A 144,179-nucleotide genomic window follows, 5' to 3' on the forward strand; every position below is an offset into this window, starting at 1 on the left:
AAAAACATAATTTCCTTACCACCACAGCCCTTGTAGGTAAGGGCCACTCCTCCTCTAGCTCCACCTTGGGAAAAAACCAAAAACGAATAAAGTAGCTGAATGAGTTGTATGTTTTTCCAGACTTTATTTCTCTACAAAATAAAAGATGCTTGTCAGACCTGCTGCCTCTCCCGGGTCTTCTTGGGAGCAAGAGCCCTACGGCGACGATCCACCTTCTTATGTAGGAAAAGTGAAACGTTATAAGGTATAGCTTTTGCTGTCGTGACAGTTACCCTTTAAAAGGAAATCATCAGTCAATAGACACAACTGGCATCAAATTACCATTCGTTGCTTTTGGACAGCTGGATGATCCACAGGGTCACCAAGGTCAGCCGGACGGACCTGGTTCATGGACTCCAGAATGGCTGGGCTGAACCACACAGGTGTAAGCGGGATGCAACACTCCTTGTGAGACAAAGGCAAAACGTAAACAGTGATATACTCAATAAATAATCCTATTGATTCATAATTACAAATATTACTTGATAGCTGAATATAGGCAAGCAAAATAAAACAAGCAAACCTTAAGCTGAACCATCCCCCTCTTGGGAGCATCAGGAGACAGTGGCACTGGGGAGCTCCTCTGTAATGACAAACAGTTTAGATTGTATTAGATAAATATGTACATTTTGAACATTACTGCAATAAAATGAAATGAGAAATGTTTCTCAAAACAAAACCAAAAAGTATCCAACTCATATACCTTCTTGCGTGGTCCAACCAGCGTCCAATCCAATGGGTTGCGTGCTGGACGAGGGGAGCGGATCTTTCCCCTCACAACAACTCTGGGACCTGGGCGTGGAGGAGGAGATGGAGTGGGTGGCGGAGTGCTGGGACGAACCTCCACCTCAGCAGTTGTCTTCAGCAGCCGATCGGAGATTTCCCACAGCACGTCCGCCAGGAGCTCCATTCCTGGTCTGTCGCTCAGGTGCACCTGCAAAAATATAGAGCATAAACACAAATTTACAGATGAGACTTTATTGTCAAATATGATTTGCCTGGAAAATAAGCTTTGTGACATTAACTTACGCCATCCCAACTCCACAGATCAAGGCGATGAAGAGGAAAATACTCCGCAAGGGAGTAGTACCTCACACCTGCTCGCAGTCAGGTTGTTGCTGGGGGCGAGAAGACAAACAAGGTCAGGTGTCCTAGGGAGGACCGCACTCACCAACTCGGTCCTCAGGTCCCTGGCACAGGCCCCAGGCGTCGACATGGCACCAAACGAAATGCCCCTCTCCGGCATCTTCACAAAGCCATCGACGATGGGCCTCAGGTGGGAGTCCCCGACAAGAAAAACAAACTGAAAACACAGAAAATATTTTATAAAAGAATGAAATTGAAATAATAATTTCTCAGATCAAGTATCATGTTTGTAAATGTTACCGCAACAATACCTTCTTGTCGGGTGATTCGGCCGGGATGACCAGCTTGTGGCTCCTGCCGGTGAGGGACGAAACTGGCCATCTCCTTGCGACATGGCGACGACCTGTACCACGGCCTTGTTAAACAGACATAGAAACACACATGTTACGACTTAAAAATATTAAAACAAGAGCCCATTAATGTATAGATGCAAATAAATAAATAAATTTTCCTCACACATTATAAAATTAAATGAATTAATGAATAAATAAATAAATAAATAAATAAATAAATGAATAATAGAGAAAAATTAGATGGCTACATACGTGGACAGGTGTCAACCACTGGTCGAGAAAGGCGGACCTCCATCCTCGCCCTGGCCGCCTTGGAGCGGTTGTGGCCCTTCAGACGAGGCATCTCCACCTAATCTACGAGACAGAAGCTCAAACAAAAAGGTGTAACAAGAATCTAATAGCAAACAGTTGTATTAAATGTACTTGTACCTGTTTCTCTGAGCTCCGAAGTATCAGTCTGTGCTGTGATGATCGCCACCCTGACAAGAACAAGCACATAAGAATTTAATTAATATAACTTCAATTAAAAAAAAATAAATCACTGGCCTTTGACTCCTGGCACTACAAAAACATTAGTTTTCGTTTTTTTTGGAAAACTATAAAGACTCCTCTGGTCATTGTACACTGTCTGCAGTTTTAAGGATCTGTTTCGTTTTAAAACTATAAAATAAAAGTACTTAAATGCACCACAGTTCAAATACACTATCATGTAAAAGTACTTAAACGCACCACAGTTTAAATACACTGCAATGTAAAAGTACTTAAATGCACCCCAGTTGCAAAAAAACCTTAAACACATCATAATTAAAATACACTACAATGTAAAAGTACTCAACTCGTACTAAAACATACGATTCAGCTCTAAATGCGGTGTCTACTATATACAGACATAGGAGTTTACATGCATAAAGTGCGCCTTGGCCACAAAACCACACACACCAAAGTCTGACTCTATCACGAATTTAAGATAAAGTCGGATTACAATTTCATAACACACACATTAAACTGAAAAGCAGCTACTTCCCACACAATATTAAAACAATTTCAAATGAAACGGCCACATTAAAAGTGCATTTCACACAAGCACGCATACAAAAATGAAGCCCGCAAAGCGGAAAAAAAAACACACACACACCAAAGTCTGACTCTATCACGAATTTAAGATAAAGTCGGATTACAATTCCATAACACACACATTAAACTGAAAAGCAGCTACTTCACACACAATATTACACTATTTTCAAATGAAACAGCCACATTGAAAGTGCATTTCACACACGCACGCACACACACGCATACAAAAACGAAGCCCGCAAAGCGAAAAAAAAAAACACACACACACACCAAAGTCTGACTCTATCATGAATTTAAGATAAAGTCGGATTACAATTCCATAACACACACATTAAACTGAAAAGCAGCTACTTCACACACAATATTACACTATTTTCAAATGAAACAGCCACATTAAAAGTGCATTTCACACACGCACACACACGCATACAAAAACGAAGCCCGTGAAGCGAAAAAAAAAACACACACTCACCAAAGTCTGACTCTATCACGAATTTAAGATAAAGTCGGATTACAATTCCATAACACACACATTAAACTGAAAAGCAGCTACTTCACACACAATATTACACTATTTTCAAATGAAACAGCCACATTGAAAGTGCATTTCACACACGCACGCACACACACGCATACAAAAACGAAGCCCGCAAAGCGAAAAAAAAAAACACACACACACACACCAAAGTCTGACTCTATCATGAATTTAAGATAAAGTCGGATTACAATTCCATAACGCACACATTAAACTGAAAAGCAGCTACTTCACACACAATATTAAAACAATTTCAAATGAAACAGCCACATTAAAAGTGCATTTCACACAAGCACTCACACACACGCATACAAAAACGAAGCCCGCAAAGCGAGAAAAAAAACACAAACACACCAAAGTCTGACTCTATCACGAATTTAAGATAAAGTCGGATTACAATTCCATAACACACACATTAAACTGAAAAGCAGCTACTTCACACACAATATTACACTATTTTCAAATGAAACAGCCACATTGAAAGTGCATTTCACACACGCACGCACACACACGCATACAAAAACGAAGCCCGCAAAGCGAAAAAAAAAAACCACACACACACACACCAAAGTCTGACTCTATCACGAATTTAAGATAAAGTCGGATTACAATTCCATAACACACACATTAAACTGAAAAGCAGCTACTTCCCACACAATATTAAAACAATTTCAAATGAAACGGCCACATTAAAAGTGCATTTCACACAAGCACGCACACACACGCATACAAAAACGAAGCCCGCAAAGCGAAAAAAAACAACACACACACACACACCAAAGTCTGACTCTATCACGAATTTAAGATAAAGTCGGATTACAATTCCATAACACACACATTAAACTGAAAAGCAGCTACTTCACACACAATATTACACTATTTTCAAATGAAACAGCCACATTAAAAGTGCATTTCACACACGCACGCACACACACGCATACAAAAACGAAGCCCGCAAAGCGAAAAAAAAAAACACACACACACACCAAAGTCTGACTCTATCACGAATTTAAGATAAAGTCGGATTACAATTCCATAACGCACACATTAAACTGAAAAGCAGCTACTTCACACACAATATTACACTATTTTCAAATGAAACAGCCACATTAAAAGTGCATTTCACACACGCACGCACACACACGCATACAAAAACGAAGCCCGCAAAGCGAAAAAAAAACACACACACACCAAAGTCTGACTCTATCACGAATTTAAGATAAAGTCGGATTACAATTCCATAACACACACATTAAACTGAAAAGCAGCTACTTCCCACACAATATTAAAACAATTTCAAATGAAACGGCCACATTAAAAGTGCATTTCACACAAGCACGCACACACACGCATACAAAAACGAAGCCCGCAGAGCGAAAAAAAAACCACACACACCAAAGTCTGACTCTATCACGAATTTAAGATAAAGTCGGATTACAATTCCATAACACACACATTAAACTGAAAAGCAGCTACTTCACACACAATATTACACTATTTTCAAATGAAACAGCCACATTAAAAGTGCATTTCACACACGCACGCACACACACGCATACACAAACGAAGCCAGCGAAGCGAAAAAAAAAACACACACACACCAAAGTCTGACTCTATCACGAATTTAAGATAATGTCGGATTACAATTCCATAACACACACATTAAACTGAAAAGCAGCTACTTCCCACACAATATTAAAACAATTTCAAATGAAACGGCCACATTAAAAGTGCATTTCACACACGCACGCACACACACGCATACACAAACGAAGCCAGCGAAGCGAAAAAAAAAACACACACACACACCAAAGTCTGACTCTATCACGAATTTAAGATAAAGTCGGATTACAATTCCATAACACACACATTAAACTGAAAAGCAGCTACTTCACACACAATATTACACTATTTTCAAATGAAACAGCCACATTAAAAGTGCATTTCACACACGCACGCACACAAAAACGAAGCCCGCAAAGTGAAAAAAAAACACACACACACCAAAGTCTGACTCTATCACGAATTTAAGATAAAGTCGGATTACAGTTCCATAACACACACATTAAACTGAAAAGCAGCTACTTCACACAATATTAAAACAATTTCAAATGAAACGGCCACATTAAAAGTGCATTTCACACACGCACGCACACACACGCATACAAAAACGAAGCCCGCAAAGCGAAAAAAAAACCACACACACCAAAGTCTGACTCTATCACGAATTTAAGATAAAGTCGGATTACAATTCCATAACACACACATTAAACTGAAAAGCAGCTGCTTCACACACAATATTACACTATTTTCAAATGAAACAGCCACATTAAAGCACATTACTCTCACACGCACACACGCGCACACACACAAAACCAAATTACTTATTAAATAAGATAACTCACCAGTTGTTGAGCTGAAGAAAGTCGTCAATAGATCCTGTAATGTCCTCAAACGAAGTAGATATGATGAAATGGTCCAAAAGGTATTCCAAAGTCTCGAACAAAGTAATCCAACAAATTCAATGCCTTTCACAGAATCTGCTAGAGCAAGGGTCTGCAGTCGAGGGGGGTCCAGGTTATTTATAGTAGGGAGGCGGGAGCTTCAAGCATTGACCAATCACAGTGTGACACTGTGGTGGTGTGATGATTGAGCACCACACCCTCTGCCACACACATACAGAGAGAGTGAAGATTGAACGTCACACCCTCTGCAGCACACACACACACACACAGAGCCAATTACACACACACACATACACACACACACACATACCTCTGCCTAACTTTCACAGAAACTTCTAGAAGCTTCAAGCCTTGACCAATCACAGTGGGACACTGTGGTGTTGTGATGATTTGAACACCACACCCTCTGCCACACACACACACACAGAGTGAAGATTGAACGCCACACCCTCTGCCACTCACACACACACACACAGAGCCAATTACACACACACACATACCTCTGCCTAACTTTCACAGAAACTTCTAGAAGCTTCAAGCCTTGACCAATCACAGTGTGACACTGTGGTGTTGTGATGATTTGAACACCACACCCTCTGCCACACACATACAGAGAGACAATTACACACACACACCTGCAGTTCTCCCAAACCTCTGAGAAGCAGAGAAAACAGCATGTTTTAAAGTTGTCATATTTCAAGAACGGTTGATAATAGTGATAAAAATTTTGGTTTGTGAGCGTCAGGAGGCTTTTAGCAACTCCCACATTTAAATGTGTGACAAATTGGCGTGAATTGACAGAGAAATCACAGTTTTAAAATCACCCTCGGGTTGATTTTTTGCCAAACTCTCAAGCAGACTTTTAACATGGGAGTCTATGGGAGCTGTGACCAGAACTCTCTGCGCTTTGAGGTGATTTTAAGAAAAACTACAAGTCATATGAACATGAAAACACACACAGCGTTATTTAATATATAATTGCGCGTTTCGCCGCTAAACAGGAAGTGCCCTGTAACTTCACCAAACATTGACCGATTGGCCCGAAACTTAATATGTTAGACCAAGGGCCTGCCCTGAACACGTCTGCAAGACATCAGCTGCACACAGGAAGTAGGTCACCCGAAACAGGAAGTGCCCTGTCATTTGCCCGTACATTGACCAATCGGCTCCAAAATTGATATGTGGTACCAAGGGAACCCTGAACACATCTGCAAGACATCACCTGCACACAGGAAGTAGATCGTCTGAAACAGGAAGTGCCCTTTAACTTCACCAAACATTGACCAATCGGCCCGAAACTTGATACGTGGTACCAAGGGCTCACCCTGAACACATCTGCAAGACATCACCTGCACACAGGAAGTAGATCCTCTGAAACAGGAAGTGCCCTTTAACTTCACCAAACATTGACCAATCGGCCCGAAACTTATTATGTGAGACCAAGGGCCCGCCCTGAACACGTCTGCAAGCCATGACCTGCACACAGGAAGTAGGTTGCCCGAAACAGGAAGTGCCCTGTCTTTTGCCAAACATTAACCAATCGGCTCCAAAATTGATATGTGGTACCAAGGGCCTGCCCTGAACACATCTGCAAGACATCACCTGCACACAGGAAGTAGGTCGCCCGAAACAGGAAGTGCCCTTTAACTCTGCCAAACATTGACCAATCGGCCCAAAACTTGATATGTGAGACCAAGGGCCCGCCCTGAACATGTTTGCAAACCATGACCTGCACACAGGAAGTAGGTCTTCCCAGACAGGAAGTGACCCGTAACATTGCCATACGTCGACCAATCTGCACTAAACTTCACATGCGAGATAAGTAACCCCGGCCAGAGCCCACGTTATACATGAAATGCCGGTAGAGGGTGGCGGCCGCGAGGTCCCGTACAACGCTGCTTGCAGCTTTAATTATTATTATTATTTTCTTTCTCTCCACGGGATCTTGAATTTGACCCCCTGAACCTGCGTGAAAACGGACGAAAATTGGCACGCACACCAGAACTGCCGAAAAATTCGATAAAATAGTGTAATTGCGAAAAAACAATGCAAAGTGGCTCAGTAGCGCCCCCACAGGTCACTGCCTATGGAGCAGGCAAAATTTAGTTTCACCGAATTTCCCGAAACTCGGTGGGGCGATTGTTCGGCGCAAGCCGAACAAAAAATCCTTTTGACACCATGACCTCGACTCAACAGGAAGTCGGCCATCTTGGATTTGGCGTCCATCTTGGCGTTTTACAAGTTTCCTAACTGAACGAACTTGTCTGAGGGCGTTCATCGTAGCAACGCGGAAAACGCGTCATATTGTTCCAGACCCATCCAAGATCAAAAGTTATAGAAAACTTTCGCAGATTCAAAGGGGCGTGGCCACGGCAGCCATCGGAATTTTGGCGAATTTCGACGGCTCGCCACGAAACAACACGTGTGCTATAACTTTGCCATACTTTGGCCTATCCACACGAAACTTCATACGTGACACCAGACCCCGCCCCTGAACACGTCTACGAATGCGAACTTGACCCCAACGCCATGTCGGCCATTTTGATTTACGCGTTTCGCCGCTAAACAGGAAGTGCCCTGTAACTCGCCCAAAAATTGACCGATTGGCTCCAAACTTGATATGTGAGACCATGGGCCCGCCCTGAACATATCTGCAAGACATCACCTGCACACAGGAAGTAGATCGTCTGAAACAGGAAGTGCCCTTTAACTTCACCAAACATTGACCAATCGGCCCGAAACTTGATACGTGGTATCAAGGGCCCGCACTGAACACGTCTGCAAGACATCACCTGCACACAGGAAGTAGGGTGCCTGAAACAGGAAGTGCCCTGTCATTTGCCCATACATTGACCAATCGGCTCCAAAATTGATAGGTGGTACCAAGGACCTGCCCTGAACACATCTGCAAGACACCACCTGCACACAGGAAGTAGGTCGCCCGAAACAGGAAGTGCCCTTTAACGTCGCCAAACATTGACCAATCAGCCCAAAACTTGATATGTGAGACCAAGGGCACGCCCTGAACACGTCTGCAAGACATCACCTGCACACAGGAAGTAGATCCTCTGAAACAGGAAGTGCCCTTTAACGTCGCCAAACATTGACCAATCCGCTCGAAACTTGATATGTGAGACGAAGGGCCTGCCCTGAACACGTCTGCAAGACATCAGCTGCACACAGGAAGTAGGTCACCCGAAACAGGAAGTGCCCTTTAATTCCGCCAAACATTGACCAATCGGCCCAAAACTTGATATGTGAGACCAAGGGCCCGCCCTGAACATGTTTTCAAACCATGACCTGCACACAGGAAGTAGGTCTTCCCAGACAGGAAGTGACCCGTAACATTGCCATACGTCGACCAATCTGCACTAAACTTCACATGTGAGATAAGTAACCCGGCCAGAGCCCACGTTATACATGACATGCCGGTAGAGGGTGGCGGCCGCGAGGTCCCGTACAACGCTGCTTGCAGCTTTAATTATTATTATTATTATTAGGGTTCGAGCAACAAGGTTGCAAGAACCCTATTGAAATGCAAAAGATTATTATTATTATTATTATTATTATTATTATTCCTAAAAGTAAATCGCATTTTTGAGGCCTTTCCCATACCCCAAAACTCACAGATTTTTGTGACCGCATCAATCCTGGTGTAAATTTACGTCTGAAAGTCGTTCGGGGAAAATGCGTGGAAAATTGGAAGTGGGAGGGGCTAAAAAGTCACGCAAAAAACTTCTATTAGGTCAACTCATGTCGGGTTTAACGTATGTGAACGAAACTTGGTACACACGTTCATTAGGTGGGGACGGTCAAAAAAGTCGATGACGACTTTCCCGTGAAACCTACAGGAAATCCGCCATCTTGGGTTGATTGGCGATTTTTGGGCGATTTTGGCGAATTCGCAGCAATGGTATTTGAACTAACTCCTCCTAGAGTTTTCGTGCGATCACCTTCAAACTTGGTGAGGTCCCTGTGGACCAGTTGAGGAGCTCACGGTATCAAAAGTTTTTTCAAATGTCGCACGGCGCACGAGATAGGGGGCGGCAAAGTTCGTGATGATTCTGATGTTTCGCATCAGAAAAACAAAACTCTTATAACTTTGCGATGGAAGGTCCGATCCAAACCAAACTTGCTACCATTGATGATGGGCCATGGCTGAAGACGTTTTTGGAAAAAACGGTGAAGTTTGAAAACAGCGCCTCCCTGTGGTGAAAGAAAATACACCAAAAAAAAGTTTTTTTACGATTTCGGGAATAACTTTTACACAGATAATCGTACCGCACTCAAAATTGGTGACAACAGTCAAAACACATGGTAGATGATGCGTGAGCAATATGACGACAAATCGTTTAACGGTGTTGCCATGGCAACGACGCAAAGTCGGATTTTTGGGACAAAAAATCAAACTGCTACAACTTCGTGAATCCTGGTCCGATCTGAACCAAACTTGCTAGGATTGATGATAGTCCGGCCCTAAAGACGTTCATATGAAAATATTCAATTTCGAAAACAGCGCCCCCTGGTGACAGCAGACAATATGACAGCTTGTATTTCAATTATCTCCTCCTAGAGCTTTTGTGCGATCACCTTCAAACTTGGTGAGATCAATGTGGACGAGTTGAGCATCAAAAGTTATCAAAAGCTTTTTAAAATATTGTATGGCGTACGAGATAGGGGGCGCCAAAATTGGAGATAATAATAATTTTTCATAACAGACAATGAAACTCTTATAACTTCGCGATGGAAGGTCTGATCCCAACCAAACTTGCTATAGTTGATGATGGTTAGTTGCTGAAGACGACTATGTTGCTGAAACGGTACATTTTGAAAACAGCGCCTCCTGGTGGTGGTAGAAAATTCTAAAAAAACAAACTGTTACAACTTTGCTAATCCTGGTCCGATCTGAACCAAACTTGCAAGGATTGATGACAGTCCGGCCCTGAACACGTCTATATGAAAATATTCATTTTCAAATACAGCGCCCCCTGGTGACAGCAGACAGAATTACATTTATAGTTTTTGATGCTGCTCCAACAGGGATTGTTGTATCCGCTTGAAACTTAGTATGTGGGACCCCAGACCCTTCCTCAACATGTCCGTAAAAGGTCACCTCCCTACAGGAAGTGGAACGCCCGAAACAGGAAGTAAAGTCTTACATTGTCCGATTGACACGAAACTAGATATGTGAGTTACGGGACCTTCCCTGAACATGTTTACGGAGACGCCGTTGACCGAACAGGAAGTCGGCCATTTTAAACAGGAAGTGCCCTCTAACTTTGCCGTACGTTGTCCGATCTGCACAAAACCTTATATGTGACACCAGGGACCTGTCCTGAGCATGTCCGTAAAAGGTCACCTCCCTACAGGAAGTGGAACGCCCGAAACAGGAAGTAAAGTCTTACATTGTCCGATCTGAACAAAACTTGATATGTAAGACAAGGGAACTTCCCTGAACACGTTTACAGAGACGAACAGGAAGTTGGCGATTTTAAACAGGAAGTGCCCTCTAACTTTGCCGTACGTTGTCCGATTTGCACGAAACCTTTTATGTGACACCAGGGACCTGTCCTGAGCATGTCTGCAAGAGATGACCTCCCAACAGGAAGTGGAATGCCCGAAACAGGAAGTAAACTCTAAGATTATCCGATCTGCACAAAACTTGATATGTAAGACAAGGGAAGTTCCCTGAACACGTTTACGTACACGCACTTGACCGAACAGGAAGTCTGCCATTTTAAACAGGAAGTGCCCTATAACTTTGTCAAACGTTGCCCGATCCCCCTCGAAATTTGGAACGAAATGCGCAGGGACGCCGCTGAAAATAACTAGTACTGAAAATAACTAGTACTGAAAATAACTAGTACTGAAAATAACTAGTACTGAAAATAACTAGTACCGCGCGCGGTGAATGAACGGGTGAGAGCACGAGGCACGCGGGGAGCCGTGGCACACGGCGACCCGCGTGGGTCGGCTCGAACCCGTTCAGAACCGCGCGCGGTACTAGTTATTTTCAGTACTAGTTATTATTATTATTCTTATTATTCCCCCAAATGAATTGCCTTTTTGAGGACTTTCCCATACCCCAAAACTCACAGATTTTTGTGACCGCATCAATCCTGGTGTAAATTTACGTCTGAAAAAGGTTCGGGGAATGTGCGTCAAAAATTGAATGTGGGAGGGGCCAATAAGTGCGGCGCCACCTGTCCAAATTCACCATGACCAACACAATTATCGCACATTCACGAAATTCGGTACACATGTGTAGAAGGTCGGGATGAAGAAAAAATTACATTATGACCATGATCCAAACCCAACAGGAAATCCGCCATCTTGGGTTGATTGGCGATTTTTTGGCGATTTTGGCGAATTCGCAGCAATGGTATTTGAACTAACTCCTCCTAGAGTTTTCGTGCGATCACCTTCAAACTTGGTGAGGTCCCTGTGGACCAGTTGAGGAGCTCACGGTATCAAAAGTTTTTTCAAATGTCGCACGGCGCACGAGATAGGGGGCGGCAAAGTTCGTGATGATTCTGATGTTTCGCATCAGAAAAAAAAAACTCTTATAACTTTGCGATGGAAGGTCCGATCCGAACCAAACTTGCTATGATTGATGATGGGCCATGGCTGAAGACGTCTATGAAAAAACCGTGAAGTTTGAAAACAGCGCCTCCTTGTGGTGAAAGAAAATACACAAAAAAAAAGTTTTTTTACGATTTCGGGAATAACTTTTACACAGATAATCGTACCGCACTCAAAATTGGTGACAACAGTCAAAACACATGGTAGATGATGCGTGATCAATATGACGACAAATCGTTTAACGGTGTTGCCATGGCAACGACGCAAAGTCGGATTTTTGGGACAAAAAATCAAACTGCTACAACTTCGTGAATCCTGGTCCGATCTGAACCAAACTTGCTAGGATTGATGATAGTCCGGCCCTAAAGACGTCTATATGAAAATATTAAATTTCGAAAAGAGCGCCCCCTGGTGACAGCAGACAATATGACAGCTTGTATTTCAATTATCTCCTCCTAGAGCTGTTGTGCGATCACCTTCAAACTTGGTGAGATCAATGTGGACGAGTTGAGCATCAAAAGTTATCAAAAGCTTTTTAAAATATTGTATGGCGTACGAGATAGGGGGCGCCAAAATTGGAGATAATAATAATTTTTCATAACAGACAATGAAACTCTTATAACTTCGCGATGGAAGGTCTGATCCCAACCAAACTTGCTATAGTTGATGATGGTTAGTTGCTGAAGACGACTATGTTGCTGAAACGGTACATTTTGAAAACAGCGCCTCCTGGTGGTGGTAGAAAATTCTAAAAAAACAAACTGTTACAACTTTGCCAATCCTGGTCCGATCTGAACCAAACTTGCAAGGATTGATGACAGTCCGGCCCTGAACACGTCTATATGAAAATATTCATTTTCAAATACAGCGCCCCCTGGTGACAGCAGACAGAATTACATTTATAGTTTTTGATGCTGCTCCAACAGGGATTGTTGTATCCACTTGAAACTTAGTATGTGGGACCCCAGACCCTTCCTCAACATGTCCGTAAAAGGTCACCTCCCTACAGGAAGTGGAACGCCCGAAACAGGAAGTAAAGTCTTACATTGTCCGATTGACACGAAACTAGATATGTGAGTTACCGGACCTTCCCTGAACATGTTTACGGAGACGCCGTTGACCGAACAGGAAGTCGGCCATTTTAAACAGGAAGTGCCCTCTAACTTTGCCGTACGTTGTCCGATCTGCACAAAACCTTATATGTGACACCAGGGACCTGTCCTGAGCATGTCCGTAAAAGGTCACCTCCCTACAGGAAGTGGAATGCCCGAAACAGGAAGTAAAGTCTTACATTGTCCGATCTGCACAAAACTTGATATGTAAGACAAGGGAAGTTCCCTGAACACGTTTACGTACACGCACTTGACCGAACAGGAAGTCTGCCATTTTAAACAGGAAGTGCCCTATAACTTTGCCATACGTTGCCCGATCCCCCCCGAAATGTGGATCGACATGCGCGGGGACGCCGCTGAAAATAACTAGTACTGAAAATAACTAGTACTGAAAATAACTAGTACCGCGCGCGGTGAATGAACGGGTGAGAGCGCGAGGCACGCGGGGAGCCGTGGCACACGGCGACCCGCGTGGGTCGGCTCGAACCCGTTCAGAACCGCGCGCGGTACTAGTTATTTTTATTATTATTAGGGTTCGAGCAACAAGGTTGCAAGAAACCTATTGAAACTGGAAGGATTATTATTATTATTATTCTTATTATTCCCCCAAATGAATTGCCTTTTTGAGGCCTTTCCCATACCCCAAAACTCACCAATTTTTGTGACCGCATCAATCCTGATGTAAATTTACGTCTGAAAAAGGTTCGGGGAATGTGCGTCGAAAATTGAATGTGGGAGGGGTCAATAAGTGCGGCGCCACCTGTCCAAATTCACCATGACCAACACAAATATCGCACATGCACGAAATTCGGTACACATGTGTAGTGGGTCAGGATGAAGAAAAAATTACATTATGACCATGATCCAAACCCAACAGGAAATCCGCCATCTTGGGTTGATTGGCGATTTTTTGGCGATTTTGGCGAATTCGCAGCAATGGTATTTGAACTAACTCCTCCTAGAGTTTTCGTGCGATCACCTTCAAACTTGGTGAGGTCCCTGTGGACCAGTTGAGGAGCTCACGGTATCAAATGTTTTTTCAAATGTCGCACGGCGCACGAGATAGGGGGCGGCAAAGTTCTTGATGATTCTGATGTTTCGCATCAGAAAAACAAAACTCTTATAACTTTGCGATGGAAGGTCCGATCCGAACCAAACTTGCTATGATTGATGATGGGCCATGGCTGAAGACGTCTATGAAAAAACGGTGAAGTTTGAAAACAGCGCCTCCTTGTGGTGGAAGAAAATACACCAAAAAAAAGTTTTTTTACGATTTCGGGAATAACTTTTACACAGATAATCGTACCGCACTCAAAATTGGTGACAACAGTCAAAACACATGGTAGATGATGCGTGATCAATATGACGACAAATCGTTTAACGGTATTGCCATGGCAACGACGCAAAGTCGGATTTTTGGGACAAAAAATCAAACTGCTACAACTTCGCGAATCCTGGTCCGATCCGAACCAAACTTGCTAGGATTGATGACAGTCCGGCCCTAAAGACGTCTATATGAAAATATTCAATTTTGAAAACAGCGCCCCCTGGTGACAGCAGACAATATGACAGCTTGTATTTCAATTATCTCCTCCTAGAGCTTTTGTGCGATCACCTTCAAACTTTGTGAGATCAATGTGGACGAGTTGAGCATCAAAAGTTATCAAAAGCTTTTTAAAATATTGTATGGCGTACGAGATAGGGGGCGCCAAAATTGGAGATAATAATAATTTTTCATAACAGACAATGAAACTCTTATAACTTCGCGATGGAAGGTCTGATCCCAACCAAACTTGCTATAGTTGATGATGGTTAGTTGCTGAAGACGACTATGTTGCTGAAACGGTACATTTTGAAAACAGCGCCTCCTGGTGGTGGTAGGAAATTCTAAAAAAACAAACTGTTACAACTTTGCCAATCCTGGTCCGATCTGAACCAAACTTGCAAGGATTGATGACAGTCCGGCCCTGAACACGTCTATATGAAAATATTCATTTTCAAATACAGCGCCCCCTGGTGACAGCAGACAGAATTACATTTATAGTTTTTGATGCTGCTCCAACAGGGATTGTTGTATCCACTTGAAACTTAGTATGTAGGACCCCAGACCCTTCCTCAACATGTCCGTAAAAGGTCACCTCCCTACAGGAAGTGGAACGCCCGAAACAGGAAGTAAATTCTTACATTGTCCGATTGACACGAAACTAGATATGTGAGTTACTGGACCTTCCCTGAACATGTTTACGGAGACGCCGTTGACCGAACAGGAAGTCGGCCATTTTAAACAGGAAGTGCCCTCTAACTTTGCCGTACGTGGTCCGATCTGCACAAAACCTTATATGTGACACCAGGGACCTGTCCTGAGCATGTCCGTAAAAGGTCACCTCCCTACAGGAAGTGGAACGCCCGAAACAGGAAGTAAAGTCTTACATTGTCCGATCTGAACAAAACTTGATATGTAAGACAAGGGAACTTCCCTGAACACGTTTACGGAGACGAACAGGAAGTTGGCCATTTTAAACAGGAAGTGCCCTCTAACTTTGCCGTACGTTGTCCGATTTGCACGAAACATTTTATGTGACACCAGGGACCTGTCCTGAGCATGTCTGCAAGAGATGACCTCCCAACAGGAAGTGGAATGCCCGAAACAGGAAGTAAACTCTAAGATTATCCGATCTGCACAAAACTTGATATGTAAGACAAGGGAAGTTCCCTGAACACATTTACGTACACGCACTTGACCGAACAGGAAGTCTGCCATTTTAAACAGGAAGTGCCCTATAACTTTGTCATACGTTGCCCGATCCCCCTCGAAATTTGGAACAACATGCGTGGGGACGCCGCTGAAAATAACTAGTACTGAAAATAACTAGTACTGAAAATAACTAGTACTGAAAATAACTAGTACCGCGCGCGGTGAATGAACGGGTGAGAGCGCGAGGCACGCGGGGAGCCGTGGCACACGGCGACCCGCGTGGGTCGGCTCGAACCCGTTCAGAACCGCGCGCGGTACTAGTTATTTTTATTATTATTATTCTTATTATTCCTTAAAGTAAATCGCGTTTTTGAGGCCTTTCCCATACCCCAAAACTCACAGATTTTTGTGACCGCATCAATCGTGGTGTAAATTTACGTCTGAAAAAGGTTCGGGGAATGTGCGTCGAAAATTGAATGTGGGAGGGGCCAATAAGTGCGGCGCCACCTGTCCAAATTCACCATGACCAACACAATTATCACACATGCACGAAATTTGGTACACATGTGTAGTGGGTCAGGATGAAGAAAAAATTACATTATGACCATGATCCAAACCCAACAGGAAATCCGCCATCTTGGGTTGATTGGCGATTTTTGGGCGATTTTGGCGAATTCGCAGCAATGGTATTTGAACTAACTCCTCCTAGAGTTTTCGTGCGATCACCTTCAAACTTGGTGAGGTCCCTGTGGACCAGTTGAGGAGCTCACGGTATCAAAAGTTTTTTCAAATGTCGCACGGCGCACGAGATAGGGGGCGGCAAAGTTCGTGATGATTCTGATGTTTCGCATCAGAAAAACAAAACTCCTATAACTTTGCGATGGAAGGTCCGATCCGAACCAAACTTGCTACCATTGATGATGGGCCATGGCTGAAGACGTCTATGAAAAAACGGTGAAGTTTGAAAACAGCGCCTCCTTGTGGTGAAAGAAAATACACAAAAAAAAAGTTTTTTTACGATTTCGGGAATAACTTTTACACAGATAATCGTACCGCACTCAAAATTGGTGACAACAGTCAAAACACATGGTAGATGATGCGTGATCAATATGACGACAAAACGTTTAACGGTGTTGCCATGGCAACGACGCAAAGTCGGATTTTTGGGACAAAAAATCAAACTGCTACAACTTCGCGAATCCTGGTCCGATCTGAATCAAACTTGCTAGGATTGATGATAGTCTAGCCCTAAAGACGTCTATATGAAAATATTACATTTCGAAAACAGCGCCCCCTGGTGACAGCAGACAATATGACAGCTTGTATTTCAATTATCTCCTCCTAGAGCTTTTGTGCGATCACCTTCAAACTTTGTGAGATCAATGTGGACGAGTTGAGCATCAAAAGTTATCAAAGCTTTTTAAAATATTGTATGGCGTACGAGATAGGGGGCGCCAAAATTGGAGATAATAATAATTTTTCATAACAGACAATGAAACTCTTATAACTTCGCGATGGAAGGTCTGATCCCAACCAAACTTGCTATAGTTGATGATGGTTAGTTGCTGAAGACGACTGTGTTGCTGAAACAGTACATTTTGAAAACAGCGCCTCCTGGTGGTGGTAGAAAATTCTAAAAAAACAAACTGTTACAACTTTGCCAATCCTGCTCCGATCTGAACCAAACTTGCAAGGATTGATGACAGTCCGACCCTGAACACGTCTATATGAAAATATTCAATTTCAAATACAGCGCCACCTAGTGACAGCAGACAGAATTACATTTATAGTTTTTGATGCTGCTCCAACAGGGATTGTTGTATCCACTTGAAACTTAGTATGTGGGACCCCAGACCCTTCCTCAACATGTCCGTAAAAGGTCACCTCCCTACAGGAAGTGGAAGGCCCGAAACAGGAAGTAAAGTCTTACATTGTCCGATTGACACAAAACTAGATATGTGAGTTACTGGACCTTCCCTGAACATGTTTACGGAGACGCCGTTGACCGAACAGGAAGTCGGCCATTTTAAACAGGAAGTGCCCTCTAACTTTGCCGTACGTTGTCCGATCTGCACAAAACCTTATATGTGACACCAGGGACCTGTCCTGAGCATGTCCGTAAAAGGTCACCTCCCTACAGGAAGTGGAACGGCCGAAACAGGAAGTAAAGTCTTACATTGTCCGATTGACACGAAACTAGATATGTGAGTTACGGGACCGTCCCTGAACATGTTTCCAGAAACAAACAGGAAGTTGGCCATTTGAAACAGGAAGTGCCCTCTAACTTTGCCGTACGTTGTCCGATTTGCACGAAAGCTTATATGTGACACCAGGGACCTGTCCTGAGCATGTCTGCAAAAGATGACCTACCAACAGGAAGTGGAATGCCCGAAACAGGAAGTAAACTCTAAGATTGTCCGATCTGAACAAAACTTGATATGTAAGACAAGGGAACTTCCCTGAACTCGTTAACGGACGCGCATTTGACCGAACAGGAAGTCAGCCATTTTAAACAGGAAGTGCCCTATAACTTTGCCATACGTTGCCCGATCCCCACGAAATTTGGATCGACATGCGCGGGGACGCCGCTGAAAATAACTAGTACTGAAAATAACTAGTACCGCGCGCGGTGAATGAACGGGTGAGAGCGCGAGGCACGCGGGGAGCCGTGGCACACGGCGACCCGCGTGGGTCGGCTCGAACCCGTTCAGAACCGCGCGCGGTACTAGTTATTTTCATTATTATTATTAGGGTTCGAGCAACAAGGTTGCAAGAACCCTATTGAAATGCAAAAGATTATTAGGGTTCGAGCAACTTGGTTGCAAGAACCCTATTGAAACTGTGAAGTTTATTCTTATTATTATTATTATTTTTCCTCTAAATGAATCGCCTTTTTGAGGCCTTTCCCATACACGAAAACTCACCAACTTTTGCAAGTGCATCAAACCTGGTGTAAATTTACGTCTGAAAGTACTTCCGGGACACTGCGTACAAAATTGGAAGTGGGCGGGGCTTACGAAAATGAAAAACAGCTTTCATCAGGCCGATTTTTCTCGTGTTTCACGTACATGCACGAAAGTTGGTACACATGTTAAGCATGTCAGGACGGTCCAAAAAGTCCGTGCTGGCGCCTCTGTAAGTCCTACAGGAAGGCCGCCATTTTGGGTTGAACGGCCATTTTTGGCCTATTTTGGCCATTTCGCAGCAATGGTATGTGAACGAACTTGTCCTCGAGCTTTCATGGAATCACCTCTAAACTTGGTGAGGTCACTGTGGACAAGTTGAGGATCTTAAGTTATTAAAATGCTTCTTATAAGTATCATGGTTTTCAAGATAGGGGGCGCCAAATTTGGGGAAAATTACGAATTTCTCGCAACGCACAACAAAACTCTTATAACTTTGCGATGGAAGGTCCGATCTTAACCAAACTTGTGTCGATTGATGATGGGCCCTTGCTGAAGATGCCTATGCAAAAACTGTCAAGTTTGTAAACATCGCCTCCTGGTGGTGGCAGAAAATCTAAAAAAAAAAGTTACTTTTACAATTTCGGGAATAACTTTTACAGAAATTATTGTATCAAACTCAAAATTGGTTAAAAGACTCTAAACACAAGGTAGACTATGCATGCTCAATATGATGGCGTATCGTTACATGATGTTGCCATGGTAATGATGCAAAGTCGGATTTTTGCGTCAAAAAAACACACTGCTACAACTTTGCGAATCCTAGTCCCATCTGAACCAAACTTGCTAGGATTGATGATAGTCCGGCCCAGAACACGTCTATATGAAAATATTCAATTTCGGGAACACCGCCCCCTGGTGACAAAGACAATATGACCCTTGGTATTTGAATGAACTAGTCCTAGAGTTCTAGTGCGATCACCTTTAAACTTGGTCAGGTCACTGTGAACCAGTTGAGGAGCTTAAGTTATGAAAAGTTTTTTAAAATGTCTCATGGTGTACGAGATAGGGGGCGCCAAAGTGGGTGTAAATTCCTATTTTTCACAACAAAAAGCAAAACTCTTATAACTTTGCGAAGGAAGATCCAATCCCAACCAAACTTCCTATGATTGATAATGGGTAGTTGCTGAAGGCGACTATATTGCAGAAAACAATAAATTTTGAAAACAGCGCCTCCTGGTGGTGGTAGAAAATACAAAAAAAAAAAAACTGTTACAACTTTGCCAATCCTGGTCCAATCTGAACCAAACTTGCTAGGATTGTTGATAGTCTGGCCCTGAACAAACCTATGTGAAAATATTTCAAGTCAAAATCAGCGCCCCCTGGTGAAAGTGGACGGGCCAAAAACCTGCTCCACCCCCTAAAACTTGTGGTCCTGAGGAGCACGTTTAATGTACATGCACGAAACTTGGTACACGTGTTCCTTAGGTCGGGCCGGTCAAAAAAGTCAGCGTAGCCTATGCTCTAAAACTAACAGGAAAGCCGCCATCTTGGATTGAAAGTAAATGCTTTGCTGATTTTGGCCATTTCACACCAATGATATTTGAACAGATTTGTCCTAGATCTTTCATGGGATCACCTTCAAACTTGGTGAGGTCACTTTGGACAAGTTGAGGATCCAAAGGTATCAAAATCTTTTCAATAGGTATTATGGCGTAAGAGTAAGGGGCCGGCAAAGTTGGTGAAAATTTTAATGTTTCGCCACAGGCAACAAAACTCTTATAACTTTGCGATAGAAGGTCACATCCCAACCAAATTACCTAGGGTTGATGATGGACCATTGCTGAAGAAGTCTGTGAAAAAAACGTAAATTTTGAGCACAGTGCCTCCTTGTGGTAACAAAATATACAAAAAAAAACAATTTCGGTTATAACTTTTACAGAGTTAATCGTATCAAACTCAAAATTTGGGAAAACATTTAAAACACATGTTCGATGATGCGTGCTTAATATGATAACAAATCGTTCAACGGTGTTGCCACAGCAACACTGCAAAGTCAGATATTTGTGACAAAAAACAAACTGCTACAACTTTACGAATCCGAGTCCGATCTGAACCAAACTTGCTTGGATTGATGATAGTCCAGCCCTGAAGACGCCTATATGAAAATATTCACTTTCAAAAACAGCGCCCCCTGGTGACAGCAGACACTATGACGCCTGGTATTTGAATGAACTAGTCCTAGAGCTTTTGTGCGATCACCTTTAAACTTTGTGAGGTCACTGTGGACAAGTTGAGGATCTAAAGTTATTAAAAGTTTTTCAAAATGTCGCATGGTTTTCGAGATAGGGGGCGCCAAAGTTGGCGTTCATTCATATTTCTCACAACAAAAGGCAAAACTCTTACAACCCGTAAAACTTGTCCTCCTGAGGAGCACGTTGAATGTAAATGCATGAAACTTGGTACTCACGCGTTCCTTAGGTCCAGACGGTCAAAAAAGTCAGCGTAGCCGAAGCTCTAAAACGAACAGGAAAGCCGCCATCTTGGATTGAAAGTAAATTTTTTGGAGATTTTGGCCATTTCGCACCAATGGTATGTGAACGCACTTGTCATAGAGCTTTAATGGGATCACCTTCAAACTTTGGGAGGTCACTGTGGACAAGTTGAGGATCTAAAGATATTAAAAGTTTTTCAAAATGTCACATGGTTTTTGAGATAGGGGGCGCCAAAGTTGGCGTTCATTCATATTCTTCACAACAAAAGGCAAAACTCTTATAAACCCTAACACTTGTCCTCCTGAGGAGCACGTTTAATGTACATGCACTAAACTTGGTACTCACGCGTTCCTTAGGTCGGGACGGTCAAAAAATTCAAAGCAGCCTAAGCTCTAAAACAAACAGGAAAGCCGCCATCTTGGATTGAAAGTAAATTTTTAGCAGATTTTGGCCATTTCGCACCAATGGTATGTGAACGCACTTGTCATAGAGCTTTAATGGGATCACCTTCAAACTTTGTGAGGTCACTGTGGACAAGTTGAGGATCCAAAGGTATCAAAATCTTTTCATTAAGTATCACGGCGAACAAGAAGAAGGGCGGCAAAGTTGGCGAAAATCACGATTCCTCGCAACACACATCAATTTCTTATAACTTTGCCATGGAAGGTCAGATATTGACCAAACTAGTGACAATCGATGATGGGCCCTTGCTAAAGATGTCTATGCAAAAATTGTAAATTTTGAAAACATCGCCTCCTGGTGGTAACAGAAAATACAACACATGTCACAATTTCAATCACAATTTCGCATATAACTTTTACAGAATTTATTGTAGCAAACTCAAGATAGGTGAAAAAATTTAAAACACATGGTAGATGATGTGTGCATAATATGATAACAAATCCTTCAACGGAGTGGCCATGTCAACACTGCAAAGGTTTTACTCAAAACTCTTATAACTTTGCGATAGAAGGTCCTTTTCCAACCAAATGTGCTAGGGGTTCAAGATGGACCATGGCTGACGAAGTCTATGCAAAAACTGTACATTTTAAAAACAGCGCCTCCTGGTAGTAACAGAAAATACAACAAATTCACAATTCCCTTATAACTTTTACAGACTTCTTTGTATCATACTCAAAATTTATGAAAAAAAACAAAACACATTGTAGATGATGCGTGCCTAATATGAGAAGAAATCGTTTAACGTGTTGCCTGGCAAAAATGCAAAGGATTACCTAAACTGAGCGATTCAATTATGCAATACCAATTTTCGCCACATGATGGAGGCATTTGCCTACAAATCTATCAAATCTAACATTTACAGTTTCTCATGCTGTTCTAACAGGGATTGGTGTATCCACTTGAAACTTGATATGTGAGACCTCAGACCCGTCAGGAACATGTCTATAAAGCAGTAATGCCAAAGTCAAATACACGGGGGGCAAAAATAAAAAAAGTGGAGGGCTGGGCTGGTTCATTGTTTATTAAAACTTGCAATTATTGCACATATTGAACCAATACCAATACCAATACCACAGCCTATATTGCACTTAATCATTAAATTAAATTAAATTAAATTAAATTAAATTAAATTAAATTAAATTAAATTAAATTAAATTAAGCAAAACATAAATAAAATCAGTTGCAATATTTTCTCAAGGCTCTTTCAGTAACAAATTGAAAACATTTTTTCTTCTTTTTAACAGGTAAACAGCAAAATGTTATTTTCCTTCAAAGCTCAATGGCAAGATAAATGCAAAAATGAAACAGCATGTGTTACAAAACAAATCAGTGTGCTGCTCTGATCCTCACCAATGTCTGTCTAATAAAATTAGAAGTTAGTGCAAACTTGAAAAAGTGCAAAACAGTTACATGTTTCATAGTGCCTTCTTAAGTTATATTCTTTCATAACGACACACTGTCTCCACACACAAGACACACAGGCTTTCCATTTACTTCGGTGAACATTATTCTGCCTCCCACCTGTCTTGAAACCCCATGTTTTCAGCGTCTACCTTTCTATTTGCCTATTTGGGGGAGAGGGAGATGAAAATTGACGGCGATGTTTAGTCCTCCACTGTGACTGTGATGCTGTTCATGAAGGATGACACGGGATCGCGCTCGCTTGGGGGCACTCGGTACGCGCCAATGCACTCGCAGTGCATCTTGGGATTTGTAGTATGATGGTGCTGAGGGCACATAATACTGAAAGCCGGTTTTAATAGTAATTAAATATCATCCCGCGAGCCAGAGATAACTCATTCACGGGCCTTGATTCTGACATATGTGCTGTAAGGGATAACCTCCATACAGGAAGTAGAACTCCCGAAACAGGAAGTCAAGTCTAACATTGTCCAATCTTCACAAAACTTGATATGTGAGTCAAAGGAACGTCCCTGAACACGTTTACGGACACACCTTTCACAAAACAGGAAGTCAGCCATTTTAAACAGGAAGTGCCCTCTAACTTAGCACATGGACGCTGAAAATAGTCCAAGCTGAAAATAACTACTACCACAAGCAATTAATGAACGGGAGGTGAGCTAGAGGACTCGCACGGCGACGTGGGCGCAGGGAAACCCGCGAGCCGTCAAGCTCGAACCCGTTGATTACCGCTTGCGGTACTAGTTATTATTAGGGTTCGAGCAACAAGGTTGCAAGAAACCTATTGAAACTGAAAGGATTATTATTATTCTTATTATTCCCCCAAATGAATTGCCTTTTTGAGGCCTTTCCCATACCCCAAAACTCACAGATTTTTGTGACCGCATCAATCCTGGTGTAAATTTACGTCTGAAAAAGGTTCGGGGAATGTACGTCAAAAATTGAATGTGGGAGGGGCCAAAACGTGGGAAGCGACCTGTCAAAATTCACCATGAACAACACAATTATCGCACATGCACGAAAATCGGTACACATGTGTAGTGGGTCAGGATGAAGAAAAAATTACATTATGACCATGATCCAAACCCAACAGGAAATCCGCCATCTTGGGTTGATTGGCCATTTTTTGGCGATTTTGGCGAATTCGCAGCAATGGTATTTGAACTAACTCCTCCTAGAGTTTTCGTGCGATCACCTTCAAACTTGGTGAGGTCCCTGTGGACCAGTTGAGGAGCTCACGGTATCAAAAGTTTTTTCAAATGTCGCATGGCGCACGAGATAGGGGGCGGCAAAGTTTGTGATGATTCTGATGTTTCGCATCAGAAAAACAAAACTCTTATAACTTTGCGATGGAAGGTCTGATCCGAACCAAACTTGCTGTGATTGATGATGGGCCATGGCTGAAGACGTCTATGAAAAAACGGTGAAGTTTGAAAACAGCGCCTCCTTGTGGTGAAAGAAAATACACAAAAAAAAAGTTTTTTTACGATTTCGGGAATAACTTTTACACAGATAATCGTACCGCACTCAAAATTAGTGACAACAGTCAAAACACATGGTAGATGATGCGTGATCAATATGACGACAAATCGTTTAACGGTGTTGCCATGGCAACGACGCAAAGTCGGATTTTTGGGACAAAAAATCAAACTGCTACAACTTCGCGAATCCTGGTCCGATCTGAACCAAACTGGCTAGGATTGATGATAGTCCGGCCCTAAAGACGTCTATATGAAAATATTCAATTTCGAAAACAGCGCCCCCTGGGGACAGCAGACAATATGACAGCTTGTATTTCAATTATCTCCTCCTAGAGCTTTTGTGCGATCACCTTCAAACTTGGTGAGATCAATGTGGACGAGTTGAGCATCAAAAGTTATCAGAAGCTTTTTAAAATATTGTATGGCGTACGAGATAGGGGGCGCCAAAATTGGAGATAATAATAATTTTTCATAACAGACAATGAAACTCTTATAACTTCGCGATGGAAGGTCTGATCCCAACCAAACTTGCTATAGTTGATGATGGTTAGTTGCTGAAGACGACTATGTTGCTGAAACGGTACATTTTGAAAACAGCGCCTCCTGGTGGTGGTAGAAAATTCTAAAAAAACAAACTGTTACAACTTTGCCAATCCTGGTCCGATCTGAACCAAACTTGCAAGGATTGATGACAGTCCGGCCCTGAACACGTCTATATGAAAATATTCATTTTCAAATACAGCGCCCCCTGGTGACAGCAGACAGAATTACGTTTATAGTTTTTGATGCTGCTCCAACAGGGATTGTTGTATCCACTTGAAACTTAGTATGTGGGACCCCAGACCCTTCCTCAACATGTCCGTAAAAGGTCACCTCCCTACAGGAAGTGGAACGCCCGAAACAGGAAGTAAAGTCTTACATTGTCCGATTGACACGAAACTAGATATGTGAGTTACTGGACCTTCCCTGAACATGTTTACGGAGACGCCGTTGACCGAACAGGAAGTCGGCCATTTTAAACAGGAAGTGCCCTCTAACTTTGCCGTACGTTGTCCGATCTGCACAAAACCTTATATGTGACACCAGGGACCTGTCCTGAGCATGTCCGTAAAAGGTCACCTCCCTACAGGAAGTGGAACGCCCGAAACAGGAAGTAAAGTCTTACATTGTCCGATCTGAACAAAACTTGATATGTAAGACAAGGGAACTTCCCTGAACACGTTTACGGAGACGAACAGGAAGTTGGCCATTTTAAACAGGAAGTGCCCTCTAACTTTGCCGTACGTTGTCCGATTTTCACGAAACCTTTTATGTGACACCAGGGACCTGTCCTGAGCATGTCTGCAAGAGATGACCTCCCAACAGGAAGTGGAATGCCCGAAACAGGAAGTCAACTCTAAGATTGTCCGATCTGCACAAAACTTGATATGTAAGACAAGGGAAGTTCCCTGAACACGTTTACGGACACGCACTTGACCGAACAGGAAGTCTGCCATTTTAAACAGGAAGTGCCCTATAACTTTGCCATACGTTGCCTGATCCCCCTCGAAATTTGGAACGACATGCGCGGGGACGCCGCTGAAAATAACTAGTACTGAAAATAACTAGTACTGAAAATAACTAGTACCGCGCGCGGTGAATGAACGGGTGAGAGCGCGAGGCACGCGGGGAGCCGTGGCACACGGCGACCCGCGTGGGTCGGCTCGAACCCGTTCAGAACCGCGCGCGGTACTAGTTATTTTCATTATTATTATTAGGGTTCGAGCAACAAGGTTGCAAGAACCCTATTGAAATGCAAAAGATTATTATTATTAGGGTTCGAGCAACAAGGTTGCAAGAAACCTATTGAAACTGAAAGGATTATTATTAGGGTTCGAGCAACAAGGTTGCAAGAACCCTATTGAAACTGGAAGGATTATTATTATTATTATTATTATTATTCTTATTATTCCTTAAAGTAAATCGCCTTTTTGAGGCCTTTCCCATACCCCAAAACTCACCAATTTTTGTGACCGCATCAATCGTGGTGTAAATTTACGTCTGAAAAAGGTTCGGGGAATGTGCGTTGAAAATTGAATGTGGGAGGGGCTAATAAGTGCGGCGCCACCTGTCCAAATTCACCATGACCAACACAAATATCGCACATGCACGAAATTCGGTACACATGTGTAGTGGGTCAGGATGAAGAAAAAATTACATTATGACCATGATCCAAACCCAACAGGAAATCCGCCATCTTGGGTTGATTGGCCATTTTTGGGCGATTTTGGCGAATTCGCAGCAATGGTATTTGAACTAACTCCTCCTAGAGTTTTCGTGCGATCACCTTCAAACTTGGTGAGGTCCCTGTGGACCAGTTGAGGAGCTCACGGTATCAAAAGTTTTTTCAAATGTCACATGGCGCACGAGATAGGGGGCGGCAAAGTTCGTGATGATTCTGATGTTTCGCATCAGAAAAACAAAACTCTTATAACTTTGCGATGGAAGGTCCGATCCGAACCAAACTTGCTATGATTGATGATGGGCCATGGCTGAAGACGTCTATGAAAAAACGGTGAAGTTTGAAAACAGCGCCTTCTTGTGGTGAAAGAAAATACACAAAAAAAAAGTTTTTTTACGATTTCGGGAATAACTTTTACACAGATAATCGTACCGCACTGAAAATTGGTGACAACAGTCAAAACACATGGTAGATGATGCGTGATCAATATGACGACAAATCGTTTAACGGTGTTGCCATGGCAACGACGCAAAGTCGGATTTTTGGGACAAAAAATCAAACTGCTACAACTTCGTGAATCCTGGTCCGATCTGAACCAAACTTGCTAGGATTGATGATAGTCCGGCCCTAAAGACGTCTATATGAAAATATTCAATTTCGAAAACAGCGCCCCCTGGTGACAGCAGACAATATGACAGCTTGTATTTCAATTATCTCCTCCTAGAGCTTTTGTGCGATCACCTTCAAACTTGGTGAGATCAATGTGGACGAGTTGAGCATCAAAAGTTATCAAAAGCTTTTTAAAATATTGTATGGCGTACGAGATAGGGGGCGCCAAAATTGGAGATAATAATAATTTTTCATAACAGACAATGAAACTCTTATAACTTCGCGATGGAAGGTCTGATCCCAACCAAACTTGCTATAGTTGATGATGGTTAGTTGCTGAAGACGACTATGTTGCTGAAACGGTACATTTTGAAAACAGCGCCTCCTGGTGGTGGTAGAAAATTCTAAAAAAACAAACTGTTACAACTTTGCCAATCCTGGTCCGATCTGAACCAAACTTGCAAGGATTGATGACAGTCCGGCCCTGAACACGTCTATATGAAAATATTCATTTTCAAATACAGCGCCCCCTGGTGACAGCAGACAGAATTACGTTTATAGTTTTTGATGCTGCTCCAACAGGGATTGTTGTATCCAATTGAAACTTAGTATGTGGGACCCCAGACCCTTCCTCAACATGTCCGTAAAAGGTCACCTCCCTACAGGAAGTGGAAGGCCCGAAACAGGAAGTAAAGTCTTACATTGTCCGATTGACACGAAACTAGATATGTGAGTTACCGGACCTTCCCTGAACATGTTTACGGAGACGCCGTTGACCGAACAGGAAGTCGGCCATTTTAAACAGGAAGTGCCCTCTAACTTTGCCGTACGTTGTCCGATCTGCACAAAACCTTATATGTGACACCAGGGACCTGTCCTGAGCATGTCCATAAAAGGTCACCTCCCTACAGGAAGTGGAATGCCCGAAACAGGAAGTAAAGTCTTACATTGTCCGATCTGAACAAAACTTGATATGTAAGACAAGGGAACTTCCCTGAACACGTTTACGGAGACAAACAGGAAGTTGGCGATTTTAAACAGGAAGTGCCCTCTAACTTTGCCGTACGTTGTCCGATTTGCACGAAACCTTTTATGTGACACCAGGGACCTGTCCTGAGCATGTCTGCAAGAGATGACCTCCCAACAGGAAGTGGAATGCCCGAAACAGGAAGTAAAGTCTTACGTTGTCCGATTGACACAAAACTAGATATGTGAGTAACTAGACCTTCCCTGAACATGTTTCCAGAGACGAACAGGAAGTTGGCCATTTTAAACAGGAAGTGCCCTCTAACTTTGCCGTACGTTGTCCGATTTGCACGAAACCTTATATGTGACACAAGGGACCTGTCCTGAGCATGTCTGCAAAAGATGACCTCCCAACAGGAAGTGGAATGCCAGAAACAGGAAGTAAACTCTAAGATTGTCCGATCTGCACAAAACTTGATATGTAAGACAAGGGAACTTCCCTGAACAAGTTTACGGACACGCATTTGACCGAACAGGAAGTCGGCCATTTTAAACAGGAAGTGCCCTATAACTTTGCCATACGTTGCCCGATCCCCCCCGAAATTTGGATTGACATGCGCGGGGACGCCGCTGAAAATAACTATTACTGAAAATAACTAGTACTGAAAATAACTAGTACCGCGCGCGGTGAATGAACGGGTGAGAGCGCGAGGCACGCGGGGAGCCGTGGCACACGGCGACCCGCGTGGGTCGGCTCGAACCCGTTCAGAACCGCGCGCGGTACTAGTTATTTTTATTCTTATTATTCCCCCAAATGAATTGCCTTTTTGAGGCCTTTCCCATACCCCAAAACTCACAGATTTTTGTGACCGCATCAATCCTGGTGTAAATTTACATCTGAAAAAGGTTCGGGGAATGTGCGTCAAAAATTGAATGTGGGAGGGGCCAATAAGTGCGGCGCCACCTGTCCAAATTCACCATGACCAACACAATTATCGCACATGCCCGAAATTCGGTACACATGTGTAGTGGGTCGGGATGAAGAAAAAATTACATTATGACCATGATCCAAACCCAACAGGAAATCCGCCATCTTGGGTTGATTGGCCATTTTTTGGCGATTTTGGCGAATTCGCAGCAATGGTATTTGAACTAACTCCTCCTAGAGTTTTCGTGCGATCACCTTCAAACTTGGTGAGGTCCCTGTGGACCAGTTGAGGAGCTCACGGTATCAAAAGTTTTTTCAAATGTCGCACAGCGCATGAGATAGGGGGCGGCAAAGTTCGTGATGATTCTGATGTTTCGCATCAGAAAAACAAAACTCTTATAACTTTGCGATGGAAGGTCCGATCCGAACCAAACTTGCTATGATTGATGATGGGCCATGGCTGAAGACGTCTATGAAAAAACGGTGAAGTTTGAAAACAGCGCCTCCTTGTGGTGAAAGAAAATACACAAAAAAAAAGTTTTTTTACGATTTCGGGAATAACTTTTACACAGATAATCGTACGGCACTCAAAATTGGTGACAACAGTCAAAACACATGGTAGATGATGCGTGATCAATATGACGACAAATCGTTTAACGGTGTTGCCATGGCAACGACGCAAAGTCGGATTTTTGGGACAAAAAATCAAACTGCTACAACTTCGTGAATCCTGGTCCGAGCTGAACCAAACTTGCTAGGATTGATGATAGTCCGGCCCTTAAGACGTCTATATGAAAATATTAAATTTCGAAAACAGCGCCCCCTGGTGACAGTAGACAATATGACAGCTTGTATTTCAGTTATCTCCTCCTAGAGCTTTTGTGCGATCACCTTCAAACTTGGTGAGATCAATGTGGACGGGTTGAGCATCAAAAGTTATCAAAAGCTTTTTATAATATTGTATGGCGTACGAGATAGGGGGCGCCAAAGTTGGAGATAATAATAATTTTTCACAACAGACAATGAAACTCTTATAACTTTGCGATGGAAGGTCTGATCCCAACCAAACTTGCTATAGTTGATGATGGTTAGTTCCTGAAGACGACTATGTTGCTCAAACGGTACATTTTGAAAACAGCGCCTCCTGGTGGTGGTAGAAAATTCTAAAAAAACAAACTGTTACAACTTTGCTAATCCTGCTCCGATCTGAACCAAACTTGCTGGGATTGATGATAGTCCAGCCCTGAACACGTCTATATGAAAATATTTACTTTCAAATACAGCGCCACCTAGTGACAGCAGACAGAATTACATTTATAGTTTTTGATGCTGCTCCAACAGGGATTGTTGTATCCACTTGAAACTTAGTATGTGGGACCCCAGACCCTTCCTCAACATGTCCGTAAAAGGTCACCTCCCTACAGGAAGTGGAATGCCCGAAACAGGAAGTAAAGTCTTACATTGTCCGATTGACACAAAACCAGATATGTGAGTTACGGGACCTTCCCTGAACATGTTTCCGGAGACGAACAGGAAGTCGGCCATTTTAAACAGGAAGTGCCCTCTAACTTTGCCGTACGTTGTCCGATTTGCACAAAACCTTATATGTGACACCAGGGACCTGTCCTGAGCATGTCCGTAAAAGGTCACCTCCCTACAGGAAGTGGAACGCCCGAAACAGGAAGTAAAGTCTTACACTGTCCGATCTGAACAAAACTTGATATGTAAGACAAGGGAACTTCCCTGAACATGTTTCCGGAGACAAACAGGAAGTTGGCCATTTTAAACAGGAAGTGCCCTCTAACTTTGCCGTACGTTGTCCGATTTGCACGAAACCTTTTATGTGACACCAGGGACCTGTCCTGAGCATGTCTGCAAGAGATGACCTCCCAACAGGAAGTGGAATGTCCGAAACAGGAAGTAAACTCTAAGATTATCCGATCTGCACAAAACTTGATATGTAAGACAAGGGAAGTTCCCTGAACACGTTTACGGACACGCACTTGACCGAACAGGAAGTCTGCCATTTTAAACAGGAAGTGCCCTATAACTTTGCCATACGTTGCCCGATCCCCCCCGAAATTTGGATCGACATGCGTGGGGACGCCGCTGAAAATAACTAGTACTGAAAATAACTAGTACCGCGCGCGGTGAATGAACGGGTGAGAGCGCGAGGCACGCGGGGAGCCGTGGCACACGGCGACCCGCGTGGGTCGGCTCGAACCCGTTCAGAACCGCGCGCGGTACTAGTTAGGGACCGAGCACTCACACAGTGTGCGAGGACCTATTGTAATTCGAGCAACATAAACCGCGCACTCACACAGCAGTGTGCAAGGACCTAGGACTGTGCACAAACACAGTAGTGTGCAAGGACCGAGGACCGAGCACTCACACAGTGCGCGGAGGGTCCGAGCCCACGCAGTGGGCGAGGACATATTGTTATTCTAGGAATTATTATTATTAGGGACCGAGCACTCACACAGTGTGCGAGGACCTATTGTAATTCGAGCAACATAAACCGCGCACTCACACAGCAGTGTGCAAGGACCTAGGACCGTGCACAAACACAGTAGTGTGCAAGGACCAAGGACCAAGCACTCACACAGTGCGCGTAGGGTCCGAGCCCACGCAGTGGGCGAGGACATATTGTTATTCTAGGAATTATTATTATTATTATTATTATTTTCTTTCTCTCCACGGGATCTTGAATTTGACCCCCTGAACCTGCGTGAAAACGGACGAAAATTGGCACGCACATCAGAACTGCCGAAAAATTCGATAAAATTGTGGAATTGCGGAAAACCAATGCAAAATGGCTCAGTAGCGCCCCCACAGGTCATGTCTATGGAGCAGGCAAAATTTAGTTTCACCGAATTTCCCGAAACTCGGTAGGGCGATTGTTCGGCGCAAGCCGAACAAAAAATCCTTTTGACACCATGACCTCGACTCAACAGGAAGTCGGCCATCTTGGATTTGGCGTCCATCTTGGCGTTTTACAAGTTTCGTAACTGAACGAACTTGTCTGAGGGCGTTCATCGTAGCAACGCGGAAAACACGTCATATTGTTCCAGACCCATCCAAGATCAAAAGTTATAGAAAACTTTCGCAGATTCAAAGGGGCGTGGCCACGGCAGCCATCGGAATTTTGGCGAATTTCGGCGGCTCGCCACGAAACAACACGTGTGCTATAACTTCGCCATACTTTGGCCTATCCACACGAAACTTCATACGTCACACCAGACCCCGCCCCTGAACACGTCTACGAATGCGAACTTGACCCCAACGCCATGTCGGCCATTTTGATTATCGCGTTTCGCCGCTAAACAGGAAGTGCCCTGTAAATCGCCCAAAAATTTCCCGAGTGACCCAAAACTTGATATGTGAGACCATGTGCCCGCCCTGAACACATATGCAAGACATCACCTGCACACAGGAAGTAGATCCTCTGAAACAGGAAGTGCCCTTTAACTTCACCAAACATTGACCAATCGGCCCGAAACTTAATATGTGGTACCAAGGGCCCGCCCTGAACACGTCTGCAAGACATCACCTGCACACAGGAAGTAGATTGTCTGAAACAGGAAGTGCTCTTTAACGTCGCCAAACATTGACCAATCGGCTCGAAACTTTATATGTGAGACGAAGGGCCTGCCCTGAACACGTCTGTAAGACATCACCTGCACACAGGAAGTAGGTCGCCCGAAACAGGAAGTGCACTGTCATTTGGCCATACATTGACCAATCGGCTCCAAAATTGATATGTGGTACCAAGGGCCCACCCTGAACATGTTTGCAAACCATGACCTGCACACAGGAAGTAGGTCTTCCCAGACAGGAAGTGACCCGTAACATTGCCATACGTCGACCAATCTGCAATAAACTTCACATGCGAGATAAGTAACCCGGCCAGAGCCCACGTTATACATGACATGCCGGTAGAGGGTGGCGGCCGCGAGGTCCCGTACAACGCTGCTTGCAGCTTTAATTATTATTATTATTTTTCTCTCCACGGGATCTTGAATTTGACCCCCTGAACCAGCGTGAAAACGGACGAAAATTGGCACGCACACCAGAACTGCCGAAAAATTCGATAAAATTGTGGAATTGCGAAAAACCAATGCAAAATGGCTCAGTAGCGCCCCCACAGGTCCAGGCCTATGGAGCAGGCAAAATTTAGTTTCACCGAATTTCCCGAAACTCGGAGGGGTGATTGTTCGGCGCAAGCCGAACAAAAAATCCTTTTGACACCATGACCTCGACTCAACAGGAAGTCGGCCATCTTGGATTTGGCGTCCATCTTGGCGTTTTACAAGTTTCGTAACTGAACGAACTTGTCTGAGGGCGTTCATCGTAGCAACGCGCAAAACGCGTCAAATTGTTCCAAACCCATCCAAGATCAAAAGTTATAGAAAACTTTCGCAGATTCAAAGGGGCGTGGCCACGGCAGCCATCGGAATTTTGGCGAATTTCGGCGGCTCGCCACGAAACAACACGTGTGCTATAACTTCGCCATACTTTGGCCTATCCACACGAAACTTCATACGTGACTCGAGACCCCGCCCCTGAACACGTCTACGAATGCGAACTTGACCCCAACACGATGTCGGCCATTTTGATTATCGCGTTTCGCCGCTAAACAGGAAGTGCCCTGTAACTCGCCCAAAAATTTACCGATTGGCCCAAAACTTGATATATGAGACCATGTGCCCGCCCTGAACACGTATGCAAGACATCACCTGCACACAGGAAGTAGATCCTCTGAAACAGGAAGTGCCCTATAACTTCACCAAACATTGACCAATCGGCCCCAAACTTGATACGTGCGACCAAGGGCCCGCCCTGAACACGTCTGCAAGACATCACCTGCACACAGGAAGTAGGGCGCCTGAAACAGGAAGTGCCCTTTAACTCCGCCAAACATTGACCAATCGGCCCAAAACTTGATATGTGAGACCATGGGCCCGCCCTGAACACATCTGCAAGACATGACCTGCACACAGGAAGTAGGTCGCCCAAAACAGGAAGTGCCCTTTAACTCTGCCAAACATTGACCAATCGGCCCAAAACTTGATATGTGAGACCAAGGGCCCGCCCTGAACATGTCTGCAAAGTATGACCTGCACACAGGAAGTAGGTCGCCCGAAACAGGAAGTGCCCTGTCATTTGCCAAACATTGACCAATTGGCCCGAAACTTGATATGTGAGACCAAGGGCCCACCCTGAACAAATCTGCAAGACATCACCTGCACACAGGAAGTAGTTGCTCTGAAACAGGAAGTGCCCTTTAACTTCACCAAACATTGACCAATCGGCCTGAAACTTGATACGTGGTACCAAGGGCCCGCCCTGAACACGTCTGCAAGACATCACCTGCACACAGGAAGTAGGGTGCCTGAAACAGGAAGTGCCCTGTCATTTGCCCGTACATTGACCAATCAGCTCCAAAATTGATACGTGGTACCAAGGGCCTGCCCTGAACACATCTGCAAGACATCACCTGCACACAGGAAGTAGGGCGCCTGAAACAGGAAGTGCCCTTTAACTCCGCCAAACATTGACCAATCGGCCCAAAACTTGATATGTGAGACCATGGGCCCGCCCTGAACACATCTGCAAGACATCACCTGCACACAGGAAGTAGGTCGCCCGAAACAGGAAGTGCCCTTTAACTCCGCCAAACATTGACCAATCGGCCCAAAACTTGATATGTGAGACCAAGGGCCCGCCCTGAACATGTTTGCAAACCATGACCTGCACACAGGAAGTAGATCTTCCCAGACAGGAAGTGACCCGTAACATTGCCATACGTCGACCAATCTGCAGTAAACTTCACATGCGAGATAAGTAACCCGGCCAGAGCCCACGTAATACATGACATGCCGGTAGAGGGTGGCGGCCGCGAGGTCCCGTACAACGCTGCTTGCAGCTTTAATTATTATTATTATTATTATAATTATTATTATTATTATTATTATTATTATCATCATTATTAGGGTTCGAGCAACAAGGTTGCAAGAACCCTATTGAAACTGGAAGGATTATTATTATTATTATTATTATTATTATTATTAGGGTTCGAGCAACAAGGTTGCAAGAACCCTATTGAAACTGGAAGGATTATTATTAGGGTTCGAGCAACAAGGTTGCAAGAACCCTATTGAAACTGGAAGGATTATTAGGGACCGAGCACTCACACAGTGTGCGAGGACCTATTGTAATTCTAGCAACATGGACCGAGCACTAACAAAGCAGTGTGCAAGGACCTAGGACCGAGCACTAACACAGTAGTGTGCAAGGACCGAGGACCGGGCCCGCACACAGTGCGCGTAGGGTCCGAGCCCACGCAGTGGGCGAGGACATATTGTTATTCTAGGAATTATTAGGGACCGAGCACTCACACAGTGTGCGAGGACCTATTGTAATTCTAGCAACATGGACCAAGCACTAACAAAGCAGTGTGCAAGGACCTAGGACCGAGCACTAACACAGTAGTGTGCAAGGACCGAGGACCGGGCATGCACACAGTGCGCGTAGGGTCCGAGCCCACGCAGTGGGCGAGGACATATTGTTATTCTAGGAATTATTATTATTTTCTTTCTCTCCACGGGATCTTGAATTTGACCCCCTAAACCAGCGTGAAAACGGACGAAAATTGGCACGCACATCAGAACTGCCGAAAAATTCGATAAAATAGTGGAATTGCGAAAAAACTATGCAAAATGGCTCAGTAGCGCCCCCACAGGTCACGTGCCTATGGAGCAGGCAAAATTTAGTTTCACCGAATTTCCCCAAATTTGGAGGGGCGATTGTTCGGCGCAAGCCGAACAAAAAATCCTTTTGACACCATGACCTCGACTCAACAGGAAGTCGGCCATCTTGGATTTGGCGTCCATCTTGGCGTTTTACAAGTTTCGTAACTGAACGAACTTGTCTGAGGGCGTTCATCGTAGCGGCGCGGAAAACGCGTCAAATTGTTCCAGACCCATCCAAGATCTAAAGTTATAGAAAACTTTCGCAGATTCAAAGGGGCGTGGCCACGGCAGCCATCGGAATTTTGGCGAATTTTGGCGGCTCGCCACGAAACAACACGTGTGCTATAACTTCGCCATACTTTGGCCTATCCACATGAAACTTCATACGTGACTCGAGACCCCGCCCCTGAACACGTCTACGAATGCGAACTTGACCCCAACGCCATGTCGGCCATTTTGATTATCGCGTTTCGCCGCTAAACAGGAAGTGCCCTGTAACTCGCCCAAAAATTTCCCGATTGACCCAAAACTTGATATGTGAGACCATGTGCCCGCCCTGAACACATATGCAAGACATCACCTGCACACAGGAAGTAGATCCTCTGAAACAGGAAGTGCCCTTTAACTTCACCAAACATTGACCAATCAGCCCGAAACTTGATACGTGGTACCAAGGGCCCGCCCTGAACACGTCTGTAAGACATCACCTGCACACAGGAAGTAGGGTGCCTGAAACAGGAAGTGCCCTGTCATTTGCCCATACATTGACCAATCGGCTCCAAAATTGATACGTGGTACCAAGGACCTGCCCTGAACACATCTGCAAGACACCACCTGCACACAGGAAGTAGGTCGCCCGAAACAGGAAGTGCCCTTTAACTCCGCCAAACATTGACCAATCAGCCCGAAACTTGATACGTGGTACCAAGGGCCCGCCCTGAACACGTCTGTAAGACATCACCTGCACACAGGAAGTAGGGTGCCTGAAACAGGAAGTGCCCTGTCATTTGCCCATACATTGACCAATCGGCTCCAAAATTGATACGTGGTACCAAGGACCTGCCCTGAACACATCTGCAAGACACCACCTGCACACAGGAAGTAGGTCGCCCGAAACAGGAAGTGCCCTTTAACTCCGCCAAACATTGACCAATCAGCCCGAAACTTGATACGTGGTACCAAGGGCCCGCCCTGAACACGTCTGTAAGACATCACCTGCACACAGGAAGTAGGGTGCCTGAAACAGGAAGTGCCCTGTCATTTGCCCATACATTGACCAATCGGCTCCAAAATTGATACGTGGTACCAAGGACCTGCCCTGAACACATCTGGAAGACACCACCTGCACACAGGAAGTAGGTCGCCCGAAACAGGAAGTGCCCTTTAACTCCGCCAAACATTGACCAATCGGCCCAAAACTTGATATGTGAGACCAAGGGCCCGCCCTTAACATGTTTGCAAACCATGACCTGCATACAGGAAGTAGGTCTTCCCAGACAGGAAGTGACCCGTAACATTGCCATACGTCGACCAATCTGCACTAAACTTCACATGCGAGATAAGTAACCCGGCCAGAGCCCACGTTATACATGACATGCCGGTAGAGGGTGGCGGCCGCGAGGTCCCGTACAACGCTGCTTGCAGCTTTAATTATTATTATTATTTTCTTTCTCTCCACGGGATCTTGAATTTGACCCCCTGAACCTGCGTGAAAACGGACGAAAATTGGCACGCACACCAGAACTGCCGAAAAATTCGATAAAATAGTGTAATTGCGAAAAAACAATGCAAAGTGGCTCAGTAGCGCCCCCACAGGTCACTGCCTATGGAGCAGGCAAAATTTAGTTTCACCGAATTTCCCGAAACTCGGTGGGGCGATTGTTCGGCGCAAGCCGAACAAAAAATCCTTTTGACACCATGACCTCGACTCAACAGGAAGTCGGCCATCTTGGATTTGGCGTCCATCTTGGCGTTTTACAAGTTTCCTAACTGAACGAACTTGTCTGAGGGCGTTCATCGTAGCAACGCGGAAAACGCGTCATATTGTTCCAGACCCATCCAAGATCAAAAGTTATAGAAAACTTTCGCAGATTCAAAGGGGCGTGGCCACGGCAGCCATCGGAATTTTGGCGAATTTCGACGGCTCGCCACGAAACAACACGTGTGCTATAACTTTGCCATACTTTGGCCTATCCACACGAAACTTCATACGTGACACCAGACCCCGCCCCTGAACACGTCTACGAATGCGAACTTGACCCCAACGCCATGTCGGCCATTTTGATTTACGCGTTTCGCCGCTAAACAGGAAGTGCCCTGTAACTCGCCCAAAAATTGACCGATTGGCTCCAAACTTGATATGTGAGACCATGGGCCCGCCCTGAACATATCTGCAAGACATCACCTGCACACAGGAAGTAGATCGTCTGAAACAGGAAGTGCCCTTTAACTTCACCAAACATTGACCAATCGGCCCGAAACTTGATACGTGGTATCAAGGGCCCGCACTGAACACGTCTGCAAGACATCACCTGCACACAGGAAGTAGGGTGCCTGAAACAGGAAGTGCCCTGTCATTTGCCCATACATTGACCAATCGGCTCCAAAATTGATAGGTGGTACCAAGGACCTGCCCTGAACACATCTGCAAGACACCACCTGCACACAGGAAGTAGGTCGCCCGAAACAGGAAGTGCCCTTTAACGTCGCCAAACATTGACCAATCAGCCCAAAACTTGATATGTGAGACCAAGGGCACGCCCTGAACACGTCTGCAAGACATCACCTGCACACAGGAAGTAGATCCTCTGAAACAGGAAGTGCCCTTTAACGTCGCCAAACATTGACCAATCCGCTCGAAACTTGATATGTGAGACGAAGGGCCTGCCCTGAACACGTCTGCAAGACATCAGCTGCACACAGGAAGTAGGTCACCCGAAACAGGAAGTGCCCTTTAATTCCGCCAAACATTGACCAATCGGCCCAAAACTTGATATGTGAGACCAAGGGCCCGCCCTGAACATGTTTTCAAACCATGACCTGCACACAGGAAGTAGGTCTTCCCAGACAGGAAGTGACCCGTAACATTGCCATACGTCGACCAATCTGCACTAAACTTCACATGTGAGATAAGTAACCCGGCCAGAGCCCACGTTATACATGACATGCCGGTAGAGGGTGGCGGCCGCGAGGTCCCGTACAACGCTGCTTGCAGCTTTAATTATTATTATTATTATTATTCCTAAAAGTAAATCGCATTTTTGAGGCCTTTCCCATACCCCAAAACTCACAGATTTTTGTGACCGCATCAATCCTGGTGTAAATTTACGTCTGAAAGTCGTTCGGGGAAAATGCGTGGAAAATTGGAAGTGGGAGGGGCTAAAAAGTCACGCAAAAAACTTCTATTAGGTCAACTCATGTCGGGTTTAACGTACGTGAACGAAACTTGGTACACACGTTCATTAGGTGGGGACGGTCAAAAAAGTCGATGACGACTTTCCCGTGAAACCTACAGGAAGTCCGCCATCTTGGGTTGATTGGCCATTTTTTGGCGATTTTGGCGAATTCGCAGCAATGGTATTTGAACTAACTCCTCCTAGAGTTTTCGTGCGATCACCTTCAAACTTGGTGAGGTCCCTGTGGACCAGTTGAGGAGCTCACGGTATCAAAAGTTTTTTCAAATGTCGCACGGCGCACGAGATAGGGGGCGGCAAAGTTTGTGATGATTCTGATGTTTCGCATCAGGAAAACAAAACTCTTATAACTTTGCGATGGAAGGTCCGATCCGAACCAAACTTGCTATGATTGATGATGGGCCATGGCTGAAGACGTCTATGAAAAAACGGTGAAGTTTGAAAACAGCGCCTCCTTGTGGTGAAAGAAAATACACAAAAAAAAAGTTTTTTTACGATTTCGGGAATAACTTTTACACAGATAATCGTACCGCACTCAAAATTGATGACAACAGTCAAAACACATGGTAGACGATGCGTGATCAATATGACGACAAATCGTTTAACGGTGTTGCCATGGCAACGACGCAAAGTCGGATTTTTGGGACAAAAAATCAAACTGCTACAACTTCGTGAATCCTGGTCCGATCTGAACCAAACTTGCTAGGATTGATGATAGTCCGGCCCTAAAGACGTCTATATGAAAATATTAAATTTCGAAAACAGCGCCCCCTGGTGACAGCAGACAATATGACAGCTTGTATTTCAATTATCTCCTCCTAGAGCTTTTGTGCGATCACCTTCAAACTTGGTGAGATCATTGTGGACGAGTTGAGCATCAAAAGTTATCAAAAGCTTTTTAAAATATTGTATGGCGTACGAGATAGGGGGCGCCAAAATTGGAGATAATAATAATTTTTCATAACAGACAATGAAACTCTTATAACTTCGCGATGGAAGGTCTGATCCCAACCAAACTTGCTATAGTTGAGGATGGTTAGTTGCTGAAGACGACTATGTTGCTGAAACGGTACATTTTGAAAACAGCGCCTCCTGGTGGTGGTAGAAAATTCTAAAAAAAGAAACTGTTACAACTTTGCCAATCCTGGTCCGATCTGAACCAAACTTGCAAGGATTGAAGACAGTCCTGCCCTGAACACGTCTATATGAAAATATTCATTTTCAAATACAGCGCCCCCTGGTGACAGCAGACAGAATTACATTTATAGTTTTTGATGCTGCTCCAACAGGGATTGTTGTATCCACTTGAAACTTAGTATGTGGGACCCCAGACCCTTCCTCAACATGTCCGTAAAAGGTCACCTCCCTACAGGAAGTGGAACGCCCGAAACAGGAAGTAAAGTCTTACATTGTCCGATTGACACGAAACTAGATATGTGAGTTACCGGACCTTCCCTGAACATGTTTACGGAGACGCCGTTGACCGAACAGGAAGTCGGCCATTTTAAACAGGAAGTGCCCTCTAACTTTGCCGTACGTTGTCCGATCTGCACAAAACCTTATATGTGAGTTAAGGGACCTGTCCTGAGCATGTCCGTAAAAGGTCACCTCCCTACAGGAAGTGGAACGCCCGAAACAGGAAGTAAAGTCTTACATTGTCCGATTGACACAAAACTAGATATGTGAGTTACGGGACCTTCCCTGAACATGTTTCCAGAGACGAACAGGAAGTTGGCCATTTTAAACAGGAAGTGCCCTTTAACTTTGCCGTACGTGGTCCGATTTGCACAAAACCTTTTATGTGACACCAGGGACCTGTCCTGAGCATGTCTGCAAGAGATGACCTCCCAACAGGAAGTGGAATGCCCGAAACAGGAAGTAAAGTCTTACATTGTCCGATCTGAACAAAACTTGATATGTAAGACAAGGGAACTTCCCTGAACACGTTTACGGAGACGAACAGGAAGTTGGCGATTTTAAACAGGAAGTGCCCTCTAACTTTGCCGTACGTTGTCCGATTTGCACGAAACCTTTTATGTGACACCAGGGACCTGTCCTGAGCATGTCTGCAAGAGATGACCTCCCAACAGGAAGTGGAATGCCCGAAACAGGAAGTAAACTCTAAGATTATCCGATCTGCACAAAACTTGATATGTAAGACAAGGGAAGTTCCCTGAACACGTTTACGTACACGCACTTGACCGAACAGGAAGTCTGCCATTTTAAACAGGAAGTGCCCTATAACTTTGCCATACGTTGCCCGATCCCCCCCGAAATGTGGATCGACATGCGCGGGGACGCCGCTGAAAATAACTAGTACTGAAAATAACTAGTACCGCGCGCGGTGAATGAACGGGTGAGAGTGCGAGGCACGCGGGGAGCCGTGGCACACGGCGACCCGCGTGGGTCGGCTCGTTATTCTTATTATTCCTTAAAGTAAATTGCCTTTTTGAGGCCTTTCCCATACCCCAAAACTCACAGATTTTTGTGACCGCATCAATCGTGGTGTAAATTTACGTCTGAAAAAGGTTCGGGGAATGTGCGTCGAAAATTGAATGTGGGAGGGGCCAATAAGTGCGGCGCCACCTGTCCAAATTCACCATGACCAACACAATTATCGCACATGCCCGAAATTCGGTACACATGTGTAGTGGGTCGGGATGAAGAAAAAATTACATTATGACCATGATCCAAACCCAACAGGAAATCCGCCATCTTGGGTTGATTGGCCATTTTTTGGCGATTTTGGCGAATTCGCAGCAATGGTATTTGAACTAACTCCTCCTAGAGTTTTCGTGCGATCACCTTCAAACTTGGTGAGGTCCCTGTGGACCAGTTGAGGAGCTCACGGTATCAAAAGTTTTTTCAAATGTCGCATGGCGCACGAGATAGGGGGCGGCAAAGTTCGTGATGATTCTGATGTTTCGCATCAGAAAAACAAAACTCTTATAACTTCGCGATGGAAGGTCCGATCCGAACCAAACTTGCTATGATTGATGATGGGCCATGGCTGAAGACGTCTATGAAAAAACGGTGAAGTTTGAAAACAGCGCCTCCTTGTGGTGAAAGAAAATACACAAAAAAAAAGTTTTTTTACGATTTCGGGAATAACTTTTACACAGATAATCGTACCGCACTCAAAATTGGTGACAACAGTCAAAACACATGGTAGATGATGCGTGATCAATATGACGACAAATCGTTTAACGGTGTTGCCATGGCAACGACGCAAAGTCGGATTTTTGGGACAAAAAATCAAACTGCTACAACTTCGCGAATCCTGGTCCGATCTGAACCAAACTTGCTAGGATTGATGATAGTCCGGCCCTAAAGACGTCTATATGAAAATATTCAATTTCGAAAACAGCGCCCCCTGGTGACAGCAGACAATATGACAGCTGGTATTTCAATTATCTCCTCCTAGAGCTTTTGTGCGATCACCTTCAAACTTGGTGAGATCAATGTGGACGAGTTGAGCATCAAAAGTTATCAAAAGCTTTTTAAAATATTGTATGGCGTACGAGATAGGGGGCGCCAAAATTGGAGATAATAATAATTTTTCATAACAGACAATGAAACTCTTATAACTTCGCGATGGAAGGTCTGATCCCAACCAAACTTGCTATAGTTGATGATGGTTAGTTGCTGAAGACGACTATGTTGCTGAAACGGTACATTTTGAAAACAGCGCCTCCTGGTGGTGGTAGAAAATTCTAAAAAAACAAACTGTTACAACTTTGCCAATCCTGGACCGATCTGAACCAAACTTGCAAGGATTGATGACAGTCCGGCCCTGAACACGTCTATATGAAAATATTCATTTTCAAATACAGCGCCCCCTGGTGACAGCAGACAGAATTACATTTATAGTTTTTGATGCTGCTCCAACAGGGATTGTTGTATCCACTTGAAACTTAGTATGTGGGACCCCAGACCCTTCCTCAACATGTCCGTAAAAGGTCACCTCCCTACAGGAAGTGGAACGCCCGAAACAGGAAGTAAAGTCTTACATTGTCCTATTGACACGAAACTAGATATGTGAGTTACGGGACCTTCCCTGAATATGTTTACGGAGACGCCGTTGACCGAACAGGAAGTCGGCCATTTTAAACAGGAAGTGCCTTCTAACTTTGCCGTACATTGTCCGATCTGCACAAAACCTTATATGTGACATCAGGGACCTGTCCTGAGCATGTCCGTAAAAAGTCACCTCCCTACAGGAAGTGGAACGCCCCAAACAGGAAGTAAAGTCTTACATTGTCCGATCTGAACAAAACTTGATATGTAAGACAAGGGAACTTCCCTGAACATGTTTACGGAGACGAACAGGAAGTTGGCGATTTTAAACAGGAAGTGCCCTCTAACTTTGCCGTACGTTGTCCGATCTGCACAAAACCTTATATGTGACACCAGGGACCTGTCCTGAGCATGTCCGTAAAAGGTCACCTCCCTACAGGAAGTGGAACACCCGAAACAGGAAGTAAAGTCTTACATTGTCCGATTGACACGAAACTAGATATGTGAGTTACGGGACCGTCCCTGAACATGTTTCCAGAGACAAACAGGAAGTTGGCCATTTTAAACAGGAAGTGCCCTCTAACTTTGCCGTACGTTGTCCGATTTGCACGAAAGCTTATATTTGACACCAGGGACCTGTCCTGAGCATGTCTGCAAAAGATGACCTCCCAACAGGAAGTGGAATGCCTGAAACAGGAAGTAAACTCTAAGATTGTCCGATCTGAACAAAACTTGATATGTAAGACAAGGGAACTTCCCTGAACTCGTTAACGGACGCGCATTTGACCGAACAGGAAGTCAGCCATTTTAAACAGGAAGTGCCCTATAACTTTGCCATACGTTGCCCGATCCCCCCGAAATTTGGATCGACATGCGCGGGGACGCCGCTGAAAATAACTAGTACTGAAAATAACTAGTACCGCGCGCGGTGAATGAACGGGTGAGAGCGCGAGGCACGCGGGGAGCCGTGGCACACGGCGACCCGCGTGGGTCGGCTCGAACCCGTTCAGAACCGCGCGCGGTACTAGTTATTAGGGTTCGAGCAACAAGGTTGCAAGAACCCTATTGAAACTGGAAGGATTATTATTATTATTATTATTATTATTATTCTTATTATTCCCCCAAATGAATTGCCTTTTTGAGGCCTTTCCCATACCCCAAAACTCACCAATTTTTGTGACCGCATCAATCCTGGTGTAAATTTACGTCTGAAAAAGGTTCGGGGAATGTGCGTCGAAAATTGAATGTGGGAGGGGCCAATAAGTGCGGCGCCACCTGTCCAAATTCACCATGACCAACACAAATATCGCACATGCACGAAATTCGGTACACATGTGTAGTGGGTCAGGATGAAGAAAAAATTACATTATGACCATGATCCAAACCCAACAGGAAATCCGCCATCTTGGGTTGATTGGCGATTTTTTGGCGATTTTGGCGAATTCGCAGCAATGGTATTTGAACTAACTACTCCTAGAGTTTTCGTGCGATCACCTTCAAACTTGGTGAGGTCCCTGTGGACCAGTTGAGGAGCTCACGGTATCAAAAGTTTTTTCAAATGTCGCATGGCGCACGAGATAGGGGGCGGCAAAGTTCGTGATGATTCTGATGTTTCGCATCAGGAAAACAAAACGCTTATAACTTTGCGATGGAAGGTCCGATCCGAACCAAACTTGCTATGATTGATGATGGGCCATGGCTGAAGACGTCTATGAAAAAACGGTGAAGTTTGAAAACAGCGCCTCCTTGTGGTGAAAGAAAATACACAAAAAAAAAGTTTTTTTACGATTTCGGGAATAACTTTTACACAGATAATCGTACCGCACTCAAAATTGGTGACAACAGTCAAAACACATGGTAGATGATGCGTGATCAATATGACGACAAATCGTTTAACGGTGTTGCCATGGCAACGACGCAAAGTCGGATTTTTGGGACAAAAAATCAAACTGCTACAACTTCGTGAATCCTGGTCCGATCTGAACCAAACTTGCTAGGATTGATGATAGTCCGGCCCTAAAGACGTCTATATGAAAATATTAAATTTCGAAAACAGCGCCCCCTGGTGACAGCAGACAATATGACAGCTTGTATTTCAATTATCTCCTCCTAGAGCTTTTGTGCGATCACCTTCAAACTTGCTGAGATCAATGTGGACGAGTTGAGCATCAAAAGTTATCAAAAGCTTTTTAAAATATTGTATGGCGTACGAGATAGGGGGCGCCAAAATTGGAGATAATAATAATTTTTCACAACAGACAATGAAACTCTTATAACTTTGCGACGGAAGATCTGATCCCAACCAAACTTGCTATAGTTGATGATGGTTAGTTGCTGAAGACGACTATGTTGCTGAAACGGTACATTTTGAAAACAGCGCCTCCTGGTGGTGGTAGAAAATTCTAAAAAAAGAAACTGTTACAACTTTGCCAATCCTGGTCCGATCGGAACCAAACTTGCAAGGATTGATGACAGTCCTGTCCTGAACAAGTCTATATGAAAATATTCATTTTCAAATACAGGGCCCCCTGGTGACAGCAGACAGAATTACATTTATAGTTTTTGATGCTGCTCCAACAGGGATTGTTGTATCCACTTGAAACTTAGTATGTGGGACCCCAGACCCTTCCTCAACATGTCCGTAAAAGGTCACCTCCCTACAGGAAGTGGAACGCCCGAAACAGGAAGTAAAGTCTTACATTGTCCGATTGACACGAAACTAGATATGTGAGTTACCGGACCTTCCCTGAACATGTTTCCGGAGACGAACAGGAAGTCGGCCATTTTAAACAGGAAGTGCCCTCTAACTTTGCCGTACGTTGTCCGATTTGCACAAAATCTTATATGTGACACCAGGGACCTGTCCTGAGCATGTCCGTAAAAGGTCACCTCCCTACAGGAAGTGGAACGCCCGAAACAGGAAGTAAAGTCTTACATTGTCCGATCTGAACAAAACTTGATATGTAAGACAAGGGAACTTCCCTGAACACGTTTACGGAGAAGAACAGGAAGTTGGCCATTTTAAACAGGAAGTGCCCTCTAACTTTGCCGTACGTTGTCCGATTTGCACGAAACGTTTTATGTGACACCAGGGACCTGTCCTGAGCTTGTCTGCAAGAGATGACCTCCCAACAGGAAGTGGAATGCCCGAAACAGGAAGTAAACTCTAAGATTATCCGATCTGCACAAAACTTGATATGTAAGACAAGGGAAGTTCCCTGAACACGTTTACGGACACGCACTTGACCGAACAGGAAGTCTGCCATTTTAAACAGGAAGTGCCCTATAACTTTGTCATACGTTGCCCGATCCCCCTCGAAATTTGGAACGACATGCGCAGGGACGCCGCTGAAAATAACTAGTACCGCGCGCGGTGAATGAACGGGTGAGAGCGCGAGGCACGCGGGGAGCCGTGGCACACGGCGACCCGCGTGGGTCGGCTCGAACCCGTTCAGAACCGCGCGCGGTACTAGTTATTTTTATTATTAGGGTTCGAGCAACAAGGTTGCAAGAAACCTATTGAAACTGAAAGGATTATTATTATTCTTATTATTCCCCCAAATGAATTGCCTTTTTGAGGCCTTTCCCATACCCCAAAACTCACAGATTTTTGTGACCGCATCAATCCTGGTGTAAATTTACATCTGAAAAAGGTTCGGGGAATGTGCGTCAAAAATTGAATGTGGGAGGGGCCAATAAGTGCGGCGCCACCTGTCCAAATTCACCATGACCAACACAATTATCGCACATGCCCGAAATTCGGTACACATGTGTAGTGGGTCGGGATGAAGAAAAAATTACATTATGACCATGATCCAAACCCAACAGGAAATCCGCCATCTTGGGTTGATTGGCCATTTTTTGGCGATTTTGGCGAATTCGCAGCAATGGTATTTGAACTAACTCCTCCTAGAGTTTTCGTGCGATCACCTTCAAACTTGGTGAGGTCCCTGTGGACCAGTTGAGGAGCTCACGGTATCAAAAGTTTTTTCAAATGTCGCACGGCGCATGAGATAGGGGGCGGCAAAGTTCGTGATGATTCTGATGTTTCGCATCAGAAAAACAAAACTCTTATAACTTTGCGATGGAAGGTCCGATCCGAACCAAACTTGCTATGATTGATGATGGGCCATGGCTGAAGACGTCTATGAAAAAACGGTGAAGTTTGAAAACAGCGCCTCCTTGTGGTGAAAGAAAATACACAAAAAAAAAGTTTTTTTACGATTTCGGGAATAACTTTTACACAGATAATCGTACGGCACTCAAAATTGGTGACAACAGTCAAAACACATGGTAGATGATGCGTGATCAATATGACGACAAATCGTTTAACGGTGTTGCCATGGCAACGACGCAAAGTCGGATTTTTGGGACAAAAAATCAAACTGCTACAACTTCGTGAATCCTGGTCCGAGCTGAACCAAACTTGCTAGGATTGATGATAGTCCGGCCCTTAAGACGTCTATATGAAAATATTAAATTTCGAAAACAGCGCCCCCTGGTGACAGTAGACAATATGACAGCTTGTATTTCAGTTATCTCCTCCTAGAGCTTTTGTGCGATCACCTTCAAACTTGGTGAGATCAATATGGACGAGTTGAGCATCAAAAGTTATCAAAAGCTTTTTAAAATATTGTATGGCGTACGAGATAGGGGGCGCCAAAGTTGGAGATAATAATAATTTTTCACAACAGACAATGAAACTCTTATAACTTTGCGATGGAAGGTCTGATCCCAACCAAACTTGCTATAGTTGATGATGGTTAGTTCCTGAAGACGACTATGTTGCTCAAACGGTACATTTTGAAAACAGCGCCTCCTGGTGGTGGTAGAAAATTCTAAAAAAACAAACTGTTACAACTTTGCTAATCCTGCTCCGATCTGAACCAAACTTGCTGGGATTGATGATAGTCCAGCCCTGAACACGTCTATATGAAAATATTTACTTTCAAATACAGCGCCACCTAGTGACAGCAGACAGAATTACATTTATAGTTTTTGATGCTGCTCCAACAGGGATTGTTGTATCCACTTGAAACTTAGTATGTGGGACCCCAGACCCTTCCTCAACATGTCCGTAAAAGGTCACCTCCCTACAGGAAGTGGAATGCCCGAAACAGGAAGTAAAGTCTTACATTGTCCGATTGACACAAAACCAGATATGTGAGTTACGGGACCTTCCCTGAACATGTTTCCGGAGACGAACAGGAAGTCGGCCATTTTAAACAGGAAGTGCCCTCTAACTTTGCCGTACGTTGTCCGATTTGCACAAAACCTTATATGTGACACCAAGGACCTGTCCTGAGCATGTCCGTAAAAGGTCACCTCCCTACAGGAAGTGGAACGCCCGAAACAGGAAGTAAAGTCTTACACTGTCCGATCTGAACAAAACTTGATATGTAAGACAAGGGAACTTCCCTGAACATGTTTCCGGAGACAAACAGGAAGTTGGCCATTTTAAACAGGAAGTGCCCTCTAACTTTGCCGTACGTTGTCCGATTTGCACGAAACCTTTTATGTGACACCAGGGACCTGTCCTGAGCATGTCTGCAAGAGATGACCTCCCAACAGGAAGTGGAATGTCCGAAACAGGAAGTAAACTCTAAGATTATCCGATCTGCACAAAACTTGATATGTAAGACAAGGGAAGTTCCCTGAACACGTTTACGGACACGCACTTGACCGAACAGGAAGTCTGCCATTTTAAACAGGAAGTGCCCTATAACTTTGCCATACGTTGCCCGATCCCCCCCGAAATTTGGATCGACATGCGTGGGGACGCCGCTGAAAATAACTAGTACTGAAAATAACTAGTACTGAAAATAACTAGTACCGCGCGCGGTGAATGAACGGGTGAGAGCGCGAGGCACGCGGGGAGCCGTGGCACACGGCGACCCGCGTGGGTCGGCTCGAACCCGTTCAGAACCGCGCGCGGTACTAGTTATTTTCAGTACTAGTTATTTTTATTATTATTATTCTTATTATTCCTTAAAGTAAATCGCATTTTTGAGGCCTTTCCCATACCCCAAAACTCACAGATTTTTGTGACCGCATCAATCGTGGTGTAAATTTACGTCTGAAAAAGGTTCGGGGAATGTGCGTCGAAAATTGAATGTGGGAGGGGCCAATAAGTGCGGCGCCACCTGTCCAAATTCACCATGACCAACACAAATATCGCACATGCCCGAAATTCGGTACACATGTGTAGTGGGTCGGGATGAAGAAAAAATTACATTATGACCATGATCCAAACCCAACAGGAAATCCGCCATCTTGGGTTGATTGGCCATTTTTTGGCGATTTTGGCGGATTCGCAGCAATGGTATTTGAACTAACTCCTCCTAGAGTTTTCGTGCGATCACCTTCAAACTTGGTGAGGTCCCTGTGGACCAGTTGAGGAGCTCACGGTATCAAAATTTTTTTCAAATGTCGCATGGCGCACGAGATAGGGGGCGGCAAAGTTTGTGATGATTCTGATGTTTCGCATCAGAAAAACAAAACTCTTATAACTTTGCGATGGAAGGTCCGATCCGAACCAAACTTGCTATGATTGATGATGGGCCATGGCTGAAGACGTCTATGAAAAAACGGTGAAGTTTGAAAACAGCGCCTCCTTGTGGTGAAAGAAAATACACAAAAAAAAAGTTTTTTTACGATTTCGGGAATAACTTTTACACAGATAATCGTACCGCACTCAAAATTGGTGACAACAGTCAAAACACATGGTAGACGATGCGTGATCAATATGATGACAAATCGTTTAACGGTGTTGCCATGGCAACGACGCAAAGTTGGATTTTTGGGACAAAAAATCAAACTGCTACAACTTCGTGAATCCTGGTCCGATCTGAACCAAACTTGCTAGGATTGATGATAGTCCGGCCCTAAAGACGTCTATATGAAAATATTCAATTTCGAAAACAGCGCCCCCTGGTGACAGCAGACAATATGACAGCTGGTATTTCAATTATCTCCTCCTAGAGCTTTTGTGCGATCACCTTCAAACTTGGTGAGATCAATGTGGACGAGTTGAGCATCAAAAGTTATCAAAAGCTTTTTAAAATATTGTATGGCGTACGAGATAGGGGGCGCCAAAATTGGAGATAATAATAATTTTTCATAACAGACAATGAAACTCTTATAACTTCGCGATGGAAGGTCTGATCCCAACCAAACTTGCTATAGTTGATGATGGTTAGTTGCTGAAGACGACTATGTTGCTGAAACGGTACATTTTGAAAACAGCGCCTCCTGGTGGTGGTAGAAAATTCTAAAAAAACAAACTGTTACAACTTTGCCAATCCTGGACCGATCTGAACCAAACTTGCAAGGATTGATGACAGTCCGGCCCTGAACACGTCTATATGAAAATATTCATTTTCAAATACAGCGCCCCCTGGTGACAGCAGACAGAATTACATTTATAGTTTTTGATGCTGCTCCAACAGGGATTGTTGTATCCACTTGAAACTTAGTATGTGGGACCCCAGACCCTTCCTCAACATGTCCGTAAAAGGTCACCTCCCTACAGGAAGTGGAACGCCCGAAACAGGAAGTAAAGTCTTACATTGTCCGATTGACACGAAACTAGATATGTGAGTTACGGGACCTTCCCTGAACATGTTTACGGAGACGCCATTGACCCAACAGGAAGTCGGCCATTTTAAACAGGAAGTGCCCTCTAACTTTGCCGTACGTTGTCCGATCTGCACAAAACCTTATATGTGACACCAGGGACCTGTCCTGAGCATGTCCGTAAAAGGTCACCTCCCTACAGGAAGTGGAACGCCCGAAACAGGAAGTAAAGTCTTACATTGTCCGATTGACACGGAACTAGATATGTGAGTTACGGGACCTTCCCTGAACATGTTTCTGGAGACAAACAGGAAGTCGGCCATTTTAAACAGGAAGTGCCCTCTAACTTTGCCTTACGTTGTCCGATTTGCACGAAACCTTTTATGTGACACCAGGGACCTGTCCTGAGCATGTCTGCAAGAGATGACCTCCTAACAGGAAGTGGAATGTCCGAAACAGGAAGTAAACTCTAAGATTATCCGATCTGCACAAAACTTGATATGTAAAACAAGGGAAGTTCCCTGAACACGTTTACGGACACGCACTTGACCGAACAGGAAGTCTGCCATTTTAAACAGGAAGTGCCCTATAACTTTGCCATACGTTGCCCGATCCCCCCCGAAATTTGGATCGACATGCGTGGGGACACCGCTGAAAATAACTAGTACTGAAAATAACTAGTACCGCGCGCGGTGAATGAACGGGTGAGAGCGCGAGGCACGCGGGGAGCCGTGGCACACGGCGACCCGCGTGGGTCGGCTCGAACCCGTTCAGAACCGCGCGCGGTACTAGTTATTTTTTTTAAATTGTATTTATTATATTTGCCATACATTGTAAGTATAACGATAAGTTAGCTTTATTTGTAAACCACCTATACAAAAACAGTGACGAATTTGAACTGATATTTAAACCAAAATACAAAGCATAGCAATAAGACCAAAAACAATATTCATGGTTAATATTCAATGGTATTGGGTTTTTTTTAATCATCATAAAAGTACTAAATGTTGTCATTATTTTCTTGGACAATAATATATAAAATCCCTGAGTTTTGTGACAGCAACATTTTGTATTTTACAACATATTTGATGAATAGCATACAGTATATCAGTGAATGGAAAATTAAGCAAATAGCGTCCAAGAAAACAACATCACTCCTGTAACAACACACATAAACTAATATTCACGGTCAATTAAATGAACCATTAAATAGATCATTTTTAAATATTAAAAAATATATATAAAAAAGGAAGTGACGGAGATTGATAAATTTGAATAAAATAATGATTATTTTATAAAGAATGAACAAACTTAGGTTAACCCAGTGGTTTTCTATTATTTTCTGTCATGCCTCCCCCCAGTGGACAGAAATGTTACCCTCCCCCCGACACCTCACCTAAATGTACAATATTTTCTTGTGTTCTTTTATTTCATTCATTCGCTGTTAAACAATGAGATATTATTTGAAGGTGGAACTCCTACATTGTGTTGCTTAAAAATATCATGGACATTAGCTGATGAAGATGTTATTAGGTGAGTATACTGTTAAGTGGCTATAATCTGTTTTTCTGTGTGATCCCACTGGCAGTCTTGTTTTCAGTAAGAGCGAGCCAGCCCTCACTGGCTCAGCAGCACAGTCAAACATTTAATTTCTCTGACATGTAATATTTTTTGTGTTTATTAATGAATGAATTAATGTCTTTTGCTCACCCCTCAATAAAATTTCCTGGAAATAGGCTCAGATGTTTTTAAGTAATACTGCCATCTTTTAAATTAATTTTACATATGTAATATGTACATATGTATACATATAAGATGTAAACATATAATATTTACATGAATATTTAGGAAAAAAAAAAAAGTTATTTCACCTCTCCCTCTCAGGGGTCCCCGCAGCAAATCAGTGATCCACATATTTGATTTGATAGAGATGTCTTATGCCAGATGCTCTTCCTGACACAGCCCTCCCATTTATCCGGGCTTGGGACTGGCATAGAAAACAAAACAGAATTTTGAGATTTAAGTCAAAATTCTATTCTAATTCAAAATTGTATTTCAAATGTGGCCCTAATCTTCTTTTGTAGCTTTGAAACAGCAATACAACTTTATTTTTCGCTGTTTTTATCTCCCATAATAGGGTGGTTTCCAATAAAATGTATCAAAAATTGTAACCACATTATTTTGAAAAGACAATGTACTTTATGTGTGTTTCCATTCAATGTCTCTCAAAGCTAATATTGGGAGTTAGTTCAGGGAGATACACAGTAGGTGGCACAAAACAGTCGCTATCAGTCCACATTCCTCCTCTCATCCATGTTTTACTTCTTTTTTCCAGTGCACTCACTCTAACCTCTGCATGTGTTTGGACTGTGGAAGGAAACTGGTGAACCTGGAGAAAACTCAGCGCACATGGGGATACTGCACTATTTGAAAAAGGGCACAAAACAGGGATATGGAAATGCACTTTTTAAGTGTCATGGTTTTGGTGAGGTAAGTAAGTGAATTGCAATTGGTGGAACTGGGCTCCATGAAAACACAACCTCTATTTTTTTAAATGGCAGCAAATGGGATCCAACAGCAGTGGCACAGCTGTATCTTAGCAGTCACGGCAGTACAGCCTTAAATGGGTTGATTAGAGATTAGTTCCTGCTCTCCAGCCCATTCTCAGCACCTCTGATCTACTGTTGGACACATGTGACCTGACAAGTCATAGTCAACATTCTTATGAAACACAGTGAGAGGGAGTGATGTCATGAGTATAGGGCTGAAGTGACCAAATTAATTGAAATATTTCTTATTTTTGGGGGAAAAATCAGGAATATAATACATTAAAATACATTCACATTGCAAAAACAGTAAAGTAATATCAAATCTGTATGGGAAGAGACCAGTCCCTGCAGAAAATCCAAACAGACACAAAGACAACATGAATCATTGATCCAGCAACTAATGGCACAACCGTCCAACAACGGCATTCACCCTCTTACTGAATTGATTTGTCAATTATGGAGATCTTGAGTAAAAAATGATGATCCTTACCTTTTTTTTTTAAACTTTGTTTTAACTTTTAACTTTAACTTGTTCTGAACTTATTACCAGTACTTTTTTCTGCCAAAGTCGCTGGATCTACACTCCAGTCCAGTAGGTGGCAATAAAGCGCATTTAGGCTGCTTGCCACCCGTCAATAAACCCGCTGGGATGTTCTCATGGATGTCCATTAATGTTCTACAGTCGATGTCTGCAGAAGAGAGAAATAATTAACAACTGACTATATAGATACTGGACGTTTTAATCGCTAACGTTACCTTACCACGTCCAACTTTGCGTCTAGCGACAACCGACCGGAAGTTAAGGAGCTGGCTTTTATGTTAGCGGAAGTTGTCAGTTGACGCACTGTGAATCGCTAAAGCTATACAGCTACTTTTAATCCCGTCTGAGCAGCGCGACATATAGCTTTTATTCAAACATCAGTGAAAGACTTATTTAGTTTTCAAAGTTTCCATACAGACCAGTGTAATAACATGTCAACTTAACGTCGACTGACAAGAATTATAAACCAGCTGGAGATATAGGTCGGTCTCTGTCCGCTTTATTGTATCAGTAACGAGAGACGAGATGAAGCCTCCTCCTCGCATTCGAAATAAACCAAACCGCAGCCTGAATCAGGGACAGGAGACGCGGGATAAAGCTTTCACTAAGTGGCAGCGAGCAGAGCACAGAAAGTTAGTCACTGCTTTAAAAACTCTGAGCGGAAAGACCGGAGGACACGGAGACATCGACTACAATTTCCTCAAGAAAGAGGTGTCTACTCGGTCGATTTCAGAGGTGCGTATGGTTATGTGTTCTTTCTCTTCTTTCGTTTTTTAAACATGTCGTTGACAAAGATTAGTTCCACCTCTCTGGTTATTATTTGACTCAAAACCGACCGGACGCGACTGTGACCATTCTGCGCAGATAATCTGCAGAATTCCAGCTCCAGAATGAATATTGACGTTCTCACTCACTGGGGACACTTACCGAACACGTTTAAAATCGCGTGTCATTCCTAATGAGTGTAATTAATTTATGTATTATATTAACTGGATAGAGCACCGCTAAAAACAATGTACAAGAGGTACAACGCATGATACAAGCAACATACAAAACAACAAACAAACAAATAAACAAAATAACATAATAAACAAATATCAACATGGTAGAGTTTTCACAACTCAATCTCTATCACAATCTCTGGGCTTTAGTTCCTTTTATACATTTTAAAGACTTAAAGTAACACAGGGCAGCATTTTTACCTTGTAAAAAAAAACCCAAAAAATCCATAATAATTTTTTTACTGTTATGTGGACTGGATATGTGATAAATGATCACTCTATAGTTTTCACAATGTCAGCACTTTGGCTGTTTCTTCAGCCTCTGATCCGTCCACGAATCACAGGTCCAAGTGCACATGCATACGCTTTATGGTACACAGCATGGAAACAAGGAGAATGCCATGGCAGAGCCAGCGAAACTAAAGTGGATATTTTCAGAAGGGAATACAACTGCTCAAATGGATCAAATACCTGAAACTGTGAGAATTCAAAGCATCAATAAACCGTTGGATTCCGATGCTGGCTAAATGACAGGTCAGGTCTGACACACAGTATCGGACTGTGGTGTCCTCCATATCAAGAAGCTCTTGGTCCACCAGGTGAACCAAGGTGGCCTTCTGTGGATAGGTGACTGTGGTTCACCTCCTGTGGTTCTGTAAAAATGCAGAGCAGAAGGGAATTTAAGCCAAGAAACGAAAAATAATCTGTTCAAGAAGAGACAAAACTAGAGTTAACATTGTGAAGGTTCTCAGTTGATGACGACGTGTGCTTCAAGACAGTCGCTGAGTTTGGATTCTTCCTTCTGGATTATTTAGTACATGCTTACTTAACTAGACGGTGTTGCATCAGAGTTGACCATCAGAATTCTGCCTGGTTGATACAGTGCTTTGTTTGGTTTAGGGAAGAACATTTTACTTGGTAAACACTGGCAGAGAAGAGTGGCCTAGTCTGGTGATAGTCATATTCAAGTGAAAGCACAGTATTGTTTTCTAGTATTGTAAGTACTTTAAAATAAAATCTTGCCATCGACTTGACTCGATTTGACTGTTATTCAGGTTGTTTGTATTATTAATTTTAAACATTTAGTAGACTATAATATTATTGACTGCACAGAACAAGCACTGCTAATGTAACATTGATATTACATTCATTTTGCATACTTTTATTTTTCTTTGCCACTTACAGTGCCATGTTAGACTTAAGTCATAGTAATAAAGGTACACAGTACAGTGGGCAGCAGCGTTGAGAACACATGGAGACACCAGCCCCCACATCTCAAGAAAAGCCTGGTAAACCTGCAAGGCACATTCAACAAACCCTCACTGTATCATTCGGAAGAAAACGATACAATACAATATAATACAATATGCAATGTTATGTAGAACATGCATTTTTTGTCTTTGAATATTCACATGAATCTTTAAGTTTAAAGACGATAAATAAGTTGTTTCTTTTAAGCAGCAATTAATGAGATATAACCCAGACATTGAAATTTTAGATATTTTTAATGAAATATCGATATCTTCAAAATAGAAAAATAAATTATCAAGATATGTTTTGCAAATATTGTACAGTAATGCACAGTATAAAAAGATTGACTTTTTTCTTTCCTTTAGATCCACTCTGTCGTAGAATATCTGAAGAAAAAGGTTATCGGTAGTGTAAACTGTAAACTGACAAGGAAGATGTTGCAAGGCAAGAAGATCAGAAAGCCCATTGAGGTGTGGACACACATGGCCTCTACTGTGGCTGGAACACTAGAGGAGCCCATCTCTGCTGCTTTCTCTCAGGTACAGTATATTTCCTTTTTCACTGCTGAAAAATGTTTAACACCCTCAAACAACTGGCTTACAGTCTGCAATGAGTGTAGATTCACTTTCTGTTCATCTACTATATATTTTATCCAGTCATGGATTTTGCACCTTTATAGCGTGATTGTTTATAATCACGTTCTTATATAATATGAAAGAGCAGTGATAAAACTGGAAAATGGAAACTGGAGCCAAGTGACAGTATCATCACATTTACATAGTCCAACCCCCTCCTGGTCTGGCTGTCAGTGACATCTGATATCTGTTAGCCCACAGGACACAAACTATTGTAGTAGATTGAACAATCAATAGCAGGTCTAGGGACCCCAAGGGTTCTATGAAGAGGCCCCAGGGGGTTCCTAGAGAAAAATAAAATTAAATATGAATATAAATTTCATAAAATTGAAAAAAAAAGAAAGGTACTATACATAAGAGAAGGATTAAATATAGATACATATGTCTAATATCAAGTGGCTCTGTGTTGTAGTGTGGATGGATCAGTCTGTTGCTGAATGAGCTGAATGATGATGATGTGCTAACTCTCAGCTAGTCCCTAAATCCTTAGCATCACGGTCAATTCTACAGTTGGTTTGTTCTTGATATGAATAGCAGATGCTCACATGCTCCCGTTACAGTTTATAATACGATCATGTGATTGAACAGAAGTTTTTCTGTATAAGAGTGTTTTTATGGACTACTGCCACAACTGTCCTCCTCTTCTTGTGTTTTATAGATGCTGTTAATATCTTCTACAGAGCCTCGCTCTCTGAGAAACTGTGACCCTCCTCAGGTCCACAGGCTGTCCACTGATGCAGACAGGCCTGTTGGTCGCACCATTCCTTGTTCCTCTGTCCGAGGTATGGATTTCTCTGTTGAGAGTTGGTGGTGGGATGCAGAAATATTCTAATGTGACTTGTTTGTCTTGCAAATTGAGCAAAGAAAAATCTAAATCAAATCAATAATTGGTGCGACCACCCTTTGTCATCGGACCAGCATCAGTTCTTATAAGTACACTTACACAAAGTCAGGGATTTTGCAAGATTAAAGTCAGGTGTATGATTAACCAATTATACCAAACATGTGCTAATGATCATCATTGTTATATTTAGTTTGAAACTATGTCTAGTTTGAAACTTACTTTCCCCTTGCCAGGCTACTCGCCGCTTGTTTATTTATTTAAAATAGATTTTTTTATACACCAGAAACAGTGTTACCAAAGACGGTATATAGAGCTTTCAACCGTATCACCAAGCGCAATAGTGACATCTTATGGTCAATACATGAACACATTGGGGGTGTGAGGTCAGGTGTATTTTTCGACTCCCAAAACCTCTACCTCTCTACCCGTCTACACGCTAAAAACTTCATCGAATAACACGACATGCCACGGAGAAAGAGTCAAAAAAAGTTTGGCACTTTCTTTTTCCGAAGTCAGAGGAGCACTGGAGGAGACGATGAGCCTGCTCATTCACCCGTTAACCACGGGGAGTGCACAGCCATCAAGCCGTGGCTCGGCTAATGTTGGCTCGATATGATGCAGAGTTAGTGCGAGCTAGCACGGATGTTAGCAAGTCGTCAGAGTAGCCTTCTGTGAGCCGCAACGGTAAACATCGAACTAGCGGAGGTATGTTTTGCCGGCTGTGTCGCAACCACCGCCAGCGGGCAACACAAGGATCCTCATCCAGAGTTCTCATTGAAGCTCCTTGTAGAACCAGAGCTAAACGCACATATTGGCTCTCTACACCATCGCACTAGCATTGAGATGGCAGCAAGCAAAAGCAAAAGTAAACGATAAATAATGTAAATATATTACACTGACTAAAATGAAATATCCAGTAGCTTTCACACGATTCATGTTCTAGGCTTGTCAATCACTGAAGCCTTTGAGCCAGTGATTAACATTGGGCACACAACAATAATTGGTGGGTTTAAATGCCTTTACTGGCTGCTAAAACATGAAATTGCCAACCATATAAATTATGGAGCCTTGCTTGGTCTTGCCAAATTACTTGGCTGTGACTACTTCTCCAAACTTCAGTTAAATTATTGACTTAGATTAAGTTTTCAAACACTATACTTGGTATGTGTTATGTTACCCTCTTTCTTTTTTTTTAGATTGACAAGAGCACCTAATTAGGATTTAAAGGGGACATATTATGCAAAATCAACTTTTTAACCATTTCAATACTTATATTTGGGACTCTGGAGGCCCTACCAGTCGCCAAAGTGTGGAAAAAGAATACTCAGTCCTTTTTTCGTGGTCCCCCTTAGTGTAAGTACAGGCGATAAAACACGCCATGTTGAATTACCTCCACTTATGACGGCAGCATGCGCATTTCACCGCGAATGTTACTGCCCCACCAGTAAGTTTACTACGAGAGCTCCACCTTAGCTCCACCTTGTCCCTGCGAGAGTGCAGGCGAGGGAGGAAGATCGGTATTATGTCAACACAGAGGGACAAGTGTGCTGTTGGTGGCTGCACAGTGGAGCACAGTGTTTTACACAAACTTCCAGCCTCAGAGGATTTTATATATGAAGCTAATGTGCCGGATAAAGTCAGCAAACGTGTGTTTGCACCACTTCGCATCAGACTGCGGCCAGCGGTCGCCGTATTTAGTCAGCGACCGTATTTCAACGACGTACAAACACACACATTGTTAAGAAAAGGTCACATAGAGCTCATAACTGACCATTCTGACACGTCCTAATTAAAAATGTTTGTTCAGTACGTCCTCCATGCACAGACTCAGTCTGATACAGCAGCAGTTGATGCAGCTCGCCGCTGGCGATCAGCGGTGCTGCACTGTCTGTGCAGTGGTGCTACACATTCTGTGAAAATCAGTTAAAAAGACATCGGGACAACACCGCTGATCGCCAGCGGCGAGCGGTGAGCTGCCTAAACTGGCGTTGTGTGTGTGACTGATCCGGAGCTGGTCAGCGGTGGCGATCAGCGGTGGCAAGGTCTCCGGAGCATACAGTCACCGGTCTGATACATTCACATAAAGCGGCAGTTTATTCAGCTCGCCGCGCGCCGCTGGCGATCAGCGGTGGCGATCAGTGGTGGTGTCCCTAAGTGTTTTTAAGTGTTTTTAACTGTTTTACAGTTCGGCACTGTTCGGCTCGATCCTTATGTAGGACGTCTCGTCCTGTGACGGCACTCTCGCTGTTTTCTGCGCATGCTGCCATGTTGATATTGTCAGAGAACTAGTGGAGGGAGGGTTAGACGAATAGAGCTGTAAAGCGCTGTAAAAAGGACAAATCAGAAACACCCTGGAAGAAGTGGGTGTGTGTTTGCCTGTGACTCATTTGCATATAAAGGGACCATGCACGAAAACCGAGCGTTCTGAAAGGGGCGGGTTTAGCAGGGTTATTGAACTGCTATTGTGCTTCATCCTTATGGTATTTTGACCAAGGCATGTCACTGACATGTTCATTAGGACACCAGGGAACTATTTTAATGGGGGAAATAGGGTATAATATGTCCACTTTAAAAACTGTGTGCAAGTGGAGTGTGGTTACATCAGAAATTAATTTGATTTATAATAAGTTTTCTCCTGTTAGCTCTGCATTTTGCAAATTGATAAAAATAAACAATTAGGATATCTATTTGAGAGAGCATCCTTACTGAACAGCATTTTTCTCCCACACCTGCCTAAAACCTTTTAAGAGTACTGCACATACAGTACATTCATACATGTTTGACTGTGTAACATTATTCCTGTGTAGGTGACTCACCTGGCACCAGCACAGCACAACATATCGTGCTCTTCAAGACTCCAGCACCAACCATAGGCCCAGCCAAAAGACTCTCTACATCATTCAAAGTGGTCAAAGTGTCAAACAGCGGAATCCAGAATTCACCCAGGCAACAGCCTTCAACCACAGCTGGAACCTCACCTGCTGCCCCCTGCTCCTCTCTAAACACAATCACACAACTCCCCACTGTTACTACTCTATCTTCGGATAGTCCTTCAGTTTCAACCACCTCCTCCTCTAGCTCAGTGCCAACACTTTCCCCTTCTACTACAGCAACTCATGCCAAGTCCAGTAGCACCAGCAAACATACAGAAAAAGACAAGAGCCTGGTTGACTTTGAGAAGATCTATCATTACCTGAGTGTCATCAACAAGCCAGACAAGGAGTGTCATATAACGCCCATGGGTGAGTTGGAGATTCATTGCTTTGTTTATTCCCATGTAATCAATCTAAGGCTGAAACAATTACTTGGTTAATCAATTACTTAAAGGGGACATATTACGCAAAATCAACTTTTTAACCATTTTAATACTTATATTTGGGACTCTGGAGGCCCTACCAGTTGCCAAAGTGTGGAAAAAGAATACTCCGTCATGTTTTCGTGGTCCCCCTTAGTGTAAGTATAGGCGATAAAACACTCGATGTTGAATTCCCTGCGCTTATGACGGCAGCATGCGCATTTCACCGCGAATGTTACAGCCCACCAGCAAGTTTACTTCGAGAGCTCCACCTTAGCTCCACCTTGTCCCTGCGAGAGTGCAGGCGAGGGAGGAAGAGCGGTATTATGTCAACGCGGAGGGACAAGTGTGCTGTTCGTGGCTGCACAGTGGAGCATAGTGTTTTACACAAACTTCCACAGAGGATTTGATATATGAAGCTAATGTGCCGGATAAAGTCAGCAAACGTGTGTTTGTGTGTTCGCACTAGACTGCGGCCAGCGGTCGCCGTATTTAGTCAGGGGACATATTTCACCGACGTACAAACACACACACGTTGTTAAGAAAAGGTCACATAGAGCTCATAACTGACCATTCTGACACGTCCTAATTAAAAATATTTGTTCAGTACGTCCTCCATGACCGGAGCACAGACTCAGTCTGATACAATCACATATACAGCGGCGAGCGGCAGTTTATGCAGCTCGCCACTGGCGATCAGCGGTGCTGCACTCTCTGTGCAGTGGTGCTGCACTCTCTGTGAAAATCAGCTGATCGCCACCGCTGATCGCCAGCGGCGAGCTGCCTAAACGGCCGCTGTATGCGACTGATCGCCAGCACCGGAGCAGACCGGTGACGGTATGCACCGGAGCTGGCGATCAGTCGCATACAGCGGCCGTTTAGGCAGCTCGCCGCTCGCTGCTGGCGATCAGCGGTGGCGATCAGTGGTGGCGAGGTCTCCGGAGCATAGTCACCGGTCTGATACAGTAACATACAGCGCCAGCTTATGCAGCTCGCCGCGCGCCGCTGGCGATCAGTGGTGCTGTTCCTAAGTGTTTTTAACTGATTAACAGTTCGGCACTGTTCGGCTCGATCCTTATGTAGGACGTCTCTTCCTGTGACGGCACTCTCGCTGTTTTCTGCGCACGCTGCCATGTTGATATTGTCAGAGAACTAGTGGAGGGAGGGGGAGACGAATAGAGCTGTAAAGCGCTGTAAAGAGGACAAATCAGAAACCCCCTGGAAGAAGTGGGCGTGTGTTTGCCTGTGTCTCATTTGCATATAAAGGGTCCTTGCACGAAAACCGAGCGTTCTGAAAGGGGCGGGCTTAGCAGGGTTATTGAACTGCTATGATGCTTCATCCTTATGGTATTTTGACCAAGGCATGTCACTGACATGTTCATTAGGACACCAGGGAACTATTTTAATGGGGGAAATAGGGTATAATATGTCCCCTTTAATTAATTATCAACTGTTTTGATAATCGATTAATTGGTTTGGGTGTTTTAGAGAATTAAAACAATTTTTCAGATTTTTCATGAAAATAATTCTTAGTTGAAGCCGAAATCAATGTGACACATTTAATAACCACACTAAATAAGCAATATTAGCTATTGTTTCATTTTGGCAGTTTTGGTCTGTATTCGACAAGTGCTAGCACTAGATATTACGATATGAAAGATATTTCATGATTTCTTTTTTTATGATTTGTTTGTTTTCTCTCCATAACCATAATAGTTCTACTTGATGAATTTGAAGGCTCACATTTGTGTCCTGTTTTTTAGGAGCTTTCTTACAACACTAACTCAGTGAACACCGAGTAGGCAAATCTAAATACTTTATTCTACTTTATTTATATCTACTTGGCCTGATTGTATTTATTTTATTCCTAGTACAGTACCCATACTCATATTTTTTAACCAAGCAATGACTCAGTCTGACTCCGTCACCAACTCCCACATAGGATTCCAAGCTGCACCCATACAAACACTACTACTTAGTGCAGTTAATGGCTTTTAAGTCGTATAGGTTTCACAATAAATCAGTCGTATACATAGTACTGTTTTATTTTTAACCATAGACATGTTGCTACACTGTTTGCCTTTTATTGCTAGCAATGGCTAGCCTAAGATACGTTTCCGTTTCTGACATGTCGGCTTGAATGCAGTGAACTGGGGTGTGATGTCACTCCCAGTTCTGACTTACGAGTTCCTATTTAAATGGAACACACTTATTTAGTTTGACATTTTTCTCTTTACCACTGACTTGAAATTAATCTATGTATTTTATATTGGCTTTTCTCCTCAGAGAGTGCCATCATCTTGAACCTGATGATGTCTCTGCCAGAGGAGCTCCCTCTGCTGGACTGCACCAAACTCCACCAACATCTCATCCAGGTGTGGTTTACAAATTCTATGCATTTTCCTAAACCAATGGATTGTTGAAAGTGTTAATAAAGCAATAGCGTGTTAATCATTAACAGAAAATGATAGAAACACAGGCACATCTGTTCGTCGGGTTAAATTTTAACTGTTGTATATTAGTGGCATATTAGTGATATTAACAGCAGCTGTTCTTGCGATCAATGAGGGAACTTTTAGAAAATAGCTTGAAAGCTGCAGTTTCACAGGTTTGCTCCATAAATATTGATTGTAAAGGTTTGTAAAAGGTTTTGGTAAAATTATCACATTTGGATATTGCAGTCCTGAGTAACAAAATGGTACGTCCATTACGGTCTGGAATAGTAAAGCCCTGGGTCAGGCTTGCGTTTTGACTGAGAACAGTACCTGTCACACAGGTGTGGGCTGTGCCTGATGGCCGCACAGTGTGACATTTAGGGCTGTAAAGTCCCGGTCGACTGGTCGATACGTTCTGGTTCGACTAAAATTCTGGTTTAAAGTCGACTTTTTGTCGTGTTAATTTCATACAGTCTATGGTTAATTTGATTTCATCTGGAGGAATGTACCAAGTGCTAATGGGGGTGTTTTCAGAGCACCTCTGTTCCACAGGTAACAGCGTTGTTACAACCCTTGTTTTCAGTATTTTGGATTAGCCCAACCCACAGGAGACAGAAAGTTTAAAGAACGTCCGGTGGTTTTATTTAATTTTTAGGCAACAGTCAGTCCTCCTCTAACATCCATGTCAAAGTCATCAGCAGTGTGGCAGCATTTTACTGCCACACTGGCAGTAAACAAATGCAAAGTTTGCCAGCAACAGTTTCCATATCACAGCGTGACTACAAACATGGCATATCACAGTGGTTCTCAAACTTTTTCTGTTGGGCCCCCCTTTGGAGGAAGAAATTTTCCGGGGGCCCTGCAACTCTCACGAAATTGTAACAATGTGTCAAGTACAACATTTATTGAATCAATATTAGAAGAAACGTTTCACTTTTATTTCAATAATCTGTTGTGCAAATAACATTTTTGCTTTAGCTATAGATGTTGTTGTTAGTTTCCGAAACATTGCACAGAAACTTCTCTATTATCCAAACCTTTTAGGTTTTGTTGTGGTACGCACTTAATTGAGTCTGGGTCACAGCGAGACCAAAAGTTCCGCCTGCTAAACTTTAGTTAGGACTTAAAAAAACAGAACTTGCGCCCCCCTGGAAAGTCTCCAAGCTCCACAGTTTGAAAAAGGCTGGCATATCATATCATATAAAAACGGTAAGCTAACTTGTCTTTGTTATGTTGCTCCGTCCGTTTTGAGTACATGAACATATCAGAATTGACATATTTCAATGTTTTAGTCTAATAATCATTGATTCGTTTTATAACTGCAGGCGCACTCGCCCGCAACAACGGCAGCGATCTATTTGTGTCTCAGCCGCGAAGCTGAGCTCCTAAATTAGATTAACGCGATTAAAATAACATGTCAATAGAATTACCATTAGTAGTTTAAACTTTCTAACTATGCTCTCACAATCTCCTCAAACAAACATTAAATCTTCCAAAGTTGTCTTTTCCAAAGTTTGGCTCTCACAAGGCCCCCCTGTGACGGCCACAGCACTAAACTGCCCGGCCTGAGTTTATAGGAATATGTGTGTGATGAGTGGGTGGAGTCAGTATCCATGGGTTTTTAATAGGTGACTGCTCGAAAAGAAGCACAGAGAGGCGTGTAAGCCTGCAATTCTGTCTCCTGGTCTCAGCTCTGGATTGTCCTGGTGTTGGGTTTCTAATAAACTTCACCAAATTTCTAGATAAGAGAGCTGCTCTTTCCAACGTGAGACCTTTCTTTGCTCACTTGTGACTGGTGTTCAGTCTATTCTCATACAAAGCTTGATGTCTTGTGGAGACAAACACAGACCGAGCAGAAAAAACGTGTTGCTGGATGTCTTCAGTTGTTCTCACGTTGTTGTGTCGTGTTCAATGTCATGACACAATGCCACCTGGTGGCGCCATTGTGCTGAAAAATACCCCAATATCAATTTTTGGTCATACCGTCCAGCACTATCTCAAACAGAAAAGTTGAAAACTTGTTTTATGCCTTGTCCTAAGTGCCTCTCATTTGAAATGCACATACAGATAAACTTACTTCATACGAATGATGACCCAAAGATCTTTGTATCTCTGAATTGTTGATGAAATTCAGTGTGTTAATGTTTTAATTGTCAGACTGTCTTTAATGCTCCTTCATTTTTCCCAGTGATTGTCAAAACTTGTTCATTTAAATATAGAAACAGAAATAGTAATTGTCTAACATTCTCACTCTGTCACCAACCTCAAATGAAAGCTCATGAACTGCTGTTGCCTTGATAAGAGGATGACCACCTAAGACATGAGCACTCCAGCAGAGGGCACTGTCAGTTTTACAGATGAAGAGTTTTACTTTCAAATATATACTGTATTTTTGTGTATATCTTGATTGTTGGTCGGTTTATGTATCATTCATCTGAAAGCTCTGCTCTCCATGTTGCAGATGCACCAGTGCCTCACATCACCTGCTAAGTCCAAGATGACGAGAGAGGACCGAAAGGGTGGACCCTGTGCTCAGACGAGTAAACCAAGTGGTCGAGGCAGCAACGCAACAGACGGTCAGCAGCAGACTGCCAGGATTATGGACAGCAGTGCAGACCAGGAAGATGCTGAGAGCCAGTCATCAGGGAGCAACAACGGAGAAAACCAATCCGGGAATGTAGACAGGATGGGATTCTGCCCCCCTCTCAATCCTTTTGTTGTGCCACTGAAACTGTTAATGCGCAGATAAGTTAAGTTCAAAATGTCTGATGAAAATTTGCAATTGTGCTGTAAGCTTAAATTATGACTTTTTCTATAAATATTTGGAGGTTACTTACTGTGCTGGGTTTCAGTACCACTTGAATGATGCTTGTAAATATGTTGGCTTTGAATATCTGTCTTGTTTACTTATTCTCTACTTTATGGAGCCCGGGAAATGACATGAAGGAAAAAATTATGTGGCCATGCTTTAATAACACAGGTTATTGTTGTTGTTTATTACATTATTGTTGACATCAGCTACAACTTCAATTTTCATCTAAACGAGCTGTTCTCTATCTAGAGCTGGTAGTGATACAACACAGGGATCGTCTAGAAAGGGCAATGCAGACAATGTGTTGGGGTAAACAGGAGTTCGCCATCTCTAAGATCAACGACTTTCTTTCCTATAATGTGCCTTAAAACAAGGAAAAACAGGCCAAAATTCGTTAGTACTAGTAAGGTAGTACTTATAACAAGCAAAGAAATTCTGTCATGTAAGAAATGTCTTCTTTTACTTGACTAAGGTGACTTAAAGAAATTATACCTTAGAATTTCTCATTCCCACACACACACACACACACATCAATCCATGATAGTTAATAACACATTATGTGCATCACTAGTGAACACACAAACCAGGAGCATTTGGGATTTTATGCAAAATATTTCTTTAGCTTGTTAGTGGTCATTAAATAAGATTATATTTCTAGTGTAGAACTTGCTTGTTTTTGGGTTTTTTTCTTTCCAGGCAAAAACTAACAATCATTTCCCAGAAATAAGACTTGTTTTACTTCCTTAAAAATCAGCATTTGCAGTGTAGTGCCTAGAAACTCACTTTTTTCATAGTTTCATCATCATTTTTATTCAGAATATTAGCTAAAATCATCACCGTAATACAGTTCAGTGCCTATCAAATCACATCAAAGCCAGCTGTTCAAAGAAGGTGTCTCGTTTTGATGAAAACGAGGTTGGAGCTGATAAGTATGCCTTACTTTTGTGACCCCCACAGATGTCACTTCCAGGCTCTGTACCGTCCTGACAGTCCACAGGACAGTATTTACATTCTAGGTCAGTCACTTCTGTTGAAATAATTATGAAAAAACACACCTTAATGGAATTGTATTTGTACCAATACCAAACATCGCAGCTAGAATTTTTTACTGCAAGAGAAATAAAGAGAAGTCATGTGAATAGTAAATATTAAATTGGGATTATTTTTTCACATCTGTTTTTGAGCCTCCGTTTTTGAGCACGCATTTGTTGTCCCAAAAAAGCAATACAGAATGAAATCACGAGGAAAAGTTCCTAAATAGTGCATCAAAACTAATAATGTGAGATCATATTAAGACTGATTACTGATATCAGACATCAGGTCAATGTTCTGTATTTACTTACACACATTATAAAGCACTTTTCTAGTCTTGATGACCACTCAAACTGCTTTACACTAGTTTTGCCATTCACACATTCACTCAGCACATTTTCTATCACACATATTTCATACTCATTTACACAATGCAGCACAGCCGTCAGGAGCAACATGGAGTGAAGCGTCTTGCCCAATGTGCCAAAGGACACTTTAAGTTGAAAGATGACTACCACTGAGCTACAGTTGCCCCTATTTGCAGGTCGGTGTACATTAATGGGGGCAACAGATCTGTTGAGCCTCCACAATGAAGAACATGAAGTTCATGTTTTTTTTTCATGACCTCATAGAAGTTACTATCATTATGGGCTGTAATGACATTGACAATGTCATTAGAAGTGCAGTAAAATGTGCTAGCCTGATTACCACCATACCAAGTGCTGAGTGTGTTGCCAATAAGCAGCTTCTACAACAAGCATTCCTATTACTGTATTTGTCTATAAGACGCTTTATAGGCGGATAACAGACAGTAATTGGACCATCCAAATCATGGTTTTGCAAATCAAAAGTCTACTAGTCCCCTTCAAACTGTCTCTCTAGCCAAAAGTGAAACAGTGAGCGTTCTGCATTTCAGCCAAGTACCCAGGCTAAAAATGTGCTACTGGCCCCAGGTCAAGTATTACATTTTAATGTTATAAATGTTGATCTGAGTTGTTGTTTTTTCTGATACAGCTGGTCCCAGTCAGAAGACTGATCCTCCATCCATGGCTCCTGACACTAACTGTGAGGTGGCCTTTGCTCCAGAGACTGTTGGTATGTAGTTCATTGTAGAGCTGATTGATTTATTGATTAGTTCTCAACTATAAAATCAAATACCAAACGCTTTTTATAATAAAGCTGAGATTGGCACAGCACCCCCCGCGACCCTCTGTCAGAGGATAAAGCGGTAGATGATGATGATGATGATAAATAAATACATTTTTGTGATTTTTCTAGAAAAGAATCCTCTGATTTCAGCTTCTTAAATGTGAATATGTTCAGGTTATTTTCCCCCTCTATGACAGTAAACTTAATATATTCTATATATTTGATACTTGATTTGAGAATTAAAGATGAGCTCGGCATGTGAACACTGCAGCCGCACAAGAAAATTTGGGAAAGCACATCTGCCAACAGTGTGGGAGCAATCCAGCGGCTGTCCGTTGTCGTGACTGTCGACCACGGCCCTTCTTCTGTGCTGACTGTGATGTCAGCATGCACGTCAGACATGTCCTCCACAACAGGGATGCAATGACTGCTGGATTCATCCAGCCATTACCTCCAACATCTCTTGTTGTGGATAAGGCCCTTTCCCATTGTGGTAAGTGCTGTTGTGTTACTGTAAAACACATTCAATTCAACATCTTTGGAGTACCTTTTCAGCAACATACTTCATGGCCATTAAGTCTTTTTTTAATTTTCTCATGTAAAGTTTGTGCTCCAGTCATTCCAGAATTCTATGTCATATTTGTACAGTCAATAGAAATGATCTTAATTCACTTGTTTGATCTTTTACAGTACGGTTTGTACCTGTGGAGACGCCTGACAGAATTTGTGGATGTACAATCTATGTCTTCTCAGCAACAACAAACACAACCACAAATGATGTGGATGCCTTGGCCAGTAGAATCGAGGTGCCGGTGACCAGTATAAAGAGACGCTCACAGCGTCTTTATAAAGATACTGACAGCAACAAAGGTCGTGCCAGGATCCGCCGCAAAATCAGGGAGGAGAAGGGGATCCTGACCTCTGTTGTGGAGAAATACAACAAAATAGTTCCAAGCACAGAAAGATAAGATAAGATAAGATAGCTTTATTTATCTCACAGTGGAGAGAAAACGGGTCTTTGCATGGAAACCATTCTGTCTGGCGAGACAGCTTGGCCATGGCAGCTACCACACAGTGGTATGTACACTACTACTTTGAACACATCGGACTGATAATGACACATAAACACAGAACCAGTACCCTCAAATGAGGATCTGTTACCCTACAGGACTTTAGACATTCTTTGAATGTTGCTCCTTAATAGAGTACATATAACTAACTTCATGATATTGTCTATGTACAGTGCCTTGAGATAATGTATGTTGTGATTTGGTGCTATACAAATAAAATTGAATTCAATTAAAATCTTTGTGAAAAAAATGCATTTCAGACTCTGTCGATCTAAGGACAAAGAGAAAGGCATTTGACATCTTCATGGCAGTAAGGAGACTGGAGGAGGAGAAGAATATTCTTGTTCTGGAGATGGACCACCACTGGAAATGGCTTTCAACTTGTGCAAAGACCTTGCAAGAGTTGTCCAGTCTACAGTGAAAAGTATGTAATTAAATAATATTTTTGCATAAATGCACAAAAAAATGACTGGTGATAAACTTATATAGGTTTTATCTCATTTTTTTCTATCTTTAAGATTCGCTATGTGGCTTTAGTGAAGAGGGGTTGAAAGGTCTGCAGAGCATCATCCGGAGAAAGCAGCAGAACATCAGAGAGAAGAAGATGCAAGCTAGAGACTGCTACTGCAAGTTTTGTCTGGAGAGACTGCAGAGAACATGAGCTTCTTGCACAAGCCCGATGATTCTGACAGTGACTCAGACAGTTCTGATGATGCACTGTAATTGTACCCGTTACCGCTGCTCCACTTTCTTGTGCCAATTAGTTGGCCAGTGGAATTACAAATGCTACTGTAGGTTGGTCACGTGATGCCCTCTGGCCCAAAAATACTTCTTACCATTGCAACAAAACAAATGAGCCATGGTAGCATGGTTTCGAGCAGGAGTGTTTTAGAAAAAGCTGACAAAATCTCCTTAATTTCTAGTATTACTATAATTAGTATTTGTCAAGTCCTCCTCTTGTTCAAAAATCCAAAGGACACAAGGACAACTCAAATTTCCAACTCAATCACTTTTATTTTCCTTTTGGCTTTATCAGTTGATTGGTCTGGACGGTAAATTAGGTTGTAAACCTTGAAAGACAGAAACAAAAGTTGCAATTTTAATTAAACATTTTCTAATGGATTAAACACTTAAGCCTTTTACATAAAATAAAGAAACTCGAATTTCATCCATTTTCCACATTTTTTAATAAAGTTTTAACATTTACTATCCTTTTGTATCTTCACCGTTAATTTTCCTAACTCAAAAATGAAATACTGTTTTATCACAAATCTATTTAACTTAAATCAATGCAGCCAATGCTTCAATGTGTTTTTCAGGCAATCTACAAAGTAAAATAAACTTAAACATTTGAAGCAGCATTTCAAACACCATGAAAGTAAATAAAATGTTTCACCGACCATTGGCGTCTTTGGACTGAACCTATGAGTGAACTTGAGGTCTTCTTTCTGAAGTTTGTTTGACTGAATGGCTGAGTCCCTCAGTGTCTACACAGGTGCTCCAAGTAAGTGACAATGACTGATCAGGTGAACTCTGGGAAGTGTAGTTTTCAGACCCATTCTGAGAGTCAGCTCAACAGTATTATTATTTTTATATAGACAGCAGATATGAGAGGACAGGGAAGACTGTTTACAAAGTATCAGGGGATGCAGCTCATATAGGTTAAATAAATAAATGAATAATAATAATAATAAATAGAATAAAAGATTCTGGGGCAGTGGGCTCCACATAAAATACACCATGGCAACTCACTTCCTGCAAATTTCACGAAGAACAATCTGTTTTAACCAAATATTCTCTGGTCCAGCCTTAGCTAAAAATACACAAAGACGTAATCCATTGGCACGTTGAACCATGCGTGGTTCACTAACCAGCCTGTTTGTAACTGGTATCCTACCGACAAAGTTACCTGCACTTCATCTGGTTAACAGAGTTTAGTAGTTTAGATAACATACTGTCCAGCTGTTATGACTTAATTAACCACTGTTACGACCCCAGGGTTGTGACTGCTTCTTCCCTGTGTGTGTGTGTATGTGTCTGCGTGTGAGATGGGTTGCAGGTGTGCATGTCTTGAGTGAATGGCCTAAGTGGGTGAGTCTAGGGTGGATCCTGGGAGCTGATTGGTCCTGCACAGGAAGGACTCTGAATAAGAGGCCTGATCATCCCAGCTGCAGCGAACTTCCTCAAAGCACTCACAGCAAGACTGCCAGCAGACATTTTGTACTTGATTTTTAATAAACCTTTTTAAATGGTTTGTTTGAGTTGTTGCTGGTGCTTTCTTGGGAGTTGAGAAGGGGAGTGTCATTATTTGATGTTGTGATCAGGTTTTCTCCTAGGCCTGGTCGTAACAACCACAGATACTTGTTTATGTTCTCTTTTGAATGAGTATAGGGGAACTAATCCTGTATATAATGTATATACATAAATGTAAACAAGCATATAGTGTAATCATGTTATCCATGTTTATACATTCAATATATATTTCCTTTGCACCATTTGTATTATTTATAACTTAAAGAAATACTTGACTTATAGATATTTTATCATATGTTGTTGGTCATTGTTGCTATATGTATTTTGAGTTGTACACCATTATCTGTATCATGTTTTCTTTTGTATGTAATTAACATTGATCAAATGATTACAAGTCCATTGTACTAACGTGTATTACTGGAACATGTTTTTATATTTACTTTATTCAGTTAAAGTTTGATAGTGATGTTTGGTATCAATTGTCATCCATGTAGGTCATCACTTTCATTGAAACACATTTTAATGTACCTGTATCAATGTAACTTCCACTTTTCAAATACCCTGAGCCATATATTCTTTGAAATATGCCATTAAATGAGAAATTTCACATTTTACAATCACAGTCTATAAAACACCTTCTGTTCACAGAGATATATGTATGTATGTCTGTCTGTCTATATATGTATCAATTTATTTGTCTGTCTGTCTTTCTATCATCTTGGGGCTACAGAGGCTATTCTTATTGTTGTACAACGGCATTTCTTCTTTAATCACGAGTCAATTAAAACAACATATTTAAATAATTGTATATGAATTGCTCTCATGTGAAAATAGTAATATTAACAATAATAATAATCCATCCATCCATCATCTACCGCTCTATCCTCCACCAGAGTGTCGCGGGGGTTGCTGTGCCAATCTCAGCTATATCGGGCGATAGGCGGGGTACACCCTGGACAGTACGCCAGTCCATCACAGGGCCACATACATATAGAGGCAAACAACCATTCATTCTCACACTCATACCTATCTATGGTCAATTTAGGGTGTCCAATTTACCTAATCCCCATATTGTATGTCTTCGGACTGTGGGAGGAACCCGGAGAACCCGGAGAGAACCCACGCACACACGCACACACTGGGAGAACATGCAAACTCCATGCAGAAAGGCCCTTGTTCCAACCGGGGCTCGACCACTACGCCAACAACCGTGTGGCCCTACAATAATAATAACAGTAATAATAATAATGATAATAACAATAATAGTAATAATTGAAATACCAACAATAATAGGCATGTCATATGTGCATATATAACCAAATATTTTGGGGGAGCAAATGCTAATGTAGGTTACATGCTTGCATTGGCTAATAAAACAGACTTTTTATTTCTTTATCCTTAGACGGTGTCTTACTTTGGTTACTATTTACATTGAAAAAAGAATGAGAAAATTCAAATTTTATCTCAAAGCTAAACCAAATACACAATTGGAAAGATCTCAGCCTGGTGAGTAACATGTATCATTATGAAGACTATACGTGGCTCCTACATTGAATGACTGACCTTTGAACCTTGGCCTTGTTGTATGTTTGAAGGGTTATAATTCAGCAACCAAAGTGACTACAGACATGGAACCAACTGTTATAGAGAGTGCTTGACCTTAGCTATCATGTGAAGATAGTCAATCTATAAAAAAAAATATGGTTGAAATTAATTTAATTAATAAAATCTTGATCAGTTTAAAATAAATTCAATCTGTGGCTAAGGATCATGGGTAATGTAGTAGTCGTCTATCCAAAACGTTCAAAAAACGCCGTTGTGGAGTTATCAAGGACACTTTCGTGTTTTGAAGTTGAGGATATCATTAAAAGAAAAACGTAAAATGGGAATTGGCAGTAAGGCAAATACAGCCGGGCGTAGTGTAGTGAGAGTATGACAGCGTTTGGATTCAGAAATTGTATTTTGTCAGAATTAAAAACCCGATTGATGTGTTGAAGTATAGCTTACAGTATTTTCATGGTTGAATTCAATATGTACATGATACATTAACCCTTATGACAAACAAAAATAATGAACACATTCGTATTTTTATAAATTTTAACCCTTATTATCATTGTTCATTTATTTTAAACTATATATTTCTTTATTTCTATGTTATGCTTATATACAGTAGCTATATACCTATATTTATTATTCTTGTATATGTATTATTTGAACAATGTAATCTTATTTGTATATGGAGCCTATTATTGGCTGATTGTCTGTTTGTTCCTAATCTTTCTTTATTGTATTTTCTAAATAGTTTATCATCACTTGCTATATTTGTGGAGCAATTCAAATAATCTAGCTAGTTAAGTAATGTATGAATCTACTGTTTGTGGATTTTAACTCTCAGTATGAAATAAATAGGCTACATGCATGCATACAAACTATGACAAATACAAAATGTGCTTAATGTGTGTCAACTGTCTGGAAGAAACACAAAAATATACTGGGTACATGCACTGTGCCAACACTTGACGGAAGTTCAGCAAGCCTAAACACTCAATAGCCCTAGTGTGCTTGAAGTATAAGAATTAATATTTTCTTACACGTTGAGCTTAATAAATGATTGATGTTTACCAGATGTAATTTAACATGGTTGATGTGTGAATCGCATAGAACACAAGATCCATTAACACATTCCTTAAAAAATGCCTTCAATAAAAACAAAAGACACGTGTTGCAGCACAGTATTTTATTTTAGCTCAGTGTCAGTCATTTCTGTCGATTGTCTCTTTTCCCTTGCTGTGAGTAGAGCCAAACCAGTTAGGTTCAGCTAACTGAACCAGAAGGAGGAGGAGACTCAGGGGTGGCAGTGTGGTGTTGTTGTGCAAATGTGTTTGCAGTTGTTAAGTTGTTATCAGACAGTGCAAACTTTAAGATCATTGTTAAACAAAACAAAACAAAACACTAAAATAAATTGATTTAATTAATGATTAAGAGTGTTTTCATTTACAGACATTCAGTTTGTTGAAGTGGCTCAATGTAACTGAAAAGGAAATTGAAGTCAACTTTTTGGGGTCAGGGTCAAAGGTCGGTTATGTGGTCTAATAAGGAGCTATGACATGAACAATTGAAGAAACAGAGTGAGTTTCAACATTTGAGTATTCTGTATTCTTTATGAGATTGAAAAAAAAAAAAACTTTGGCTGAAGCACAACACCTTGGCCTGTAACACACAGACACATGACTTTTGTGCGATGGTTTTTTTTTTATGCTCTGCGTAAAAACACTACAAAAGGTTTTAGGCTGTTTCAGAAAGCAGGAAACTCTGAGCCGAACAGCTAAAATACATAGGAAATGGATGTGGGACGTGTACATATGCAGGATGCAATGTTTTTTTTTTTGACCTGCTACAGTCAGTGGCCTGTGGTTGCTGCCAGCTTCAATGTGTGCATGTTGAGTTTAGCTAAGTCATAATGAAGTTTGTTCTGAAGGTTTTAGAAGCTTGGCTACTTCACTTGCCTTCTGGTACAATGAGGTATTTATCTTCATCATTTTAAACAGATTGTACTTGTTTTCTACACTGTTTTATGTCGGAGGGCTGCATAGCTGCACGTAGAGAAAAAAAATACATGAGCTGTGGAAAAATTCAGTAGGGTCGTGGCTCCAAAAGCCATGTAACAGTTTCAATTAGATACTGTATAATCGGGCATGCTGCAGCAGCCATGTCACACCACATGTATTTTTTCTCTCTCAAGTTGTCGGATTCAGGACTGAAACTCTGAGTTGGTTGAACCTGATGGAATTCATGTTCCCTGTTACAGCCCACGTAACAATAGTAAACAAAAAAAGCCTTCATAAATGGATCTCTGATACTACGATTCTAATGCATGTATATGCAGATTGAGAAGATTTATCTGTAAATAAAACAGCCCAAGTTAAATTGGTAAAAAGTATCAATAACTTAACAGTAAAGTTTTATTCTGTGTTCCATTAGTTAACATACTTACATTTCCTTGAATCAAGATTTGCTATTCACAGTCATTTTTTCTGCTGCACCACAATCTTCTTCACTCAGAAATATTAACATATAGGCTTATCACAAATATTATTTGAATTGTATTTTTTCTTCATTGTATAAATTATATTCTGGCAAACAGTGGGAACATTTACATCATGAGTGAAAGAAACAAATAGTTAGTTGATCCTACATGTCTAACGCTTCACACCGATTTGAATTTTAAAACTGAGATCTTACATTATATACACAATAAACATTGTAGTGGAACTTATAAAAAAAAAAGACATGCATTATGCTGAGTTGAGAAATATAATCAAGAGATGTAATAAATGGGCTTCCATACAAATTTTTTTATGGACTGAATCAATCAGGAAACAGCTTATGTGATAAACAGAGAAACTAATGGTTTGTTGTAGTGATGTGTCGTTCGTGAACGTTTCGTTCAAAATGAACTAATCTTTTATATGACTCGGGAGTAATGAGTCATCTCAGTGAGTGATTCGTTCATTTTCATGCAGTACCTTCCTTCGCCACATGGCAGACAGCTGCATAAGTTCAGTCAGCAGGAAAGGAAACAGAAATGATTAGTTCAGGAGTGACTCAACCGAGTGGTTCGTTCGTTCATTTTCATGCAGTACCTTCATTCGCCACACGATGGCAGGCAGCTGCTTAACCTCAGCAGGAAAGGAAACAGAAATGATTAGTTCAGGAGTGACTCAACCGAGTGGTTCGTTCGTTCATTTTCATGCAGTACCTTCATTCGCCACACGATGGCAGGCAGCTGCTTAACCTCAGCAGGAAAGGAAACAGAAATGATTAGTTCAGGAGTGACTCAACCGAGTGGTTCGTTCGTTCATTTTCATGCAGTACCTTCATTCGCCACACGATGGCAGGCAGCTGCATAAGCTCAGCAGGAAAGGAAACAGAAATGATTAGTTAATCGTTAAACAACAATGGCAGAGAGGATACAGGACACAAGTCACTTTATTGAGGTGTGTATTTGCTTTCCTAGGGTTTCATATGGTTTGAATTGCTTATGGCATTTTGTTTATTATACTTTATCAGCTGAAGCAAACCGGTCTTTTTTTTACAACGCCCACAAGGGGGATACAGTGCCAACCGCTGTAAAAATGAACGAAATGAACGAAATGACTCAAAAAAAGATTAGTTCAATTTACTGTCCGAGAGTAAAAGATCCGAGTCAGTAAGAAGAGTCGAACTTCCCATCACTAGTTTGTTGAAGAAAACCTGCCGGCCATCAGGTTATGTTCACAGAGTCATGTAGTTTAAGGTAACTCTCCTTCTGGAAATGGAAATTTAGTTCCCTAAAATTCCCACTGCTATTCCTAAGTCTTCTCCTCTTCCTCATCTTTCTTCCTGCTCTGTTATCCTTCATGTTTTCTAATATCGCTGCTGACACTGCTCTCATCCTCACTGCAAAATGCTGCTGGAATTCCTACAACCTATCTACACCAGGCACTACACCTCCTTTCCCCACAATTGTGAGGATAGCTGTCAGCTACCATGGGGTCACCAACTTCAAACAGGTGTAGCAAATACATGACACATGTGCTACTTTTGTTATGGTCCTACAAACATGCTGCAACACTTTCTTGGACTCTTGATTAAACAGTAGTGGAGATAGAACAATTGTGTATGAATTCTTACCACATAGAGCAAGGCAACCAGCACACTTTCACTTCTTCTTTCCCCTACACACACACACACACACACACACAGAGAGATAAGGAACAATCATTTTAGCTTTTCATACAACCACTGGATCGCTGTATCTTTGAAAGGCAAGAATGACTCACTGAGACAAACAAGAAACCAAATGAAGAATATAGAAAATGAACATGGTATAAAATCTTACCTCATGTATCCTTCTCCCAGAAATTGGGCGAAACTGGAATATTTTCTGTCTACTACATTTTCGACAACCTAATATGAGAAAAAGAGAAGAAAAGTTTATTAAGCCATGAATGCAATGCTTTGTAGCTTAATCAAATATGAGTACTGAGTTTTTAGTCAAGAAGTGGATATATGTTAGGTGATCTGTATTCTTTTTTGTCAAAGTGAATCTGTCCCTTTGTTTTCGCCACACTGCAAGATGAAACGCACTGGGTTTTCATAGGACTGAAGTCACATTGTCAAAACTCTTCATAAACTTAATGTTTACAGCACACTCAAACACTGTTTTCATAACAGTTACAGTTCTTGAATTTCTGCAGTAACCATGTTGAAATATATATGTAGAAAATGTAAGTATAAATGAATCTAAGATAAAATGAAATAATCGTTCCAAACAGCTGGTTCAATCTTGTGGCCAAATCCAGGCGAGAGGAAGGACTAGAACCGTCACATTCCTGTACAGTATAAATCATTATAAAATTACTTTTTTTATAATTATTATAAAAGCACTGTAAATTACTTTACACAAAGATATAGAAAAAGGAAATTGAAGCAAATTAAATAATATTCTTAACGTGTAACAAATAGTTAGTTGATCCTACATGTCACATCGATTTTGAATTTTAAAACTGAGATCATACATTATATACACAATAAACATTGTAGTGTACTTATAAAAAAAGAAGGACATGCATTTTGCTGGGCTTTTGCTGGACAATTAATGCGCTTCCATGCGATTTTTTTTTATGGACTGAATCAATGAGGAAACGGCTTATGTGATACACAGAGAAATTAAAACGTTTTTTTTCCTTTGCTTGGTGCGTACCTTAACTCAATTTCTGCTAGTTGTTACAATGTGTTACGTGTGACAGTGTGTGTTTTCTGGCTGAGAATTGTTGCCAGTGTTTTGGTCCAACAAGCTGATTTTGATGCTCCTCGTCCTGGCTGTGGCCCATACCCTCGACGGGGCTGTCACCCTGCTCCATGGTGGGGTTATCAGGCTCTGCTGATGGGTCAGTGTTGGGCTGCTGTTCTGTTGAGGTCATTAAAATATATTTTAAAATTTTTTCTCAAATTAAAACTCAAATATATGTTTCAAATAAAGGCATTCTGAACAAAAAATCTTGCTCTTACCCTTAGTCAAAAGAAATTTATAAGCCCTCCTCATCTTCTCCAAGAAGTTTTTGGTGGTAGATGTGAGGGGCAAATATTATGTCAGCTACCCACTTGTTAGAGGCCTTCTTGTCTTTTTTTCCGATAAATAAAATGGGCTTGTAGCCTATGGCCTCAAGTTTTCGCACCTGAAAAAAAGTAACCAGTTGGCACACATTAGTTAAACCCACAGCATGTTTGGACACTTTAGTACTGTAGCAAGCATTTAATGGCAGTTAATGGAGTACAGTGGAAGAAAATGAGCCGCAACTTGTTTGATTTGGATCAAATTCATAAAAATGAGCCTTTTCACTTACTGCAATACGGGCTGAATTTTTATGAATAATAAACAGGGAGGGAGATATAGGCTGCCTTTTGTGCACTCTTCATCAGATAAATTCTTGTATTTCTATTCATGTTTGTAATCCTTAAACACAGCAACTTGTGTACCACAAACTAAGGCTTTACCTTTGATGCCTGTAAAGAAATATTTAGCAGTCCAAGTCTTGTTGAAAACGCGGAATTATCCTTTCTTTTTTTAACGTGAGCCGACATTCCATACGCCAGGCTTTTCAAATTAAAAGCAACACAGTTGTATTGCATGTGCAGCATAAATACTTGTTCATCTGTGTTTATGACTGACATACGGCCCTTTGGGCATCCCTGTTTGGCCCGTGGGCCGTAAAATGCCCAGGTCTGCTTTAGATTATTGAGACCCATGAAATAAAGCTGTACATGCATGTGGGCATCGAGTGCAGTTCGAAGTCAGCTGTTGTTTGGTCATTATCTTGTTACTAACATAACACTCAAAGCCTCGTTGCAACAGTTCCTTCTACATAATCTCACAAATGAGGAGTTAACATTTTCCTCTGAGATACACAATAGAATAAATTAATTTTGATTTGATTTGGATTTAGAAATTGTGAACTTTACAAAGTTTTATCACAATTCACATTTGTTGATTTTAATATTAACTTGTAATATTAAGTATGTTATATGGATAGCTCATGTCCTCATTACTAGGTGCCTTTTGCTCACAATAAATGTGGTGTTCATGTTGTTTGAAGTTTGAACAGTTAAAAATTGCTACTTCATACTCTGACGTCAAAGGAGTGAACTCTAACCCATTCTCCAAAATGGGGAATAGAAAACACAAGCTAAGTGCCAGGGAGGTTGTGTCAGCCTTTAATGTCTGATAAGACAAAAGTGAATCTATTTTTACAACATTGGTTGCGGTTTTTACAGGATATTCTCGCCCTGTTGTTACGCCTCACTTTATAACTTTCAGAGATAACGTCTCGGACCCTCCTGTCCTGAGTCAGTGGGTTGCACCATAAGGATATGAGCATTGTCGTCACTGTGACACTATAATTTCTGTCTTTGACTTCTGATAAGATGTGTCATATCTTATCAGAACTTTGTAACTGTGTGGATTCACCGGAGAAAACTCATGGACAGAGTTACTCCAACTTTTCCTGCAGAAGAGGAAGTGGTGATCGAAACCACTCCCCCCTACCAACATCCCTGGGTTGGAATGGCTGTGGTGGCCTGGGGGCATTGCTGGGTGCAGGGGATCTGGTCCTCTTCTCTCTGTCTGAAGGGTGCCCAGGTGGCATAGCTGTGGCCAATCATGACGCACCTCTCTAAAGGTATGGTGGTGGGTGGCGGACTGCTCGCCCGGCACTCCTGGATGTTTAGTGTGCCAGGGCACACGTGGTGAGTCCTTGGACCTCTGGCCCCTACCTATGCTTGGGGGACCTGCCCTGGAGTTTTTTTTGTAGAAAGTAACAAGCACAACATTTTCTAAACATGATATTGCACTAATTTGTTGGTGAGGATACCTGTTTATATTGTATATTTTATACTGTCTCTGTTTACTATTTTTTAATATAAAAATAAGAGTTTACTACACACATTTACAAAATGAGGCCATGAGCTTTGCAACTTTGGTGCTTGAGTCAGCTGTTCACAATGTTCAATTTTCAGTCGTGGAGCATATAAGATATTGTAAACTCAAATGGGTATATATTGTGCGATAAGGCTAAAACAGGATAGAGACTTCAGATCCGGTTCCGGTTGAGTGAACGCTGCCGCTGCTCGCTGGTCCCATCTTTAGTCAGTTTTAATGTCTGAGGACTCTACAGTGTGCTGTATTTGTGAATTTAGATTACCCCACTCAAAATTGACTTCACTTGTGCGTGTTGAGTACTTTTGGCTAGCGTTAGCGCAGCTGTTGCCTCGTGTCTGGCTCTTCACATCTGGCCTCCACCGCTGCCCACGACAACATTGAGGCTCAACAGGGTGAAATTGTGGCTAACACTCATCTGGACTGTCCTGTGCTGTGTCCATCAACCACTGGCATCACACTCCAATACTTCCACGAAGACAACACCATCTACAACTCCATAAAGTCTTTCTGGTCCACTTCTCGATGTCACCAGCCACCGGCACGCTAATCACAGTGTGCCCGGCTAGCTCGTTTGGCAAACAAAGCTGTCAAACCCAACACCACCGCCGTCAACTTCGGTCTTGACAACATCTGCTCACTGACGAGCAAAGGTCTTCTTATCAGGGACCTCCTCAATGACCGTAAGTTGGACTTTTTTTGACAGAAACATGGCAGCAGCCAAATGACCCAAATTTACCACGAGAGTTGGAAGGTTTTGTTACTTTCCACTCCTGTCTTTTCCTCATTTGAAGCTGTTGCATCTCTTACGGACTTTCTAAATGACTTTGCTGCTTTCATGACCCACCTTTCCACACTATCTACAAACATCATACTGCTAGGAGACTTTAACATTCACATGGACAACACTTATAATTTTTCCAGAGAGTTTACATCCTGATGAACTGGTTTCATGATACAATAACAGTTTCGAATGCATTTTAAATAAAATTGCCCCTCTCAAAACCCGGACTGTATCTTTCACCTGTTCTGCCCCATGGTTCACTCCTTCTCTCCGTCAACTCAACGCCTCAACAAGAAAACTGGACTCACTTTTGATAATGAAATGTACAACAATCACACACTTTATTACAAGGACTGTTTATCACAAGCAAAATCTTCATATTATTCTGATCTAATCTGCTCCAATCAAGGAAACTCTTTGACTCTTTTTACAAAATCACACAACCCAGTTGCTCACTCCCTCCTCACATGTACTCCGCAACATTCTGTAATTCACTCATGTCATTCTTCACATCCACAATTAAAGAGGCCAAGGCCCAGAAGCACCAATTAACGCTGCGTTAGGGTGTGTATCTGCGTCATTGCCTCGTTTATGAAGCCTTAAAGTTTCAGAACAAACATTTCAGCCGCTGCTAAGAACGCAGGGTTTTATCGTTTTCCTGAGCTCTCCAAAGCGGATCGGAACCAGCGTTTGCTAGTGACGTAACTAGCAGGACTCACTACTCTGTTCAGAGGAGTAACTCCTCCTCGTGCAGCAGCAACGCAGCGTTGCTGCTGTAGAAACCAGAACTTGACACTTCATAAGCTGCTAAACATCTTCTTAAGGACTCAGCACCAAACTGAGTCTGAAGAAAGGAGCAGTATCAACTATCCATGATGGATTCTTGATGACAGAGATAAGTTTTTCAAACGTTAATTAATTAGACGTGTGTGCATGTTTGTTCTCCTGTGTAGCATGAGCTAACGTTGGTTAAGAGCTAACTGCAACAGGACTAAAAGGGAAGTGTGTGTGTCTCTGTTCCCAGTTAGCACAATGTTAGCAGGCTAACAGCTTCAGTTGGAGGAAAGTGTGTGTGTGTGTCTGCTCCCTGTCAGCACAAAGTTACAGGCTAACAGCTCATTGTGTGTGAAGTATGTTCATTAGCTGACAGCCTGTCAGTAACATTGAAGCAGATAGAGAAATGATGAAACATGAGTCTAGTATGGTTTCTGAGGTAATTATCAGTGCCTTTATGCTTTTTCATGTAAACATTGTCATAAGCAAAACAATTGAGGATACACTGGGATACATTTATCATTATAATCACCTTATAATCATGATTTTAGACTCATCACCACATTCATTGTATAAATACAGCAGCAGTTATATTAAATAGTGATCACACATTTTACTGCGCGAAACAATAACATTATAAGTATACATGTAAAATACAAGAAGAGCTAAGAAATGTATAGCAAGAAAAGGTACATCTATTTATGTGTGTGTGTGTTTACAAATACACAATAGGATAAATTGCATGTTGAATGCACAAATACACAGTAATCAACTCTATTTGACAAAGTAACTTATGTGGCATTATACAGTAACCTTTAGAACCAAAACAAGTCCTGGCTCATTGATCTGTATCATGTTTACAGAGGTTTTAGCTTGTGACCATGAATCGAAATTAAAAATACAAGCTGCAAGCAGACAGCTGCAGCCCATTTATTGACAAATAATGTGTTTTTAAAATCTTTGTAAAAAAATAATAATAAAGTGACTCATTTCATTTGTGACTGAATATTTGTTTTAAATGTAATATATTATAGGACTATGTGGCTGATCTGATGAGGCTGGTGTTTAAGGTTTGAGGTCATGAAGAAGCCAGAATCTTTTGCAGAAGAGCCCCATCCCAGAGAGCCTGTCATCACAGGAGGAGGTGGTCGCCTGCCGTGTCGATATATTAGACAGTTGGATCAGGAAACTTCTGGCGTATCCGGAAAACAAAGGACATGAGGGCGACTTGTACACTTCCATCCAAATCCTCCAGCAGCAGCAGACAAAGCTGTGATAACATTTCAAATCCAAACTAAAAACTCACTTTTTCCGAAAATCATACTCACTCACACAGCAATGTTAAATTTTATTGGCTTTTATTATTATATTTATTATATTTTTATGATGCATTTGTGTTTTTGTGTGTAAGGCGCCAACAAATAAAATGTGTTATTATCATTATTGTTGTTATTATTATTAATATTAATATTAATGATAACAATAATCTGGGGGGTGTCCGGGTGGCATGGCCGCAGCCCATCATGACGCACCTCCCTGAAGGTGCGATGGTAGGCGGCGGTCTGCCTACCCGGTGGGGGTCACCGGTGGGCCTCGGTGCTGCTGGATGTTTGGTGGGGCCCCACGCCGGGGCACCACAGGGTCAGGTGTGGTGAGTCCTTGGACCTCTGGCCCGGCCTCTGCTTTGGGGATCTGCCTTGGACCGGCTCGGGGGTCTGCCTGTCTTCCGTCTGTCCCTCCTTGGGATGGGAGGCGTGCAGTCGGTCTCTGGTGGGTGGTGGGGATGGCTGTGGTAGGCTCTGGCCGTGCCTCCTTGGTGGGCGGTCAGGGGGGGCTGCGCTTCCGCCGGTGGTGGGCTGGCCACACCCTGGGGCGCTGGCAGGCTCTAGGTGCGGGGGGCCTGGGCCTCTGTGACCTGCCTGGGTGTGGGGTGGCTCGGCATCTGTCTGTGGTCTTATTGCCGCCTGCTCCCTCGGGCTGACCCGGGGTGGGCGGGCTTCTGCCTCACACTCCTCCGACTGGTCTCCTGCGGGGTGGATGTGTTGCTATCCTGGGGGCGCCTGGATCCTTATCGGCCCACTGCTGGGGGTTGGGCGGGCATTGGCCCAGTCCCCCACCCAGATTGCAACCACATCTAATGAAAATCCCTGCACATATACACTGATATGTGCGTTCGCACACACGCACATAAATTAAACTAAACATATATAGCTGTTGTAATCCCGGGCACCCTCTCTTGATGTGGTTGTTAAAGATTACTATAGAAACTGTACCTGAATATCAGTCTAATGTTATCTGTATTTTGTTTTGCCGAGTATGTTCTGTGTGTGCTATATCATTTCAACTGTTTAATGTTATTAACCTGTTACTTACATACTAATGTCAGTCTAATGTTGTTTATGTTTTGTCTAATTTATATAATTTCAATTGTTCAATGTTACTAACCCATACACTACCATTGATATTGCTGTCCACCTCTCTCTCTCTCCCCCTCCCCTTGTCTGTCCTCTCCCTGTCCCCTTGTCCAGACACCCCAAGGCATGCAGTCAGCCATATTACATGTCCTAGGTACTGGGCAGGACAGGTTAAATAAAATAAATAAATAAAATAAAAATAATAATAATAAACTCTGTTTTTCTTTATTTTCACACCAGTATAAGAGTGCAACAAGTCCACATGTCACATGTTGATGTTTTCAGTAATACCTGAGATTTGCCAGTGTGACATGACACCAACCCATCTAAAAGTGTTTCCTAGGAAAAAGACCTATAAACTTTTTCCCTTATCTCTCTGATGTACTGTGGGTCCAGGCTCCAAGGCCAACGTTGCTTGTGTTGCTACAACATTACAGTATATGCCTGGTCCCTGAGTGCAAGACAGTAATTAAAACGGGACTAGTTAAGCTTTGCTTCTCCCGCTTTCCCTTTCGGTTATGTATATTGTGTGAACTGCAATGTTATGTGATGAGTGATCTAAATGTCATGACCGAAATAAATAAATAAATAAATAAAAAACAAAAATTTCAAGAAACTGGGATATATTAAATTTAGCATTACATGCTGTCCCAGAGGCTTGACAGAACCCAGTGACATATTTATGCTCATTTAATTAAACAAGTCAATTTATCTTATCAAGTCAATCACTCCTTACTTAAGATTTATGAGTAAAGCTAGAATGCATGAAAGGCGTTTCCTTCTGTTTAATGACTATTGTGCAAGAAGATTTCTTTTTAAATACTGCAGTAAACAAATACCTCATATTCATGCTGAATACATTACCATGTTAAAGAGAAAAAAAAAACCTTTGAATCATCGTATTTTTTTGTGGTATGGTATTCATTTTTATCACAAAAAGTATTATTTTCCTTATATACCTCATTGCATCTAACAAGAAGCTCAAAGGTCATTCAGTCATCCACCCTTTTCCTACCACTTTATCCTCTACCTGAGGGTTGCAGGAGGAGCTGGAGCCAATCCCACCTGACATAGTGTAAAGTCCATCACAAGACCAACATATAGACTCACACCTAGTCACCTAGTGTCCAATTAATCAAATGCGCAATTTTTCATGATTTTGGATTGTGGGGGGCTGTGGGGACCTTTTTGTATGTATATGTATATGTATATGTATACATACTGTATGTACTGCTTTTAAATTTATGTAATTAGAGATTGTGATCAGTTTTTCAGGATAGGTGTTAATAAAAGGTCTGATTTCCACATTTAACACAGTCGAGGACAACATTACTACAGCGTCTGGAAAACTGACAGTCGTCATAACAATACATCTTGAAATGAGGGACTTATGTCTTTCGTCCATGCATTTATGTTCTGGTCACATTGTAAAGTGTGTTTACGGGTAAAGAAAATATCTGCCACTGATAGATAGGATACCTTCCGTCTCATGTCATCATCTTTTACATTATCTTGATGCTTCTTAAATCACTTTGACTTGCTCTGTTATTGGCAATAAAGTTGCCTTGCACCTGTCAGCCTTACTATTTGATGTTGCCTTTCACCTAGACTTTGGATGGGTGTGTGTTAGAAACTGCCATTCGACTTGTGAATTGTGAGCTACGTTACAGAGTGCACAGAGTGCACCATGACAAACGTGTGTGACCATAATATAGCATTTTTAACATTTGGATTTCCAAATTTTGTGCCATTACTTGGGATTTCATTTGGTTATGGCATTTTTGTCATATGTCCTGATTCTGTCTGCTTTACTGATCTACTTATGTCCTGCTCAAGGTAAGTTGTGTTTTTCACTGATAAGTCTTATTTTTTTATGTCAGGTCAACATTTTATTTATTCTGATCCGTATTTCCACTTAAAATGTTAGATTCAGTGTGAAACTCTAATACCCCCAGAAACAGGGGTCTCAGCCACAGCCAAGTATGGGATGCCAACTTTTTTATTGTTTTTACTGAAGTTTACTCAATTTAAGGCCAGAAAACATTTGAAAACAATTTACAAATATTCTTATATTTATTTATAGAATAGTTTTTTAAGTAAGTAATTAATTGATTAATAATTAATTAATTCATGCATTCATTCATATGCATATAGATGCATATTTAGGAAGTGAATAAGTGAATAAAAACACACTCCATCCAAACTCTTACAAAACAAAACAAAATAGCACAAAAAACATTTGCATCAAAAATATACAACAGCACATATATACAATATAAATATAATATAATATATAAATATATAACAGCACATATATAAACAATATAAATATATTATAATATACAAATATACAACAGCAGATATAAACATGGCCATACTTTCGACTAAACCAGAGGTGCTGGAAGTGGCTTAACATATAACGTTCTCTCCTATGGACATTTCACTGAAAAGAGCACAATATGAATTCACATAATTATCCACTTTTAACTTATTTGTTTCACTTAAACCTGTAGATTTTATTAATTTTTACTTTCAAGTTTTTAGTCATTATAAACATGCATTATAATTGTTTTTTTCCCTGGGGAAAAATGATTGCTGCTTACATAACCTGGTTTGTATCGTTCTGCCTCATCTTGTTCAGTATCGCTGCTCGCTGTATTTCCCGCTCACTACCCCAGTGTCCAAGCACTGAGTGTGTGTTTCCTCTGTCGGCATCACAGCACAGAGCCACAGATGCTGGCTTCCACTGAAAGAATGAATGTTTTTGTGCTTCCAGTACATTATGTCACCTATAGCATAATCTTTGTTTGTCTCTGAAGTGCACGCAGGGAGGAAATATTAAAATACTATAAATAATTAAATGAATAAGCACCTTAACAAATAAATAAATAAACAAACAAAAACATCTTTAGTTTAAGAGACCCTCACTTTTTTCTTAAAATTTTTACAACTTTGCCTATTACAAGCGATGTAAACATGAAAATGTAAACAGAACGATACAAAACAACAAACACTGTTAATCACAGTGAGTTATTAAATACATTTTTAAATACATTAAATTAAGTACAAATTTTAGATTATTCTGCAGATTCCATGACTCTATGGCCATTCAGATATCTTCAACTTTTTATGATCAGTTTCACGATATCATTAATATTTTCATTAAAAAAGTACAGTACAATTAGTTAATTTTTTTGATTTCTTAGTAATGTTGATTGTGGACAATCATACGTGCCCCACAGTCTGTGTTGGAGCAGAATTTACACCATAGCAGCATGAACTCATATTAGAATTTACAAATTAATCAAAATCAAAATCCCTCAAGTTTGGTGTTTCCGTGAAGACACAAACTGGAATTTGGTCGAGACATGGTCAAGGTTAAATAAGCTGGTGCTTGTTGACCAGAGTGTCTGTGTTCCCGAAGACTGTTTTTTCCACCTTTTAGTTTATAATTTATGTTTTACATAACATGCATACAATCAAACATCTCTTGAAAATGATGTGTTTACTAATAAAAAAATATATCAGATAGATTAGATGTCATTATACACAAATTTTGCTTTTGTCAAAATTCATATGGTAATTTGTTTGCCATCTTTAAAACAGTGGGTCCCCGAAAGTAAATCCCCAAAATCACTGTTCCAAGGGCATAAGTGTGGTGGCAGCTGCATGTCTATTCATTACGTCATCATAAGCATCATGCAGCCCAGATTTTGGAACCGTGCAAAGAGCACGTTGGGTGCGCGTTGACAGCGCATGCGCGAACTGAACCTCCACCCTACCGATAAGCCCCGCTTACACTACACTACTTGTCAACAGAAGTAGTTGCCTTAAGACAGCAGCCAGAGAAGCCTGACCTCATGGTACAGGAGGATGTGTGTTCATCACATTCAGTCCGGGACTGAACTAAGTGATAAAGTGCGGCATATCAGTCTCCTCTCCTGAATCCACACAGCATCTCGTTCAATACATCGATAATACGTTTGAAAATAAACGCTAATGAGCGTCGAAGGACTAAATGTAAACGAAAACCGCCTCATTGCCTTCATTTATTCACATTTCTCATAAAGTTTTCACATCGTACGGTTCCCTGACAGTAGTGCCGTTCCCGAGACGCCAAATGACAACACTTTGTTGTCACTCTGGGAAATAAGATTTTTCTGGGCTATTTATGGCCTTTAGGAAGGTTTTACAAATATGAAACTCCATGAATTAAAAATATACAATATAAAGCTCTATAGAAGCCTATGTCCATGTCTCGAGGTGTCCTGTGGACAATTTTACAAGCGTCTCTCTACTATTGTGGTCAATGGGAAAATTGCTTTTTGGGCCTTATCTTTTCCTTGGCCAAGACAGAAACGGAAAAATGCCCATTTTTTCATATTGTCCGACAGGAAGTAGACGTTTTCTGGCAAGAGTGCCCAAAGTGACCTGTGGTTCGCCTTGCCCAGACTAAAATGGAACCTTACTCTGACATGATTTTAGACATGGCAAAACACAAATTTTATCTATCCGGAGTCACATAAACATGACGTCACACGCGTCTTTGTCCAGTCGGTCATCATGGAAACGCGTCATGCGTTAATGTTAATGCCGGAAATGAGCCCAGCACAATTTTTTAATCTTATACAAACTACACATGCATTCCACAAGTTTGATGATATAAAATATAAAGTTTTGAGACAGTAACATAGGCTATCTGACGTCTTGCTTCATGGTAAGGCTGAGGCAGTTACCCTTCATCATCCTCCTTCCGTATGTAGGTCCCGTCTAAAAAATAAAAAACATGACTTTAACATTCCAACATTATGCCAGCTGTTATGTTTATCATGAAAACAGACAATGCGAATGCGTGCCTGTGCAACACACACACACACACACACACACACACACATCAAAGTAGCAAAGTGGAGATATAGCAGGTTCCTACCTCAGTTATGGCTCTAGCAACCTCTAACTCGTTTTTTCATTTTGATTTTGTAAACAAATATTGAGAAGACAAGTCGTTTTTTTATTTTTGGTTTTATTGTGAAAAACTAATGAACGAATGTTACATGGATTCTAACTGTGCTCATTGTTTTGTAGACAGTAATATCACAGCGTACCGTTAGTTCGTGGAGTGGATGCTGCAAGAGACTGGGGAAAGAAGATTGTCTGTTTTACCTGCCTGTGTTGTTCAGGACATTGAGGATCAGGGCCGGTTCTAGGCAGGCATATATGAGGGGGCAGTCAGAAATGTGAAGGGGGCATCATGTGTACACATCATGCTCCAGCACTTTTTTGTTCTGTGCTTATAGTAACGATGCTTTCTTCATTGAAAGGGGTCTATGTGTCCAACCCCAACCTGGAGAAGTGGATTGCACTTTGTCAGGCCTCTACCTTCAGACCTGTCCAACTTGGGTGTCCCACCTGAAGACTAAGCGCCTGCTGGTATAGCTCTTAAGGTCACTGAGGCACGCAAACCCCCTGACCACAATAAGGTGGCAATCCCTCAGGGGGGGAAACTGAAAAATAAAAATAAAATAAATGAATGAATGAATAAAATTAAATAAAATAAAATAAAATAAAACATCCTTCATCAGTCCCACGGAACCCCAACTCATTTACACAGAGAAACTTAACAGCACTGCCCACACTCTTGACATATTAACGGTTTTTTTCAAGTTGTGTTTTACCAACTAACAGGGAGTGAATAATGAATAAAACAATTTGTGTTGATTGTTTCAAAAATCAAAATGAGAAGGTCAGCATTAATGGCTAGAATGAGCACGTTTTGCACTGCACATCTTTTCAAAGTGAGGTTTGAAGCATGATACTGCAACTCTCAGCTCCTTCTCAATGTTTAGCTGGGACCTGGTCTTGGTCTTCAGTGCAGCAACAGCAGAGAAGCCAATCTCACAAAGATAAGATGTTGCAAAAGGAAGAAGAATGCACATAGCCTAAGAGTGGATACTGCCTCTCTACACCCAGCCAGAATTCACTCAGTGTCTGTGATGTTAACCTCAGTCTCAATGTGGAGTCAGATGTCATGTTAATGAATTGAAAGGATCTCTCACCCAGTCATACTGGGAAACTGTTTTCAGGGAAGTATCCCATCAGTGATGAAATATGCTGCTTAATACATGGAATCACTGAGGTGACTTTATTGCCAGTAGTGCCAACAAATTCATGCAGGTTCTCGAAATAATCAGTATTTCCTTCATCAAGTTTCCTGGCCTACATTGCAAGCTTTCGTGTGAAAGAGTTGATCTTGTCTGTGACCTGAGGGAGGTGTTTATCTTTTCCTTGAAGCTGTAGATTTTGTTCATTTAGCGTTCCAAATATGTCACTCAGGTAGGCCAGTTTCACCAGAAAGTTCTCATCACTAAATTTTGCTGCAACTTCATACTTGTGCTCCTGCTCTATAAACACTCTTATCTCCTCTCTGAGCTCAAAAACTCGGGACAAGACTTTTCCTCGTGACAGCCACCTTGCTTAACTGTGAAATAGCAGAGAAGACTCTTGTTTTTAGTGGTCTGGTCTTTATAAAGTTGAGCAATTTTAAACTTTGAATAGGTGTCACAGTTTCTGATATGGGCTGATAGCCTGTTCCATGACTGTGTGCCTCTGATAGACCCCACCATTTGGCCAAATTTAGTCCTGCGCCTTTGTACGTTGCAGTCCCCTCTGGTCAATGCTCTGGTGTTTATTCGACCGCTATTTTTTTAACTTGTAAAATCCATCAAGGGAGGGGGAGCAAGTTTATTTAAAACTCTAAAGATGAGGCAAGCATCCATGAATATCTGATAATTATCAAAATCCAAAATGTTATACTTACTTAAGATGTTACAATAATGATACTGTAGAGGCTTTTTGTCCAGAATTTTTAGTGTTCTTTTGATGAGAGACTTTAATGGCTTCAGGATATTCTCTGAGGTATGAGACCAAGTTGTTAAACAGTAGTTTATGTGGCTGAATATCATGGCATGCATATAGACCTTTGCCGACTGTGTAGTGAGAAAAGGTCTAATATAGTTAAAATTGGACAGATTAAACTTAATTATATGCTAAATTTTCTTAGCATGCTGCTTGTTGGAAGTTGGAATCAAAGACTACACCAAGATATTTAAATTGTTCTACCACATCTAATCTCTCACCATTGACTAGCACAGATGGTTGTTCACCATCTGCTGGCTGCCGAGAGAAAAACATACAGACTGTTTTTTTAGTGTTGAGATGCAGACAAGAGTCTTGGAGCCAGTGGGACACTGGCACCATGGCACCAGAGAGAACTGCAGCGGCTTCACATTTTGTTTTTGCATGAACATACAAAACAGTGTCATCAGCATATAATTGTACCTTTACAGCTCTACACACATCAGGTAGATTATTGACAAATAGACTGAATAAAATTGGTCCCAGTACTGAGCCTTGTGGGACACCAGCTGTGCATGCAAGAAAGGTAGATTGTGAATTATCTATTTGTACTGCTTGTTTTCTGCCCGACAGATATGATTTTATCCAGCAGAGGACACTGTTAGAGAAATTCAAATGGGTTAATTTAGCAATTATAACCTTATGATTAACTGTGTCAAATGCTGGCTTCAGGTCAAGGAACACAGCACCCACAAAACCACCCTGGTCTAGTAGATGTTTTACATTTTCTAGGAAATAGCAAGTGGCTGTTTCTGTGGAGTGATGCTTCCTAAACCCAAACTGCATTGGATGGAGCGAGGTCTGACTATTATTTAGATATTCAGTTAGTTGTGCAGCAACCCATTTCTCTGCAATTTTTGATATAATGGGTAGAATACTAATTGGACGATAGTTCTCTGGTTTTGTTTTGTCACCACTCTTGTATATTGGGGTAACTCTAGCAATCTTCCATGATGATGGCACTATTCCCTGTCTAATAGATTGATTTATCATATGTGTAATTGGTTTTGCAAGTGCCTCTTTGTGAAGCTTCACAAGGTGATTTGTCAGACCAAATGTGTCTCTTGCTTTTGAGTTTTTTAGAGTTGTTATTATTTTAATGACCTTAGGGACAGAGATTTCTTGTAGACTAAATATCGGTTTACTGACATCTATAGAATTACATGGGATATCAGGACATTTAAGATGCCTTGTCAGTTCTTCAATTGAGCTGATGAAAAATGTATTAAACATATTGACAATTTTACCCAAGTCATCAGTCAGGGTACCATTTACTTGGAGCTGCAGATTCCTGAGATGATCATCATTGTTACGCACCAAGTGTTAATTTAGATTTTCCCATATTATCTTTCCATTTCAATTTGCCCCTTTAATAATGTCAATATAAAAAAGAGCTTTTGCTTTACGCATAAGTTTTATCACTTTGTTTCCAAGTGATGTAAAGATTTGTCGATCACTTGCAATTCCTGTTTTCAATGATTTCTTAAGGGCTCTGTCCCTTTCTTTCATCAGCTTCCTACAGTCACTGTTAAGCCAGGGAAGATTGTCTGTAGGCTTTTTACATTTGCCTTCTTTTGTAAACTGGGTTAAGATTTCATTGACACTTTTGATAAAGTTATTAGAGCAGATCTCAATGTCCATATTTTCGAATACATTAGATCAATTTAATTGCTCAAGTGCATTCTTCAGATGTTGCTGTACATGCTTTGGTATATAAAGACAGGATTTACCTTTTTTGCTTGTGGTTGGTTGCTGCCTCTTAATTTTTCTTGAGCAGAAAATGAAATTATGGTCAGAAAGACCAGATAGGAGATTAGATGTCGTCACAATTCTTTCGGGGTTATTTGTAAAAATGAAATCAATTGTTGTTTTGGACATATTTGTTATTCTTGTAGGCCCATTTACCATCTGTGTTTGATTGTACTTATCAGCGATTTGTTTCAACTTTTTTCTGTCTGGCTTGCTGTCCCAGTTGATATTAAGGTCACCCATTAAAATGATTTCCCTTCTTGAATTGCAGTGTTTTAGAATGGTCTCAAGTTGTTCATAAAAAATGTCCTTAGCAGATGGAGGACAGTACATACAAATCACAGTGAAACACATCAGTTGCTTCATCAAATTGTAAGGCAAAACGTTTGTCTTTGAGTTCATCTACCAGCTGCATTGGACAGAGGGATAGTTTTTATTTTTGCAGCACTTGTGTCATAAAGCATGACAGAGACCATGTCTAATGCTGCAGGCAGTATCAGCTCCTCTGCTAGATTGTGTTTTTTTTTGCACTGAGCGATTTGGTACGCCACCTTATATGACGCTAACTGTGCTCACTGGTTTACTGAAGTAGCTTTCACAAAGCAGGATGATTGCTGGCGACCACGGCAGCCTTGATAGAGGCATCTTACGTGAGCTAGCTAAGCAAAGTTAGCTTAGCTGACATTACTTTTTCACTGTGTTAACATAGGCAGCCGCATGCTATTCATTGTGGGATTGACGAGTGTGAACCAAAAGTTATCGTGCTGTTGCTGTTGGGAACCAAGTCCCCTCTGTTAATATTTTTGATCCACGTCATGGCGAACATCGTGCTCCTCTGCACACCCAGGGAATCCATTTAGAGCTAATGGCCGCAGACAGGGGCACTCTTCATGAGGTAAAGGTTTGTGTAGTTCGCATTCAGTTTTTATCCAAATTTTAAGTTTCCCATTGCTGTTGGAGCAGCCGAGAATTGCAGGTTCTTCCTGACTTCCTAGACATCGTTGTCAAAATGAATGCTGCATAAAAAGTACAGGTAAAAGTAGAAATGCACACTTCTTATGACAGCTCCCATTCAATCGCACATCCACTGAAGGGAGACGCCACAGCAGCATTGGCGGCTTATTCACTTCGGGTACTTTGCTGGATTCATCTATAAAGAGATTGTTGATGCTTAGGATGAGCTATAATAAGTCGGTTCTGGTTTATTTTCTAGCCCTTAGTGTTGTTCCAACAAAGGAGAAAAAGGTTGATACACACTGACTGATTACAATAGCATAATTTTTATTGTATAAATCGAACTTGTGTAGTATAGTAAGTAATATGACAGCAAAATCAATAAATATTCAGCCTCCTTCTATAAGTCTTTATTGTTGAACTGTGGTGTACACATGAATGCAGGGTCAGGAGAAAAAAAACATTTTATTATTCACAAAGGCAAATGTTTTGCGATCATATTCAAGGGTACAAATTAAAACAAACAAGGAGAGAAATCGAAAACAATGTCTAACACAATATGCAAACAAAAAATAAATTATATACTGTACATATAACAGCAGTGGCAGAATCTGATTTGGCACAGCTGGAGGAGTTGGGCAAAAGGAGCAGCTTATTTGTACCTCTCTGAATCTCTGATGACCAAATGATGGAAACAACCGTGTTTTACTGCACATTCCTGTACAATTAAGCACCATAGAAAAAACATGAGTAATTGACTGTAATTTATTTTCCATCTAGTTCCTCACGGGGAGTTGTGTGTTTACACAACTAGCGCTCTATGCTTGGTAGAAGAAGAAGGGGGTGTGGCTTATGTCTGTGAGGAGAAGCCCCGCAGGGCAGCAAGCACAGTGCACTCTGAGAGTTGTTGTCTTTCCTCTACATGAGCCAAAAATAGATTTTCTGCCTTTCTTGGCCAAGAAGGCACTTCAAATAATATTCAGTGAATGTCTTTATGCGGCCCTGTGATGGACTGGTAAACTATCCAGGGTGTACCCCGCCTGTCGCCCTATGTCTGCTGAGATTAGCACAGCACCTCCTGCGACCCTCATTGAGGATAAAGCGGCAGAAAATGGATGGATGGATATGCTTATAGAGTGACATTTGTGTTATAGCAGTTTATGGCCAGTAGGAGGTGCTATAGGGTGTTCTGTATACACTTACTGAAGATATGTTACCTGCATTAAAACCAGCTGACTAAAAGATAAAGTTTCATAGATTGATTTGCAGAGAATTCACAAATACATAATCATTGACTTTATCATTTACAGTTCTGATTGTGCATTAAATCAGGCCTTTATTTAAATGTCCCACTTGTCCATGTGAATATTACAGAATGTAAAAGATAATAATAATGTAGTCACTGTCAGATCATCTGTGGTGAGTTCACGGCTCTGTGCTGTGTGATGATTAATTTTGGATATGATCACCGGATAATTAATTAATAATCTTGTGCAGGTACTTGTCCTGAAATACAAAATTAATTAGACAAAAGCAAACCAAAGGCATGGTTTGGCTGTGACTTTACCACAGAGGTGAAACAACCAATCTGGCAAAGACTGAAGTTGTAAACCAGGTATTTATGGAGAGTGGCAATCAGGAGAATGATCAGCAGGTGTAATAGAAGGTTGCAGCAACGGGTTCAGCCATGCCCAACCAGCAGCAGAAACTCACAGACAAGGGGCGACAAAGACCAAACAAACAAATAACAAGCAGGGAAAGGGGGATGGGGAACATCAATGGAAGAAGACAATATCAGAGGATCCTTATAGAATGGTAGGTGGTTCATTTCTGAGTGTTGACCCTGACAAAAAAATTAATATATTTACAAAAAGTAATATATCGTCCATGGGTTAGGGTTAGGGTCCAATATACAAGTCTAGCTTGCAGCAGGGAAGCATTAAGGTCAGCTTCGTGGGAAAGAGACAGTATTTACCAGCATGCATTGGGGTCTCGTTTTGCAGACACTTGTTCTTAAAGAAAGTTAGAGGTTGACCAAAATGTATTCTCAAATCAGTATTTATTTTGATTGCATTGTAGTCGGTTGTATAAACTTCATGAAAGCCATAACTATTTTAAAGGTAGACGTAAAATACACTGTTGGTGATAAATTGTGTAAGATTAATTTCATTATCTTGGCCATGACTGGCTTTAAAAAGCAGGCTGATGCATATGGACTAGTTGAATGAGGACTTATTAATGAATCTGTCCCTGAATTAATTGTTAAATCAATTGTTTTTTCTTACTTCTGTTGATAAAAGTGTCTAATAATCTGTTAAAATGAATCAGAATGGCATCTACTTCTTTAAGATTTCTGGGAGAGGACTCCAAAGCCCCTGCCAGCACAGCTAATATTGGCGCTGTCATTGAGTAACCTGTTACTATTTATTTGCACTTTGACACTTGACACTATTTCCACTTTATTTCTGATATGTTCTGAATCTAATTGTGTTATTCTTTTTCTGTATTCATTGAAGAACTAATATTTTTTTTTAAATTTTGAATAATTTGAATTATCTATACTGCAATCAACTATGGCCCAAGTGGGATTGTGCAAGGTGAACATTGTTATAAGAAAAAAGGATTTCATACAACTGGTTAATTTTATTTTTTTCTTATAAATGTTAACTGATGATATGCTGACAGTGGCAGAGGTCCTTGTCAGAAAATAATACAAAATCTTCATGTATTTAACGATTTAAAAGGTATCCGTCATTCAAAAATATGGTAAATACTTTATCTTTACATTGATCATTTCCATGATCAATGTAAAGAAAAACTTCAACTCTGCTGAACTATTAAATATTAATTAGCATACAATCCTCTTCTTCTTTTTCACAGTATACATCCCAATTCATAAACAGCAGTGGTCAAATATCTTGGTCTCAAGAAAGAGCAGAACAACTGGCTATGGGACAGTGACTAATACTACTATAGCAAAGAAGCACCCTGGACAGAATGATACAGAGAGGCCGGAAACGAGAGAACCAAAATCGGAAATTAAATACTCTACAGTTAGAATACTGTCTAAGCCTATCAGACATAGAGAACATGTTGAATCTAACATACAAACAAATACATGTATATCTGAGAAGAGAAATACTTCATCAAATGGACCTTCCACTCCTACAAATGGAGTAATCACTGTGGATGCTGAGACAAAAGTGAGACCTAAACCACCTAATCAGAATGATGCAACAACATTAGTAAGAGCAGAGGCAACATTGGAATCAAAACTGACACATGCAGACACAGTGTCTTCTGAGAATTCAAAGACCACCATGGTATTTCCAGAAACCAAACAAACTCATACTGTAACAATCAACCGCTACGAGACAATGACCACAAATGAAGAAACTACTCATACTGAAACAACATTAGTGCCAACAGAAACTACTGCAACATCTCAGACAACACTTGCCACATCTGAGACTACATTGGTAACTGAAGAATCCACTCCAACTCAACAAGTAACATCTGGTCACACTGACACCACTTTGCTAACTGAATCCACAGCTTGGACAGAAACAGTGACATCTGAGCTATCCAGCCCCACCACAGTGTCTGAATCCACCATTCAAACTGATTCAGTAACATCTCAGCCAACTGACACCACGTCAGCACCAGTCACTCCCACTGACACAGTTATCACTGAGCCTTCAAAGACAACAGTGCTATCTGAACCAACCACTGAGACTGCTACACCAACATCAGGAACTGCAGGGACAACATTGGCATCTCAACCTACAATTACTACTGACTTTGTGTCTTCTGAGTCTATGGCTACTGTAACATCTGACCCTCATGAGACAATGACCAGACCTGAAGAAACTACTCACACTGAAACAACATTAGTGCCAACAGAAACTACTACAACATCTCAGACAACACTTGCCACATCTGAGACTACACTGGTAACTGAAGAATCCACTCCAACTCAACAAGTAACATCTGGTCACACTGACACCACTTTGCTAACTGAATCCACAGCTTGGACAGATACAGTGACATCTGAGCTATCCAGCCCCACCACAGTGTCTGAATCCACCATTCAAACTGATTCAGTAACATCTCAGCCAACTGACACGTCGTCAGCAACAGCCACTCCCACTGACACAGTTATAACTGAGCCATCAAAGACAACAGTGCTCTCTGAACCAACCACTGAGACTGCTACACCAACATCAGGAACTGCAGGGACAACAATGCCATCTCAACCTACAATTACTACTGACTTTGTGTCTTCTGAGTCTATGGCTACTGTAACATCTGACCCCCATGAGACAATGACCACACCTGAAGAAACTACTCACACTGAAACAACATTAGTGCCAACAGAAACTACTGCAACATCTCAGACAACACTTGCCACATCTGAGACTACATTGGTAACTGAAGAATCCACTCCAACTCAACAAGTAACATCTGGTCACACTGACACCACTTTGCTAACTGAACCCACAGCTTGGACAGATACAGTGACATCTGAGCCATCTATCCCCACCACAGTGTCTGAATCCACCATTCAAACTGATTCAGTAACATCTCAGCCAACTGACACCTCGTCAGCAACAGCCACTCCCACTGACACAGTTATCACTGAGCCATCAAAGACAACAGTGCTCTCTGAATCAACCACTGAGACTACTACACCAGCATCAGGCACTACAGGGACAACATTGGCATCTCAACCTTCAATTACTACTGACTTTGTGTCTTCTGAGTCGATGGCTACTGTAACATCTGACCCTCATGAGACAATGACCACACCTGAAGAAACTACTCACACTGAAACAACATTAGTGCCAACAGAAACTACTGCAACATCTCAGACAACACTTGCCACATCTGAGACTACACTGGTCACTGAAGAATCCACTCCAACTCAACAAGTAACATCTGGTCACACTGACACCACTTTGCTAACTGAATCCACAGCTTGGACAGATACAGTGACATCTGAGCTATCCAGCCCCACCACAGTGTCTGAATCCACCATTCAAACTGATTCAGTAACATCTCAGCCAACTGACACCTCGTCAGCAACAGTCACTCCCACTGACACAGTTATCACTGAGCCTTCAAAGACAACAGTGCTATCTGAACCAACCACTGAGACTGCTACACCAACATCAGGAACTGCAGGGACAACATTGGCATCCCAACATACAATTACTACTGACTTTGTGTCTTCTGAGTCTATGGCTACTGTAACATCTGACCCCCATGAGACAATGACCACACCTGAAGAAACTACTCACACTGAAACAACATTAGTGCCAACAGAAACTACTGCAACATCTCAGACAACACTTGCCACATCTGAGACTACACTGGTAACTGAAGAATCCACTCCAACTCAACAAGTAACATCTGGTCACACTGACACCACTTTGCTAACTGAATCCACAGCTTGGACAGATACAGTGACATCTGAGCTATCCAGCCCCACCACAGTGTCTGAATCCACCATTCAAACTGATTCAGTAACATCTCAGCCAACTGACACCTCGTCAGCAACAGCCACTCCCACTGACACAGTTATCACTGAGACTTCAAAGACAACAGTGCTATCTGAACCAACCACTGAGACTGCCACACCAACATCAGGAACTGCAGGGACAACATTGGCATCTCAACCTACAATTACTACTGACTTTGTGTCTTCTGAGTCTATGGCTACTGTAACATCTGACCCCCATGAGACAATGACCACACCTGAAGAAACTACTCATACTGAAACAACATTAGTGCCAACAGAAACTCCTGCAACATCTCAAACAGTGCCAGCCACAACACTGGTGACTGAAGAATCCACTCCAACTCAACAATTAACATCTGATCACACTGGCACCACTTTGCTAACTGAACCCACAGCTTGGACAGATACAGTGACATCTGAGCTATCCAGCCCCACCACAGTGTCTGAATCCACTATTCAAACTGATTCAGTAACATCTCGAACAACTGACACCACGTCAGCAACAGCCACTCCCACTGACACAGTTATAACTGAGCCATCAAAGACAACAGTGCTATCTGAACCAACCACTGAGACTGCTACACCAACATCAGGAACTGCAGGGACAACATTGGCATCTCAACCTACAATTACTACTGACTTTGTGTCTTCTGAGTCTATGGCTACTGTAACATCTGACCCCCATGAGACAATGACCACACCTGAAGAAACTACTCACACTGAAACAACATTAGTGCCAACAGAAACTACTGCAACATCTCAGACAACACTTGCCACATCTGAGACTACACTGGTAACTGAAGAATCCACTCCAACTCAACAAGTAACATCTGGTCACACTGACACCACTTTGCTAACTGAATCCACAGCTTGGACAGATACAGTGACATCTGAGCTATCCAGCCCCACCACAGTGTCTGAATCCACCATTCAAACTGATTCAGTAACATCTCAGCCAACTGACACCTCGTCAGCAACAGCCACTCCCACTGACACAGTTATAACTGAGCCTTCACAGACAACAGTGCTATCTGAACCAACCACTGAGACTGCTACACCAACATCAGGAACTGCAGGGACAACATTGGCATCTCAACCTACAATTACTACTGACTTTGTGTCTTCTGAGTCTATGGCTACTGTAACATCTGACCCTCATGAGACAATGACCACACCTGAAGAAACTACTCACACTGAAACAACATTAGTGCCAACAGAAACTACTGCAACATCTCAGACAACACTTGCCACATCTGAGACTACACTGGTAACTGAAGAATCCACTCCAACTCAACAAGTAACATCTGGTCACACTGACACCACTTTGCTAACTGAATCCACAGCTTGGACAGATACAGTGACATCTGAGCTATCCAGCCCCACCACAGTGTCTGAATCCACCATTCAAACTGATTCAGTAACATCTCAGCCAACTGACACCTCGTCAGCAACAGTCACTCCCACTGACACAGTTATCACTGAGCCTTCAAAGACAACAGTGCTATCTGAACCAACCACTGAGACTGCTACACCAACATCAGGAACTGCAGGGACAACATTGGCATCTCAACCTACAATTACTACTGACTTTGTGTCTTCTGAGTCTATGGCTACTGTAACATCTGACCCTCATGAGACAATGACCACACCTGAAGAAAGTACTCACACTGAAACAACATTAGTGCCAACAGAAACTACTGCAACATCTCAGACAACACTTGCCACATCTGAGACTACACTGGTAACTGAAGAATCCACTCCAACTCAACAAGTAACATCTGGTCACACTGACACCACTTTGCTAACTGAATCCACAGCTTGGACAGATACAGTGACATCTGAGCTATCCAGCCCCACCACAGTGTCTGAATCCACCATTCAAACTGATTCAGTAACATCTCAGCCAACTGACACCTCGTCAGCAACAGCCACTCCCACTGACACAGTTATAACTGAGCCTTCACAGACAACAGTGCTATCTGAACCAACCACTGAGACTGCTACACCAACATCAGGAACTGCAGGGACAACATTGGCATCTCAACCTACAATTACTACTGACTTTGTGTCTTCTGAGTCTATGGCTACTGTAACATCTGACCCTCATGAGACAATGACCACACCTGAAGAAACTACTCACACTGAAACAACATTAGTGCCAACAGAAACTACTGCAACATCTCAGACAACACTTGCCACATCTGAGACTACACTGGTAACTGAAGAATCCACTCCAACTCAACAAGTAACATCTGGTCACACTGACACCACTTTGCTAACTGAATCCACAGCTTGGACAGATACAGTGACATCTGAGCTATCCAGCCCCACCACAGTGTCTGAATCCACCATTCAAACTGATTCAGTAACATCTCAGCCAACTGACACCTCGTCAGCAACAGTCACTCCCACTGACACAGTTATCACTGAGCCTTCAAAGACAACAGTGCTATCTGAACCAACCACTGAGACTGCTACACCAACATCAGGAACTGCAGGGACAACATTGGCATCTCAACCTACAATTACTACTGACTTTGTGTCTTCTGAGTCTATGGCTACTGTAACATCTGACCCCCATGAGACAATGACCACACCTGAAGAAACTACTCACACTGAAACAACATTAGTGCCAACAGAAACTACTGCAACATCTCAGACAACACTTGCCACATCTGAGACTACACTGGTAACTGAAGAATCCACTCCAACTCAACAAGTAACATCTGGTCACACTGACACCACTTTGCTAACTGAATCCACAGCTTGGACAGATACAGTGACATCTGAGCTATCCAGCCCCACCACAGTGTCTGAATCCACCATTCAAACTGATTCACTAACATCTCAGCCAACTGACACCTCGTCAGCAACAGTCACTCCCACTGACACAGTTATCACTGAGCCTTCAAAGACAACAGTGCTATCTGAACCAACCACTGAGACTGCTACACCAATATCAGGAACTGCAGGGACAACATTGGCATCTCAACCTACAATTACTACTGACTTTGTGTCTTCTGAGTCTATGGCTACTGTAACATCTGACCCCCATGAGACAATGACCACACCTGAAGAAACTACTCATACTGAAACAACATTAGTGCCAACAGAAACTACTGCAACATCTCAGACAACACTTGCCACATCTGAGACTACACTGGTAACTGAAGAATCCACTCCAACTCAACAAGTAACATCTGGTCACACTGACACCACTTTGCTAACTGAATCCACAGCTTGGACAGATACAGTGACATCTGAGCTATCCAGCCCCACCACAGTGTCTGAATCCACCATTCAAACTGATTCAGTAACATCTCAGCCAACTGACACCTCGTCAGCAACAGCCACTCCCACTGACACAGTTATCACTGAGACTTCAAAGACAACAGTGCTATCTGAACCAACCACTGAGACTGCTACACCAACATCAGGAACTGCAGGGACAACATTGGCATCTCAACCTACAATTACTACTGACTTTGTGTCTTCTGAGTCTATGGCTACTGTAACATCTGACCCCCATGAGACAATGACCACACCTGAAGAAACTACTCATACTGAAACAACATTAGTGCCAACAGAAACTACTGCAACATCTCAAACAGTGCCAGCCACAACACTGGTGACTGAAGAATCCACTCCAACTCAACAATTAACATCTGGTCACACTGACACCACTTTGCTAACTGAATCCACAGCTTGGACAGATACAGTGACATCTGAGCTATCCAGCCCCACCACAGTGTCTGAATCCACCATTCAAACTGATTCAGTAACATCTCAGCCAACTGACACCACATCAGCACCAGTCACTCCCACTGACACAGTTATCACTGAGCCTTCACAGACAACAGTGCTATCTGAACCAACCACTGAGACTGCTACACCAACATCAGGAACTGCAGGGACAACATTGGCATCTCAACCTACAATTACTACTGACTTTGTGTCTTCTGAGTCTATGGCTACTGTAACATCTGACCCCCATGAGACAATGACCACACCTGAAGAAACTACTCATACTGAAACAACATTAGTGCCAACAGAAACTACTGCAACATCTCAGACAACACTTGCCACATCTGAGACTACACTGGTAACTGAAGAATCCACTCCAACTCAACAAGTAACATCTGGTCACACTGACACCACTTTGCTAACTGAATCCACAGCTTGGACAGATACAGTGACATCTGAGCTATCCAGCCCCACCACAGTGTCTGAATCCACCATTCAAACTGATTCAGTAACATCTCAGCCAACTGACACCTCGTCAGCAACAGCCACTCCCACTGACACAGTTATCACTGAGACTTCAAAGACAACAGTGCTATCTGAACCAACCACTGAGACTGCTACACCAACATCAGGAACTGCAGGGACAACATTGGCATCTCAACCTACAATTACTACTGACTTTGTATCTTCTGAGTCTATGGCTACTGTAACATCTGACCCCCATGAGACAATGACCACACCTGAAGAAACTACTCACACTGAAACAACATTAGTGCCAACAGAAACTACTGCAACATCTCAGACAACACTTGCCACATCTGAGATTACACTGGTAACTGAAGAATCCACTCCAACTCAACAAGTAACATCTGGTCACACTGACACCACTTTGCTAACTGAATCCACAGCTTGGACAGATACAGTGACATCTGAGCTATCCAGCCCCACCACAGTGTCTGAGTCCACCATTCAAACTGATTCAGTAACATCTCAGCCAACTGACACCTCGTCAGCAACAGTCACTCCCACTGACACAGTTATCACTGAGCCTTCAAAGACAACAGTGCTATCTGAACCAACCACTGAGACTGCTACACCAACATCAGGAACTGCAGGGACAACATTGGCATCTCAACCTACAATTACTACTGACTTTGTGTCTTCTGAGTCTATGGCTACTGTAACATCTGACCCTCATGAGACAATGACCACACCTGAAGAAACTACTCACACTGAAACAACATTAGTGCCAACAGAAACTACTGCAACATCTCAGACAACACTTGCCACATCTGAGACTACACTGGTAACTGAAGAATCCACTCCAACTCAACAAGTAACATCTGGTCACACTGACACCACTTTGCTAACTGAATCCACAGCTTGGACAGATACAGTGACATCTGAGCTATCCAGCCCCACCACAGTGTCTGAATCCACCATTCAAACTGATTCACTAACATCTCAGCCAACTGACACCTCGTCAGCAACAGTCACTCCCACTGACACAGTTATCACTGAGCCTTCAAAGACAACAGTGCTATCTGAACCAACCACTGAGACTGCTACACCAACATCAGGAACTGCAGGGACAACATTGGCATCTCAACCTACAATTACTACTGACTTTGTGTCTTCTGAGTCTATGGCTACTGTAACATCTGACCCCCATGAGACAATGACCACACCTGAAGAAACTACTCACACTGAAACAACATTAGTGCCAACAGAAACTACTGCAACATCTCAGACAACACTTGCCACATCTGAGACTACACTGGTAACTGAAGAATCCACTCCAACTCAACAAGTAACATCTGGTCACACTGACACCACTTTGCTAACTGAATCCACAGCTTGGACAGATACAGTGACATCTGAGCTATCCAGCCCCACCACAGTGTCTGAATCCACCATTCAAACTGATTCAGTAACATCTCAGCCAACTGACACCTCGTCAGCAACAGTCACTCCCACTGACACAGTTATCACTGAGCCTTCAAAGACAACAGTGCTATCTGAACCAACCACTGAGACTGCTACACCAACATCAGGAACTGCAGGGACAACATTGGCATCTCAACCTACAATTACTACTGACTTTGTGTCTTCTGAGTCTATGGCTACTGTAACATCTGACCCCCATGAGACAATGACCACACCTGAAGAAACTACTCACACTGAAACAACATTAGTGCCAACAGAAACTACTGCAACATCTCAGACAACACTTGCCACATCTGAGACTACACTGGTAACTGAAGAATCCACTCCAACTCAACAAGTAACATCTGGTCACACTGACACCACTTTGCTAACTGAATCCACAGCTTGGACAGATACAGTGACATCTGAGCTATCCAGCCCCACCACAGTGTCTGAATCCACCATTCAAACTGATTCACTAACATCTCAGCCAACTGACACCTCGTCAGCAACAGTCACTCCCACTGACACAGTTATCACTGAGCCTTCAAAGACAACAGTGCTATCTGAACCAACCACTGAGACTGCTACACCAATATCAGGAACTGCAGGGACAACATTGGCATCTCAACCTACAATTACTACTGACTTTGTGTCTTCTGAGTCTATGGCTACTGTAACATCTGACCCCCATGAGACAATGACCACACCTGAAGAAACTACTCATACTGAAACAACATTAGTGCCAACAGAAACTACTGCAACATCTCAGACAACACTTGCCACATCTGAGACTACACTGGTAACTGAAGAATCCACTCCAACTCAACAAGTAACATCTGGTCACACTGACACCACTTTGCTAACTGAATCCACAGCTTGGACAGATACAGTGACATCTGAGCTATCCAGCCCCACCACAGTGTCTGAATCCACCATTCAAACTGATTCAGTAACATCTCAGCCAACTGACACCTCGTCAGCAACAGCCACTCCCACTGACACAGTTATCACTGAGACTTCAAAGACAACAGTGCTATCTGAACCAACCACTGAGACTGCTACACCAACATCAGGAACTGCAGGGACAACATTGGCATCTCAACCTACAATTACTACTGACTTTGTGTCTTCTGAGTCTATGGCTACTGTAACATCTGACCCCCATGAGACAATGACCACACCTGAAGAAACTACTCATACTGAAACAACATTAGTGCCAACAGAAACTACTGCAACATCTCAAACAGTGCCAGCCACAACACTGGTGACTGAAGAATCCACTCCAACTCAACAATTAACATCTGGTCACACTGACACCACTTTGCTAACTGAATCCACAGCTTGGACAGATACAGTGACATCTGAGCTATCCAGCCCCACCACAGTGTCTGAATCCACCATTCAAACTGATTCAGTAACATCTCAGCCAACTGACACCACATCAGCACCAGTCACTCCCACTGACACAGTTATCACTGAGCCTTCACAGACAACAGTGCTATCTGAACCAACCACTGAGACTGCTACACCAACATCAGGAACTGCAGGGACAACATTGGCATCTCAACCTACAATTACTACTGACTTTGTGTCTTCTGAGTCTATGGCTACTGTAACATCTGACCCTCATGAGACAATGACCACACCTGAAGAAACTACTCACACTGAAACAACATTAGTGCCAACAGAAACTACTGCAACATCTCAGACAACACTTGCCACATCTGAGACTACACTGGTAACTGAAGAATCCACTCCAACTCAACAAGTAACATCTGGTCACACTGACACCACTTTGCTAACTGAATCCACAGCTTGGACAGATACAGTGACATCTGAGCTATCCAGCCCCACCACAATGTCTGAATCCACCATTCAAACTGATTCACTAACATCTCAGCCAACTGACACCTCGTCAGCAACAGTCACTCCCACTGACACAGTTATCACTGAGCCTTCAAAGACAACAGTGCTATCTGAACCAACCACTGAGACTGCTACACCAACATCAGGAACTGCAGGGACAACATTGGCATCTCAACCTACAATTACTACTGACTTTGTGTCTTCTGAGTCTATGGCTACTGTAACATCTGACCCCCATGAGACAATGACCACACCTGAAGAAACTACTCATACTGAAACAACATTAGTGCCAACAGAAACTACTGCAACATCTCAGACAACACTTGCCACATCTGAGACTACACTGGTAACTGAAGAATCCACTCCAACTCAACAAGTAACATCTGGTCACACTGACACCACTTTGCTAACTGAATCCACAGCTTGGACAGATACAGTGACATCTGAGCTATCCAGCCCCACCACAGTGTCTGAATCCACCATTCAAACTGATTCAGTAACATCTCAGCCAACTGACACCTCGTCAGCAACAGCCACTCCCACTGACACAGTTATCACTGAGACTTCAAAGACAACAGTGCTATCTGAACCAACCACTGAGACTGCTACACCAACATCAGGAACTGCAGGGACAACATTGGCATCTCAACCTACAATTACTACTGACTTTGTATCTTCTGAGTCTATGGCTACTGTAACATCTGACCCCCATGAGACAATGACCACACCTGAAGAAACTACTCACACTGAAACAACATTAGTGCCAACAGAAACTACTGCAACATCTCAGACAACACTTGCCACATCTGAGATTACACTGGTAACTGAAGAATCCACTCCAACTCAACAAGTAACATCTGGTCACACTGACACCACTTTGCTAACTGAATCCACAGCTTGGACAGATACAGTGACATCTGAGCTATCCAGCCCCACCACAGTGTCTGAGTCCACCATTCAAACTGATTCAGTAACATCTCAGCCAACTGACACCTCGTCAGCAACAGTCACTCCCACTGACACAGTTATCACTGAGCCTTCAAAGACAACAGTGCTATCTGAACCAACCACTGAGACTGCTACACCAACATCAGGAACTGCAGGGACAACATTGGCATCTCAACCTACAATTACTACTGACTTTGTGTCTTCTGAGTCTATGGCTACTGTAACATCTGACCCTCATGAGACAATGACCACACCTGAAGAAACTACTCACACTGAAACAACATTAGTGCCAACAGAAACTACTGCAACATCTCAGACAACACTTGCCACATCTGAGACTACACTGGTAACTGAAGAATCCACTCCAACTCAACAAGTAACATCTGGTCACACTGACACCACTTTGCTAACTGAATCCACAGCTTGGACAGATACAGTGACATCTGAGCTATCCAGCCCCACCACAGTGTCTGAATCCACCATTCAAACTGATTCAGTAACATCTCAGCCAACTGACACCTCGTCAGCAACAGTCACTCCCACTGACACAGTTATCACTGAGCCTTCAAAGACAACAGTGCTATCTGAACCAACCACTGAGACTGCTACACCAACATCAGGAACTGCAGGGACAACATTGGCATCTCAACCTACAATTACTACTGACTTTGTGTCTTCTGAGTCTATGGCTACTGTAACATCTGACCCCCATGAGACAATGACCACACCTGAAGAAACTACTCATACTGAAACAACATTAGTGCCAACAGAAACTACTGCAACATCTCAGACAACACTTGCCACATCTGAGACTACACTGGTAACTGAAGAATCCACTCCAACTCAACAAGTAACATCTGGTCACACTGACACCACTTTGCTAACTGAATCCACAGCTTGGACAGATACAGTGACATCTGAGCTATCCAGCCCCACCACAGTGTCTGAATCCACCATTCAAACTGATTCAGTAACATCTCAGCCAACTGACACCTCGTCAGCAACAGCCACTCCCACTGACACAGTTATCACTGAGACTTCAAAGACAACAGTGCTATCTGAACCAACCACTGAGACTGCTACACCAACATCAGGAACTGCAGGGACAACATTGGCATCTCAACCTACAATTACTACTGACTTTGTGTCTTCTGAGTCTATGGCTACTGTAACATCTGACCCCCATGAGACAATGACCACACCTGAAGAAACTACTCACACTGAAACAACATTAGTGCCAACAGAAACTACTGCAATATCTCAGACAACACTTGCCACATCTGAGACTACACTGGTAACTGAAGAATCCACTCCAACTCAACAAGTAACATCTGGTCACACTGACACCACTTTGCTAACTGAATCCACAGCTTGGACAGATACAGTGACATCTGAGCTATCCAGCCCCACCACAGTGTCTGAATCCACCATTCAAACTGATTCAGTAACATCTCAGCCAACTGACACCTCGTCAGCAACAGTCACTCCCACTGACACAGTTATCACTGAGCCTTCAAAGACAACAGTGCTATCTGAACCAACCACTGAGACTGCTACACCAATATCAGGAACTGCAGGGACAACATTGGCATCTCAACCTACAATTACTACTGACTTTGTGTCTTCTGAGTCTATGGCTACTGTAACATCTGACCCCCATGAGACAATGACCACACCTGAAGAAACTACTCATACTGAAACAACATTAGTGCCAACAGAAACTACTGCAACATCTCAGACAACACTTGCCACATCTGAGACTACACTGGTAACTGAAGAATCCACTCCAACTCAACAAGTAACATCTGGTCACACTGACACCACTTTGCTAACTGAATCCACAGCTTGGACAGATACAGTGACATCTGAGCTATCCAGCCCCACCACAGTGTCTGAATCCACCATTCAAACTGATTCAGTAACATCTCAGCCAACTGACACCTCGTCAGCAACAGCCACTCCCACTGACACAGTTATCACTGAGACTTCAAAGACAACAGTGCTATCTGAACCAACCACTGAGACTGCTACACCAACATCAGGAACTGCAGGGACAACATTGGCATCTCAACCTACAATTACTACTGACTTTGTGTCTTCTGAGTCTATGGCTACTGTAACATCTGACCCCCATGAGACAATGACCACACCTGAAGAAACTACTCACACTGAAACAACATTAGTGCCAACAGAAACTACTGCAACATCTCAGACAACACTTGCCACATCTGAGACTACACTGGTAACTGAAGAATCCACTCCAACTCAACAAGTAACATCTGGTCACACTGACACCACTTTGCTAACTGAATCCACAGCTTGGACAGATACAGTGACATCTGAGCTATCCAGCCCCACCACAGTGTCTGAATCCACCATTCAAACTGATTCAGTAACATCTCAGCCAACTGACACCTCGTCAGCAACAGTCACTCCCACTGACACAGTTATCACTGAGCCTTCAAAGACAACAGTGCTATCTGAACCAACCACTGAGACTGCTACACCAACATCAGGAACTGCAGGGACAACATTGGCATCTCAACCTACAATTACTACTGACTTTGTGTCTTCTGAGTCTATGGCTACTGTAACATCTGACCCTCATGAGACAATGACCACACCTGAAGAAACTACTCACACTGAAACAACATTAGTGCCAACAGAAACTACTGCAACATCTCAGACAACACTTGCCACATCTGAGACTACACTGGTAACTGAAGAATCCACTCCAACTCAACAAGTAACATCTGGTCACACTGACACCACTTTGCTAACTGAATCCACAGCTTGGACAGATACATTGACATCTGAGCTATCCAGCCCCACCACAGTGTCTGAATCCACCATTCAAACTGATTCACTAACATCTCAGCCAACTGACACCTCGTCAGCAACAGTCACTCACACTGACACAGTTATCACTGAGCCTTCAAAGACAACAGTGCTATCTGAACCAACCACTGAGACTGCTTCACCAACATCAGGAACTGCAGGGACAACATTGGCATCTCAACCTACAATTACTACTGACTTTGTGTCTTCTGAGTCTATGGCTACTGTAACATCTGACCCCCATGAGACAATGACCACACCTGAAGAAACTACTCATACTGAAACAACATTAGTGCCAACAGAAACTACTGCAACATCTCAAACAGTGCCAGCCACAACACTGGTGACTGAAGAATCCACTCCAACTCAACAATTAACATCTGGTCACACTGACACCACTTTGCTAACTGAATCCACAGCTTGGACAGATACAGTGACATCTGAGCTATCCAGCCCCACCACAGTGTCTGAATCCACCATTCAAACTGATTCAGTAACATCTCAGCCAACTGACACCTCGTCAGCAACAGTCACTCCCACTGACACAGTTATCACTGAGCCTTCAAAGACAACAGTGCTATCTGAACCAACCACTGAGACTGCTACACCAATATCAGGAACTGCAGGGACAACATTGGCATCTCAACCTACAATTACTACTGACTTTGTGTCTTCTGAGTCTATGGCTACTGTAACATCTGACCCCCATGAGACAATGACCACACCTGAAGAAACTACTCATACTGAAACAACATTAGTGCCAACAGAAACTACTGCAACATCTCAGACAACACTTGCCACATCTGAGACTACACTGGTAACTGAAGAATCCACTCCAACTCAACAAGTAACATCTGGTCACACTGACACCACTTTGCTAACTGAATCCACAGCTTGGACAGATACAGTGACATCTGAGCTATCCAGCCCCACCACAGTGTCTGAATCCACCATTCAAACTGATTCAGTAACATCTCAGCCAACTGACACCTCGTCAGCAACAGCCACTCCCACTGACACAGTTATCACTGAGACTTCAAAGACAACAGTGCTATCTGAACCAACCACTGAGACTGCTACACCAACATCAGGAACTGCAGGGACAACATTGGCATCTCAACCTACAATTACTACTGACTTTGTGTCTTCTGAGTCTATGGCTACTGTAACATCTGACCCCCATGAGACAATGACCACACCTGAAGAAACTACTCACACTGAAACAACATTAGTGCCAACAGAAACTACTGCAACATCTCAGACAACACTTGCCACATCTGAGACTACACTGGTAACTGAAGAATCCACTCCAACTCAACAAGTAACATCTGGTCACACTGACACCACTTTGCTAACTGAATCCACAGCTTGGACAGATACAGTGACATCTGAGCTATCCAGCCCCACCACAGTGTCTGAATCCACCATTCAAACTGATTCAGTAACATCTCAGCCAACTGACACCTCGTCAGCAACAGCCACTCCCACTGACACTGTTATCACTGAGACTTCAAAGACAACAGTGCTATCTGAACCAACCACTGAGACTGCTACACCAACATCAGGAACTGCAGGGACAACATTGGCATCTCAACCTACAATTACTACTGACTTTGTGTCTTCTGAGTCTATGGCTACTGTAACATCTGACCCCCATGAGACAATGACCACACCTGAAGAAACTACTCACACTGAAACAACATTAGTGCCAACAGAAACTACTGCAACATCTCAGACAACACTTGCCACATCTGAGACTACACTGGTAACTGAAGAATCCACTCCAACTCAACAAGTAACATCTGGTCACACTGACACCACTTTGCTAACTGAATCCACAGCTTGGACAGATACAGTGACATCTGAGCTATCCAGCCCCACCACAGTGTCTGAATCCACCATTCAAACTGATTCAGTAACATCTCAGCCAACTGACACCTCGTCAGCAACAGTCACTCCCACTGACACAGTTATCACTGAGCCTTCAAAGACAACAGTGCTATCTGAACCAACCACTGAGACTGCTACACCAACATCAGGAACTGCAGGGACAACATTGGCATCTCAACCTACAATTACTACTGACTTTGTGTCTTCTGAGTCTATGGCTACTGTAACATCTGACCCTCATGAGACAATGACCACACCTGAAGAAACTACTCACACTGAAACAACATTAGTGCCAACAGAAACTACTGCAACATCTCAGACAACACTTGCCACATCTGAGACTACACTGGTAACTGAAGAATCCACTCCAACTCAACAAGTAACATCTGGTCACACTGACACCACTTTGCTAACTGAATCCACAGCTTGGACAGATACATTGACATCTGAGCTATCCAGCCCCACCACAGTGTCTGAATCCACCATTCAAACTGATTCACTAACATCTCAGCCAACTGACACCTCGTCAGCAACAGTCACTCCCACTGACACAGTTATCACTGAGCCTTCAAAGACAACAGTGCTATCTGAACCAACCACTGAGACTGCTACACCAACATCAGGAACTGCAGGGACAACATTGGCATCTCAACCTACAATTACTACTGACTTTGTGTCTTCTGAGTCTATGGCTACTGTAACATCTGACCCCCATGAGACAATGACCACACCTGAAGAAACTACTCACACTGAAACAACATTAGTGCCAACAGAAACTACTGCAACATCTCAGACAACACTTGCCACATCTGAGACTACACTGGTAACTGAAGAATCCACTCCAACTCAACAAGTAACATCTGGTCACACTGACACCACTTTGCTAACTGAATCCACAGCTTGGACAGATACAGTGACATCTGAGCTATCCAGCCCCACCACAGTGTCTGAATCCACCATTCAAACTGATTCAGTAACATCTCAGCCAACTGACACCTCGTCAGCAACAGCCACTCCCACTGACACTGTTATCACTGAGACTTCAAAGACAACAGTGCTATCTGAACCAACCACTGAGACTGCTACACCAACATCAGGAACTGCAGGGACAACATTGGCATCTCAACCTACAATTACTACTGACTTTGTGTCTTCTGAGTCTATGGCTACTGTAACATCTGACCCCCATGAGACAATGACCACACCTGAAGAAACTACTCACACTGAAACAACATTAGTGCCAACAGAAACTACTGCAACATCTCAGACAACACTTGCCACATCTGAGACTACACTGGTAACTGAAGAATCCACTCCAACTCAACAAGTAACATCTGGTCACACTGACACCACTTTGCTAACTGAATCCACAGCTTGGACAGATACAGTGACATCTGAGCTATCCAGCCCCACCACAGTGTCTGAATCCACCATTCAAACTGATTCAGTAACATCTCAGCCAACTGACACCTCGTCAGCAACAGTCACTCCCACTGACACAGTTATCACTGAGCCTTCAAAGACAACAGTGCTATCTGAACCAACCACTGAGACTGCTACACCAACATCAGGAACTGCAGGGACAACATTGGCATCTCAACCTACAATTACTACTGACTTTGTGTCTTCTGAGTCTATGGCTACTGTAACATCTGACCCTCATGAGACAATGACCACACCTGAAGAAACTACTCACACTGAAACAACATTAGTGCCAACAGAAACTACTGCAACATCTCAGACAACACTTGCCACATCTGAGACTACACTGGTAACTGAAGAATCCACTCCAACTCAACAAGTAACATCTGGTCACACTGACACCACTTTGCTAACTGAATCCACAGCTTGGACAGATACATTGACATCTGAGCTATCCAGCCCCACCACAGTGTCTGAATCCACCCTTCAAACTGATTCACTAACATCTCAGCCAACTGACACCTCGTCAGCAACAGTCACTCCCACTGACACAGTTATCACTGAGCCTTCAAAGACAACAGTGCTATCTGAACCAACCACTGAGACTGCTACACCAACATCAGGAACTGCAGGGACAACATTGGCATCTCAACCTACAATTACTACTGACTTTGTGTCTTCTGAGTCTATGGCTACTGTAACATCTGACCCCCATGAGACAATGACCACACCTGAAGAAACTACTCATACTGAAACAACATTAGTGCCAACAGAAACTACTGCAACATCTCAAACAGTGCCAGCCACAACACTGGTGACTGAAGAATCCACTCCAACTCAACAATTAACATCTGGTCACACTGACACCACTTTGCTAACTGAATCCACAGCTTGGACAGATACAGTGACATCTGAGCTATCCAGCCCCACCACAGTGTCTGAATCCACCCTTCAAACTGATTCACTAACATCTCAGCCAACTGACACCTCGTCAGCAACAGTCACTCCCACTGACACAGTTATCACTGAGCCTTCAAAGACAACAGTGCTATCTGAACCAACCACTGAGACTGCTACACCAACATCAGGAACTACAGGGACAACATTGGCATCTCAACCTACAATTACTACTGACTTTGTGTCTTCTGAGTCTATGGCTACTGTAACATCTGACCCTCATGAGACAATGACCACACCTGAAGAAACTACTCATACTGAAACAACATTAGTGCCAACAGAAACTACTGCAACATCTCAGACAACACTTGCCACATCTGAGACTACACTGGTAACTGAAGAATCCACTCCAACTCAACAAGTAACATCTGGTCACACTGACACCACTTTGCTAACTGAATCCACAGCTTGGACAGATACAGTGACATCTGAGCTATCCAGCCCCACCACAGTGTCTGAATCCACCATTCAAACTGATTCAGTAACATCTCAGCCAACTGACACCACATCAGCACCAGTCACTCCCACTGACACAGTTATCACTGAGCCTTCACAGACAACAGTGCTATCTGAACCAACCACTGAGACTGCTACACCAACATCAGGAACTGCAGGGACAACATTGGCATCTCAACCTACAATTACTACTGACTTTGTGTCTTCTGAGTCTATGGCTACTGTAACATCTGACCCTCATGAGACAATGACCACACCTGAAGAAACTACTCACACTGAAACAACATTAGTGCCAACAGAAACTACTGCAACATCTCAGACAACACTTGCCACATCTGAGACTACACTGGTAACTGAAGAATCCACTCCAACTCAACAAGTCACATCTGGTCACACTGACACCACTTTGCTAACTGAATCCACAGCTTGGACAGATACAGTGACATCTGAGCTATCCAGCCCCACCACAGTGTCTGAATCCACCATTCAAACTGATTCAGTAACATCTCAGCCAACTGACACCTCGTCAGCAACAGTCACTCCCACTGACACAGTTATCACTGAGCCTTCAAAGACAACAGTGCTATCTGAACTAACCACTGAGACTGCTACACCAACATCAGGAACTGCAGGGACAACATTGGCATCTCAACCTACAATTACTACTGACTTTGTGTCTTCTGAGTCTATGGCTACTGTAACATCTGACCCCCATGAGACAATGACCACACCTGAAGAAACTACTCATACTGAAACAACATTAGTGCCAACAGAAACTACTGCAACATCTCAGACAACACTTGCCACATCTGAGACTACACTGGTAACTGAAGAATCCACTCCAACTCAACAAGTAACATCTGGTCACACTGACACCACTTTGCTAACTGAATCCACAGCTTGGACAGATACAGTGACATCTGAGCTATCCAGCCCCACCACAGTGTCTGAATCCACCATTCAAACTGATTCAGTAACATCTCAGCCAACTGACACCTCGTCAGCAACAGCCACTCCCACTGACACTGTTATCACTGAGACTTCAAAGACAACAGTGCTATCTGAACCAACCACTGAGACTGCTACACCAACATCAGGAACTGCAGGGACAACATTGGCATCTCAACCTACAATTACTACTGACTTTGTGTCTTCTGAGTCTATGGCTACTGTAACATCTGACCCCCATGAGACAATGACCACACCTGAAGAAACTACTCACACTGAAACAACATTAGTGCCAACAGAAACTACTGAAACATCTCAGACAACACTTGCCACATCTGAGACTACACTGGTAACTGAAGAATCCACTCCAACTCAACAAGTAACATCTGGTCACACTGACACCACTTTGCTAACTGAATCCACAGCTTGGACAGATACAGTGACATCTGAGCTATCCAGCCCCACCACAGTGTCTGAATCCACCATTCAAACTGATTCAGTAACATCTCAGCCAACTGACACCTCGTCAGCAACAGTCACTCCCACTGACACAGTTATCACTGAGCCTTCAAAGACAACAGTGCTATCTGAACTAACCACTGAGACTGCTACACCAACATCAGGAACTGCAGGGACAACATTGGCATCTCAACCTACAATAACTACTGACTTTGTGTCTTCTGAGTCTATGGCTACTGTAACATCTGACCCCCATGAGACAATGACCACACCTGAAGAAACTACTCATACTGAAACAACATTAGTGCCAACAGAAACTACTGCAACATCTCAGACAACACTTGCCACATCTGAGACTACACTGGTAACTGAAGAATCCACTCCAACTCAACAAGTAACATCTGGTCACACTGACACCACTTTGCTAACTGAATCCACAGCTTGGACAGATACAGTGACATCTGAGCTATCCAGCCCCACCACAGTGTCTGAATCCACCATTCAAACTGATTCAGTAACATCTCAGCCAACTGACACCTCGTCAGCAACAGCCACTCCCACTGACACTGTTATCACTGAGACTTCAAAGACAACAGTGCTATCTGAACCAACCACTGAGACTGCTACACCAACATCAGGAACTGCAGGGACAACATTGGCATCTCAACCTACAATTACTACTGACTTTGTGTCTTCTGAGTCTATGGCTACTGTAACATCTGACCCCCATGAGACAATGACCACACCTGAAGAAACTACTCACACTGAAACAACATTAGTGCCAACAGAAACTACTGCAACATCTCAGACAACACTTGCCACATCTGAGACTACACTGGTAACTGAAGAATCCACTCCAACTCAACAAGTAACATCTGGTCACACTGACACCACTTTGCTAACTGAATCCACAGCTTGGACAGATACAGTGACATCTGAGCTATCCAGCCCCACCACAGTGTCTGAATCCACCATTCAAACTGATTCAGTAACATCTCAGCCAACTGACACCTCGTCAGCAACAGTCACTCCCACTGACACAGTTATCACTGAGCCTTCAAAGACAACAGTGCTATCTGAACCAACCACTGAGACTGCTACACCAACATCAGGAACTGCAGGGACAACATTGGCATCTCAACCTACAATTACTACTGACTTTGTGTCTTCTGAGTCTATGGCTACTGTAACATCTGACCCTCATGAGACAATGACCACACCTGAAGAAACTACTCACACTGAAACAACATTAGTGCCAACAGAAACTACTGCAACATCTCAGACAACACTTGCCACATCTGAGACTACACTGGTAACTGAAGAATCCACTCCAACTCAACAAGTAACATCTGGTCACACTGACACCACTTTGCTAACTGAATCCACAGCTTGGACAGATACAGTGACATCTGAGCTATCCAGCCCCACCACAGTGTCTGAATCCACCATTCAAACTGATTCACTAACATCTCAGCCAACTGACACCTCGTCAGCAACAGTCACTCCCACTGACACAGTTATCACTGAGCCTTCAAAGACAACAGTGCTATCTGAACCAACCACTGAGACTGCTACACCAACATCAGGAACTGCAGGGACAACATTGGCATCTCAACCTACAATTACTACTGACTTTGTGTCTTCTGAGTCTATGGCTACGGTAACATCTGACCCCCATGAGACAATGACCACACCTGAAGAAACTACTCATACTGAAACAACATTAGTGCCAACAGAAACTACTGCAACATCTCAAACAGTGCCAGCCACAACACTGGTGACTGAAGAATCCACTCCAACTCAACAATTAACATCTGGTCACACTGACACCACTTTGCAAACTGAATCCACAGCTTGGACAGATACAGTGACATCTGAGCTATCCAGCCCCACCACAGTGTCTGAATCCACCATTCAAACTGATTCACTAACATCTCAGCCAACTGACACCTCGTCAGCAACAGTCACTCCCACTGACACAGTTATCACTGAGCCTTCAAAGACAACAGTGCTATCTGAACCAACCACTGAGACTGCTACACCAACATCAGGAACTGCAGGGACAACATTGGCATCTCAACCTACAATTACTACTGACTTTGTGTCTTCTGAGTCTATGGCTACGGTAACATCTGACCCCCATGAGACAATGACCACACCTGAAGAAACTACTCATACTGAAACAACATTAGTGCCAACAGAAACTACTGCAACATCTCAGACAACACTTGCCACATCTGAGACTACACTGGTAACTGAAGAATCCACTCCAACTCAACAAGTAACATCTGGTCACACTGACACCACTTTGCTAACTGAATCCACAGCTTGGACAGATACAGTGACATCTGAGCTATCCAGCCCCACCACAGTGTCTGAATCCACCATTCAAACTGATTCAGTAACATCTCAGCCAACTGACACCTCGTCAGCAACAGTCACTCCCACTGACACAGTTATCACTGAGCCTTCAAAGACAACAGTGCTATCTGAACCAACCACTGAGACTGCTACACCAACATCAGGAACTGCAGGGACAACATTGGCATCTCAACCTACAATTACTACTGACTTTGTGTCTTCTGAGTCTATGGCTACTGTAACATCTGACCCCCATGAGACAATGACCACACCTGAAGAAACTACTCATACTGAAACAACATTAGTGCCAACAGAAACTACTGCAACATCTCAGACAACACTTGCCACATCTGAGATTACACTGGTAACTGAAGAATCCACTCCAACTCAACAAGTAACATCTGGTCACACTGACACCACTTTGCTAACTGAATCCACAGCTTGGACAGATACAGTGACATCTGAGCCATCCAGCCCCACCACAGTGTCTGAATCCACCATTCAAACTGATTCAGTAACATCTCAGCCAACTGACACCTCGTCAGCAACAGCCACTCCCACTGACACAGTTATCACTGAGACTTCAAAGACAACAGTGCTATCTGAACCAACCACTGAGACTGCTACACCAACATCAGGAACTGCAGGGACAACATTGGCATCTCAACCTACAATTACTACTGACTTTGTGTCTTCTGAGTCTATGGCTACTGTAACATCTGACCCCCATGAGACAATGACCACACCTGAAGAAACTACTCACACTGAAACAACATTAGTGCCAACAGAAACTACTGCAACATCTCAGACAACACTTGCCACATCTGAGACTACACTGGTAACTGAAGAATCCACTCCAACTCAACAAGTAACATCTGGTCACACTGACACCACTTTGCTAACTGAATCCACAGCTTGGACAGATACAGTGACATCTGAGCTATCCAGCCCCACCACAGTGTCTGAATCCACCATTCAAACTGATTCACTAACATCTCAGCCAACTGACACCTCGTCAGCAACAGTCACTCCCACTGACACAGTTATCACTGAGCCTTCAAAGACAACAGTGCTATCTGAACCAACCACTGAGACTGCTACACCAACATCAGGAACTGCAGGGACAACATTGGCATCTCAACCTACAATTACTACTGACTTTGTGTCTTCTGAGTCTATGGCTACTGTAACATCTGACCCCCATGAGACAATGACCACACCTGAAGAAACTACTCATACTGAAACAACATTAGTGCCAACAGAAACTACTGCAACATCTCAGACAACACTTGCCACATCTGAGACTACACTGGTAACTGAAGAATCCACTCCAACTCAACAAGTAACATCTGGTCACACTGACACCACTTTGCTAACTGAATCCACAGCTTGGACAGATACAGTGACATCTGAGCTATCCAGCCCCACCACAGTGTCTGAATCCACCATTCAAACTGATTCAGTAACATCTCAGCCAACTGACACCTCGTCAGCAACAGCCACTCCCACTGACACAGTTATCACTGAGACTTCAAAGACAACAGTGCTATCTGAACCAACCACTGAGACTGCTACACCAACATCAGGAACTGCAGGGACAACATTGGCATCTCAACCTACAATTACTACTGACTTTGTGTCTTCTGAGTCTATGGCTACTGTAACATCTGACCCCCATGAGACAATGACCACACCTGAAGAAACTACTCATACTGAAACAACATTAGTGCCAACAGAAACAACTGCAACATCTCAAACAGTGCCAGCCACAACACTGGTGACTGAAGAATCCACTCCAACTCAACAATTAACATCTGATCACACTGGCACCACTTTGCTAACTGAACCCACAGCTTGGACAGATACAGTGACATCTGAGCTATCCAGCCCCACCACAGTGTCTGAATCCACTATTCAAACTGATTCAGTAACATCTCGAACAACTGACACCACATCAGCAACAGCCACTCCCACTGACACAGTTATCACTGAGCCTTCAAAGACAACAGTGCTATCTGAACCAACCACTGAGACTGCTACACCAACATCAGGAACTACAGGGACAACATTGGCATCTCAACCTACAATTACTACTGACTTTGTGTCTTCTGAGTCTATGGCTACTGTAACATCTGACCCTCATGAGACAATGACCACACCTGAAGAAACTACTCACACTGAAACAACATTAGTGCCAACAGAAACTACTGCAACATCTCAGACAACACTTGCCACATCTGAGACTACACTGGTAACTGAAGAATCCACTCCAACTCAACAAGTAACATCTGGTCACACTGACACCACTTTGCTAACTGAATCCACAGCTTGGACAGATACAGTGACATCTGAGCTATCCAGCCCCACTACAGTGTCTGAATCCACCATTCAAACTGATTCAGTAACATCTCAGCCAACTGACACCTCGTCAGCAACAGTCACTCCCACTGACACAGTTATCACTGAGCCTTCAAAGACAACAGTGCTATCTGAACCAACCACTGAGACTGCTACACCAACATCAGGAACTGCAGGGACAACATTGGCATCTCAACCTACAATTACTACTGACTTTGTGTCTTCTGAGTCTATGGCTACTGTAACATCTGACCCTCATGAGACAATGACCACACCTGAAGAAACTACTCACACTGAAACAACATTAGTGCCAACAGAAACTACTGCAACATCTCAGACAACACTTGCCACATCTGAGACTACACTGGTAACTGAAGAATCCACTCCAACTCAACAAGTAACATCTGGTCACACTGACACCACTTTGCTAACTGAATCCACAGCTTGGACAGATACAGTGACATCTGAGCTATCCAGCCCCACCACAGTGTCTGAATCCACCATTCAAACTGATTCAGTAACATCTCAGCCAACTGACACCTCGTCAGCAACAGTCACTCCCACTGACACAGTTATCACTGAGCCTTCAAAGACAACAGTGCTATCTGAACCAACCACTGAGACTGCTACACCAACATCAGGAACTGCAGGGACAACATTGGCATCTCAACCTACAATTACTACTGACTTTGTGTCTTCTGAGTCTATGGCTACTGTAACATCTGACCCCCATGAGACAATGACCACACCTGAAGAAACTACTCATACTGAAACAACATTAGTGCCAACAGAAACTACTGCAACATCTCAAACAGTGCCAGCCACAACACTGGTGACTGAAGAATCCACTCCAACTCAACAATTAACATCTGGTCACACTGACACCACTTTGCTAACTGAATCCACAGCTTGGACAGATACAGTGACATCTGAGCTATCCAGCCCCACCACAGTGTCTGAATCCACCATTCAAACTGATTCAGTAACATCTCAGCCAACTGACACCACGTCAGCACCAGTCACTCCCACTGACACAGTTATCACTGAGCCTTCAAAGACAACAGTGATATCTGAACCAACCACTGAGACTGCTACACCAACATCAGGAACTACAGGGACAACATTGGCATCTCAACCTACAATTACTACTGACTTTGTGTCTTCTGAGTCTATGGCTACTGTAACATCTGACCCTCATGAGACAATGACCACACCTGAAGAAACTACTCATACTGAAACAACATTAGTGCCAACAGAAACTACTGCAACATCTCAGACAACACTTGCCACATCTGAGACTACACTGGTAACTGAAGAATCCACTCCAACTCAACAAGTAACATCTGGTCACACTGACACCACTTTGCTAACTGAATCCACAGCTTGGACAGATACAGTGACATCTGAGCTATCCAGCCCCACCACAGTGTCTGAATCCACCATTCAAACTGATTCAGTAACATCTCAGCCAACTGACACCACATCAGCACCAGTCACTCCCACTGACACAGTTATCACTGAGCCTTCACAGACAACAGTGCTATCTGAACCAACCACTGAGACTGCTACACCAACATCAGGAACTGCAGGGACAACATTGGCATCTCAACCTACAATTACTACTGACTTTGTGTCTTCTGAGTCTATGGCTACTGTAACATCTGACCCTCATGAGACAATGACCACACCTGAAGAAACTACTCACACTGAAACAACATTAGTGCCAACAGAAACTACTGCAACATCTCAGACAACACTTGCCACATCTGAGACTACACTGGTAACTGAAGAATCCACTCCGACTCAACAAGTAACATCTGGTCACACTGACACCACTTTGCTAACTGAATCCACAGCTTGGACAGATACAGTGACATCTGAGCTATCCAGCCCCACCACAGTGTCTGAATCCACCATTCAAACTGATTCAGTAACATCTCAGCCAACTGACACCTCGTCAGCAACAGTCACTCCCACTGACACAGTTATCACTGAGCCTTCAAAGACAACAGTGCTATCTGAACTAACCACTGAGACTGCTACACCAACATCAGGAACTGCAGGGACAACATTGGCATCTCAACCTACAATTACTACTGACTTTGTGTCTTCTGAGTCTATGGCTACTGTAACATCTGACCCCCATGAGACAATGACCACACCTGAAGAAACTACTCATACTGAAACAACATTAGTGCCAACAGAAACTACTGCAACATCTCAGACAACACTTGCCACATCTGAGACTACACTGGTAACTGAAGAATCCACTCCAACTCAACAAGTAACATCTGGTCACACTGACACCACTTTGCTAACTGAATCCACAGCTTGGACAGATACAGTGACATCTGAGCTATCCAGCCCCACCACAGTGTCTGAATCCACCATTCAAACTGATTCAGTAACATCTCAGCCAACTGACACCTCGTCAGCAACAGCCACTCCCACTGACACTGTTATCACTGAGACTTCAAAGACAACAGTGCTATCTGAACCAACCACTGAGACTGCTACACCAACATCAGGAACTGCAGGGACAACATTGGCATCTCAACCTACAATTACTACTGACTTTGTGTCTTCTGAGTCTATGGCTACTGTAACATCTGACCCCCATGAGACAATGACCACACCTGAAGAAACTACTCACACTGAAACAACATTAGTGCCAACAGAAACTACTGCAACATCTCAGACAACACTTGCCACATCTGAGACTACACTGGTAACTGAAGAATCCACTCCAACTCAACAAGTAACATCTGGTCACACTGACACCACTTTGCTAACTGAATCCACAGCTTGGACAGATACAGTGACATCTGAGCTATCCAGCCCCACCACAGTGTCTGAATCCACCATTCAAACTGATTCAGTAACATCTCAGCCAACTGACACCTCGTCAGCAACAGTCACTCCCACTGACACAGTTATCACTGAGCCTTCAAAGACAACAGTGCTATCTGAACCAACCACTGAGACTGCTACACCAACATCAGGAACTGCAGGGACAACATTGGCATCTCAACCTACAATTACTACTGACTTTGTGTCTTCTGAGTCTATGGCTACTGTAACATCTGACCCTCATGAGACAATGACCACACCTGAAGAAACTACTCACACTGAAACAACATTAGTGCCAACAGAAACTACTGCAACATCTCAGACAACACTTGCCACATCTGAGACTACACTGGTAACTGAAGAATCCACTCCAACTCAACAAGTAACATCTGGTCACACTGACACCACTTTGCTAACTGAATCCACAGCTTGGACAGATACAGTGACATCTGAGCTATCCAGCCCCACCACATTGTCTGAATCCACCATTCAAACTGATTCACTAACATCTCAGCCAACTGACACCTCGTCAGCAACAGTCACTCCCACTGACACAGTTATCACTGAGCCTTCAAAGACAACAGTGCTATCTGAACCAACCACTGAGACTGCTACACCAACATCAGGAACTGCAGGGACAACATTGGCATCTCAACCTACAATTACTACTGACTTTGTGTCTTCTGAGTCTATGGCTACGGTAACATCTGACCCCCATGAGACAATGACCACACCTGAAGAAACTACTCATACTGAAACAACATTAGTGCCAACAGAAACTACTGCAACATCTCAAACAGTGCCAGCCACAACACTGGTGACTGAAGAATCCACTCCAACTCAACAATTAACATCTGGTCACACTGACACCACTTTGCTAACTGAATCCACAGCTTGGACAGATACAGTGACATCTGAGCTATCCAGCCCCACCACAGTGTCTGAATCCACCATTCAAACTGATTCAGTAACATCTCAGCCAACTGACACCACGTCAGCACCAGTCACTCCCACTGACACAGTTATCACTGAGCCTTCAAAGACAACAGTGATATCTGAACCAACCACTGAGACTGCTACACCAACATCAGGAACTACAGGGACAACATTGGCATCTCAACCTACAATTACTACTGACTTTGTGTCTTCTGAGTCTATGGCTACTGTAACATCTGACCCTCATGAGACAATGACCACACCTGAAGAAACTACTCATACTGAAACAACATTAGTGCCAACAGAAACTACTGCAACATCTCAGACAACACTTGCCACATCTGAGACTACACTGGTAACTGAAGAATCCACTCCAACTCAACAAGTAACATCTGGTCACACTGACACCACTTTGCTAACTGAATCCACAGCTTGGACAGATACAGTGACATCTGAGCTATCCAGCCCCACCACAGTGTCTGAATCCACCATTCAAACTGATTCAGTAACATCTCAGCCAACTGACACCACATCAGCACCAGTCACTCCCACTGACACAGTTATCACTGAGCCTTCACAGACAACAGTGCTATCTGAACCAACCACTGAGACTGCTACACCAACATCAGGAACTGCAGGGACAACATTGGCATCTCAACCTACAATTACTACTGACTTTGTGTCTTCTGAGTCTATGGCTACTGTAACATCTGACCCTCATGAGACAATGACCACACCTGAAGAAACTACTCACACTGAAACAACATTAGTGCCAACAGAAACTACTGCAACATCTCAGACAACACTTGCCACATCTGAGACTACACTGGTAACTGAAGAATCCACTCCAACTCAACAAGTAACATCTGGTCACACTGACACCACTTTGCTAACTGAATCCACAGCTTGGACAGATACAGTGACATCTGAGCTATCCAGCCCCACCACAGTGTCTGAATCCACCATTCAAACTGATTCAGTAACATCTCAGCCAACTGACACCTCGTCAGCAACAGTCACTCCCACTGACACAGTTATCACTGAGCCTTCAAAGACAACAGTGCTATCTGAACCAACCACTGAGACTGCTACACCAACATCAGGAACTGCAGGGACAACATTGGCATCTCAACCTACAATTACTACTGACTTTGTGTCTTCTGAGTCTATGGCTACTGTAACATCTGACCCCCATGAGACAATGACCACACCTGAAGAAACTACTCATACTGAAACAACATTAGTGCCAACAGAAACTACTGCAACATCTCAGACAACACTTGCCACATCTGAGACTACACTGGTAACTGAAGAATCCACTCCAACTCAACAAGTAACATCTGGTCACACTGACACCACTTTGCTAACTGAATCCACAGCTTGGACAGATACAGTGACATCTGAGCTATCCAGCCCCACCACAGTGTCTGAATCCACCATTCAAACTGATTCAGTAACATCTCAGCCAACTGACACCTCGTCAGCAACAGTCACTCCCACTGACACAGTTATCACTGAGCCTTCAAAGACAACAGTGCTATCTGAACCAACCACTGAGACTGCTACACCAACATCAGGAACTGCAGGGACAACATTGGCATCTCAACCTACAATTACTACTGACTTTGTGTCTTCTGAGTCTATGGCTACTGTAACATCTGACCCCCATGAGACAATGACCACACCTGAAGAAACTACTCATACTGAAACAACATTAGTGCCAACAGAAACTACTGCAACATCTCAGACAACACTTGCCACATCTGAGACTACACTGGTAACTGAAGAATCCACTCCAACTCAACAAGTAACATCTGGTCACACTGACACCACTTTGCTAACTGAATCCACAGCTTGGACAGATACAGTGACATCTGAGCTATCCAGCCCCACCACAGTGTCTGAATCCACCATTCAAACTGATTCAGTAACATCTCAGCCAACTGACACCTCGTCAGCAACAGCCACTCCCACTGACACAGTTATCACTGAGACTTCAAAGACAACAGTGCTATCTGAACCAACCACTGAGACTGCTACACCAACATCAGGAACTGCAGGGACAACATTGGCATCTCAACCTACAATTACTACTGACTTTGTGTCTTCTGAGTCTATGGCTACTGTAACATCTGACCCCCATGAGACAATGACCACACCTGAAGAAACTACTCACACTGAAACAACATTAGTGCCAACAGAAACTACTGCAACATCTCAAACAGTGCCAGCCACAACACTGGTGACTGAAGAATCCACTCCAACTCAACAATTAACATCTGGTCACACTGACACCACTTTGCTAACTGAATCCACAGCTTGGACAGATACAGTGACATCTGAGCTATCCAGACCCACCACAGTGTCTGAATCCACCATTCAAACTGATTCAGTAACATCTCAGCCAACTGACACCACGTCAGCACCAGTCACTCCCACTGACACAGTTATCACTGAGCCTTCAAAGACAACAGTGATATCTGAACCAACCACTGAGACTGCTACACCAACATCAGGAACTACAGGGACAACATTGGCATCTCAACCTACAATTACTACTGACTTTGTGTCTTCTGAGTCTATGGCTACTGTAACATCTGACCCTCATGAGACAATGACCACACCTGAAGAAACTACTCATACTGAAACAACATTAGTGCCAACAGAAACTACTGCAACATCTCAAACAGTGCCAGCCACAACACTGGTGACTGAAGAATCCACTCCAACTCAACAATTAACATCTGATCACACTGGCACCACTTTGCTAACTGAACCCACAGCTTGGACAGATACAGTGACATCTGAGCTATCCAGCCCCACCACAGTGTCTGAATCCACTATTCAAACTGATTCAGTAACATCTCGAACAACTGACACCACGTCAGCACCAGTCACTGACACAGTTATCACTGAGCCTTCAAAGACAACAGTGCTATCTGAACCAACCACTGAGACTGCTACACCAACATCACGAACTGCAGGGACAACATTGGCATCTCAACCTACAATTACAACTGACTTTGTGTCTTCTGAGTCTATGGCTACTGTAACATCTGACCCTCATGAGACAATGACCACACCTGAAGAAAGTACTCACACTGAAACAACATTAGTGCCAACAGAAACTACTGCAACATCTCAGACAACACTTGCCACATCTGAGACTACACTGGTAACTGAAGAATCAACTCCAACTCAACAAGTAACATCTGATCACACTGACACCACTTTGCTAACTGAATCCACAGCTTGGACAGATACAGTGACATCTGAGCTATCCAGCCCCACCACAGTGTCTGAATCCACCATTCAAACTGATTCAGTAACATCTCAGCCAACTGACACCTCGTCAGCAACAGCCACTCCCACTGACACAGTTATAACTGAGCCATCAAAGACAACAGTGCTATCTGAACCAACCACTGAGACTGCTACACCAACATCAGGAACTGCAGGGACAACATTGGCATCTCAACCTACAATTACTACTGACTTTGTGTCTTCTGAGTCTATGGCTACTGTAACATCTGACCCCCATGAGACAATGACCACACCTGAAGAAACTACTCATACTGAAACAACATTAGTGCCAACAGAAACTACTGCAACATCTCAGACAACACTTGCCACATCTGAGACTACACTGGTAACTGAAGAATCCACTCCAACTCAACAAGTAACATCTGGTCACACTGACACCACTTTGCTAACTGAATCCACAGCTTGGACAGATACAGTGACATCTGAGCCATCTATCCCCACCACAGTGTCTGAATCCACCATTCAAACTGATTCAGTAACATCTCAGCCAACTGACACCTCGTCAGCAACAGCCACTCCCACTGACACAGTTATAACTGAGCCATCAAAGACAACAGTGCTATCTGAACCAACCACTGAGACTGCTACACCAACATCAGGAACTGCAGGGACAACATTGGCATCTCAACCTACAATTACTACTGACTTTGTGTCTTCTGAGTCTATGGCTACTGTAACATCTGACCCTCATGAGACAATGACCACACCTGAAGAAACTACTCACACTGAAACAACATTAGTGCCAACAGAAACTACTGCAACATCTCAGACAACACTTGCCACATCTGAGACTACACTGGTAACTGAAGAATCCACTCCAACTCAACAAGTAACATCTGGTCACACTGACACCACTTTGCTAACTGAATCCACAGCTTGGACAGATACAGTGACATCTGAGCTATCCAGCCCCACCACAGTGTCTGAATCCACCATTCAAACTGATTCAGTAACATCTCAGCCAACTGACACCTCGTCAGCAACAGTCACTCCCACTGACACAGTTATCACTGAGCCTTCAAAGACAACAGTGCTATCTGAACCAACCACTGAGACTGCTACACCAACATCAGGAACTGCAGGGACAACATTGGCATCTCAACCTACAATTACTACTGACTTTGTGTCTTCTGAGTCTATGGCTACTGTAACATCTGACCCCCATGAGACAATGACCACACCTGAAGAAACTACTCATACTGAAACAACATTAGTGCCAACAGAAACTACTGCAACATCTCAGACAACACTTGCCACATCTGAGACTACACTGGTAACTGAAGAATCCACTCCAACTCAACAAGTAACATCTGGTCACACTGACACCACTTTGCTAACTGAATCCACAGCTTGGACAGATACAGTGACATCTGAGCTATCCAGCCCCACCACAGTGTCTGAATCCACCATTCAAACTGATTCAGTAACATCTCAGCCAACTGACACCTCGTCAGCAACAGTCACTCCCACTGACACAGTTATCACTGAGCCTTCAAAGACAACAGTGCTATCTGAACCAACCACTGAGACTGCTACACCAACATCAGGAACTGCAGGGACAACATTGGCATCTCAACCTACAATTACTACTGACTTTGTGTCTTCTGAGTCTATGGCTACTGTAACATCTGACCCTCATGAGACAATGACCACACCTGAAGAAACTACTCACACTGAAACAACATTAGTGCCAACAGAAACTACTGCAACATCTCAAACAGTGCCAGCCACAACACTGGTGACTGAAGAATCCACTCCAACTCAACAATTAACATCTGATCACACTGGCACCACTTTGCTAACTGAACCCACAGCTTGGACAGATACAGTGACATCTGAGCTATCCAGCCACACCACAGTGTCTGAATCCACTATTCAAACTGATTCAGTAACATCTCGAACAACTGACACCACGTCAGCACCAGTCACTGACACAGTTATCACTGAGCCTTCAAAGACAACAGTGCTATCTGAACCAACCACTGAGACTGCTACACCAACATCACGAACTGCAGGGACAACATTGGCATCTCAACCTACAATTACTACTGACTTTGTGTCTTCTGAGTCTATGGCTCCTGTAACATCTGACCCTCATGAGACAATGACCACACCTGAAGAAACTACTCATACTGAAACAACATTAGTGCCAACAGAAACTACTGCAACATCTCAGACAACACTTGCCACATCTGAGACTACACTGGTAACTGAAGAATCCACTCCAACTCAACAAGTAACATCTGGTCACACTGACACCACTTTGCTAACTGAATCCACAGCTTGGACAGATACAGTGACATCTGAGCTATCCAGCCCCACCACAGTGTCTGAATCCACCATTCAAACTGATTCAGTAACATCTCAGCCAACTGACACCACGTCAGCACCAGTCACTCCCACTGACACAGTTATCACTGAGCCTTCAAAGACAACAGTGCTATCTGAACCAACCACTGAGACTGCTACACCAACATCAGGAACTGCAGGGACAACATTGGCATCTCAACCTACAATTACTACTGACTTTGTGTCTTCTGAGTCTATGGCTACTGTAACATCTGACCCTCATGAGACAATGACCACACCTGAAGAAACTACTCATACTGAAACAACATTAGTGCCAACAGAAACTACTGCAACATCTCAGACAACACTTGCTACATCTGAGACTACATTGGTAACTGAAGAATCCACTCCAACTCAACAAGTAACATCTGATCACACTGACACCACTTTGCTAACTGAATCCACAGCTTGGACCGATACAGTGACATCTGAGCTATCCAGCCCCACCACAGTGTCTGAATCCACCATTCAAACTGATTCAGTAACATCTCAGCCAACTGACACCACGTCAGCACCAGTCACTCCCACTGACACAGTTATCACTGAGCCTTCAAAGACAACAGTGCTATCTGAACCAACCACTGAGACTGCTACACCAACATCAGGAACTACAGGGACAACTTTGGCATCTCAACCTACAATTACTACTGACTTTGTGTCTTCTGAGTCTATGGCTACTGTAACATCTGACCCTCATGAGACAATGACCACACCTGAAGAAACCACTCATACTGAAACAACATTAGTGCCAACAGAAACTACTGCAACATCTCTGACAACACTTGCCACATCTGAGACTACATTGGTAACTGAAGAATCCACTCCAACTCAACAAGTAACATCTGATCACACTGACACCACTTTGCTAACTGAATCCACAGCTTGGACAGATACAGTGACATCTGAGCTATCCAGCCCCACCACAGTGTCTGAATCCACCATTCAAACTGATTCAGTAACATCTCAGCCAACTGACACCACGTCAGCACCAGGCACTCCCACTGACACAGTTATCACTGAGCCTTCAAAGACAACAGTGCTATCTGAACCAACCACTGAGACTGCTACACCAACATCAGGAACTGCAGGGACAACATTGGCATCTCAACCTACAATTACTATTGACTTTGTGTCTTCTGAGTCTATGGCTACTGTAACATCTGACCCTCATGAGACAATGACCACACCTGAAGAAACTACTCATACTGAAACAACATTAGTGCCAACAGAAACTACTGCAACATCTCAGACAACACTTGCCACATCTGAGACTACACTGGTAACTGAAGAATCCACTCCAACTCAACAAGTAACATCTGGTCACACTGACACCACTTTGCTAACTGAATCCACAGCTTGGACAGATACAGTGACATCTGAGCTATCCAGCCCCACCACAGTGTCTGAATCCACCATTCAAACTGATTCAGTAACATCTCAGCCAACTGACACCTCGTCAGCAACAGTCACTCCCACTGACACAGTTATCACTGAGCCTTCAAAGACAACAGTGCTATCTGAACCAACCACTGAGACTGCTACACCAACATCAGGAACTGCAGGGACAACATTGGCATCTCAACCTACAATTACTACTGACTTTGTGTCTTCTGAGTCTATGGCTACTGTAACATCTGACCCTCATGAGACAATGACCACACCTGAAGAAAGTACTCATACTGAAACAACATTAGTGCCAACAGAAACTACTGCAACATCTCAGACAACACTTGCCACATCTGAGACTACACTGGTAACTGAAGAATCCACTCCAACTCAACAAGTAACATCTGGTCACACTGACACCACTTTGCTAACTGAATCCACAGCTTGGACAGATACAGTGACATCTGAGCTATCCAGCCCCACCACAGTGTCTGAATCCACCATTCAAACTGATTCAGTAACATCTCAGCCAACTGACACCTCGTCAGCAACAGTCACTCCCACTGACACAGTTATCACTGAGCCTTCAAAGACAACAGTGCTATCTGAACCAACCACTGAGACTGCTACACCAACATCAGGAACTGCAGGGACAACATTGGCATCTCAACCTACAATTACTACTGACTTTGTGTCTTCTGAGTCTATGGCTACTGTAACATCTGACCCTCATGAGACAATGACCACACCTGAAGAAACTACTCACACTGAAACAACATTAGTGCCAACAGAAACAACTGCAACATCTCAAACAGTGCCAGCCACAACACTGGTGACTGAAGAATCCACTCCAACTCAACAATTAACATCTGATCACACTGGCACCACTTTGCTAACTGAACCCACAGCTTGGACAGATACAGTGACATCTGAGCTATCCAGCCCCACCACAGTGTCTGAATCCACTATTCAAACTGATTCAGTAACATCTCGAACAACTGACACCACATCAGCAACAGCCACTCCCACTGACACAGTTATCACTGAGCCTTCAAAGACAACAGTGCTATCTGAACCAACCACTGAGACTGCTACACCAACATCAGGAACTACAGGGACAACATTGGCATCTCAACCTACAATTACTACTGACTTTGTGTCTTCTGAGTCTATGGCTACTGTAACATCTGACCCTCATGAGACAATGACCACACCTGAAGAAAGTACTCACACTGAAACAACATTAGTGCCAACAGAAACTACTGCAACATCTCAGACAACACTTGCCACATCTGAGACTACACTGGTAACTGAAGAATCCACTCCAACTCAACAAGTAACATCTGGTCACACTGACACCACTTTGCTAACTGAATCCACAGCTTGGACAGATACAGTGACATCTGAGCTATCCAGCCCCACTACAGTGTCTGAATCCACCATTCAAACTGATTCAGTAACATCTCAGCCAACTGACACCTCGTCAGCAACAGTCACTCCCACTGACACAGTTATCACTGAGCCTTCAAAGACAACAGTGCTATCTGAACCAACCACTGAGACTGCTACACCAACATCAGGAACTGCAGGGACAACATTGGCATCTCAACCTACAATTACTACTGACTTTGTGTCTTCTGAGTCTATGGCTACTGTAACATCTGACCCTCATGAGACAATGACCACACCTGAAGAAACTACTCACACTGAAACAACATTAGTGCCAACAGAAACTACTGCAACATCTCAGACAACACTTGCCACATCTGAGACTACACTGGTAACTGAAGAATCCACTCCAACTCAACAAGTAACATCTGGTCACACTGACACCACTTTGCTAACTGAATCCACAGCTTGGACAGATACAGTGACATCTGAGCTATCCAGCCCCACCACAGTGTCTGAATCCACCATTCAAACTGATTCAGTAACATCTCAGCCAACTGACACCTCGTCAGCAACAGTCACTCCCACTGACACAGTTATCACTGAGCCTTCAAAGACAACAGTGCTATCTGAACCAACCACTGAGACTGCTACACCAACATCAGGAACTGCAGGGACAACATTGGCATCTCAACCTACAATTACTACTGACTTTGTGTCTTCTGAGTCTATGGCTACTGTAACATCTGACCCCCATGAGACAATGACCACACCTGAAGAAACTACTCATACTGAAACAACATTAGTGCCAACAGAAACTACTGCAACATCTCAAACAGTGCCAGCCACAACACTGGTGACTGAAGAATCCACTCCAACTCAACAATTAACATCTGGTCACACTGACACCACTTTGCTAACTGAATCCACAGCTTGGACAGATACAGTGACATCTGAGCTATCCAGCCCCACCACAGTGTCTGAATCCACCATTCAAACTGATTCAGTAACATCTCAGCCAACTGACACCACGTCAGCACCAGTCACTCCCACTGACACAGTTATCACTGAGCCTTCAAAGACAACAGTGATATCTGAACCAACCACTGAGACTGCTACACCAACATCAGGAACTACAGGGACAACATTGGCATCTCAACCTACAATTACTACTGACTTTGTGTCTTCTGAGTCTATGGCTACTGTAACATCTGACCCTCATGAGACAATGACCACACCTGAAGAAACTACTCATACTGAAACAACATTAGTGCCAACAGAAACTACTGCAACATCTCAGACAACACTTGCCACATCTGAGACTACACTGGTAACTGAAGAATCCACTCCAACTCAACAAGTAACATCTGGTCACACTGGCACCACTTTGCTAACTGAACCCACAGCTTGGACAGATACAGTGACATCTGAGCTATCCAGCCCCACCACCGTGTCTGAATCCACTATTCAAACTGATTCAGTAACATCTCGAACAACTGACACCACATCAGCAACAGCCACTCCCACTGACACAGTTATCACTGAGCCTTCAAAGACAACAGTGCTATCTGAACCAACCACTGAGACTGCTACACCAACATCAGGAACTACAGGGACAACATTGGCATCTCAACCTACAATTACTACTGACTTTGTGTCTTCTGAGTCTATGGCTACTGTAACATCTGACCCTCATGAGACAATGACCACACCTGAAGAAAGTACTCACACTGAAACAACATTAGTGCCAACAGAAACTACTGCAACATCTCAGACAACACTTGCCACATCTGAGACTACACTGGTAACTGAAGAATCCACTCCAACTCAACAAGTAACATCTGGTCACACTGACACCACTTTGCTAACTGAATCCACAGCTTGGACAGATACAGTGACATCTGAGCTATCCAGCCCCACTACAGTGTCTGAATCCACCATTCAAACTGATTCAGTAACATCTCAGCCAACTGACACCTCGTCAGCAACAGTCACTCCCACTGACACAGTTATCACTGAGCCTTCAAAGACAACAGTGCTATCTGAACCAACCACTGAGACTGCTACACCAACATCAGGAACTGCAGGGACAACATTGGCATCTCAACCTACAATTACTACTGACTTTGTGTCTTCTGAGTCTATGGCTACTGTAACATCTGACCCTCATGAGACAATGACCACACCTGAAGAAACTACTCACACTGAAACAACATTAGTGCCAACAGAAACTACTGCAACATCTCAGACAACACTTGCCACATCTGAGACTACACTGGTAACTGAAGAATCCACTCCAACTCAACAAGTAACATCTGGTCACACTGACACCACTTTGCTAACTGAATCCACAGCTTGGACAGATACAGTGACATCTGAGCTATCCAGCCCCACCACAGTGTCTGAATCCACCATTCAAACTGATTCAGTAACATCTCAGCCAACTGACACCTCGTCAGCAACAGTCACTCCCACTGACACAGTTATCACTGAGCCTTCAAAGACAACAGTGCTATCTGAACCAACCACTGAGACTGCTACACCAACATCAGGAACTGCAGGGACAACATTGGCATCTCAACCTACAATTACTACTGACTTTGTGTCTTCTGAGTCTATGGCTACTGTAACATCTGACCCCCATGAGACAATGACCACACCTGAAGAAACTACTCATACTGAAACAACATTAGTGCCAACAGAAACTACTGCAACATCTCAAACAGTGCCAGCCACAACACTGGTGACTGAAGAATCCACTCCAACTCAACAATTAACATCTGGTCACACTGACACCACTTTGCTAACTGAATCCACAGCTTGGACAGATACAGTGACATCTGAGCTATCCAGCCCCACCACAGTGTCTGAATCCACCATTCAAACTGATTCAGTAACATCTCAGCCAACTGACACCACGTCAGCACCAGTCACTCCCACTGACACAGTTATCACTGAGCCTTCAAAGACAACAGTGATATCTGAACCAACCACTGAGACTGCTACACCAACATCAGGAACTACAGGGACAACATTGGCATCTCAACCTACAATTACTACTGACTTTGTGTCTTCTGAGTCTATGGCTACTGTAACATCTGACCCTCATGAGACAATGACCACACCTGAAGAAACTACTCATACTGAAACAACATTAGTGCCAACAGAAACTACTGCAACATCTCAGACAACACTTGCCACATCTGAGACTACACTGGTAACTGAAGAATCCACTCCAACTCAACAAGTAACATCTGGTCACACTGACACCACTTTGCTAACTGAATCCACAGCTTGGACAGATACAGTGACATCTGAGCTATCCAGCCCCACCACAGTGTCTGAATCCACCATTCAAACTGATTCAGTAACATCTCAGCCAACTGACACCACATCAGCACCAGTCACTCCCACTGACACAGTTATCACTGAGCCTTCACAGACAACAGTGCTATCTGAACCAACCACTGAGACTGCTACACCAACATCAGGAACTGCAGGGACAACATTGGCATCTCAACCTACAATTACTACTGACTTTGTGTCTTCTGAGTCTATGGCTACTGTAACATCTGACCCTCATGAGACAATGACCACACCTGAAGAAACTACTCACACTGAAACAACATTAGTGCCAACAGAAACTACTGCAACATCTCAGACAACACTTGCCACATCTGAGACTACACTGGTAACTGAAGAATCCACTCCAACTCAACAAGTAACATCTGGTCACACTGACACCACTTTGCTAACTGAATCCACAGCTTGGACAGATACAGTGACATCTGAGCTATCCAGCCCCACCACAGTGTCTGAATCCACCATTCAAACTGATTCAGTAACATCTCAGCCAACTGACACCTCGTCAGCAACAGTCACTCCCACTGACACAGTTATCACTGAGCCTTCAAAGACAACAGTGCTATCTGAACTAACCACTGAGACTGCTACACCAACATCAGGAACTGCAGGGACAACATTGGCATCTCAACCTACAATTACTACTGACTTTGTGTCTTCTGAGTCTATGGCTACTGTAACATCTGACCCCCATGAGACAATGACCACACCTGAAGAAACTACTCATACTGAAACAACATTAGTGCCAACAGAAACTACTGCAACATCTCAGACAACACTTGCCACATCTGAGACTACACTGGTAACTGAAGAATCCACTCCAACTCAACAAGTAACATCTGGTCACACTGACACCACTTTGCTAACTGAATCCACAGCTTGGACAGATACAGTGACATCTGAGCTATCCAGCCCCACCACAGTGTCTGAATCCACCATTCAAACTGATTCAGTAACATCTCAGCCAACTGACACCTCGTCAGCAACAGTCACTCCCACTGACACAGTTATCACTGAGCCTTCAAAGACAACAGTGCTATCTGAACCAACCACTGAGACTGCTACACCAACATCAGGAACTGCAGGGACAACATTGGCATCTCAACCTACAATTACTACTGACTTTGTGTCTTCTGAGTCTATGGCTACTGTAACATCTGACCCTCATGAGACAATGACCACGCCTGAAGAAACTACTCACACTGAAACAACATTAGTGCCAACAGAAACTACTGCAACATCTCAGACAACACTTGCCACATCTGAGACTACACTGGTAACTGAAGAATCCACTCCAACTCAACAAGTAACATCTGGTCACACTGACACCACTTTGCTAACTGAATCCACAGCTAGGACAGATACAGTGACATCTGAGCTATCCAGCCCCACCACAGTGTCTGAATCCACCATTCAAACTGATTCAGTAACATCTCAGCCAACTGACACCTCGTCAGCAACAGTCACTCCCACTGACACAGTTATCACTGAGCCTTCAAAGACAACAGTGCTATCTGAACCAACCACTGAGACTGCTACACCAACATCAGGAACTGCAGGGACAACATTGGCATCTCAACCTACAATTACTACTGACTTTGTGTCTTCTGAGTCTATGGCTACTGTAACATCTGACCCCCATGAGACAATGACCACACCTGAAGAAACTACTCATACTGAAACAACATTAGTGCCAACAGAAACTACTGCAACATCTCAAACAGTGCCAGCCACAACACTGGTGACTGAAGAATCCACTCCAACTCAACAATTAACATCTGGTCACACTGACACCACTTTGCTAACTGAATCCACAGCTTGGACAGATACAGTGACATCTGAGCTATCCAGCCCCACCACAGTGTCTGAATCCACCATTCAAACTGATTCAGTAACATCTCAGCCAACTGACACCACGTCAGCACCAGTCACTCCCACTGACACAGTTATCACTGAGCCTTCAAAGACAACAGTGATATCTGAACCAACCACTGAGACTGCTACACCAACATCAGGAACTACAGGGACAACATTGGCATCTCAACCTACAATTACTACTGACTTTGTGTCTTCTGAGTCTATGGCTACTGTAACATCTGACCCTCATGAGACAATGACCACACCTGAAGAAACTACTCATACTGAAACAACATTAGTGCCAACAGAAACTACTGCAACATCTCAGACAACACTTGCCACATCTGAGACTACACTGGTAACTGAAGAATCCACTCCAACTCAACAAGTAACATCTGGTCACACTGACACCACTTTGCTAACTGAATCCACAGCTTGGACAGATACAGTGACATCTGAGCTATCCAGCCCCACCACAGTGTCTGAATCCACCATTCAAACTGATTCAGTAACATCTCAGCCAACTGACACCACATCAGCACCAGTCACTCCCACTGACACAGTTATCACTGAGCCTTCACAGACAACAGTGCTATCTGAACCAACCACTGAGACTGCTACACCAACATCAGGAACTGCAGGGACAACATTGGCATCTCAACCTACAATTACTACTGACTTTGTGTCTTCTGAGTCTATGGCTACTGTAACATCTGACCCTCATGAGACAATGACCACACCTGAAGAAACTACTCACACTGAAACAACATTAGTGCCAACAGAAACTACTGCAACATCTCAGACAACACTTGCCACATCTGAGACTACACTGGTAACTGAAGAATCCACTCCAACTCAACAAGTAACATCTGGTCACACTGACACCACTTTGCTAACTGAATCCACAGCTTGGACAGATACAGTGACATCTGAGCTATCCAGCCCCACCACAGTGTCTGAATCCACCATTCAAACTGATTCAGTAACATCTCAGCCAACTGACACCTCGTCAGCAACAGTCACTCCCACTGACACAGTTATCACTGAGCCTTCAAAGACAACAGTGCTATCTGAACTAACCACTGAGACTGCTACACCAACATCAGGAACTGCAGGGACAACATTGGCATCTCAACCTACAATTACTACTGACTTTGTGTCTTCTGAGTCTATGGCTACTGTAACATCTGACCCCCATGAGACAATGACCACACCTGAAGAAACTACTCATACTGAAACAACATTAGTGCCAACAGAAACTACTGCAACATCTCAGACAACACTTGCCACATCTGAGACTACACTGGTAACTGAAGAATCCACTCCAACTCAACAAGTAACATCTGGTCACACTGACACCACTTTGCTAACTGAATCCACAGCTTGGACAGATACAGTGACATCTGAGCTATCCAGCCCCACCACAGTGTCTGAATCCACCATTCAAACTGATTCAGTAACATCTCAGCCAACTGACACCTCGTCAGCAACAGCCACTCCCACTGACACTGTTATCACTGAGACTTCAAAGACAACAGTGCTATCTGAACCAACCACTGAGACTGCTACACCAACATCAGGAACTGCAGGGACAACATTGGCATCTCAACCTACAATTACTACTGACTTTGTGTCTTCTGAGTCTATGGCTACTGTAACATCTGACCCCCATGAGACAATGACCACACCTGAAGAAACTACTCACACTGAAACAACATTAGTGCCAACAGAAACTACTGCAACATCTCAGACAACACTTGCCACATCTGAGACTACACTGGTAACTGAAGAATCCACTCCAACTCAACAAGTAACATCTGGTCACACTGACACCACTTTGCTAACTGAATCCACAGCTTGGACAGATACAGTGACATCTGAGCTATCCAGCCCCACCACAGTGTCTGAATCCACCATTCAAACTGATTCAGTAACATCTCAGCCAACTGACACCTCGTCAGCAACAGTCACTCCCACTGACACAGTTATCACTGAGCCTTCAAAGACAACAGTGCTATCTGAACCAACCACTGAGACTGCTACACCAACATCAGGAACTGCAGGGACAACATTGGCATCTCAACCTACAATTACTACTGACTTTGTGTCTTCTGAGTCTATGGCTACTGTAACATCTGACCCCCATGAGACAATGACCACACCTGAAGAAACTACTCACACTGAAACAACATTAGTGCCAACAGAAACTACTGCAACATCTCAGACAACACTTGCCACATCTGAGACTACACTGGTAACTGAAGAATCCACTCCAACTCAACAAGTAACATCTGGTCACACTGACACCACTTTGCTAACTGAATCCACAGCTTGGACAGATACAGTGACATCTGAGCTATCCAGCCCCACCACATTGTCTGAATCCACCATTCAAACTGATTCACTAACATCTCAGCCAACTGACACCTCGTCAGCAACAGTCACTCCCACTGACACAGTTATCACTGAGCCTTCAAAGACAACAGTGCTATCTGAACCAACCACTGAGACTGCTACACCAACATCAGGAACTGCAGGGACAACATTGGCATCTCAACCTACAATTACTACTGACTTTGTGTCTTCTGAGTCTATGGCTACGGTAACATCTGACCCCCATGAGACAATGACCACACCTGAAGAAACTACTCATACTGAAACAACATTAGTGCCAACAGAAACTACTGCAACATCTCAAACAGTGCCAGCCACAACACTGGTGACTGAAGAATCCACTCCAACTCAACAATTAACATCTGGTCACACTGACACCACTTTGCTAACTGAATCCACAGCTTGGACAGATACAGTGACATCTGAGCTATCCAGCCCCACCACAGTGTCTGAATCCACCATTCAAACTGATTCAGTAACATCTCAGCCAACTGACACCACGTCAGCACCAGTCACTCCCACTGACACAGTTATCACTGAGCCTTCAAAGACAACAGTGATATCTGAACCAACCACTGAGACTGCTACACCAACATCAGGAACTACAGGGACAACATTGGCATCTCAACCTACAATTACTACTGACTTTGTGTCTTCTGAGTCTATGGCTACTGTAACATCTGACCCTCATGAGACAATGACCACACCTGAAGAAACTACTCATACTGAAACAACATTAGTGCCAACAGAAACTACTGCAACATCTCAGACAACACTTGCCACATCTGAGACTACACTGGTAACTGAAGAATCCACTCCAACTCAACAAGTAACATCTGGTCACACTGACACCACTTTGCTAACTGAATCCACAGCTTGGACAGATACAGTGACATCTGAGCTATCCAGCCCCACCACAGTGTCTGAATCCACCATTCAAACTGATTCAGTAACATCTCAGCCAACTGACACCACATCAGCACCAGTCACTCCCACTGACACAGTTATCACTGAGCCTTCACAGACAACAGTGCTATCTGAACCAACCACTGAGACTGCTACACCAACATCAGGAACTGCAGGGACAACATTGGCATCTCAACCTACAATTACTACTGACTTTGTGTCTTCTGAGTCTATGGCTACTGTAACATCTGACCCTCATGAGACAATGACCACACCTGAAGAAACTACTCACACTGAAACAACATTAGTGCCAACAGAAACTACTGCAACATCTCAGACAACACTTGCCACATCTGAGACTACACTGGTAACTGAAGAATCCACTCCAACTCAACAAGTAACATCTGGTCACACTGACACCACTTTGCTAACTGAATCCACAGCTTGGACAGATACAGTGACATCTGAGCTATCCAGCCCCACCACAGTGTCTGAATCCACCATTCAAACTGATTCAGTAACATCTCAGCCAACTGACACCTCGTCAGCAACAGTCACTCCCACTGACACAGTTATCACTGAGCCTTCAAAGACAACAGTGCTATCTGAACTAACCACTGAGACTGCTACACCAACATCAGGAACTGCAGGGACAACATTGGCATCTCAACCTACAATTACTACTGACTTTGTGTCTTCTGAGTCTATGGCTACTGTAACATCTGACCCCCATGAGACAATGACCACACCTGAAGAAACTACTCATACTGAAACAACATTAGTGCCAACAGAAACTACTGCAACATCTCAGACAACACTTGCCACATCTGAGACTACACTGGTAACTGAAGAATCCACTCCAACTCAACAAGTAACATCTGGTCACACTGACACCACTTTGCTAACTGAATCCACAGCTTGGACAGATACAGTGACATCTGAGCTATCCAGCCCCACCACAGTGTCTGAATCCACCATTCAAACTGATTCAGTAACATCTCAGCCAACTGACACCTCGTCAGCAACAGCCACTCCCACTGACACTGTTATCACTGAGACTTCAAAGACAACAGTGCTATCTGAACCAACCACTGAGACTGCTACACCAA

The 144,179-nt window shown here is 43.0% G+C and overlaps 1 protein-coding gene across 7 annotated transcripts; it reads left to right on the forward strand.

Annotated features, from left to right (window-relative positions):
* Positions 1-54,408: 54,408 nt before the first annotated feature.
* snapc2 (small nuclear RNA activating complex, polypeptide 2) lies at positions 54,409-72,053 on the forward strand. Of its 7 annotated transcripts, none has more exons than XR_009239933.1 (10): positions 54,409-55,010; positions 56,893-57,066; positions 57,821-57,944; positions 60,814-61,248; positions 63,588-63,676; positions 66,198-67,564; positions 68,595-69,222; positions 69,420-69,806; positions 70,060-70,223; positions 70,318-72,053. XR_009239933.1 is itself a non-coding variant. In XM_058625403.1 (6 exons), the coding sequence occupies exons 1-6, from the start codon at positions 54,801-54,803 to the stop codon at positions 66,483-66,485; spliced, it is 1,320 nt and encodes a 439-aa protein (XP_058481386.1). In that variant the 5' UTR covers positions 54,409-54,800; the 3' UTR covers positions 66,486-67,718. The 7 variants fall into 7 exon arrangements, 1 of the variants encoding a protein (XP_058481386.1); XR_009239930.1 differs by having other exon boundaries at positions 68,595-68,675; positions 68,967-69,222; positions 69,420-70,223; XR_009239932.1 differs by having other exon boundaries at positions 68,595-68,675; positions 68,975-69,222; positions 69,420-70,223.
* The last annotated feature ends 72,126 nt before the right edge of the window (positions 72,054-144,179 follow it).

The sequence above is a fragment of the Solea solea genome, chromosome 3, assembly GCF_958295425.1.
Source record: "Solea solea chromosome 3, fSolSol10.1, whole genome shotgun sequence".
NCBI lineage: Eukaryota > Metazoa > Chordata > Actinopteri > Pleuronectiformes > Soleidae > Solea > Solea solea.

Coding starts and splice junctions, on each gene's coding strand:
- snapc2 (XM_058625403.1), top strand. CDS start 54,801: ATGAAGCCTCCTCCTCGCATTCGAAATAAACCAAACCGCAGCCTGAAT. Junction 57,067..57,820: donor TCTCTGCTGCTTTCTCTCAG/GTACAGTATATT, acceptor TGTGTTTTATAG/ATGCTGTTAATATCTTCTAC. Junction 63,677..66,197: donor TCCACCAACATCTCATCCAG/GTGTGGTTTACA, acceptor TCCATGTTGCAG/ATGCACCAGTGCCTCACATC.